Genomic DNA, 144,179 nt, shown 5'->3' with positions numbered 1-144,179 from the left:
ACTAGATGCATACTTTCCTTTTCCACTCTTTTTTTTTGTTTGCACCTCCTCATTTTCTTTTATTGTCATCTTGACTTTGAATGCAAATTCAAAGTTTTATGGCTTGTAGTTGTCAAAGTTGGATAGCTCAAAAGCAGTGAGTCTTCCAATTATTCCTTCAAATGACAATGTGTTGCTTGGTACACACCTTATTGCTTGGATGGTTAATACTCTTATAGCATAGATATGAAGCAAAGTTCTCAAGTATTTGCTACATACTATTTCTTCTACTAATTGTCCTCCTAGCCTTCTTATGGCACTTACCACTTCTTTCATCCTTGCACCGTATTGAGCAGCATTCTCTCCTTCTTCCATTTTCATGTCATCGAACTTTCCTCTTAGGCTATCTCTTTTGGCTCTCTTGACATTATCGTCTCCTCCATAGATTCTTTATAATGTTTCCCACATCTGATGTGCAGTACCACATTCTTTGATGTCATCATACTCGACATAGCTTAGTGTTAAAGCAATATCTAACATCAGTTGATTATGCTCCTTCTTCTTGCTCATGTCATCTGTAGTGAGAGGTCCTGTAGGGTTTACATGATCAACTGTGATTGAGGTTTGTGCATAGCCACCTATTGATCCAAGGTGTAGCTTCATCAGACTTTGCCATGCAAAAAAGTTGTCTTTGTTTAGATTGGGAACTTCTCTCTTGGACATCTTGATCTTCTTGCTACTAGTACCTTGAAACAAATCAACTGTGGACTCTGATACCAATTGTTAGAATTCTTTAGAATAATTGAGAGGGGGGGTGAATCAGTTATTCAAAGTCTTGTAATGTTCAATTCAAACTTTCTAATAAAACAAGGGTAAATCAGAAGTACTATCATTTTTACTTTCTTAACATGCATACAATTAAACATGAAAAGTAAATATGCATCACACCATAACACAAAGGATTTTGATGACCCAGAAACCATCTAGGAATAAGAAGGTAAAATTGGGGTGAGGATGATACCCACAAAATAACTGCGCAATTGATTTCAACCACTTCTGATGGTTTGCCCTGTTAAAGGCCTACTCTGTTAAAGGCTTTACACACTGTTAAATGTGACCCTGTTAAAGGATTTCTACACCTTGTTAGGAGTGTGCCTTGTTAGAAGACTTAATAACATTCAACTTAGAATGCCACCCTGTTAAGAGATTTACATAGAGTTGTTAGGCCCACCCAAGTCCATGAGATTTACAGTCACCTTCTCAAAAGAATCTTTTATCCCTCTCTAAGGATCTCCTATCCTTCTCCTAAGGATCTCTTATCCTTCTCCTGAGCATCTCTTATGCTTCTCCTGGGGATCTTCTAGCCTTTTCCTTAGGCTTATCCACCTAGCTGTTAAGCTAACCTAGCAATGTAGGATTTCAATATCTAATACAATGGTAAGAGAGTATTAGAAAGGTTTTGACCTGATAAAGATTGCAACTTTAACCTTGTAGATTTCAGATCACTCTTCAATTCTTTTATTTGCTTGGATTTTCTCCCTTACAGTGCTGAAAGCTTGTTCAGCCTTCAAGATCTGTCTCCTTGAGTTCTTCCACTCGTTATGCCAATGCACTCTATGGTCACTTGATCAACTCAAAGTCTTGATGCTTTGTTCTTACTCCTCACTATGTCCTCTTCTTGACACTTCACACTAGCCTTCTCTTGGCTTCTCTTACACTACCACACTTATGACCAACTCCCTCTCTCACTCCTATGATCTCTGACCTGTAACTCCTTATAAAGAAGTTCTATTCTTCATTTCCCGCTCAAATCTTAATTTGATTTGAGAAAATGATATTATTTTCCCTCCAAATTGCTTCTTCTAGAAACTTCATGATAAGTCCACCAGCATTCACCTTGAATTGGTTTGCATGGTTCACAATAAATTCTATGAAATCTACTCATCATCCTTATCATCCAACTAATTCACAAAATTCAATGTAACAAAATTATCATTACTGATCTGGCAAATCTTTGACTTAACAAATAATGCAGCAACTCAGCATCATTGGTTTACTGATGCTCGACACCTTCTATGTTACTCGGCTCCTACTGTATTTACTGATGCTTGGCACCTGAAGAAAATTTCTCAGCATCCATTACCTTTTTCTGATACTTGGCACTTGAATAATCACTAGGCTCACACTGAAGTTGAACTTGCTCGGCTTGAACTAAGAATCTGCTTGGCTCTAACTAGCTTGCTCGGCTCTCTCCAATGAACTTAGTTAGGCTTTACAAATGACTTAGTTAAACCTTACATCTTTGATGTGTCTCAATGTGTCCATCCTCTTAGAGTATGTCATCAATACACTATTTCATCAATGGCTTAGCTGATCCTTTTACTTCATTACAACATCATAACTTCAACCTTTCTCTAGGTGCTCTAGTTACATCCTATTGATGCCTCCTCCTTTTCAATCAACCAATTGATAGTATTTGGATCACTTAAGCAATTGTCATTCTTCCAAGTAGCAAGTTTGACATCAATGACAAAACAATGATTGAAAACATTCTTTACCAGTTCCATTATTCTTCATTCATGATCTTTTTCAATCATTTTCAACATTGTGCACTTCTTTATGAGGTATCTTGGTATTCCTTTCATGTAAATTGATCTTAGTATCATAATGTACCTTAACTTCTAATTACAACTTGGCTCTTGACTACAACTTGACATCCATTGTATGTGACTCAACAATCACTGATTCTTGTTGATTAGCAACTTGATTTGCAGAATTATCAGCATCAATAGACATGTCTTCATAGTAGTACATAAAGGTTCTATAATTTGCAGGTTCCTTCTTTGGTTCATCTTCATGCACTTCTATATATTCATCAAACTTTACATTTGCATTTTCCACAACTTTGTTAATGTTAGTATTTAAACACTTATATGCTTTACTTCTTGTGAAATAGCCTAGGAATATACCTTGTTCACTTTTTGCATCAAGTTTATGATTTCTGTTGTCTTTAAGAATGTAATACTTGGTTCAAAAAACCTTAAAATATTTGACATTGGGTGAGTATCCATACCATAATTCAAAAGGTGTGAAATTTGTACCTTTCTTGACTTGTACTTGGTTCAAGGTATAGACAGTTATACTGATAGCTTCTCTCCATTATTTCAAAGCAACGTTCTTCCCCATCATCAGTGTTCTAGCACAATCCATTATATATCTATTGCTCCTTTCAACAATCCCATTTTGTGGAGGGATCCTAGGTGCATAATTATGTCTCTTGATTCCTTTGTCATTACAAAAGTTTTCAAACTCATTTGGAGTCAACTCTCCACCTCTATCAGATCTCAAACATTTCAAGCCTTTACTAGTTTCCTTTTCAAATCTTTGTAGATATCACTTAAACATTTGAAAAGCATCAGATTTTTCTTTTAAGAACATTAATGTCATCATTCTTGAGTAATCATCAACAAATAGGATGATGTACTTGTCACCTTTGTAGCTTTGCACATCAATTGGTCCACATAAATAAGTATGAACTAATTCTAGAATTTCTTTTGAAGTATGAGCCTTACTTTTAAAACTAGACTTTGTCATCTTGCCTAACTAACATTGTTTCAAATCACATTATCAGGTTTCTTCAGTTTTGGAAAACCTCTAACTCCTTTCATCTTACGAATACTAACCAAATTGTTAAAATTTACATGACATAACCTCTTGTACCTTAGCCACACATAATATAATTGTACAATAAGACAAGTAGCATCATTCATATCAAAATAAAATAGATTACCTCTAGTCTAATCTCCACTTCCAATTAGTTTTCCATCAGTGTCATAGATCTTAGCCTTTTTGTTATCAAATTCAACTTTGTAACCTGAACTATTCAATTGTGACACATTCAACAGATTATAGTTAAGTCCTTTCACATAGTAAGCATCGTCACACATGATCTTATCTGCCAATCTTATTGATCCTTTTCCTTTAATTAGGTAGGATGCATCATTACCAAATCTAACACTATTTTCATTGTAATACTCAGGGGTAATGAACTTACTTTTATCTCCAGTCATGTGATGTGAACATCCGCTATCAATGATCCATCTATCAGTTTTGTCCACATAAGATATCAATGCAGTTGCCTCATCTTCATCAGAATCATCCTTCATAGAAACACAAACAACTTCATCATCATGATCTTCATATTCATCATTGGATTCTTCTTCGGCAATGTAATAAGCCTTCTTTCCTTTGTCCTTGTAGATTTGTTACTATCATCTTTTCTACCTCTAAATTTGTCTTCATTCTTGTTGTTTGACTTGTTAGGACATCTTGTTGCAATATGACCACCCTCATGACAATTAAAGCATATGATGGGTAACTTACCTTTGTATTTTCCTTTTCCTCTATAAAATTTCCTAGTCAACAATGCTTCTAGTTCTTCCATCTCTTCATCATATCTATCACTGCCACTAGCAAAACATTTGACCATTTTCTTTTTTCTTATCTTTAGGCTCTTTTAGTGTTAGATTAGCTTTGAAAGCAAATTCAATATTCTCAAATTTGAAATTATCAAAATTTGAAAGTTCAAAAGCAGTGAGTCTACCAACTAGTCCTTCAAGGGTCAGATTACAACCAAGGGTACACCTCAGTTCTTGTATAGCAAAGACTCTAATATCATATATAGGCAATAGGGTTATCCATACTTTGTTGATTACTATCTCCTCTTCAATCTATTCATCAGATACTCTAATTGCATTAACAATATCTTTGATCCTTGTACAATACTAGACTATAGTCTCACCATCTTTCATTCTCATTTCATCAAATTTTCCTCTTAGGTTTTTAGCTTTGACTCTGAACACATTCTTGTCTCCTCCATAGATCTTCTGTAGGGCATCACATATCTTCATTGCAGAATCACATCCTTTGATGTCACCAAACTTTGAGTAGCTTAGGGAAGATGCAATCTCCAACATTATCTGATTGTGTTCCTTCTTCTATTTCAATTGTTCAGCAATTGGGGCTCTAGTTGGATCAACATGCTCAGTGGTGATAGTTGACTATGCATAATCTCCAATACCTCCTAGATGTAGCTTCATCAACTTTTCCATGAAAGAAAGTTTACCTTGTTTAACTTGGGCACCTCCTTTTTGTACATCATGATCTTGAGCTTTAAGTACCTTCAAACTTTTTTCTCAAGCACTTGGTAATATGATACCAATTGTTGGAATACTTGAGAATAATTGAGAGGGGGAGGGGAATCAGTTATCCAAGGTCCAAATGTACAAATAAAACTTTCCAATACTGTAACTTATTATTATGCATGCATTGACCATTTAATATCTTAAACATATGCATATTGTTGTCCTATGTCAAAATAACTTTGCAGAAATGTAAACATGAAATACCACAAAATCAATCACACATTTTACACAAGGATTTTATGTGGAAACCCAATTTGGGAAAAACCACCAATAACATGCTACCAATTTTCACTCTTCTAAAGTGAGCCCTATGAGGAGCCAACCCTGTTAAAGGTTACAATGCACACTATTAAATGTGACCTGGTTAAAAGATTTCAATCACCCTATTAGGAGTGAGTCTTATTAGAGGACTTTAGAACATTCTATTAGAATGTCACCTTGTTAAAGGATTTACTAATGACCATTAGGTCAACCTTAGTCCAAAGGTTTTATCCAGACTAATACAATTGTTAGAGAGTAACAATAGGAATTGATCTGATAATAATAACAACTCACTTGAAGATTATAAATCTCACATTCAGCCCTCCATTCACTTGGCATTCATCCTCATCATCTCTAATAGCTTGTTCACCCTTCTAACCTTCATCACCTTAAGCCATCTTACTTTGTATGCCAATTGCAGACTCTTCTATTTGACCACCATATGAATTAACTCATGTCTTCCTTATGTTCTCACACATGACAATAATTGCTTTTGGCCTATTATCTCTATAAATGGAGAACTCAGATTTTTTTTCGCTTAACCACAACTATCCATTCTAGGGTTAGGTAAGATTAAATGAATCTACCCATCTTTCCATTTTATTCCCTTCTAGAAACTTCCTCTACAATCCTTTTTGTTTTTTCCTCAAAATGATTTATCTTGAATTATGTACCACACTACAACATTTGGGGTCAAATTGCGATGGGAATTTGCGATGGCGATGTAATTTGTGGTGATTTTCATTTTTTTTTTGCAAATGTCCCTGACATCGTCACAATACCAATGTAAGTGTCATAATTGTGATGCCCACATAACTATAAACAAAACAAAAAACAAAAAACACAACATAAATCATTCCCCATTTGTTTTGATTATGGAGAGTTGTGCACAAAAAAAGATGGAGAACTCCGAACGAGGGTGGAGAACTCTGAACATCATCATGTCCTTGTGCTTGGTGCATTTCATTCCTGTGATATATCTCTACATTTTTTTGTCATGCTCTTGCTCTGTGATTTCATTGTTATGATCTCTGTGTTTCTTTTTTGTGCCTTTGCTCTATGATTTGGTTGGCATGCCCTTGTAATCTTTGTGTTTCCTTGTCGTATCCTTGCTCTGTGATTTTAGTGTCCTATCCTTGCTCTATGATTTTGTTGCCATGTCGTGCCCTTGCTCTGTGATTTTGTTGGTGTGATGTGCCCTTGCTCTGCGATTTTGTTGCCATGCCCTAGCTGTGTGATTTTCTTCAAGAGTATGTAAATGTTGGTTTCTTTTCCTTCTAAATAGGTATCTCTTTATATATCCTTCTAAACATGTATATTTTGAGATCTTTTTAAAGGTGTTTATTACATCTTAGCTACACAATAGAAAATTTGATCCAATTGCATACATATTCTAGAATCCAAATAACAAATAAATAAAACTCACTCAACCCATGCTAAGTGACTTACCTCAAGATCCTCCACAAAAATAATACAGACTAGGAAAAATGGGTAGAGTTTGCAAGAAATTTTACAAAAACATATCATAGTAGATATTTTTAGAAAGAAACAAACCATAACCATTAAAATGGGTCTAGTTGTTGATTAGCTGAGCTGATATATATGTATATTTAACTGGGTTATGGCTTCTACAAGGGAATGAGCCTCATGATTATGCATATGTGCTTGGTGCATTTCATTCATGTGATATATCTCTACATTTTGTTGTTGTGCCCTTGCTCTGTGATTTTGCTTTATGATTTGGTTGACATGCTCTTGTCATCTTTGTGTTTCATTTTCATGCCCTTACTTTGCAATTTTGGTGTCGTACCCTTGCTCTACAATTTTTTTTCCATGTTGTACCCTTGCTCTACAATGTCATTGCCATGTTGTGCCCTTGCTCTACGATTTTGTTTTCGTGCCCTAGCTCTGCGATTTTCTTCAAGGGTATGTAAATGTTGGTTTATTTTCCTTCTAATAGGTATCTCTTTATATCTCCTTTTGAACATGTATATTTAGAGATCTTTTTTAATGTGCTTATTACATCTTAGCTACACAAAAAAAAAATTGATCTAGCTACATACGTATTCCAGATTCCAAAAAAAAAACTCACTTAGCCCATGCTAAGTGACTTACGTTAAGATCCTCCACAAAAATAATGTAGATCAAGAAAAATGGACAGAGTCCACAAGAAATTTTACAAAAAACATATCATAGTAGATATTTTTAGAAAGAAACTAGCCATAACTAGTTAAATGGATCTGACTATTGATTAGTTGGTTTAATTACAAATTCTTGTAGAAATGTCATTAGATTAGGTACAATAAAATGAACAATCAGTTGTTCCCAGCTAGCAGGATCAAATACAATTTTCCAAGGTAATAAAATTGTATATGTAAGGAATTGAAGGATAAATGCAGTCGAATAGTTGAGTCTAAGGAGTTGAAGAAGCAAGTTCTGCTTCTATGTAAATGTCATAATCACAAGGCTCATTCCCTTGTAGAAGCCTCTGCCACAATGGTATTATGTCTAAACCATGCAAAGGATGTTGAAGTGGTTCCCAAACTTGAAACACTCTTATAAGAATTTGATATTGGGGATCATTGCAAGGAGACTTCACCAATACTTGAAACACTCTTATAAGCATTTGATATTTGGATTGTAAATTCTCAAAGACACTTGTAAGTGATTCTGATGTCATAGTACCTAATGAAACACTTTCCTACATTCTATCCAATGGCTCCCATAATATCCTTTATATTGTCTAGTTGTTGTTTTCGTCATGCGGTCTCTTTCTAAAGCCACTCCTTGTTCTCTTTCTAAAGCCACTCCTTCTCGTTCTCTTTCTAAAGTTGTTCCTTCTCCTTCACTCTTGTGCCTTAAATTTTGATTATCAAACTTTTGAATATCTGCCTCTACCTTATCTAAAATCAACTTCACAGTGTGTTGTAACTCTGGCATAAGTGTTTAATCATTGTTTGCTTTCATTTTAGCATTCAATTTTTCAAGATTGATCAACACCCTCACTTGTGGACCTCTCATGTCAAACACTTTTTGTACTATTTCAGCATTGTGTTCTTGCTTTTGAGCTAACAATTCTTTAGATGCATTTTGTTGTAAAACATTAATTTTGTTGAACAATTGTAAACTCTTAGAAAGTGCATTGTTGTTTTCATGTATGTATGTATATATATAAGTATGTATGTATGTATGCATGCATGCATGCATGTATGTATACAGAGAGATCTTGTGGATTGTGGATTATGGATTATAAACAAAAAAGAAAAGAAAACATGACATTAATCATTCCCAATTTGTTTTGATTGATTATGGAGAGCTGTGTATGAAAGAGGGTGAAAAGCTCTGAATGAGGGTGGAGAGCTCTGAACGTTGGTGTCCAGATCAGTAGAGATCTAGGATTTTTTTGTTGTTCCCTTGTGATCTTTGTGCCCTTGCTCTGTGATTTTCTTCAAGGGGAGAAGAGGTAGCTATGTAAATGTTATTTTCTTTTCCTTATAAACATGTATCTCTTATTCATATATAATAGCTTTGGTCAAATTCAAGGATAACTGATTATGATGATTGTATGCATATGTGCATGTATGTATGTAAATCAGTTCACTATGTGAACTACTTTACATGCATACATACACACTTGCATAGTACTTGTGATAAATTAAATTAATCAATCATGTCTTGAATTCACACAAGAAATTATCCCTCCATCAATCTAATTTATTCATACCAAACTAAGTATGCAGAAATCTGTACTTACAGATTATATTATCTATTAGTGATTGAGTAAAGATCTCATGCATAATATCATCCAAGTAATGATCAGATGCATTCACATTAAGTCATAATAGGATCGAATAGATGATCCATTTATGTTACTTCATACATGTTTTATTGAACATTTTGTTCAACATAATTAGTAGTACTAGAATTATACATCTACATCTAGTACTCTTTGTATATTATATTTAATCATACATATTTAAGATTATTATTTTTCTTAAAATTAGACTATATATTTGTTATCACTAAAACACAAATATAGATCTCTGATAGTTATCTTTTTTCAATTTCAAGATCTTCATATTTAGTGTGGAGAGTTTCCACTATTGGACAGTGGAATAGCCACAATGTGGAGCTACATATATCATGGATTTTTCCACCAAATTATATTTTTATTATATATTTGTCCTTCAAAAATATTATAGGTGAATGTTCTCCTAATTTTCTATATATTTAATAATTTGTCACTTGTCATTTGAGGTAATTTTCTATTATGAGATAGAGACATCTTTCATAAGGATGGACATGCCAATTTTGATCATTCCACTTTCAAAGCTGATTCCCTTATCAAATTAATGAAACTACTTGCAATCGACACCCTGATTTTCTACAACTTCCCCAATCATCCATTCACAAAAACAAATCATCTCATATCCATAAACAACATCTAATCTTTTGTAAGTCTCTCTCCTCTAAAGACCCAATACATTGAACCATTATCATCATGAGTAGACTCACTCTCCTCAAACGAATTCAATCAAAACTATTCATACCAAACTAAGTATGCAAAAATGTGTACTTACAAATGATATTATCTCTTGGTGATTGAGTAAAGATCAAACACATTTTTCCAAGGTGATAAAATTGCATATGCAGATGTATGTATGTATATATGTATGTATTTATTTATGTATGTATGTATGTATGTATATATGTATCTCTACATCTTGTTGTCGTGCCTTTGTGATCTCTGTATATGTATATGCATATATGTACATGTGTATGTATATATACACATTCATATACATAAAGAGAAGCTTCTCTAATCACCTGCTAGGGGAAATATAAAGAGATACATGTCTATAAGGAAAAGAAAAGAACACTTACATAGGTACCTCATCTCCCCTTGAAGAAAATCACAAAGCAAGCACTACTACATTTGGGCCCAAACACCACAAGTTACACTGTCATCACAAATTTTCATCGCAATTTGACCCCAAATATTGTAGTCCTACAAAGGAAATAGAGATCACAAGGGCATGACACAAAAACAAAATCGCAAATCAAAGGCATGGAGATCACAAGGGCATGACAATGAAATGTAGAGATCACAAGGGCATGACAATGAAATCCTAGATCTCCACTAATCTCCACCAAGGGCACGACAATGAAATGCAGAGATCATAAGGGCACAACAACAAAATAAAATTATCCCAAGGACACGAAAATGAAATCTCCACCAACGTTCAAAGCTCTCCACCCTCGTTTGAAGCTCTCCACCCTCTTTCACACACAAATATCCACAATCAAAACAATTGGGGACTGATTTATGTCATGTTTTTTTATATATCTAAAACCAACTTCACATTGTGTTGTAACTCTGTGATAGGTGTTTGATCCTCAATAGCTTTCACTTAAGCATTTCAACATTCAAGTTTTCAAGTTTCCTCTTCATTATATAGTCATTTCCACTCTAAAACCCACTTTATTACTTCTTTAAAATCAAGATTTGAACAAAACCAATGATAAAACAAAGCCCATATTCCATAATCTAAATAATAAAACAATAAAACTTACTCAACCTGTACTAACTGACTTAGCTCAAGATCCTACACAAACATAATGTAGACCAAGAAAAATGGGCAATTTTTTATAGAAAAACATATCATAGCAGATATTTTTAGAAAGAAACAAGCTATAACTTAGTTAAATTAGTCTAGTTACTGATTAATTGGGTTTGTTACAAATTGTTGTAGAGTTGTCATCAAATTAAGTACAATGAAACAAACAATCATTTGTTCCTAGCTAGCAAGATCAAATACAATTTTCCAAGGTCATAAAATTGCATATGTAGATGTATGTATGGATGTGTTTATGTATGTATGTATGTGTATATATTTGTATGTATGTATGTGTATGTATGTATATATGTATATATGTATATATATATACACACACACACACATATATATGTGTATATATATATATGTATATATATGTGTGTATATATATATATATAGAGAGAGAGAGAGATCTTGTGAATTGTGGAGATCAGTGGAGATCTAGGATTTCATTGTCGTGCCCTTGTGATCGTTGCATTTCATTTTCATGCCCTTGTGATCTCTGCATCTAGTTTTCGTGTCCTTGTGATCTTTGTATATGTATGTATGTATGTATGTATATAAATAGAGAGATCTTGGCACAACAAAAAAACAATAAAACTCACTCAACAAGTAGCATGGCCACGAGTATTGTCACAAGCTTTTAAACATAATTATATAAGGAGTGAGTTAGGATATATATAGGTTAACCTTACATTAACTGTAAACTACAACACAAAGGTTGCACCATGATATTACAGTATTGTAATTATAGAAAATTGTCTAATTTGCCCGATTGGATGTACGATAACAAAGAGTTGTATTAGGTGAGTAAACCTCATTAGTGGTTATAGGAATATAGCTACATCAAAAAAATTAGAAACCAGAACTACATATTCATTAGAGTGAGTAGTTCAAGGGTCTTGATCCCATGGATACAAGTATGTAGGCAACTTGATAGGCAAAGTATGCCTCCACTGTACAAACACCTTGGACATAGTTAGGTAGTACTTAACTATTTTAAGACATTATATGTTTCCTCATGAGGCTCATATTTTAAGACATTATATGTACCAAATGTACCTGGATTTTGAAAATTGAAGGCTAAACTCTATGTTTCAGCATTAACTTGATTGATCTATTTAGACCCATTGATTATTGTCACAAGCTTTTAAACATAACTATATAAGAAGTGAGTTAGGACTTATATAGTTTAACCTTACATTAACTATAAACTACAACACAAAGGTTGCACCAAGGTATTATAGTATTGTAATTATAGAAAATCGCCTAATTCACCTTAGTGGATGTATGATGGCGAAGAGTTGTATTAGGTAAGTAATTCTCACTAGTGGTTATAGGAATATAGCTACATCAAAAAAATTAGAAATAAAAACTACATATTTGTTAGAGTGAGTAGTTCAAGGGTCTTGATCGTGTGGATACAAGTATGTAGGCAGCCTAGTAGGCAGAGTATGCCTCCAATGTGCAGACACCTTGGACATAGTTAGGTAGCCTTAGACATAGTTAGGTAGCACTTAACCATGTATGTATGTATGGATGTATGGATGTAACTACTCTCTACTTAATAGTGCCATCCACATGTGGGGGGGGTGGTTAGTTCAGCTTGCACCTTCTGCAATACTTCATTTCCATTATTTGCGCTCTCTGAGTCAAAGATATATGACTTTATCACTTGTAACTATAATTTTAAAATAGTATAATGACAATAGTTTCTTATAATTCTATGGTTCTCTTTGTAAGTTTATAAAATTGAAGTTTAAAAATTAATTGCATTTATGTACATCTTTTTCAAGTCTGATATTTCTCTTTTTCTTAACACACAGTCCAAATGAGCTTCTACCTTTATGTGGTTGGCCCTGATTAGTCAAGAATATTAAACTATTCTTGAAACTAGGTGAAGCTCAATATTAACCTATGATTGCATGACAATATTAACCTATGAATGCATCATAGCTATTCAACGTTTGCTGCCAAATTTTTATTTATTAATACAACATGTCGTCGCAATTGTGATAGTTGGCCATCAATCCCATAGCATTCCTGCCACATGTCCATACCTATTGCAAAAAATGTTTTTGATGGCTTTTCATGGGGCCAATATCATTTATGTCACATAAACATCACAATTATGATGGTGTCTTTGACAGATTTTCGTCACAATTGTTATAATGAAAATGAATGTTTGCTAGAACAGTAGCTCAATTTACGACACATGTGGCCATCGCAATAGCAATGGTAACCCTTTTCATCACAACTTGTGATAGAAAATTTTTGATGCCCATCTAACAAGAGCCAATCCTAACTGATGTCAATTGGGTGACAGATTATCGTCGTAACGGCGATGGCTTGCTATCGCAATTTAGGCCCAAATGTAGTAGTGCCACCAGTTCATCATAGTAATCTTCCACATGCTTCACACAATTCAAGAAATCCACTTTGTCATCTCAGATTCATTAAATCTTTGATTTAACTTATTTTACTAGCACTTAGCAATAACACTTTGTTTTCTCGATAAATATTGTCTTATGATGCTCAGCCAACACTGTGTTGCTCAGCATCCACTAAGTCTATACTAGTGCTCGACACATACTAACTTTCTTCACTTGGCACCAACTATATTTCACTTGCTCGACTCATACTAAACTTACTACTTAAATTCAACTAATTTTTTGTTCAGATTGTACTAACTTTTCTCAACTTGCACTATTTGCTCAGTCAAGCTTGGCAGACACATTCCTTTACTTAGCCTTCTTGTAGTCTTTTCTCAAGTATCCTTTCATTATAGCCTTAAGTAGATAAACAATACACTATATCATCAATGTCTTGCTTGGTCTTAGTGCTCCTTTTATACAACATATAACTCAACCTTTCTCTAGGTTCTCTTGTTATCCTTTCTTTTCAAATCATTCTCATCAATCAATCAATTGATAGCATTCAGACCAAAGTAAGCAATTTTCTTACCAACAAGTAGTAGGATTGACATCAGTGACAAAATAATGATTGTTCCATGATAGATTTCATCAATCTTCTTCACTTTCCTTTCAACACCGACAGCTCTAAATTTTATGAAAATTTCTGAGAGCCTACTACTATGTTTAAGATTCTCAAATCTAGGTCAAAAAAAACCTAAATTTTGCTGCATATAGAAAAAGGGAAAATTATTGTGGAAAGGATTTATCCTTGGTCAAACCCCTACTTTTAAATTAACCTTCAAATATAATTGAAATTGCACAAGGGAAAGATGTGTAAACAAGATAGATGCAAGACTCACCTTGCATGAATTCCTTAATGGATGGATATAATAATTAGTGAAACTAATGAAGATAATTATATATGTATACCTTAGAATGAGATGTAGTATTAATGATGCCTTCACAAATGCATAGATCTATGATCACCAATCCTAGATCTAGAATATAAATACGATTGACAACCTAAACGAAGAAGAAGAGATAAGAATTAATGTGTAGATCTTCTTTCTTGATCGCAAACTCTTCTATTTTTCCATAGGGAGAGAGAGAGAGTTGCATGGATTAGATAGTATTGTCATTTCTTATATAGATCTTGAAGAAATGAAAATTTAAAGATCTAAAATTGGATGCTTGCCTTCAAATATTAAATCTAAATCTTCAATTGTATAACAAATTGAATGCTTGGATGATAGCTTGGACTTGGATGTCTTATGCTAAATAAGGGGAGACTATATCTTTTTCCACTTATTTTTAGATTCTAATTAATTCAAGTTTGATCAGTTTAAAGATCTTGGAAGAAAACCTTATGACTGGGCCTCGAAATAAGTTTGAGCTTAAAACTCAAGCCAAGGCTAACATGTCGACTTGGTCCAAGGACAAGGTCAACATTTTAACCTAGTTTAGGTAAAATTTCCTCAAAAATTGATGATATTTGGGAGAGTTTAATAAAATGTAGAGGGGGAAATTACATGTTGTTGGGGTCAATTATAATGGATATTTGAACCTTGAGATAACCAAAATGAGCTCTAGTTATCCTAGAGTCTCCAATTATGAGTTATAACTTTCTAGGATGATGCAATGATGAAAAATAGATAAAAATTATTGGTTATTAATGATGTAGGAGCATCATTGGCTCATTGGCAGTCTTGCATCACCCAAAAATACTTCCTTTCAGTTTATCTATTTATTATTCATTTGGGCAGTTATCCTATTGTTTTAGATTGTGATCGATCCAATTGGCTCATTTTCTTATGCAGTCTTTATGGAATGGCCAAGACATCATTGAGATCCCATGTCTAGCTTCACATCTTATTTCAATGTTTACAAAGGAAGCTACCTTAATATTAGTCTAGTCCTATACTAGCTTTCTTGTCCTAATAGTTAGAGTGGTGAGTTGCAGCTTGTGATGGAGATTCACCACATGTGATGCAAATCAACACATTTTCCTATTTTGTAACATGTCTCATTAAAGCTCTTGCATGTACGACACAATGTATTCATTAGGGGCTTCTCTTATGATTTGGATCCAGACCTATATATTTCTAATACATTTACCCTATCTTTGAAACTAATGATCGAATAATATGACTTGTGGTTGGTCATCTTGTATATAAGTAGGGTAGTGGTTCTAGTGTAAGGTAGTGCAAGAAATGGAAAGTATTCTACATGATTAGCAGGAGAAATAGATTAGGCAAATAACGGAGTCGACTTGTAATTCTATATTTCTAAGGGATGATCAACTGCAAACTTGTAGCACACTTATATTGATAATGGTGATGTAAGATTTACATTGGCAAGCCACTTTGAGAATAATCTATTTATGTTTCTTCCAATTGTGTTTTTTTTTGTTAGTTTTTTTAATATATTTTCTATTGTTGCTTATTCTTGCTATAAGGTTGGCATCTCCTTTGGGGGTCCTTTATCTTTAGTTGTGTGAAGTGGTATATGAGTTGGATGTTGGTTTGGTAGTTGATGCAAGTACTTGGAATATTTTGTCCTGACTTAAATCTCTTGTTGTTGTGGAGTGGTGAAAGATAAAGTTATGATCTAGATCAATTGGAGGCTAGTGCAAGGTGAAAAGAGAAGGATTGGTTGTTTGAAGACTGGAGATCACATTTGTGAACTTGGTTTTGGGGTGACAGAGGATCAGATCTAACCTATAATTTTGGCAGTTATACAAGGAGGTTGGTTATTTGGAAACCATGATAAGTTTTCTAGCATGAGGTATATTATTGGTTTTAGTAGATTGTCAAATTTAATCAGGGAAATAAAAACGTGTAATCGGATCATTGAACCTAAGGAACTAAAGATTGATATCTTGGTAAACATGCTCCCTTGAAGAATGAATCGTAGAAGACTAGAGAAAATGATAGAGCAGTTCAAGAATGAGATAAGGATTGAGATTCAAAATTCTTTAGTTAGGGGTAGGAGAGACCCTAAGTGAAGATGAATTTGATGAAATCTTGAAGTTCTTAAAACAAACAAAGTTGAGATTCCTGCCAAGGAGGAAAGTTGTTGAAGGCTATTGATCAAATGAGTAAGACTTATAGAATTAATGTTACATTGTTTATGGTTAATCACATCTAGAAGAAAGTATAGATTATATTAATGGACTAGAATATTAGTTTAAGCATGAAGATGTTAAGGATCCAAAGTTAGGTTGGCATGGGCTAAGTTGAAGGATCATGTTGCCTTATGGTGGAAAGGATTGTAGAAATACATGGAAGATAGCAGTGAACCTAAGATAACAAAAAGGATGGTTATGATTTCTAGACTTGAGGTGAAGTTGATACTTAAGGACTATGAACTTGAAATTTTAAGGGGATACAAAACCTAAAGTAGAAAGTTTTGATAGTTAAAGTGTACACATGAGAGTGCTACAAGATGCCAATTAGGTTTAGTTATTGAGATGCATCCAAGGAGAAGGTGGCTAGATATGTGAATGGTATAAGACTTAACATTAAAGATGAGTAAATATGACAAGGATTGGTACAATTGAGGGTGCTTAAAAGTATGTCTTGAAGGAAAAATATATGTTGAAAAGAAAACAAGTTACCCCTAGGTTAGGATAAACTGACTGTTGGAAAACGAAAAGATAAACTTGTGATTGAAGAAAAACCTAATCAAAATATTTAGGAAAGCAATAAAAGCAGTGGAGAATTCAAAGGTAATTGTTTCAAATGTGGGAGTGTTGGACATAGAGATTTCAAATGTTTGACTAGTTCTAGTAGGGGTAATCAAACCTAGTGGCACATCGGGAACACATATAGAAGGATAAAGTTCTTGAAAGAGTTGATACACCTAAGATTAGAGAATCTTTGATGCTTAAAAAGGTCATGTTAAGTAAGAAGGAACTAGAGCCTATGCATAGAAGGTGGTTATTTTTCATTTTTTTTAAAATCTAATGGATAATTTTGCAAAGTGATAATGAATGATGGAAGTATAAATAACCTTGTATCAGTGGAAATGATAAATATGTTATGATTGAGAAGACTCAAACATTCTTGTACTTATGGGATAAGTTGGTTTGAGGTTTATGACATGGTGAAAGTGAAAGAATCCTATTGTGTTAATTTAAACAGAGGACCCTACCAAGATGGAATATCATGTGATGTGGTTAACATTGAGTGATTCCCATGTTTTTTTGGGTAGGCCATGACAATATAATATTGGTGATATTCATGATTTCCAAAGGAATATTTTTTATCATCAAAGATAACAAAATATTTACTCTACTTCCTTTCAAGGATGAAGGAATGAAATATGAGAACCTAAGTATGAGGACTTACACCATTGGAGATTAGACTATTTTCGATACGAAGGAGAGGGATCTACAATAAGTGTCTAAAAAGGTTTTTGAGGTGGTGCAATTATTCAAGGATTTCATGAATAAGCATGCATCAATGAACTTAAAGATTAGTAATAACCAATGTTGATGTTACAATAGGTTACCTGAGGAATAATGGCACCATATGAGCAATAAATTCCTACGAATGGATTGGAGGCTGATGTGATACATGTTAGTGGTGAAGTCAGACAAAAGAAGAGGAAACATATATTAATTAACAATTACAATGATGATAGAGATGGACACTTAGATCTATAAACTTTATTAGAGAAAGGTTTGTAGAAGTAGCAAAGGAATAATTGATGAGGATGTTAGTCTATTGGAGATTTTTTGAACACCTATATTAACAATAGTAAGAGTGGTCATGAGTAGAGTTAGAGTGATATTTCTTCTTTTGATGGAGAAGACAAGTGGGTAAAGAATGAGAAATAGAATCTACATTCTAAATCCTTTCAGATGTTCCTAGATTTTTTTAATGGAAAATATTCTTTCATATGGGGTGTCTGATGTAGGAGAATCCTTAGGTCTTGGCAATATTGCATCATCCAAAAATAATTCCTTTTAGTTTATCTATTTATTGTTCATTTGGACATGTTTCCTTTTGTTTTGGCTTGTGATTGATCTAGATGGATCATTTATAATACAATCCTTATGATGTCATGGAGGAATCATGGAAATCCTATGTCTAGCTTTATATCTTGTTCTAATGCTTCCAGGTGGAGTTATCTTATGATTATTCTAGTCCCATACTAGCTTTCTTGTTCTAACAGTCAGGGTAGCGAGTTGTAGCTTACAATGGAGATTTACATATGTGATGCAAATTGGTGTATTGTTATATGTTGTAATATGTCTCATCAATCCTCTTATATGTTTGAATGACACAATGTATTCATTGGGGGTTGTTCTTATGATTTGGGTCCAAACATATTTGTTTGTAATACATTCCCTTGGTCTTGAAAACTAGCTAATGATTGTAGGATAGTCCTTCTAGTGTAAGAAATGTAACATATGCTACAATTTTAGGAGGTATAATAGATTTGAAAAGCATTTGGGATAACGGTGGTCTATTTGCAATCTCATGGTTTTGAGGGATGATCAAGTGTGAACCTATAACAGTTGTGTATTAATAATTGTGATGTAAGATATGCATTTGTAGGCCAACTTGATGATAATCTAATGATGTTTCTTCTATTTTTATTCATTAATTATTAGTTTTTCTGGGCATTTATGTTGTTTCTAATTCTTTCGGCAAGGTTGGACATCTCCTTTGGGTATCCTCTATCCTTTTCTATGTTGATTAACCCATTCATAAAGGAAATATGATCAAAATAAACAAAGTGTTGTTATTTTCCTTCCTAATTAAAACTAGGTGAAAATTGTATGCTTGAATTTATTCCATTGTTTATATCCAAATGAAAATTGTTGGGTTCATTGATTTGTTGGCCAATAAGACTATGCATAATTTGTAGTTCATTTATCCCCCTATTTAGGCATATTGAAGGTTTTTTTCATTTTTTAATCCTTTAATCTATTGATTGAAAGGAAAAATTATAAATTGTGATTTATCACACATTTAAAATGAGAAGCCTTGCATAGACCATAAGTTAGATCCCAAATTCTTGCATGCCAAAAATCATCAAAGAAAACCAACATACAAAAATAAGACACATATTTATTAGATTTAATGTGTTTACGTCACTTGTTCACCAAAAATGTTGACTAGGAAGTTGGATAGTAAAAACACATCATGAATCAACTAACCAATTTTAAAATGCTCCTTTAATGAAGTTTCATTGCTTTTCCTTTATTCTCTCATGTTTTTCTTAATTGAATAGGTACACAAAACATTGAAAGAAAATTGACGAAGTGATTACGAGAATACTAAGAATGTGATAGGAGAAATTGTTGGAAACTACAACTGGAACAATCATTTTGTTGTCATTGATGTCAAACCCAATGGTAAGACTCAGTGTCAAACTGTTGGAGAGACATTTACTAATAGTGTAGAGTGCCATATCATTTTATTGATGAAGATGATTTGAAAAGAAGAGATAACAAGGTGAGCTAGTGATGTTGATGAGTGATGAGAAGTTAAGTATCACGGAATTAGAATGGGCACTTGATAACTTAGTCATTGAAAATATAATGTGTTGTCTAATCATTACATGAAGTGAAGAAGACAAGTGAATTGATGAATGAAATAAATGATAAGAGTTGAGTTAAACTCTAAGATTGAACGAGTATCAATATTGGTCGATCAATGAAGCAAGTGAAGCATAAGATTAAGGAACTTAAGTAGAAGTTGAATAAATAGTTTGAGCCAAGTGATAGTTATTGTCGAGAAAGTTAATGAAGAAGTGTTAGTAGCGACTGAGCGTTGTAATGACCAAGCGAGCTAGTTGATGTTGAGCAAGACATAATATTGTATGCTAAGCTATGCAATGATGACTCAGAAGAAGAACGTAGTGATTGCCAAGTGACAAAAAAAGTTACAGTTTGTGAAAGAATTGAATTTGAGGTCGACATAGTTGGAATTTTGGATTAGTCAAAGCATGTGGAAGATAAGAATTGATGGGTTGGCATATTTAATTCATGAGGAGATTTTGTTATACGATCAAAGGCAAGGATTTTATCAAAATTTTCTAGAAGGAGAAGGAAAACAAAATGATGGGAGGATTCGATGAATCTGACCTAAGCCTAAGATCAATGGTGATGTTTAAGTAGAAAAAGATTGAAATTATCTATTTAAGGAGGCATACAAGATGATTTATAAGGTTAGTTCATTGTTGATTGGAAATCTTAAGGAGAAGCTATAAAGAACATAATAGTAGAGGAGAGGTGTGAAGAGTTTGGTGAAGTGTGATTTCTTGAAGGAATGCCAAGCAGATTAGTGGCAGTGATGTGAATGAAGGCCAATCAATGAACCATCAGATAAGTGAATGAAGACACCTAAATTTGCAAAGTGAGTTATATTTTATAGATCAAACCTACTATTACATTCTAACCATTGTGGTAGTCAAGATCTTTTAATTAGAGTTGACTTATCAATCATTTTGCAAATCCTTTAATCAAGATGACATTCTAATGGAACGATCCAAAGTCCTCTAAAATGAACACTCTTATTTGGGTGATTAAATCCTTTAACATGGTCACATTTAATAGTGTGTTGTATAACCTTTAATAGGGTTGGCTCCTCACAGTGCTCACTTCAAACGAGTGAAAATTTTGTAGCATGTTACTTGGTGGTTTTCCCAAAATTGGGTTTCCACATTAAATCTTGGTGTCAAAGTGTCATTTAGTTGTGTGAATGTTACTTTATGCATGCTATTTATATAGTTTTTTATTTTACTATTAATCGAAACACATCGACATAACTGAGAGTTAAAGAATGTTAAATTTCTGGCAAGTTGCTATATAGACCAAGCTATTTTATGAGATTGATTAAGTTGCTTGAAGCTGTTATAACATAAATGAGAGAGATGAAGTCCAATTTACCATATTTAGATTTGGGAATTGTCATGATAAATGATAAATTGATGTAAAAATTGGAAATTTTCATGATTATAACATTTTATAACATGATTGATTGCACAATTTAGCAATGCATAAATGAAAAGGAAGTGTGAAGCTAAATTAGTGGGAAATGAGGAAGGGATAGTGTAAGAATGATGGAAACTAAATTATAGGACATGAAATTAAGGGGAATGAATCCAAAAGGTGGGAGGGAATAAATTAAATTTAAATTATCAATTCTCACACATTAAGACATTAAAAAAATGAAGGAATAATTAACTCCCAAATATAGGAGGTCATTAGATAATTAAATAATATAAATAATTTTATTAATTAATTGTGAGACTATGAGAAAGGGTGACAACTAAATGACATTTATTATTATGGCTTAGGACTTAGGATAAGGAGATCAATTATTGGTTAGTTACCCCTAAAGAAAGATTAAATTAATCGATCGATAAGGCTAAATGGAAAATGGGAAAATGAGAGGATCAATAAGGTTAAAAAGATTAAAGTGTTCGGATATGATAAAGGTTAGATACAAACATTAGTGATTGACTGAATAATTTTAATTATTTAATTAATGAGAAATAGTATGATATCACCAAGTGATAGAGACCACTTGTACACAGTAAAAGAACAATTAGGATAATGGTTAAATGATGTTTCAATCATAATGCCAAGATGTTAAAAAGTGGTAATTTTTAACATATTCAACACATAACAACCGAAGTGTGCCACACACCTGCTTCCATAAGTCAACCAAAATAAAAATGAATCCTAGTACCAATTTGATATTACATATTTCATCCATTCCTAGCCTTTTTATCCCCAAAATGTAGAATACTTTTCTTTTTCGTGCTTAGCAATGCAAACATGATAAACACATGTTTTGTTCTAGAGGATTAGAGCAACTAGTAATTTGTGTTGCTAGACAAAATAGTAATTTGGTCAAAGTGTCAAAACTCATGAACTTTTAAATATTGAAGCAATAGGTCCATATTTGCTCATGCAAAGACATGCATACCAACACCATGTTAACTATACCATTGAATATTTGAGAGCCATAACAAAATAAGCAAATATAAGTGTTTTGACATCAATGACAATTAGTATGGTATAACAACAAGCTTCTTCCCATGACATCTTGGAACACTAGTGTCCCAAAACCTATTCAATAAATCAATTGTTGTTCTATTTATAAGTATATTAGTTTTTAGGATATTTCACTTTTAACATTATCTTATTTTGTCTTAAGTAATTATAGTCTCAATGTATCATTATATATGAACTTACATATTCTCACTCTACTCCAAGGCTTCATGTACTTATGTGTCTCTAAGTAATTAAATATCACATGGTTATTAATGCACTTGAACCCAATATATATGTATTTTGTTTTATCGCTAAAAGGAAAATGCTTGTTTATATTAATATCAAAATATTGAGAATGTTTTTCCTTGTTCAAAGTGTGGGCACTAGAGGAAAAGAACAAGAAAGAAAACCCCTAGTGTAGCCCAAGACTGAAGTCATGTTAGAGAAGTACAAATGCTCATTGTTGGGTCTTTAAGAAGGCATTCCTTCTTTTACACTTATTTTTTATAAATATAAATTTTATTATAATAATTACATTATAGCTTGAGTTTATCCACCTTGGATATTCTTTCCTATACAATTGTTGTTTGAATTAGAGACCTTCATTGGCATCTTTAGAAATTGTGGTTGTGTCTGCAAAATTTGATACATCTCGACCAAGATCACTATTAGTTATTTGATAAAGACAAATAATTATGATATTTGTATTAAAAACAAAAGAGGATTGGTAAGTTGGCTAATTTTTTTCTTAATTATAGTCTTCAATAAATGCAAGTTCAAACATATTATGTCATATTAAAGTAGATTTATAAGTTTATTGGAAGTCATCTTTGTTATAAAAATTGAATAAGGTAATATTTAATTTCTTGAAAGAATCATAATTTCACAAAGAGGATATGAAGTTTATTATTCAATGGATTTATGATTATATAGTTGAATTTTGAGCCTCATATTTTTCCTACAACTACCATTGAAAACTACTAAGAAAAAATTCTATGTGATTATAATTCACACTATGATTAAAATATAGTACAATAACAATATAGTATTACGATTTTATTATCAGAAGTTCTGATGTCATATAGATTAATTAATTTTCTTATTTGCAAATCTCTAAGATAGTATTACTCTTCTTCTAATTCTAAATCAAAATCATTAGAGAAATCGTTATCATCTATACGTACGTTATTCAAATTATATTTTGTGGTTGAATCAAAATTGAAATAAGATTTTAGTCTAAAGTCCATATTAGTGTGGTTTATTTTTAAAGCATTTATCTAAGATTTTAGAGTTACTATTGATAGTGGTCTTGATATCAGCTTGAATAGTATTTGAGAAACTAGCTTGTTCCTTTAATGAATTAGACATAACTATGTTATTGATAATCATATTAGGATTTGGTCTAAGGGGTATGTTTGGATGATAATCTCTAGTCTCTTTAACATTCTTATTTGCAATTTTATTTATTTATTATGATTTATTTATTTATCATGACATACATTGATTTTATGTACTGAGATGATGGTGGAGATTGTCCATATGATGCCTCATTTATTCTACAATTTGTTCCTTCCTCCTTAGATGAGAATTATTCATGAGGAATCTAAGGGGCCTTATTTCCTTCTTCTTCTCTTTTCTCTCCTTCCTTAATATCAATGTTCTTTATTTCAAATTCTATTTTTTTCCTTTGTTTGATCATTCTTAGTATTTTTTAATATCTATATTAGATTGATGCAATTGAGAAGCAACATGATGCGAGTAATTGACTAAATCAATGTGAACTTTGATTGAATCATAATAGGGCATAAGGTGGAGGAAAGAGTCTGTAAATGGAATTTCCCCTTCCTCTAGTTCGAAGTTTGTAATGCCCACCCCTACTTAACTTTTCTGTTGTATTGTTGAATTCTTTTAGGTCAATTTTCTAATTTTTTTTAATGTTTAGTGATGTTGGGTTACCATAATTGATTAAATGTTACTTCATATTCAGTTAATATATGTGTTGAGTTACTCTAGTACTAGTTATTCCAGTTATTTTATGCTTGTTTCGATGATGATATATGTATGTTTATTTAATGACTTTCAGTTATTTAATGATGTTTGTTAGAGGAATGATTTTTATGTGGTTTCTATGGATACTTACCCCATACTTGCATGTGTATGGTGTGCATGTATGTTTTCTTTATGTTTGATATTTTTGATGTGGTTGAGGAATGGAGTCATAGTCACTTGCTAGTCGGTAGCTACACGATGCACCACTTCCTCCCATTGCCTGTTTAGCTCAAAATATTGTGTTTGTATATGTGTGGATTTTATGTAGATTGCAGGTACTGGGTATCGACTTCCCTGAATTGCTAGGATGAGCGTACCCTATCGCAGTATTTCAATGGTATAAGTGGGGAGATAACTTGAGTCCAAATCCTAACCTAAGCCAATTGTCCTAGAAAGTAGGACAAGTATCTGAGTTATTTTCACCTTTCTGAATTCGTCAAGTGACATGAATTCGTGATTTTTACCCTAGAGTTTGTTTTGGTATTTTGTGCTTTATGATGAGTTTTTGTATTTGGTCTTGTGGGCATGTGGTGATTTTTTGTTATAATCAAATCGAATTAAAAGATAATTTAATGATTAAATTTAATGAAAATTTTATAAATAAATTTGATATTTATTATATTTAATTAATTAAGAAATTAATTAAATAAAATATTTATATTTAAAAGATTTTATTAAAGTTCTATTTTTTGACATATTTATATTTATTTAATTTAGTGATAATTATTTAGAAGTTCTATTTTAATAATAAACTCTAACTAATATTATTAGTTGAATTAATAAATATATTATTAAAATATCTCGTGAATTTATTTAAATAAAAGAATGAAACTTAAAAATAAAGTTATGGTTCTAATTTAGGCGTAATTATATTTATTTAATTTAATAATTATTATTTAAGAGGTTTATTTTAAATAAAAAACTCTCAATAATATTATTAGTTGAATTAATAAATATGTTATTAAAACGTCTCGTGAATTTATTAAATAAAATAATTCATTTAAAGATAAAGTTATAGTCTAATTTTGGGCATGATAATATTTATTTAATTTAATAATAATATATTTAGGAGTTCATTTTAAAATAAATATTAAATATTATTATTAATTAAGTTAATAAATATTATATTAAAAATGTCTTGAATATTAATTAAAGAGAGAGTAAGCAATTATTTAATAAAGTTTATTTAATTAAATTACATAAAGCGTATGCATGAAATTAAAATATAATAAATTAAATTAAAGAGAGAAAGCTAATTAATTTAATAAAGATATTTTAACTAAATATCTAAAAGTTTGTGCATGAAGATGTAAAAGACAATAAAATATTAAAAGAAATTGATCAACGAGTTCCCTCTCGTGATTGCACAATCAGAGCCCCAAATTAAGGGAGAACTCTTTATTAGAGATCGTGTGATTGCATAATCATAGCCCCAAATTAAGAGATAACTCTTTATCAAAGATTTAGAGTTCATATTTCATTAACCATGTTTTAGAGGAGCAATCTTCAAATAGGAAGATTTTAAGAAAAAAGGAATTGTTGCATGTTTTGTGCATCCATCATTTTAGCATTAGAACCAGGTAGGATCTCGTGGTTTATTTGAACAATGGTTTTTCATTCTTTGAACGTCTTCTCTGTGTCTGTTACATGTTCTAGTTTTAGAATGTTATTATGTTCAAACCCTTGTATGCAAGTTTATTGTTCTTTGCTTGAGAAATATTTATTTATGCTTTGAGAATGTGAAATCCCTCGTATGGAAATTATCGCTCTTCATTCTTAAAAATATTTGTGAATGAATTTAAGTTTTGAAACCCTCATGGTAAAATTTATTGTTATCTACTCTTGAATACATTTGAGAAAGAGTTAAATTGAAAACCCTTGTTTTATTATTTCGGTTTTTTGTAATTGGATGTTGAAATCGAGATTTGGGTTTTGAAAAGAAAATGAATTTTATTTTATAGATTTTAACTATTTGATCAAGGTTTCTCTACCAAATTCCTATTGGAAAGTGTCCATTTTTAGTAGGTTTCTATTTTTGAAAAGTTTTTGTTTTTAGTATATTTCTATTTTTGGAAAGTTTCTTTTTTAGTAGGTTTCTATTTTTGGAAAGTTCCATTTTTAGTAGGTCTCCATTTTTAGAAAGTTTCTATTTTTATCAAGTTTTTATTTTTAGAAAGTTTCTATTTTTTAGTAGGTTTCTTTTTTGGAAAGTTTCTATTTTTAGCAAGTTTCGATTTTTAGAATTTTTTTTTTTAAACAATTTTCTATTTTGGAAAGTTTCTATTTTTAGTAGGTTTCCATTTTTGAAAAGTTTTTATTTTTAGTAGGTTTCTATTTTTGGGAAGTTTCTATTTTAGCACATTTCTATTTTTAGCAAGTTTCTATTTTTGCAAAGTATCTATTTTTAGTAGGTTTCCATTTTTCGAAAGTTTCTATTTTTAGCAGGTTTCTATTTTGGAAGTTTCTATATTTAGCAAGTTTAATAAATTTAAAATTATTGTGGTAATAATTGATAATTATTATTATTAATTTTAATAAGTACTGTTAAAATTTGAAATTTAATTATTTGAAAATTTGATTTATTACTTTATTACTTAAATATAGTTCTAGTAAATTAAAAATCAAAGAAATTAATTGAGAGAATTAATGTTATCTTTTATAAACTTGGATGTGTTTATATAGTTTAGATATATGAAAATGATTTGCATTACTAGGGAAATTTTATTATTTCATTATTTGAAAACCTTAGTAATTATTATACTTTGAGAAAGTGAAAATCGAAACCTTAGTTTTGAACATTTAATCTTAGGTTTGTTTGATAACAAATTGAACTATGAAACTATGTTTAAATAACTTTATATGATTTGTTGAATCATCTAGAATTCTAGCGAACTCGGAAAACCTTAGTGAATCTGGCAATTAGAGAAATGAAAATTGAAACCTAGATTGAGATTGAAAAACATTATGAACTGATATACTTGATAACGAAATTGAAAATTTGAAAACCTATAAGTGAAAATGGCACTGGTGTGTTTTCTAAACCTAATTTGTGAAAAGTTGCTTTTGTATGTACTCTTTTTATGTCGTGTAATTTTACTGATGTTGGGTTTCAGGGTTGACTTAGTTTTGACCAATTAGGATGTTTACTAGAGGCTTGGGAGTTTTGTTTGTGATGTCATGATGATGTTTTGGTCATGATCTTTTATACTTAACCATGGTAATGTGTCTTGTATGCTCTATGAGGTGTTTTGATCTATTGATTGTTATTGCTTTTTAGTGTTCTTGTGTGAAACTAAGGTGAATGGTGTGACCTATCTGATATAACCTTTTAGTCTTCAATCAGTTGTATTTGGATTGCTTTTCAGTCGCTTATATAGGACTAAGGTGTTTGTATGAATTGTTCTTGGTGATGTCATGCTATGATGTGGATTGGTTTTTGTGTACTTTCTTGGATCAGTCCTATTAGGATGATCGTTTTAGTGATGCTTGGATTTTGATTAGTGATGTTTCAATACTTGTCAGTTGCTTGTTTAAGAACTGATATGTGGTTTATGGTCACATGAGACCCTTTTGATTTTACTGAGCTTAGGGTAGGTTATCTGTATGTCATGTTGGGAAGTGACTTGTAGTGGAGGCCAAGGCCCTAAAGAAGTCGGCGGATAACCTATTGTAGGTTATTTAATAAGCGATAATATTTCATTAAATCGGTTTAAAATGAATTAATAAGAGTCATTGTTTTCCTCGCCCATGCCTTGAGTGCTAGTATAAGCTAGGATGGGAGTAGAGAGGACATTTGGTTGCGACCATGCTTCATTAGTATGCCTTGTCAGTACGAAAGGATACTAGTGTTGCATAGAGTCACTAGGGGGCTAGAGGATTAAAAGACTAGCCAGGTAACCTTCGAGTTGGTTCGTGCGATAACACTTTCCCACATGCATAATAGATTTCCTATGCATCTGCGTTGCCTCTGGGATTAGTTGATAATTGTGTCTTCATACCCTTTGAGTTAGTTTGCTTTTAGTTGATTCCTTGAACTTAGATGTTGGTTTTGACTTTTGTGTTTGTTATCCTATTTGGGACTTGAGACTATCTCCTTAGCATGGTGAGAGTGGACCTTTTTGGGTTCCATGAGGTCGGGTGGTAATGTTTTTTCTTATACCATTGAGATCTGACTGTTGGATGTCGTTGCTGGATGTGTTTGTACAAATCTTCCTTTCTATCTATTCCTATATTTCTATGATGGATGGTTATACTTAGTGTATTGTATTTGATTTCATAGATCTTACAAGATGATGTAATCTATTTCATGATGTATATTAGTTCAACCTTTCATACCCTGTGACCTGTACAGTGGATGATTGTGCATTTTGTTTATTGCCAAGTGGCATCATATATAATTGTATATTATTTAAATGGAATTTGTACTTGTAGATATTCTTTAATATGGATATATTGGTTTTAGTATTAATTAAAATTAAATGTAATTCATCGTCATGGGACCCTTAAGAGTTGTAACCTGTTTATGTGTTGTTGATGTATGAGTGTATGTTAATTACTCTGCTATTTTATAACTGTTGTTGTTAAGTTATTATCTTTCAATTTTTTATTTTTTTTGACAAACTTAGTGAAACTTTAGGTTAATTTCTTTTGGGTCACATGGCAGGGCATTACAAAGTCTAAACCTTGGATTGAGAAATTATTGAGTACAATAAGGGCTTTGAAGATTCCATTCTAGAGGAAGGAATATCTTTAGCATCAACATGGATTTCGCCTTTTGTAATAGTTGTGATGCCATTATTTTTTGAAATATAAAAGCCCCCATTAGCTAAAAATTTGAGAGAAGGGCTATTTTGGCTAACATTTTGATTATAAACAATTGGCTTATAATCATCAAATAAAGCTTTCATAATGGTAGAATCGGCGAAGACAATCTTGGTCTTGAAGGGGCCATCATGGAAAATTAGATAAAGGTTATAAATTGAATGGTTGGTGATTAGTTTGATGGGCTCAATATTTTGCCCTTTGGAATTTCCACCAGAATTGGTGCATCGTTTGATTGTACATATTCTACAATTAATCCTCTAAAACCACCAAGAGCATCACTTTTTGTGATAGAATCTGATTATGTAGTAGCTCAACTAGAAGGTTAGGGATATTGATCCATCTTTATAAAGAAGGAATAGAGGATTTTGATGTTTTGAAGTTGGATTCCCAAGCAAAAACTTAGATGACAAATCCTTTAGAGTAGGACTAGATAATAATGAATCTCCAAGCTTATGTGTTTTGCATTCAACATAGATGAAATTGCTTGGAATTTTAGTAATACTTACTTGGTTACCAAACGTCACATTAAATCATAGTGATATGTCAAATTTTGAAATGTGGCTGGCTCCCCAATGTGAAAAGTCTAAATTCCTTCCATGGACTCCATAACACATTTGAAACACTGATGCTAGAAATGATAAAATCACAATTACACACCGTGATAGCTGGGACAAACTGTGTCCTAGAATCTGGATTAGGGTTCTTGTTTGCAAAATGATGCACTTTATTCATATGACCCAGTAACATAGAGTTTTCTTGCAATGCACCATTAGGGTTTTCACCTGAGATGTTTGATGCCTTGAATTTCTCTATAGGTTGCTTCCCAGTTTCTTTGTCATATACAAAGTGAGGACTTCCTATAATTAAATTTTTTTGGTTTTCTTTACATGTGCTTGACATCAATATTTTGATGGCATTGTGAGAATTGATGGAGTATTTTGTGCTTTGGTAGTGCAACTTGTAAGAGTAGCAGTTTATTTGTTCTGCCCTAGTTTATGATAGATAGTTTCACAGCCTTCTATCGATAGCGATCCTCAATCTGATTCCTATCTTTTACATTATCGTGATTATTTTTGGTAGAGCTTGAGTATACTTCCTTCTGTGATGAGGAATCCAATCCATTTTTTGCAAAAATAAGGGCTTCAAATGGATTCGTAATTTGCCTACATATACTTTTGTTGAAATAAGTTTGACTGCCTACATATACTTTTTTTGAGATAAGTTTTACTGCTATTATTATTTGATTGCGAAGAAATTTTTTTGTATTTCTACTTTTCTCTGGCTTTGCGAGCCATTAAAATCAACTATTAGACCCAATATTAATTATGAATTCTATGATTATAATATTAATTCTCACCCCCACTTATGCAATAATTATGTTTGCTTCACATGTATTGCACAATATATAAATGAGCAGAACATTAAATTCCATCAAGAAAGGCTAAGATTGATTCTCTTGTGTCATTGGCTACTTTATGCTGTTAAGATAGAAAAGTCAACTCACTATAGTAATTGCTTACACTTAGGTGCTTCTATGTAAATGTAGTGAGTGAGTATACATAAACTAAAGACATAAAAAGGTTAATTTTCTTTTAAATTTGTTTAAGAGAACCATACTCAACCCTTCAAAATGATATTTAGATCAATATAAACAACATTAAAAATCAAACTCACTTAATTTATATTATCTTTAATTATATCACTAGATTTACTAAAATAAAAAATTAAATTTTAAATAAATATTTCAAATCATCATTAGTGCATTACTCATCCCCTTGAACTATCTATTATTTTAACACACATGGTAACTATAAACTTACATTTTCAATGGAAAAAGATTTATGATATTCCTATCAAGAAATATGTGTAGTTTTTGAGTCAAATTCACTAATCTATGTTTCATCACTAGTGATTCACAAGAACCCATCTCTCATAAGAATCAATGGTTAACTAAGCACTCATTGCATAGATGATTCTCATAGAGGTGAAACATCGAGTTGTCCCAAGAGGTCACTTCATAAGAACCCATCTCAAAAGAATGAATGGTACACGAAGGGCCTATTTGGTTGCTGGAATATAATTTGGGAATTGGAATTTAAAATTCACGATTTGGAGTTCTAGAATTTGAAATCAAGATTACGATTTCCAAAATTTGGTTTGGACCGTTGGTTCACCCAGAATTCATAATCAAAATATACATTTCCTCCATTTGGTTGCACATTTCTAAAACTGGAATACCAACTAGAATAAGCATAGATGAAATATGTTTTTAATATATTGTTACAATCACAGAGCAATAAATGCCACAAATGAAAGGAAATGAAAAAACACGATGAAGTAGAGGAATCTCCATTCATTATGTTACAATGAAATTGAGCAGAGGCAGTCAAGGAATTTAAAATCCTTTGCCACTTGATAGAGTATATTAATCTGTCAGAGGGCTTCCCATTTTAGTATTTGGCAAAAATCCCTCCATCGACAAGCTTATTTGTTGCATATCCTACTATCAACACAACTAGAGGCCTTTTTTGTATGAGACAATTTTGAAAACAATTCATGTGCCTTGTTCTAGACTTTTACATTTGGTATTTTGTCCAATACGTCTTGAAATTCTAAGAAAATTACCTCATTTGTGTCTTTTTAACGAATATCTTACTTTCAAAGTTTGGACATCTATATTCTCGTAGCTTAAACAATTATAGTCTTCCACTCCTTGTTTTAATGGACACTATATAACCTGTTCAAAATTTTCATTTTAAAAAAATCGAAGAGGACACTGAGTCAACTCCCTCCACAAAATATTCTTTCTTCAGATCTACATTATCAAACAATCAACATTTATTATCTATGCTCCATTCTAATTGATTTTTAGTCTACAACTTTCAAAGCTTTTCTAGCATGTGCACTTTGTGCCTATTGTGTGCGACCTTGATCCAAACACTTTAGAGAAGTCGAGTAGAGGTGATCAAGCAGAGTGCTTGCCTAGTAGAGCAATGTGAGAAATAGGTCAGGAAAACCTCAAAAGTTTTTCATTTCAATTGATATGTAATGCTTGTATTTGGCAAATTGGAATTAGAATGAGAATTGGAGCAATTCCACCTATTTAGATGGAAGACCAAATTCTAGTTTTAGAGGGTAAATGGGGATACCAAATTCTAATTTTTCTAATTATAATTATGATTTTGTGCACCCAAACAATAGATTAGATTTTTTTTAGAATTACAAATGCCAATTCCTGTCCAATTCTAGCAACCAAGTGAACCCTAAGTACTCATTGCATCTAGAGAATTCTCACCAAGACAATTCGTTGAACCTTACTGAGAGCTCTCCCAACTTAGAATACATTCATTCATTCTCATAAGACTTGTGAACCACTACTCATGTAAGAGATCAATGAATTTGACTTAAAAACCGCAAATTTGAATCCCTTATCTACTACTTAAATATTTAGAAATGCGATCACAACTTCGAAAATTTTAATGCCATTTCTCATCCTCGTACTACTCAACCAATGTGGAGACCAAACCTCTCCTTCAATAAGAATAGTAAGGTTATTAGAGAGTCTTTTCGAAATGATTTCTTCGGTAGTAGTAAGTATTAGGTAAATGAGGTAGGCACCACATGACCAAACGACCATCCTAATATTCAAGCACCACAAGATGCCACCTCCAACCACTATGAGTGAAAATGACCCGCCCACCTAACTATCACCCCAACCACGGGTCTCTTTAAATCCATGGTGGTTAGGTCCACCACAAGTGCTAACGGATATTCCTTTGTATTCGTTTAAACTGCTAAAATACAAAAAAGCTAAAAAAATCTCAACGTATATATTTTCAAGGCCAGATGAACGTTTTATTTTGTTTTTTAATTAAGAGCGGAAAAAACAAAGGGAAAAGATAAGGGATTATTGAGTGTCCCGTCACGTGAGCAGCGGGTCCCAAGTCATATTGATGTCGCCACCAAGATAACAATTAATAACAATTGGTTCAACTGTCCCTAATCTTCTCGTATATCCGACCGGAGAAATAGGAAGGACCTCTGTTTGAACATCTCACACATTTTTCTTGCAGAAAAAGCAGAGCAGCACCAAGAAAATAGGAGAAAAATAATGGGGTTTGGAGAAACCAGAGAGCTCACTGGTTTACCGAAGCTTAGAAGCAAGTACCAGCCTCAGTTACCACCCGCACTTCAGGTTTTATTATAGCGTAACTTTTTTCCTTTATAAGATGTTAAACTGTAGTGTTGTTGTGAAGTTGTTTGGAGCTGAAAATTTGAGTAAATGATGGCCGGGAGTTTCGATCTGTGAAGTTTAGCACATTTAGCTGACGTGTATTTGCTTTCTTTGTTTGGTCTTTGGTCTGATTGGAAAATGTTGTCTGATTGATAAATATTCTGTGGTTTTGATATGAGGCTGGCTTTGTGTTAGTAGAATTAGATGAGGAGAGATGGATTATATGTGCATTTTTTGGAAGATTGGCTTCGTGTTGGTTATTTCGAAGCAATGGTCCAGTTAGAGAAGAGAGTTTGGAATTTTTTGATGTGGTGTTAAAATTGGTGAATTGCATTTTAAAGAAAGTTGCTGTTTGTACTTGACATGAACGTGTGGAAGTATGTTTTTGAAATGCAAGAATTGAGTAGAAGAGTTTTAACGTTCAGATGCCAAAGGTAGCTCGGGGAACATCAATAATAAGAATTACAGCTGCGATCAGCGGTTGTGAGGGGATTTTACTTTTTTAATTTTATTTCAGTATTGCTGAATATTGTAATTCGTCATCCCTATTTCGTTACCAAGATAAATATTTTGAATGACTCAGTATGCGACGGCAATAAGTGTTTTAGGCTTCTACGCTTCGTGATTTTGAATGTTATTGATGGAAAAAGCCTCTGATACATTTATTGGTAGTGGACATTTATCTGATCCATTGTCAAGAAAGGTCAACTTGGAGAAATTGCAGTAGACTGATTAATAGGTTTTCTCTTGGCCCCTTAGACTACTGGTACGAACGTCATTAAATATTCCTTCATTCATTCAAGATGAAATCTGTGTAGGATTAGAGAAAAATATTTATTATATTTTCTAGAAATGTGAATGTGTGTGTAATTGGGTTCTTTGCACGTTTCCTTTGAAGTTGCCCTCAATATTAGATACATTTTGCCATCATATATAGAGAAGAATAAGATAAAGCTTGGGTATTTATTCTTAAACTAAACTCTTATAAACAATCTTATATTAAATTTTTTAACAAACGAACTAGACAAAGCTTGGTGCATTTATTATCAACCTAAACTATTGTGAAACAATAGTCTAAACTGATAAGCATGCTCTGACAGTTCCTAGTTACCATATTGGCATAAAAAGTCATCATCATCATTTGCAAATGTAAAATCAGTGCAATTTCATAGGCGTTTGGAGGATTCATTTATTTATAGCTCGTGATTCACGGCTGGCGAATTATAACTGTACAGTCAAACATTGATTACTCATTGATAAGAATGTCATCTTCAATTTGTTCTAATTTATAATTTTATACCAATGATAGGATTTCCTCATTTAAAACTGTATCATGAAATTATTGGAAATCATAATTGGTGATTCTTCTATATTGTATTCCTTGTCCATCACATTAGTGAAGAAGACAGAAGTGGTTATATATTTGTGCTAGCTTTAGAGGCCAAAAATAGTGTTCTAAAAGTACTTAGCAGTTAATCTATTTAATATTGTATTTCTATAATAATAATATTCTTCAGCTTTCTCAGTGTTAAGGCAAAAGCTATAAGATTACATAATCAGTGTAAATGGACAAGTGCAAATTATCAGTTCATGATTTGTCAAATATATCGTCTGCACCCGTGAAATGGTAGAAATGCATTTTTGTAGTGCTCGAATAGTGCAATTATGCTTAGTAGTATTTTCAACTTTTATAATGTGATTAACTGATTATCAGTACTACATGAGTGAGATAATTAAATAGAAAGGATAGTATGCTTTGGAAGGTTCATGGATGAATAGCTTTCTTATCTAATCCCCTTGGGTTCAATAAAAAATACACCTATTCTGGTTAGAGTGGTCACATGTGTGTTATACTGGTATGCAATAATACAACTACAGCCTTGGTCACACAGGCCTTTAACATTTACACACTGTTTACTAATATATTAAATTTGTTCTTCTATCCAATCATAAATTCAGCAATTTCAACTATAATTGTCAAATGCGTGCCATGCATAATAAGTACTGGTGTGAGATTTTCACACTGTCACCCCATTGCAAATGGGGCCCCCTCTTTTCGCTTCAGCTGTAGGAGTAGGTAGTCTTTAGGGTCTTAAATGACAGCAATTTTGAGTCTCTAGGCTTTAGTAGGAGATAAAATGGAGTCATGGAGGAAGAGGGCTTGAATTCAGTCCAGTTTTAGAGTCTTTAAGTGAGGAAGTTTCCAGGTCATCAGGAAGGAGCTAGTTGATCAAATTAAGAGAAGTTTAGCCAAAGGGCCAGGTCAGACTTCATTTTGAGCATGAAAAGAGGTTTCACTCGGGCCCAATCCTTGGTCTTTTTTCCAGCCAAAGCATTAGGCAAAACATGAAAGCAAAAGTGGCCAAGTCTAAGTGAAGGGGAGTATTAAGTGTGAAGGCAGAATTCTGGTAGGAAATTTGTCTAACTGAGGAATCTCCGCCAAGGAAATTCCTCTAATTCTGGAATCTCTGCCCTCACAATTGGACTGGTATTTGGTATAGTTTAAGACTTAAGTCCTTGGGTTTGGGAAAGGATCAAATTGATAGACATGAGTAAAGTTTGGATGACTTGAAAGGTTTGGAAAAGTTTTTAGCGCCAGGAATTGTGGTAGGAACTTCCTCTAATTCAGGAATTTTCGCCAAGGAAATTCCTCTAGCTTGGGAATTTCTGCCAAGCAAAAAAGCCTTAATTTTGATGGCAATTAGAGTACCGAAGTGTGAATCAAGAATCAAGGTAATGAAGGGGGCAAGTTCAAAAAGTTTTGAAGTTGGAAGGAAAGGTTTTGACGTGCTCTAGAATTCATGATCTTACTTTGCAAGCTTAGCATGAGAAGTGACCTTATTCCAGAAAGGATTGAGTAACTAGTGTTTTAACTTGAAATAATAACTATTCGATTCTGCATGTTGTAGTGGAATAAAACTCACATCAAGTATAACCTTGGTCAGACAGATGCATAACATCCTTACTGTTCTCTAATATTCAGTGTTTCTCCATTTATCAATTGGAGCCAATAATAGTTATTTAATGCAGGAGGGTGAGCATTGTTAATTGTAGGGCTTAACACTCGATAGGTGCAATAATGCTTCTTTTTTAATGAGAGTTAAAAGAGTAACAAAGCTTGAACAAAAATCAAAGCTGTCAAAGTTTCAATTGATTTGGAGAGTTGTTACATGACTTGATGTGAATTTGGATCTGTTTGATGAATTGATAAGTATGAGATAAGAGTACCGAAGTGGCATCTGGGATTGGCAGGCTTGCTCAGTTTCATTTGCCCATATTCTGCTCTGCTCTAATAGCATTGCTACACAGAAGGGACAGTTTTACAGTGTACTCCTTGAGCTGTAACTACATCTTGAGTAGTTGGATGACTTGATATGAATTTGGATCTGTTTGGTGCAACCTTTTCAGATTCTGAAATTCTAGCCCTTTTGTCCAGAAACCCTGATGATGTGTGCCATTGGGTCATTTGACCTATTTTCTGACTTTTCTCCAGTACTAGGGCTTTTTGTCCCTTTTTTTCTAAGTTTTGTAAATGTGAAAATGGACGCGTAAAACAGTTTTTATGGTGAAAGAGTTACCAGAAAATTTAAGTCATGAAAACTCAATGTCCAAAATTGGCTGCTTGTGATTACTTGCAATTAACAGTGACTGTATTACAGGTTTGCTTCTTTGGGTACAATTATGCTTCTATATGAGCAGCACAGTGATATAATATGCAAAACGTTTTCTCCCTGTAATATTCAAAAGATGTTGCGGCAACTTCCAATCTAGGAAGAGTTTACTTCTTGTTTTGTCTTATCTGAACATTTATTCAACTGTGCTCTAGATGAATCTGAATCTGCATGCTTTGCTCTTTTTGGCTGTTTGCACAATGTACACAATCAGCCTCAGCTGGATGTGCCTATTCTAGGGGTGTGAAGGGTAATACACTCAGTTGGGACCAAATGTGTCACTTATTCCCACCCCACCAAGTGCTGGATGTTTTCTGAGGTTTTGGACCTCTGTGGAGGCCTACTGTTTTCCTTGACTTACATTTGCTCTAAATAGTACCCTGGCATGTTGATCATCTTTAGAGTGAAGGTGGAAATGTATGTAGAGTTCATCATTGGATATACACACTCCAAGTAAGTATAATCAAGTAAAACAACATTAAAATGCAGTTGCATGAATGAATTGATATTGCTCCCATCCCCCAAAATGGAGGCTTCTGGTTCCCAAAAACTTGAGGGCTCATGAGAGGATGGAACAATTCTGTTACTCTATCTTTCAAATACTACTTGGATTTGCATATTATTTGTCTTGTCTATCCAATTTTCCAATCATCTGGCTCTCCTCTCCTTATTTTCCTTACCTTCTTGATGACAGAGCATCCTTTTTCCAACTCTTGTGGAGAATCAGGTGCCAAAACTCCATTGAAATAAACAACGGGCCTTCTGCATCATTGATCATGGAAAGAACAATCCGAAACAATTGGGAAACAAAAATATTCTTTCATGAGGAGGACTGAAGGGAAACAAAAATACTCCTTCCTATCTATTCATGAACTGATTAGTTGCTCTAGAGCTAAACTATTTTTAGGAAATTGATTTTTGTCTATCCGTGATGTTTCATTCTCATTATGAAAAATATCAAGCTATTCTAGAACTGGATTTTCTTATCAAAATTGGTCTCAAAATTCACCAAACTTGAAGCAGCAATATTTGGGTCTTGCAACAACATAGTTAGATGTTATAGAGAGACATCAATTTCTAGTGTGATATTCTTTGTTTCTTCATCAAATATTTCCTTAACAATTTGAGTAATTTAAAACTTCAGCAATATTTGGTATAGGTTATATCAATAACCCTTCAATTGTTGGGTTCCTTGAGCCTTGGATTTGTTCTTTTTGCCCCTCACAAGAGCTGGATGTCTCATAATTTCTGGAAAAAGTTAGTCATAAAACCATCAGGGCTTGGAGCCTTATCCCCATCCATACCAAAAAGATCTTTTTAACTTTTGTCATTGACATAGGACTTAGAAGCATCTTGTTTTGTGCTTTACTAACACAGGAGGGAATGTTATCCAGAATAGCATCAAAGTCATTAGCCTGGGTCAACTCTTGCCAAAAACCTTTAGTAAAAATCTCTCCTTCATGTTGAATAACCTCTTTCTCTATGAAAATGGAGCCTGTGGAGTCATTGATAAAATAAATACAATTCACAATCCTTTTGGCTCTAACTGAGTTATGGAAGAATTTGGTGTTTCTATCTTCCTCTTGCAACCTAATTTCTCTGGATTTTTGTTTCCAAAAGATTTCCTCCTTTTGTAAAGTCTCTGAGTACTTTGCATTCAATCTCTTTTCTTATTCAAAATCCAAATTATTCATCCCTTCTAGAATCACCTTTTTATTCAAGATTTTCAGCTCATGTTCAATTCTCATTTTTTCTACAAAGATGTTTTTGAAAACTACTCTATTCCACCTTTTTAATTGCTCTTTCAATTTTTTAAATTTTTTTAAAGAAGATACAAGCTTTGTTACCTTCCCATTGTGGTTTTGTTGTCCATCAACTTTGATCAGATCACCAAAGCCTTCAGTGCATAACCACATCTTCTCAAATTTGAAAGGACATCGCTTTGGAGTATGACCTTCCATGATATCCAAGCAAATTGGGAAATGTCAACACTTAAATTCTAATGCAATGTGGCCTAGCTGCTGTTAGGAATCTATCTAGTTTTTTTGCAATGTTGGAGAAGCCCTGTCTTCTATTTGTCCAAGTGAATTCCCTCGAATGGAAAGCCAACTCAAACAAGTTATTACTTATCACATAGTTATTGAAGTTTCTCTATTTGGCACTTTCCCAACCCAATCCACCTTTTTTTACTAATCGGTCTTAAGATAGAATTAAAGCCTCCACCTAAAACACAAAATTTGTCTTTCTCTAGAAAATGTTAGACAAATTGAGCCAAAGATCTAGGACTACCATAGATGTTGGACCATAAACATTAATCAGGTTAAAACCACCATTAAGTTGCTTAGAAGAAACCTAAACTTGTTGCCATGATTTATTTGAGGCCATTACATTTATGTCTATAACTTTAAAGTTCCATAGCTTACCAATTCCCCCAAGAAACACCCTAAGCTTCAACAAAAGAATACGGCCAATTTCAAAAGTGCCTAGAGAAGCCCAAAAACTTTTGACTATTCAACTCTTAACTCTTGTAACAAAACAATCTCTAGATGTGTTTGATCAATACACTTCTTGATCAAACAAACTTTGTTAGGGGCATTGCAGCCCCTGACATTTCACAAAAGGTCCTTCATTGCCCTCAGGAAAAGTCGGGATACCCTTTTCTTGATCTCAATTTGGTTTGACCCGATGCACAACTAGCTAGTTCACAACTTGGATGTAACTAACATTCTTCCATGCTTCTTCTTCTCCCCCCCTTTGCATTTCCCTTTCGTTGAAGAGGATTGAGCAATGATTCCTTTACTAGAGAATCTCGTCGATGCATTTAGGCCCAAAAGGTTCTCACCACTCCATTCTTCATTTGTGGTGTACTCAAATTTACAACTGTTGGCTTCATCCTTTTCCACATCCTTTGTAAATTCCTTCTCCAAGTTGTGTTTTGGAGACATGGGAATGTCTTTGAAAAATAACGGTCTTAGACACCTCATTTTGTGATCCATTGAGAGCTTGAGGCAATAGGTTAGTAGAGATGATCACAGAGGATATAGCAACTGATGTAGGAGCATCCTGGGGTGGTTGGCTATCTTGCATGATTAAGGGATTTTGGTGGGGTTGAGTGGACCTATTTGGGTCTTGGGTAGTTAATTTTGATGTATTAAATAATTACTATAAGCCTTTAAAGGCATTTGGTATTTAATTCCTATTGGAGGCCGATTTGTGGCTCTTCAAGTAGTTAATGTAAGGGATATTTAATTTGTAGCTTACTGGGCCGACTTGTGTCTTAGATTGGTATAAGTAGGGGTTGTGGTGAAGTCTTTAGTCATTATTCATCCATCTTGGAGAAGAGGAGGTGGTAGAGGAGAGAATTTTGAAGAGAGCTAGTAGCTGAGGTTTGGGAAACGAGGAGATTGCTTGGTGGGCTTGCGAGTACCAGTTGGATCTTCCTTGGAGGTTTCTACTAGAGTGTGGATCTGGACTAGCTAGTGTTTGGGTTGGATCTTGAGGGATCTTGCAGAATTCTTATTGTAATTGCTATTGTATTTGGCCATAATTGGGAAGGCCTTACAGCTCGGCACATTGCATGTAACTGTTATTTTATGAATAAAGAGTTGTGACTTGGCTTCAAATCTTACATTGTTGTGTTTCCGCTGTGTGATTATTTGCTGGGGGCTAGGACATCTCCTTTGGGGATTCTCCTACCTTGTACTGCATGAAGTGGTATTAGAGCGAAGGTTGTTCTTGAGTGTGTAGACTGAGCACCGAAGTTGAGGCAGTTTGCACTAGGGTTTTGTGAAGTGGATTTATTAGGGTTTGTGAAAATCTTGGAAGATGACTTCGAGAAGATTGCACCCTAGGGCGATTGATGATCTTAGTGATGCTGTGGAAGAAAGGATCTTCGAGAGGGTTAAAGCAAATTTTAGATCTGAAATAGAGGAGGTTAAAGCCACTTTCAGATCTGAGATGGCATTGATGAAGAGTGATATGATCGCTGAGATCATAAGTGCTAGAGGTGGTGTACCTTGGCATACGGGTACTGAAGATGGTTATGAGGAAGCTACTAAAGACTTTGAATTTGCTGGATCAAGTGGCGAGGCCAAAACTGATCGTGTGGAGAGACCTATGGGAAATAGGGTTGGTTAGTTTGCTAGACCTAGATCTCAGTTGAAGTTGAAGCATAAGATGGAGGTTTCTAATTTCTCGGGTACTTTGAATCCTGAAGACTTGATTGATTGGATTGGTGAATTGGAAGACTACTTTGAGCTTGAGGATATTAAGGATCCACTTAGAGTAAGGTTGGCACAAACTAAGCTGAAGGGACATGCTGCTCTTTGGTGGAAAGAATTGCAAAGAGACAGAGAAGAAGAAGGTGAAATGAAGATCACTAGATAGAGATTGATGGTGGCTAAATTGAAGGCTAAGTTCATTCCTGTTGATTATGAACTTGAGTTGTTTAAGAGGTTGCAGAATCTGAAGCAGAAGGATATGACTGTGAAAGATTATATCGAGGAGTTCTACAAGTTGACTATTCGGTCTGGGCATAGAGAATTGTCAAAGGAGAAGGTAGCACAGTACATTAATGGTTTGAGATTCAATATTCAGGATGAGGTTGGTATGCTGAATATTTCTGCGGTTGAGGATGCTTATCAGTATGCTTTGAGAGCAGAGGAGAAGCTAAAGAGGAAGAATCAAGGTAGTTCCTGAGGGAAGGAGAAGCAAGATAGTTCAACACAAGCTAAACTAAATGCAAAAGGTGAACCAAAACCTGTTGAACATAAAAGGATAGGTGGAGGTGGGTTTAGGGGTAATTATTTCAAGTGTGGTCAAGAAGGGCATAGATCTTTTGAAGGACAACTGCTGTTGTGAACGAGGTTGCAGTCCAGGACAGTCAGCCTGAGGAAGGAGAGAGTTTGCTAGCTCGACAGGTATTGGTCAGAGGCCAAAGGGTCATGGATAAGAGGCCTAGAGGGAGAGGAGAAAACCATTCCCGGAGAGGGACAAAGGATCCTTCAGAGGAGAATCAAGAGATTTTTGAACATCTTAGAAAGGAGTCAAAGGCTAAAGGGTTATGATTAAAAGGTCTAGAGGGAGAGGAGAAAACCAAAGCAGAATTGGTTGGTGGGTTCAACCATGAGGAGGGAGAGGTCCATGGAATAGAGAAGGTTCCTAGGGGAGTGTGTGAGGGAGAGCATTCCTTGAGAAGGACAAAGGATCCTTCAGAGGAGAATCAAGAGATTTTGAACATCTCAAAAAGGAGTCATAGGCCAAAGGGTCATGGATAAGAGGCCTAGAGGGAGAGGAGAAAACCAAAGCAAACTTGGCTCGTGAGTCCAATTGCGAGGAGGGAGAGGTCCATGGGATAGAGGAGGTTCCCATGGATTTTGAAAAAAAACCTTAATTGAATCAGTCACAATTTGAGGAGATTACCAGTTTCCAGCTAGTTACAAATTGTCTAGACATTTAATGCGGGCCTCCACCAAGTTCTCCTGTAAGAAGTGAATCGGTCCAGCCATAATCTGTAGGAACTTAGGATCCTCATGCCAGCTCTGTCCTTTTTTAGCAATGAATTGTTGAAGAAGCTTTATTTTGTCCTTGTTGGGCATTCTCCTAAATGGTGTATACCCCCATTGCAATATTGACATGAATGCAAAGATTCTTCCACCTCTACTGGTTGTCTCCAAATTCCATCCCTGTCACAAGTTCTATTACTCTTGTAAGAGGTATGGGGCTTGCCACAAGATACAAATTGTAGCATACGTGCTGAAGTCTTTTGTCTCTACTGCGTGATCCATCTTCACAAAAGTTCATAGTTTATTGCCAATGACCTATGATGTGTTTTCATTCTAGTATTCATGGGTTAGGTTATGCTGTAACATCCTGTTTTCCCGGGTCTTAATTAACAAATAACATACTCAAAGAAATACAATTATTACTTCATCTTCATAGGAAGTCAGTGAAATCAGTTTCGTTCATACGAAAGGGATTGGCGGTTAAAATCAGTTAAACAAAATTTCTTAATGAAGAGCTAAAAACACCATCAATGAAAATTACTATAGAAGTTAAAAACCACATGCCATGAAATTTGAGATCGAAATCAAAACTAGGGATGCTTCATTGTATCAATTAGGGTATCGATTACCATTGGATCATTTAGGGCTTTCAGTTATCACAGTATCACTTAGGGCTTCCGATACGACTGATTCAAATAGGGCTTCTGATACCACAAATTCATTTAGGGTTCCAGTTAGGGCTGAATCAATTAGGGCTTCAGATTTCTTTCCTTCCGATTACTTAACTGTGGCAGTAGCTCAAGATTAGAAAATATGCTCATATTCGATATTCATATAAATGAAAAACAATCCATAAATCTATCTCTTGCATCTAGGTGTAAAGTATCTGTAACGATGTAATAACTCAGTTAATCTTACCTTCTCGCATATACATCATAAAAGTGATAATACCTGTTTCCGATAAACAATTAAATGTATTGCTTATCTGTGTCTGTTGCACGTCCGACAACTTAAAGAGAGGTGGAACATTGTCAGGGGCTTAACCACCCAACCTCGGACCAAATCTTATCCCCACACGATCTCTAACAAGAAAGGCCCTCCCTACCTGGAACTGATAGGGGTCATTTTGTCATTAGCTGAGTGTCCTGGCATCTAGACACACCTCTCGACTTGACAGCAGGAGAAACATTAAACATGATCTTGCATGAGTTATTAAATGTTTCTTTTTAAAAAAAAAGAGGGTTAAATCTTGTTATGCCATAATTAATACTAATTCATATTATTGCAGATTCCTTTCTCTCACCTCATCACCCATTCCTTTGGCTACATAGCCGGGTGAATCCTGGTGTTCGGAATTCTCAAAGCTGACGACTCTGTCAATTATTCAAGAAGATTACATGCATCTAGCATTTCACACCTTGTGATTATATAATTATGTTCTTTAAAGGTTCCATAATTGATTGTTTAAATCTAACATTCATTGGCATAATGATTATGGATCCATACTAAGTTTTTCTTGGATTTCACTTGCCATGACAAATAAAATTAAAAGAGGATTAACTCTGTAATATCAGAGAAGATATCAAACGTAAGCGTTATACATATGAACATGTCGTGAACATTGGGAAGGCTGGGTCAACTTATACCATGTCATGTATGAGCTCAATAATATTCAAACGTTACCCAACAAGTGTCTTTGGCATGTACTACGTTTGGAAACTCTTTTCAATAGATACTATTCAACTTCTTACATGATAAATCTGAGTAGTATGAAATAAGAAAGAACATTCATTATAGTTCACTAGAATTATTTAGTAAGTTAAATAATGTGAACACATTCATAGAGTAAGAGATTCCTATGCCTAGCTGGCTGCTATAGAAATTGAATTTAAATTCATTAGACAGGTAAGTCATGACCTAATAGGAAGTCAATATTGATGAAGAACTTGTAGAGGGATCAATCTTTCCTCCAATTAATTAGGACGTCACCCCAGTGAATAGGAACTTTTATCACTAGCCAAAATGCTTGTATGGCAGGTTGCTTGAACAAAGCTTTACAAACAATATTGCAGGGGTTTGGCACAAATAAAATTATGAATTCGGTGTGCTAAAAGCGGAAGTAATTAGTGGTAAAGATGTAGATCACTGCAGACAGGAAGTTGGGTGTATGGATGTTATTTTTGAATGTATCCTTCACAACAAGGCAGTTGAGTGCTTAAGAATGGAAAATTGGTGCCACGAAAATATAAGTTGGGGTCATGAAAACATAAGCCGGGTATCTACAAAAATCAAAATACTAATAACCAATTGTTTTTCATGACAATAAACAAGCTCACAAATCTCCTGACACAGTTCTTTGAAGAAAGTCGTAGCTTGATACACTGTTTCGTAAATCTCATGCTTGAAGATATACACTCTCTTTGAGACTGATTCTTGCAAATACATTGAGTAACAATAAAAACAAGTTGTAACAAATCGTATGCCCATGTGATAAAATTGACTCATCAATATGAACCAACCCATACAAGAGAGTAGATGAAGGAATATGAAACGTCAGAGTGAAACCGATGACACAAAGTTGACGCCAACATAAATAGACTTACACACTAAATAATCGAAGCCAACATTGATGATGCCAAAAACACAAAAGGCGTGTAATTCAATGCATGATTGACGATAAGGAATTCGGAAAAGGAAGAATAATGAATGCCAAATGAACCATCAACTTCTTATGAAACCAATCTACTCACACGCATGGAGTGACTCAGCTTCTGTAACATAGAAAAAATTATATTGGCAAATAAGAATGCCAAGTGTTGAATCAGTTTTCAAACGAGAAACAAATAAAAGATGGAAAAAGAGTTGGAAGGTTATATTTTGATTATTATTAAAATTCGAATGTTATTATCTCTGAATATTATTATAGTTTTATATTTATATATACATGTAAACATCACTTTATTAAATTATTAAACTATAATGGTGCCAAATCATTTTTTTATATTATATGCATGTATATAAATATTTATTAAAATAATATGCTGTTGAGATACTTTATATTTTAACCCAATTATTTTCTCAATTTATTTATTTAAATAGCTCATGTGGGTCCCACAAATGTATCTTGTTTCAAGTCGGCAGGTCTTCAACCCATTTGCTCAGTGATGGTGATGCTCTTGCCTAATTCTTTTCTGACAATGCTTCCACCCCTTTGACGTGTTTCCTACAAGGAAATTCTCCGTAATTAAATTATAAATTATTTAATCATAAATAATCATAACACTTAACCTTCATCTCAATTCCATGAATTCATGATTAACGATCAACTAGCATGTTATCCTCACTTGAATCATAACAATTAACTATCTTACCATTTCGCCGGATTATAACAAATTAAATTGCCAACTGACTTCATGTGAACCTTAACATATTTCAATTTAGATCAAAAATTGGGATGTAACATATATAGTCTTACCCGGATGGGAACCTCATCAATAGTTTCCATTTTTGGGTTGAAGTTTGGTGTCCAATCCTTGATGTAGTATCCTTTGCCATCCTTCATGTAGGGATCATTACCTAGAATACATTCCTTATCTTTGTTATCATTACACCAAATAAAAACTATTGGGTAGAGTTTTGATCACCCTTCCCCATCCCCATTGAATGTCACACCATTATTTCATAAATAAACCTTTCTCTTGTAGATCGCTCACAAAGACATTCCATTCATTGTTTTGCATCAAAACATTGACAACCGTTGAGCGAATGATTGGGGGGTTGTTCAAGGTTGTCCAGCCAGACAAGGGGTTTTTGGATGCCAAAAGTTTTGCTCCTGCTGCTTGAAGGGTTTTTGTAGACAAGTGTTTGCATACCCCGAACGGTTATATTGCTGGTCATCTTGGAGATTACCCTTGTTCCAAGTAGTTTCCTTAGTGGGTGAAGAGTGTTTGTCTCTTCCTCGATAAGGCCGACCATTTTTGAGGGCCAACATTTTGTGAGTGTGTTAAGGATCCCCACCCCTTCTCCTGGCATAATGTTTGTTGAAATGCCAATGAATTTCCGAAGAACCCCTATAATTCCAACATCAATGTTGAATGAAACCCCTACTAGGGCGCCTCTCGCATTCCACCATTTTTTGTCTTCTTTATTTGGTTTCTTTTTTAGCTAAATGAACAAATAACTTATTTCTAGCTGCTGCAGTTTTCCCTTTGAAAATGGCATCTATTTAAGGTCTTCACATTATGAACTTTGCAGTCATCCTAGCCTTGGAGTTAATGATACGTAAATTACTCAGGTCATAGCTTTTGAATCTTGTTATTCATATTATGTATAGAATATAATTTTCTATAAAATTTAATAAGCTCCATTTAGAACGTACTTCGTTGAGGTCTTTACATGATGAATTCTGCAGTCATCCTAAGCCTCGGAGTTTTCCTCTTAAAGACTTTGACTAAGCATTTTGTAAGTTATAAGATTAATTATGAAAATACTTTATCATCCCCATAATTGTAGAATGCTTCCCATATGATCAGTGACAATAGATTTCTATTTGTGATATCTTTTGTTTTTCCCCTCCATGTTAATGATGCATAAATTACTTGGGTGATAGCCTTTCAAGTTTGTTATGCATATTACATGTAGAACTTATTTTTTAAAAATGTTTTTTTAAGCTCCATTTACAACATACTTCATTGAGGTCTTGTTACAAATTTCAAATCTTTAATTAAGGAAATAATAGCCCATTTCCATTTTGCATTCAATCTTTTGCTGGATATTAATTTCATCACTCTCTTCCTTCACCTCCTGCAAGTATGGTAATAGGTGTTAATTGGGCATATTACGTGTAGAACAATTTTTTATAATAAGCTCCATTTACAACAGACCTCATTGAGGTCTTTTTACAGATTTCAAATCTTTGATTAAGTAATTACAAGCCCATTTCCATTTTGCATTCAATCTTTTGCTGGATATTTAATTTCATCACTCTCTTCCCCCAACTCCTGCAAGTATGGTCATTGGTGTTAATTGGTTGGACAGCATCTTAGGGATCTATTCCTGCTTGTGAGATCTAAGCTAGAGGCAGGTAGTAGTGATTCATTGTTGTTCAATTTCACATCAGAAAATGAATGCTATCCTGCTTTTGGGATATCTTTAGATGAATGCAGCTTGCAAATATGATTGAAAAAGTGGCATTTATTCATTTGTTGCAGTTCTTTCCCCTTATTATTTTATAGTACATTTCCAGGGTTGTTTTGTTTACAACTATATATATATATATATATATATATATATATGTATGTATAGAATATTAATGTATACACATTGTAGTTGATACTTTGACATATTTGGCTTTAACAGGGGGGACGTGTGAAGGTAGAAATCGGTGATCCGACTGTTGCTGCAGACCCATCTGATTGTCATGCAATAGCCCATTCGTTTCCTTTAACATATGGAAAACCATTGATACATCTTTCACCCATCAATGGCAAGAAGGATATTGAGGAATATCCTGCCATCAGGTACATAATTATCTCTGCTTTTTATAGTCTTTCTGGATTCAAAGGGTTACTCTATGACACTCCTGTTTGAGCTGTAATATGGTTAGAGTTTGCTGTACTTTTTTTGCTGCAAGTAGAAATTTTGAAATGGAAATGTGTCTTGTAAAGATAGGTGTTCTCTGAAATGTCTACTTTATAGTATACATGCTCTGAGGATGTATACTGTAGGAGCTAGTGAGCATTGTCTGTAAGGCTTTTTTGATGGAAAGAATTTTGATAGTTAATCCTCGGCCTGTCTTTGCAGACATAATTGTGACTGTTGGTAAACTAGACAAACCTAAGAATTTAATTATTTGAAATGCCATTATAATAGAGGATCGGAAAACATATTCAAGAGAAAATTCTAAATTGTGATTTCTCAACTGATAGACATATTACCAGCATTCATGTTCTGAAGTCAAATAATAATCCAGTTTCCATATCAATGACGATTCTGATCTGATTTCATAAAGTCACACACTTGACTGATTATTCCCTTCCTGCAAACAGTTATCCTTTGTACTGTTTTTCTCCTGTCCATGGATATTGTTTTAGCTGTGAAGAATGTTTGGTTTTGAGGATTAAAATTTTAATTTTTGATCTTTTAAGTATCAACAATTTACCTGGGAAATAAGTTATGCATGGATATGTTGCAGGGTGGGACTGGTATTTTCTGGACGACAATCTCCAGGTGGTCATAATGTGATCTGGGGTTTGCATGATGCAATTAAGTCACACAACTCTAAGAGCATTCTACTTGGCTTTGTTGGTAAGTTCTTTCTTACAAAGAACTGTTGATAAAGATGGAATTGATTTACAAAAAAATCATATACCTTGGGAATTGCTTGAAGAATAATATATTAAGATATACAAACCAAGAAATCTACCGCTTGTATGTTGTGCAATTGAGGTGGTTATGCTTATACCCTTCCTTTTTCTTTTTCTTTCACAATAAACATTATGTTCAATTCAGTGGAAACACAATATATGTTATAAGATGCATTCTCAACAAATTAAAAAATTCCTTAAATTACATTAGCAACACATTATTTTGCAAAATTCAATGACAAGATGCATGTAGTGAGTATATAAACGAGTGCAAAAATGTTTTCTACTAATTTTGTTGATTGAATGCAATTGAGTAGAAAATCAGACCCTCATGTGAAATTGTAATATAATAGTTAGCTGACAACTATTATGAATTTATGATCATTGCCTTTGGACATCATCATGATTCAGTACAATTAATAAATTGCATATTACAACATTTTACATCTTCGTCTTGCTTGGTTTAAGGAAAACTGGGAGAGGTTCTAAACTTCTAATAATCACTTTTGAATCTATGACACTCACACTATGATATTTCATCAATTGATCAATGATACTTGAATAGTGGTACAGTTAAATTTTCTTGACTTGGTGAGTTTTCATTGGGTCTTCCATTTATGAGCATAGCTGGAAAGCTTGGAAATGGCAAAAACTTGCTATATGTAAAGAACTTGACATTACAAAACTTCAATAACTTAACACATTGCTTAAATTTCATAAGAAATACATTTTTTTGTTGCAAAATTCAATGAGAAGATGCATCCAATGATTTCGTAAATGAGTACGAAACTGTTCTCTATTAAATTTGACTGACCAGAATGCAAATTGAGTACTTAGTGTTAGCCTCATGCAAAATATTGATGACCGATAGACTGCAACAATATAAAAAATAGTAAACTCTATTTATAAAACTAAAAGTGAATACAACATTTTACATCTGCCTATTCCCTGATCTAGTAAAAACCAAGGGAGAGGTAAAAATAGAGGGTCTAGTCCGTGAAGTTTGATGTAGCTCCTTTGCCTCACTTAGCATGATTGATCGTCGTCCCTTGACCTATATCTTGGATGTAGATGCTAATGACAATGTCTATACCTCAGCCTCGTCAATGTCATCTAGTTCCAAATCTCTTGTTGCACACACCTTCTTGAGTGCCCTACCTCTCCAAATCAAGGATCTTATCCTTAATAAACAATGGAGGTTTCTCATCTCCCCCTATCCAATCATTATAAGAATCCCTCATCTATATCAATTGGATCATTGTATTTGCCCTCTACCTTTCTTGTGTGCAATGAAATATTGTGTTGCACAAAAACAAGGTCATTGATGCGGTTTTGGTTTTTGGGATAGTTTCTTCCCCTTTTTTGTGTGGATGGCTTCAAATAGGCTCTAATTGCGCTCACTACTTGATGCATTACAAGGTTGGCGTAAGATGTGGAGGGAAAATCTTTGGAGATTTGGGGTCTTTATGCTTCATTTTGTCCACCAGGATTCTACAAAAATAAAATATGGAAGAGTTATAAAGTTGTAAACTTTAAAATTTGAAACTTGTGATTTGTAAGATGCATGTGAAAGACTTCAAATTTTATACTTGGTGTTTGAGTGGCTCTTCGTCTCTTAGCTAGCTCCAAAGAAAAGCCTACCCCTTGCTTCCCTAGAACTTTGCAATTCATTGACGACAAGGTCTCTCAATACAACCTGGGTCACCATCCTTTAAGTACATGTAGTGAGGACCTCCAAACCAATTTATTAGGATTTGAGTAGAAAAATGGGAATTGATGAAGTATCTTGCTGCATGGATGGGTTGGTGGAGTTGATTGATCTACATCCTACATATAATCTGCCATATAGGATCAAATTTGAAGTGGTCCCCTTTAGAACAACTTTTGCTAGACTTTTTGGCACTATCCATGGCCTCAAAAGCATACCTCATTGGGTTTTGATCCCCATCTACCAATTGGAATAACTCTAACCAAAGGGCCCCAACATCTCCAATTTAAAAATACAAAATGATTCAAGCTACAAATTTTTAATAGAAGACTTAAGAAGTGTAAAAAACTAAATATTTAATTTGAATTTAAATCAAAATTTGAAGTTACCTTCACAATCTTTGTAGCTCTTTGTGCATGAAGGTTGTCAAAGACTATGCTTGCAACCCTCTCTCCTTTAGGCTTCTTTGAATAAGATGAATCTAGCCATGCTTCACTCACAAACATTTGTTCCAAAGCCTCTAATGAACCAATAATGCTTTGCAATGTTAAGAAAACCAATGCAAACCCTACCCAATCTTACCAACTCTTTCCCTTGGATGTGATCTCTTATTAAATAATGAACTTGAGGGTGATTCTAGATAAATGTTTTGATACTTCTTGCATAATCTACAAGTAAATAATGTGACGCTCCATGCATAATCTACAATCAACGTCACCCTATCAAGTTTGCCCATGGTCTCCAAAAGCAGGTCAAGACAATGTGCTACTAAGGAACTTGTGTTTGTCTTGGAGGATTCTCCCAACCCCCACATATGTTGTTGCATTATTAGTTATGATTGTCACCACATTTTCTATGCCCACCTCTGGCTTCCTCCACATTTGAGAGAATAGTTTTGCATTTTTGACTTTCTTCGAGGCATCTATCAGTTTCAAAAAACATTTCACCTTTTTAAGCTGCCATAAAATCAATAATGGTGTGGTCGTTCTTAAATGTCCACCCATTGAAAAGAATGGTGTAGACAGTTTTTTACCAATCCTTTTTGGTACAAGTACGACATGAGTTGGTATTACAACCCAAGTGCGTATGACCCAAGTTGGTACCGAAGCTTTCTGAAAACTTATTATGACACTTTGTTGGAAGATTGGTACGGATATTTTGCAACACATTGGTACAATAGCTTCCTGATCAACTAGTACAACATCCCTCCTTGGTGTTGGTACAACTCCAATTGGTATGACCTTAAGGTTTTACTTTGGTACAACTTGTACGTCCTTGTCACTTCAGCGGAAGCTGATGAAATTGGCATAGCGTTTTGTACAGCATTTTGAATAAACTGATACAACCACAAGGTAGTTATTCTAATGGTTCAAGCAGGTATATTGCAGAAGGATTGCATATCTTTGCAAGTTATAGCCATGGCCATGAGTAGCAAGAGGAAACGATACATGCCCCCACATTAATTTAGGAGGGAAGCCATCTGGTGATCACATGGTTACCACTAATACTGTCACTTGGGAGAGCTTGAGTGCCACGGAGTGCTGGACATGGTGGAAAGACATAGATGAGTGCGATCCTATGGAGGTGGCACTTACACTCTGTTGCACAAAGTTGTGCAGCTATCAGTTTTCAATGTTCAGGAGTTCAAGCCATTCTTTGGGGCGATGTCAATCCATTACAACTGACATACCTACAAGTTGGTCATACCTTGATTGCAGGTTTGAAATAGTGCTTTTGATATAGTTGGATTAGAGGTGATTTCAAGCTAAAAAAGCCATTTTATCCATATAATGTTGTCTCTTTTTTAGGAGTCCAAATTTAGATCTAGGTGGCTAGCAATATGTTATGAATAATCTTTTATGAGTATGAGGAATGGTGAAGTTGGCCATGACTTCTACTCATGAAGTTCATTCCCGTTGGCATTTTCTTTTTTAATTGTTTTACAACCTTTACTGAATTGAAACTGAGTAGAATTATCCTTAACACAAGACAAATGCTTAATTTTATGCAACAGATTTATCAAATGGATGACAATACCAACATTTGACATTTAGTTAATGGAAGAGAAATTGTCTAACCACAAGATGTTTAACAGATTTCTTGGCTCTTTAATGAAACAAGATATGCTTGATCTAGGAGATTGTGTGTCTGAAATATCCTAGTTATCTTTTGGGTGAACTTCTTAAATACTTAGTGCCTTATATCCTTGAAGAAGGGCTTCAGGGCAAAATGAATCTTAGATATCTTATGATCTTATTGGGGCCTAGCCATTCCTATTCTATCTCAGCTACTCTCTCAGGAGGATCCTCTTTTCAACAAAACATGAAAGACATCTAAAAATATCAGACCTAGGAGTATGACAATAAATTGTGATTCTTTTGATTTCTTGAAATACAACAATTCTCCAATTAAGGAAAAGTATCATCTGCAAACTGAGCTTCAATCAAACTATGATAATTGAGGAGTACAGTGCCATTAACAGTATGATCAAAGACAGATCTTTTCAATAAAAAAAGGATTACTTTAACAAAATTGACAAATACAGGAGCAAATGGGCAGCCTTGCATGATAGATCTTTGTTTTGGGGAGGTCTTAGTAAGTCTTGCATTAATTTCTAAATAAAGTGGAGACCATCATAATTACATTGTGCCACAAGCCAATAACCCTTGGGACTACCTTAATGAAACCTTTTTTCCCTTCTATCACAAGCTTTTTCAAAGTCAATCAAAGGTACGCAAAGTTATTATGCTGTTCACTTAAGTCTTACCCTAATGCATACCCTTCTAGCCAGCAATCAGTTGTCAAGGATGCATCTTCACAAACCTTATATGAGTAGATGAGACAGTCTTAGGAAGGCTTATTCAGTCTGCAAGATTGTTAGTTTTTAGCAAAGGTACTATAGGGCTCATTCAGCATAGTAGTCACCTGACTTCTATCTCTTTTAATGGGGATCAACTCAATAATCTCTTTATTAATATTTGGGACCAACCTACTGGCAAGGGAGGCCTCAAAACACATCCCAAGATCTCTATGTATATCCTATCTTTATTTCCCGTGTAATATTTGGGGGATAACCCATGATAACCCCCCACCCCCAAGGAGACTTTCATCCCTGAGACTGTCAATTAAATAGTTATTCTTATCCAAGTTTACATTCCTGTTTGATGAGGAGTCTTCTTGCACCGATATCTGTTTCTTGAAAACAATGAGAACATAAACTCTCTTTCTCCTCTCTATGTTCTCACTAGAGCCATCAGATGGAACCGTGTCACTTGTAAAAGGAAAATTAGCATCCTTATTTATTTATAACCAGAAAAGACAATACTTCAAATGTCAATTGCTTGGATTTCTCCCTTGTATATTTTTCCTTTGAAATTTTAAAGAATTATCTTCTTGTCTCATCCTCCTTCCTAGTGCAAGTAAGCCTAGATCCATTGCTAGCTTCTTTGGCAACATAATTATGCTAGATTTTAACAATATGTTTAAATCTAACAACTTGTACTTGCAACATACATCCTTTTGGGAACTTTAGAAGACATTCTTCATTCCTAATGAATTTCATCTCGACTTGTTTAGCCATTTTGTTTCTACCTCTTGCTTTGGTCCTTCCATAAGTTCTCATGAATTGAGAAGCTTTGATACAACATTGGCGAGACCATTATACTAGATTTCAACTCAATAGTGTCTTTTGTAAGCTTCCAAACAGCTTTCTCCTTAATCATAGAAACCCAACCTTGAGAAATTAACTAAAGGCCGAGGAAGACAAGAGACTTACCTTGAAAGATTCAAAGATTGAGGAGGATAAGAGGCCAACGTAGAAGTTACCCTAGGAGGTTGGTGATTATGCATGATTATGCAATGTCCCAAATTATCAGTATTGAAATTTGCCTTAGATTACAATTTTCCTTTCAAAGCACGCAAGGTTTAGAGATACCCTTCAATCTAATTGAAGACCTGCATCACAGTTAGGGGTTATTAATAATTATAATACATAGTTAGACTTCTTAATTAGAAATGAACATATATGAAGAATGTAAATCAATTCACTAGATTACTATGTCACCCAACCCCATAGAAGTGTCGGGGTAGGGCAATTTGATGTGGTAACCAAAAAGCCTTCTACCCTAGGCTCAAGAGCGGATATACCATCCCCTTTGGCCTCATGTGATTTGTGTCATAGATATGAGGTGGGATACCCATTATGTGGTCCTATACCGCTCTCCTTCATCTTGCCACTCCTAGCTTGGTGTCAAATGGTTGAACACCAATTCTCCATGGTAAGGACTATGGGTGTAATTCACAATAGGGTGCCCTAAAAGTCTATCCTTCCTAAGCCCAAAGGCAGTCCACTTTGGCCCCCTTTGGTCCCATGGAAACTCCTTCGTCACGCCCATGAGATGAGGTGTTTAGAAGGTGACCTCATCGCAATTCTCTAAATGGTGACTCCCTCACTTCCCCTACCATGGTCTATTGTACCAATCAGAAGGCATACATGATATTTCACACATAACTCTATATGACAACATTCAAAGTCAGTAGAGGAAATGCACACTAGGTCACAAAAATGCCAATGTATATTATTCTATATTATCTATCAGTAAGTTGTCCCATACCGTGTGTTGGTGTTTTAAAACATGACGCTTCAAATTATCCCGATGAGAACATATACATCTAGGGGCAGCTACTTCCCATCTGCAACATATCCTTTCAGACATTGGGCCAACTATAAGGCTAGACCCTTCTTCTACTTCAGGCTCTGCAAAACCTAGGCGGGTGTACCTCAGATTCATTTATATGGTACCGGTTGTTCAAAAGCATACACTTGAATCTAACAAAGTAGATAAAACCCTTATTTCTCCTATACACATGCAATAACAAAGATGTGTAGTAGCAAATTGCAAATCCTATGAAATCCACAAGTTGATTGAGGGCATCCTAATTGTGTAGTAGCTTTTAAACGGAAAGGGAAATGGATGACTATAATTTTGATTTCAGCAAATCCACAAATATGCAATAGTAAGAACAAGTTGATCCTATAGCTGATCAATGCCTTATCTATTGGGCAGTTCCACAAATCACACACATACATCTATGATACCGGTAACATATTCCATACATCAAGATATCAGATCTATCCTATCACTTTGTGAATCAGACATTGGTGTTTATAAAAACCTCATTCTCATGAAAAATCCTTTTCAAATAACCAGCAACCCTGTCAAATACATTAAGCATTTACTTGGCTCTTTGTTCCAACAACAAAACATACTAGACATACAACCTTAAGGGGATGCAAACGGGTCTAAGTTCTTTGTCCCTAAACCACACAACATTGCAAATTACAGAGATAGGGGACAAGAATCAGAATGAAACTAAGAAGATTCTTGCTCATTGTATTCATTTATTTGAAACTATACATTCAAGATGCATGTAAATAACTCTTGAAACCACTAAATAGATTAGAACTATCTATACTAGCTTTATTTACTGCTGTTCATACAAGAGAGAAATATGCTGAAAAAGATGGTGGAAATACAGTCCTAGATCCAACTTTGTGGCATCACAGATTAACTGCAGCCAACATGGTATCATAGCAATGAAAAATATCAAAAACTGGAACCCGTACAATGAGAGAGAATGAGAAAAATATAGGAAAGGAAGAAGAAGCCGGATCTGATCTAGAAGTGACAGGTGTCCGCTTGAATCTTCATTCCCTGTTGTTGCAAAGCATCTCTCATCTTTCTACAAGTGAAATCTGACATGAATCTCATCAATATTTGTAACAAATTTGAAATATCTCTTCCTTAATGATGAAAAACCCTATTCTACAAAAACATCAGATATGCATAAAAAATGCTGATTATTCATTCATTAAACTGACTTGAAGGTGAAAACATCCGTCCCAAAATGCATCCCTGATGTCGTTGGCACACATCCAGTTCATCGTCTTGCTAAAAATCAAATCTGAACTGTTATGCCTGAATGAGGCTGAAAAATGGGCATCTGGTACAAAACCTTGAATAGCTCGAACACACTGCTTCCTGTGCGGAAATAAAACTCAAATATGAAAAGTTCACTTTCTTCCGGTTCCGACGGTATATGATAGTGCTATGTCGATGTATCAGAAATGCTCAAATGATCAACTTGAAAAACAGGCTCCTGGTATGGCTTTTTGGTTTGCATTTCATTTTCCAAAAATTTAAAATCTCCTAAGGTCAAAACTATATGTTATAACCTTTGTTTATTAAAAATTTCCCATACATGCCCTTTTTTGAGAAAAATAATAAAATATTTGATTTTGCACTTTTCAATTTTCCTTCTCATTTTCTATTTGGGTCAACTTAGGTTTGACTAGGCTGACACGTGGCGCCACCAGATTGGTCCTCATTTCGACACGTTTGACTGGGCCCGCTACCACGTGACAGCCTCTGATTGGGTCGCCATGTCGCCATACTTATCTGGCGTGCATCTTTCCTTGGTGACATAGCGATAGTCGTCTGATTTGCCAGGGGGCACGATCTAGTGCACTTGATCTGCTCACTGCCACATCACCATCTAGATGCCACGTGTTGCACTGTGATTTGGTCGCCACATTGTTGTTGCAACATAGCGACGTCGTGACATGTGGCACCTCTGTCAACATCATTGCTTTGTCATTTGCCTAGTAATCCGCACCACATCAGCCACATGGCGGCTTGTAACTTTGTCGCCATGAAATCTTGGGTTTGCCATGTTGCTAGTGACATAGCAATGTCGTGACATTGTTGCTCCTCGCCACGTGGCAACCTCAAAATCCATTCCATGTTCGGAGTGCCCTGCCATGTGTCATTCAGGGGTTGGCTGCCATGCCACATCATCATCCGGTCATTGGGCCACATCAACATATTCGTTGCTCAAAATTAACTTTAGGTTCCCCTCAATCGGCCTGGGCCCCACCTGCGAGCATTGGCTTACCAAAAACCTTGATGTCTTTAAGACATTATAACATATTGTGTAAAGGTATATAAACAGCTGTGAGGCCCTCTACACGACAGATGTGGGATAAACATATTGCAAATAAAACTTCCCGAACCTTCTGCAATCCGTGGTTTCTCTCAAAGATTTCCATCCAAAACGCTTGGTGATGCCTCCCTTACCATGCCCTCTATTGTGTTCTCGGTGTGATCTTTCCATCTCGCCTCTCCTTTTGTCGTCCCTCTTCTTCATCATACATTTTCGTGAGACATAGCAAGTGTTTTGGATCACCCCAAGACATGAGCCTCCCTTTTTTAAAACACAGTGAAGATGACCAAACCTACTAAGACCTCCGCTATCACTTGCTCGACGTTTTAGAAAACTAGGTACAATGCCCACGTCCAAAGCATAGAATAGTTTCTATCTTACATAACTTTAAGTCGTGATGTTGTCAACGGCTAAGACAAAATTGTAATGTGACTCCTTTGTTCTGCCGTGGCTTCTTCATACGTCGGTTTTAAGCTGCAATTACCAACAAGCATCAGCATTGGAGATTGGAGGAAGCACTGAAAGACTGTCACCATTTGACATCCACCTCAAAATCTCACACTAAATGCAAATTTGTCCTATATGTACTATGTTCGTGACACGAGATCCCTATAACTTACAACAAATGCATTTAAAAAACTTTTCGTGCTGTGCCTTCAGTATCATTTCCTTTACCTCCTCCCTTTTTCTTTAAAGGTTTTGCTCCCTCCACTCGTGAATCTTCAAAAAAAAAAAAAACGTAGTCTCCTGCATCAAGTAGTTATGGGACTAATGGTTGCAGAGCATGGAGATAGCAGGAAGCGGTGTTTCTATAAAAAAGGGTAGGATTGTTAGAGGAGTCCTTGGACCCTTCACTTGTTTGTGCAGCTACGTTTTGTAGCAAGTGTTTCTTATAACTGATCACCCTTATATAAGACATTTACTGTGCATACCTTCTCTTCCATGGCAAATCACAGACCTAAATGAGAGTAAGAGCTCCATCCATATTGCCAATTGGTAACGACATGGCCTTAGCTTCAAATAGATAGAGGAGGAGCCTCCTGGTCTTCACCAAAATGAGCCATGGCTTGCGAGGTCGGTATCAATGCCAAGGGGACAATCTGCCATTTAAGCTGACCCCTTCAATGATATAGAGGGATTGATGTACATAGTTATAGCTTTGACTCCTATCTATCCAAACTATGGGGTGGGGCATTGGAATGGCAAAAAGTTGCATTAGATAAGTCAAAAAATGAAAAAGACATTCAAGCTTGGATCGATTATGATGATGCCTACAAGCAATTGAATGTTACAGTAGTGGTAGGTGTGAAATGGGGAGGAATGTATTCAAAAGGTAATCTCACCTTTTATATGATATAGATTTGATTTTAAAATCACCTTCTTTAGGCACATGACAAATCTCTATTGCTGGCGAGGTGTCGTATCCATCCACATTTGGACAATGCTTCACCGCCTTCACCATATTTCTTCATCTTTGTTTGCTTGTCATTGTTTAAATGAACGACATTCTAAGCTAATTAGTGCCAAACCTTGATTAAAACCAAGACATAATTGAGACACAAAAAAACTCCCTTAGGCTTCAACACATTTACTTAGAGTTCCTCTCATATTATTCGTGACACATATTTTAATCTTTGATTTGATCAAAAAGTTGAAGACACGGAACATTCTCGACATGTGTGAGATTTGTACATCCATGGTCTTGAAGTGACATGTACAATGTCAAGTGATCACAATGATTATAGTTATTACAACATCACTGAACACCCCAATCTCCACAATTTCTCATCAGTCTGAAACACTTGACCCCTTGAACTGATCCAACGAACTCTTGATACTGACTGCAATCAATTTGCATCATTGATTCAACCTTTAAAACTCGTTTTTAACCTCTCCTGCAAATTGCCAATTTCGTGCCTTGGGGTCCTTTGACTAGCCTTATAAACTGACTAAAACAAATAATTGGGCCCTCAAAGATGACATACTGCTTCTTTGTTCCATAGTCTTGCACGTTACCAAATCTTGTGTCATGACGATTACTTAGTCAAAAGATATTGACTATCACAGTTGCCTTCTCAGAATTGCCTACAAGCAAACATGTTAGAAAACAATAAATTGCATTCGGTTTTGGCTTTGAAAACAGGTCAAATTGACACTTGGAGGCAAGCAAATTGGGGCATTAGTTCACTATCATGAGGAGAGTATAAATATGGGATTTGGGCCCATGACAAATAACTAGGCGCATTTGGTGAACGGTCAAAGAGGTTTGCTTGGATTTGTAGGACTGGGAACACTGGCAGAAAAGTGATTTTTACAAATGGAAAGAACCTAGGAAAGTGTGCAGATGGATTTGTCAAGACGTACAAATTGGCGAATATTCAGAGTAGAACACAGTGGTACAATCCATTTGATCTCACCTATCATAGATTCAGAGTTATGACATCTTGAACAGGGGCATCGATCAATCTGCACTTTAAAAACTTTACAAATTGCATTTTGAATCACGTTCAAAAACTAATCAAACGGATTCATCATAAGCTCACATTTGAGACGTAACAATTCTCTCACCTCTAAAATGTAATGCAAAAGGAACTTTTTCATTTCGGTCAACTGGGTCAAAGTTATAACTGGTCAAGTAGGGCCTCCCAGAATTCTGAACAATTTATATCAGCATGACAATAATGAACAACTGACTTTGAGGGATTCAAAACCTAGTCAAACACGTCGAAACGATTTGAAATCTGAAACATAGGTTCTTTGATATGCATATTAAACATTCCCAAAGTGGCGAGTCATGAAACTTTACTGGGCGCACGATATTCAATTGCAAAATAGGCTACTTGTTGCTGTTTGACACTTGGGCGAAAATGCAGATTCGGACATTGCTCAAAACAAAACTTCACAGAATGACAATTTATATTCACGGGACGAGTAGAGATATTGAATGCAAGGTGTTAGAAACATTAAACACCTCTTAGGCCTCAAACGGACAGCCGGGTAATCACGCATTAAAATGTGCTTGTAGGGACTCAACAGCTTGGAATGGTACTCAAAATAGGAATGCATTTTTTAGTCCCATCACTATGGTTATGCTTTTGAAACTGTTAAAAAAGATATGCACATATATAATCAGTGATGCAAAGACTATCTAAATACATTTCTCTGTAAGCATTTTACTATAAACAATCATGCAACATCATAATTCTGGCCACATATTTAGTTCATTATAAAAACAGTCATTAGCAGCATTCATATGTAAGATATTGCCACACGATGCTTGTCATCCATATTGCAGGCCTAAACTGAAATCTGTTCTTAATCCTTTTTATTTTTCCTTTGCTTCTGATGATGTCTAGATCCATTGATGCTTGAATAAGTTTGAACTTTCTTTTGTATCTTCCAATTTAAAGAGGCAGCAGCCTTTGAAGTCAATAAATGACCTCTTTCCTTCAAACATTTCCTTTCATAACAATTGGTTTAATGTTTCAAAGGATACTGTTTAGTCTATTGTTAATTGCTTATAAAAATATCGATTCCTTGCACCTCTTAGCCGTGTAATTAATAAATGGACTATAATCACTTATGGTAATCGCACCTCTGTATTACCAATACCAATACCAATTAGTGTCTAATTGTTTGTTTATCTTTAACCAATGTTGCCAATTGACTTAATGACATTGATTGATTTGCTAGCTCCATTGCTAAACCTTGGTTCTTTTTACTGACCCCATAGCCACTTATTGCATGAGCATCTTTTGTATCTGCAGTCAATTTCTAATAGCTTTGTTGATGTACACTTTCATTATTGTGGATGGTCACTGTCATCATTTCAGACTTGGTGTCAATTATATCAATTTCATATCTGTTGACCGTTATGGTTTGTGGGATAATCATATTGGTTTGTATGATGGATATTTATTATTATTAATTATTCACTGCTTGGCTATTGATCTCCATATGAACTATTGTTGCACACTTAGGAATATACTGTAATCATTATCTCTTACTCATTCATCGATTGTTTCTCAGTATTGTTCCATATCCATTGATCATGTCTTCAGTTCAGCCTCTTACATTAATCTTCTACATTTGATTTAGTAGAGTATTTGAAGTTATACTGATGGCTCAATGGTATCCTTCTCATAATATTATTGATGTGTACGTTTACCATATCTTTGTTCACTGGATTGTTATTTCTTGAAGACCATGGAAACGGCGTTTGTGTAGTATATTGGGATCCAGCAACTACAATATGCTCAATAAAGTTTGCAGATAGATGTCCTATGTCCTCAGTTTGATCAGTGGTGATTATCTGTCCTGAACATACAGATGGTGGAAAATAAATACTTCTTTAACCATATGCGAATGTTCATATAACTTTCTTTACTTGTGATCAATTTTAGTTATGTTTGGTCTTTGTATATGTTTGATGATTTTTGGCGGCTCATAAGAATATGTTTCAATCTTTAATTAAAAACTTATTAAATCTTTTATCGACTCTTTGTGCCTTTAGGTCCTGAATATGACTAATTCATTTATTTCCTCTATTCATAAACATAATATTAAATCATTGATTGATTAAATTATTCTTAGACAATAGCTGGCTTGGAACAAGTTGTTACCTATGCTCCCTTTGTTAATCAAGAGGTGTCATTCCATTTAACTATTTAGCGGCCTGATTTTTGGTAGGGACATGACATACATATAGAATAAGCTACATACTCATTACATTTCTTTGATCCACTAGAGGAAGTGAGCATATGGTTCTCAATCACAAAGGACCTATCTAGTTTGGAATAAAGCTTGCCGTTACCCTTCCTATCATTACATATTGCTTTGTTACCCTGCCTTTCTAAAGAATATTAGTGGTTTTTAGTATCCTTTTCATCTTGCAACAATGGAACTCTGCATTCTCCTTAATGTCAAAAGAACTCCCCATTGTGTTCTCTTGATTGTCAACCATGACAGATCTCACTTCATTCAGCCAAGACACCTATCTTATTAGAGGCTATTTAATTCCATAAACTTGTTAGATTTTGCAAGAAGCAAGTACCGACCCAAGATCTGATCTTGGTTGTAGAGCACACACTATTCAATGCGACAGATGATCAACGATAAAAAATGGAATGAAGAGAAAATTTTGAAATAAGAGAAAATAGAGATGATGCAAGAGAAATATTTTCATTGAGCTATAATGAAACTAGTGAAGGTGAGATGAGAGTGTTGTATGCATTGAAAAATAAGGGCATATGCATACAAGAGGCAGATAAAGTTAAATCTATCAATGTCCAATAAAGGACCATAAAGGACTGCCAAGTACATACAAAAGGGGACACCAAATGGTGCTCAAAGAATAAAGCAACAACTGAAATTAAAATGGTCCGATCTTGGTTGTAGACCATGCACTATTCAATGTGAGAGATGATCAACAATAAAAAAAATGGAATGAAGAGTAAATTTCGAAATGAGAGAAAATAGAGAGGATGCAAGAGAAATATGAAAATATTTCAATATTTTCATCGAGCTCTAATGAAACTAGTGAAGGTGAGATGAGAGTGTTGTATGCATTGAAAAATAAGGGCATATGCATACAAGAGACAAATAAAGTTAAATCTATTAATGTCCAACAAAGGACCATAAAGGATCAAAGGGATTGCCAAGTACATAAAAATGGGGACACCAAACAGTGCCCAAAGAAGAAAGCAACAACTGAAATTAAAATGATAAGAAGTCTCCAATGGAAAAGAAAATTCTCTCTAACCCATTTAAGGATTCCAAACCACTATGAAAAACTTACGAATTGAAGGATAGGACTAATCAGAATTATGGGCCGCCTCAGAGTGACCCTGGATGAGGATAGTTCCTGCCGACAAGGGTTTGTCTTGGGCTTCATAGATCTGGAATAAGTGGTGGGCCCAAGCTGATCCTTGGTACCGCACACTGAATGGATCCCTATGAAGAAAAAGGTAATGAGCTGACAAGGTGGAGGCCTCACAAGATGTTGGTGCTGAAGTGTGTGGCCTCAAAGCCTAAGGGCTTCTTGAAGTAAAGGCCAAGGCGTCTCTGGTTCGTATATTTGAAGGTGGAGAACAACCACATCTCCCTAAAGAGACGATATAACATCCCCTTGATTTCATAGTATAGAGGACAACACAAGATAAGTGATTCGTAGACTCCACCTCTCCACTACTACAAAGCTGAAAAATCTTGTGTACTTTGGCAATATGATGTTTAGTCTCACAATGGAGCTGATGTGAACCCACTTTGAAGGAGCCAAGGAGGATCTTGAGGGATTGTGGCTAGTGGTGGGATAAGTAGGAAGGGTGAATAATGAGTTTGTCCTCTAGATCTAGAAAGTCCTTTGCATAAAAGACCATCTTACGACAATGGCCCCTGTGGGGGTTAACCTAAATAGTATGAATGAATTGTTTGTAAATGTCATCTCTAATGCGTCTACTGAGCTCCTGAAGGGGGGGGGGGGGGCATCAAGAGGGTACTATAAGGGAGGGTTGCAATCCATAGAAATCTCGATATACCCAAGAAGGCTCAAAGTCTCAACAAACCATCTACGAGCCCGACCAGAGGAGATAATAAAAGCATTGATAGACTCTAAGGAATAGTAGGTAAGGAAGAGGTATTTGTGATGCTCCTCCCTTGAATCAACAAAGCCTCGAGCCTCGAGTGCGATGAAGGTACCAAACTAGATCAAATATGGCCTCAAGCCTGAAGGGATGCACCTCCACAAGAATAATGTTGTATGAATTAGATTGCTTGCAAAGGATAATGTGCTAGAGGAGGAGAATTTGAACCTGCTTGATAGAAGCCCAATCAAAATCCCACAAAAGACCCCACACCAATAAACCATAGAGAACAAAAGGTTTGATAAGTGTATCCATAAGAGTCACCTTTGACAAAGTGTCTTGGAACTGGTGTCGAAAACACTGTTGCTTGAAGAGGGTCAACGAACCATACCCCTTATTTATTTGTGGCTAAGGGCAGGTTTCATGGTCAAACATGGCTTGAAGAACTTGACCCTCATATATATGTATGAGGACGAGATCTCCACCTCCAAACCCATGAAGAAGAAATGGAGGTGAGAGGTCTTGCAAGCATGGAAGACCATCCCCCATGGTGTTCCTCAAATTAACTGTCAAATGCCACAACTTGCAAAAGGACGCAAGACTGTCCAACTCTCTATAAACCCTTTGTAGAGGAGGCTAAAAGAACAATATCATTTGCAAATAGCAGAATAGAGATTAGAGCATGGTGAAGAAGCCAACCATCCCCAAGAAGCTTGAAGATACCTCTCTAGCTTGTCAATCTAGATACCAAAAAGAGTAGGCGATAAGTTGAAACCTTGCTTAACCCTAACGGTGCTCCTGATGGAGTCTAAAAATCCATAAGAGGTCTTGAGATGGCCCAAAACCATTTCGTAATGTCTCATGATAGCCACCAAAAGAGTCTCTAAAATACTAATATTTCGAAGCCTTTAAAAAAGGGTCATCTTGGGGACAAAATTAAAGGCTCTGCAAAAGTCCACAAAGCAATAGTACACCTTCGAGGAGCGATGATGCACCTTCTCAATAATGCCCCAAACAATTAGGATGTGATCCATTGTCTGATAATCGGATCCAAAACTTGCTTGCACCATGGCACGGATGTGATGGTGATCCAACTCTTTCAATAGAATAATATATGAGAAGTGCATTAACTCCTACTGTAATAACTCCAACCAGTTATAACTTTATCATACACCAAATTCTTTTATAATTCAGTTGTTTGACATTTCGTCAAACACATTGCAAGCAAGCTTTGATACCACTATAATGAGCCATGTTGGCACTCAAACAATCTATGGAAAAGAAATGATTTTTTGTTTTTTGTTTTTGAGGTTTTGCAATTTATGATATAACAATATAGCAGAAAAATAGAAGATATTACAATAATTATTTCAGCTCAAATATTTGGATATTACATAGGGAATATATAGCTGAAAATTCCAGATTTTAATATCAACTTAGATACTGAGTATTTTCACAAAATACCAACAACCCAATTGATAAAATATCCTTTATTATCTAAATAAATAGTACCCAAAAAAAATTAGAAGTTACAATCAATGAACTTACAGGTAAGACATGCCTTTAAACCCTTTGAAATGAAGTGTAGCAGCAGCAAAAGAATTCTCCAACAAACAAATGCAATTGCAGATATGTAAAACGCTGCTCCCAAAGTGCAGATAGAAAATAACACCTAACAACAAATATTAGTGGGTAATCATCTCCAAATTAACCAGCACCCAACCACTTCTCAACAATAGTAATAATATATAAGAAGACACCAAATTCCAAATTCCCAACACCACAGTATCTCCCAACCACAGTGTATACAACAATGGAGATAAAAACCAATTCTTAGAAAACTAATTCACAATACCTCAGTTGTGAATTACAATGAACTTCTCAAGAACGAATCCTTATACCTTAGCAAGGGCACAGAAAAATCAGACTTCAGGAACGTCACAAAGACGGCAAAGCAAAATAAGATAATCAAATAATCATCAGATGCTTCACTCATCAAATGGGCTCATATTTATAATCTCCAAATGGCGCAAAGTTTCCCGAATGAACTTCACTTAAGAAGCTTCCCACACACAATATTAAAATATAATAAAGTGCCATTAATATAATTAATTAATTGCTTTTGGCTCCAAAAATGACCTTTTCCACCATAACTTAATATTTTGATATGCAAGGCCATTGTTTCTTGTTCTCATGATTTAAAACTTTTCGTCCTAGTTCCAATGAGCTATGATACTGAGGTGACCAACCAACAACACCAACAAAAATAGCAACCTCAGTGTATTTAGATGAATAATAATAATAATTCACCCATCTTGCGAAAACAACTGAAAGAAGCATCAAAATCGAAATTTGACAACACCAAAGTGATCCTGATGATGAAAGACGTTGAATGAACTTGATAGGGTGACTTACAATAAATAGATGCTTTCTCCAAGATTCTTGGAGCCCAAACTGGAAGCCCAAAATAATAACTGAGAGCATCACACAACTCCTCTAACTCAATTGAGCTCAATGGAACCAATAGTTTGACTTACTATAAATAGTAAGTCCCTCAAATGGAGCCAAATTACACCATAGGCATTGAAAAGCCTATAACCCCACATCTGAGACCCTCAAATCTCATTGTCAGCTCACGAGGGTCGCTATGGTGAACTAACCAAGCCAACTGTAGGAACCTGCTAAAAATGGGGACATTACACCTACTTCCCATAAAAGGTGGAAAGTTTTACCTGCTTGCTAAATGGAAAAACATGTGGGATAACCTCCTTAGATGAAGATAAAAAAAGTTATGAAAATTGTTACATAAACTCAAAACAGGGAGATGTTTATGAGAGGTGGCACAACAAGCCAAAAGAGGGTGTGTAACTCATCTACCCATGTGTGGAAGAGAGTGACACATGTATCTGATGTATTTCACCCCTGTTGTCGATAGAAACTGTAGTCGATAGGATGTTGTTGTCGGTAAAGATTTTGTAGCCGACGGGTCCCTCCGGGAAAGTTCTTGTTATGTAGCCAATGAGTCCCTTCGGTAACTGTTATGTAGTCGACGGACCCCTTTGGGAAGGTTCTTCGAAAAGTATTTATACACCCTCTTGGGTCATTGTAAATCATCTTATCATAAGCATTATGTAATCTTTTGGCATGTGTGAATAAAAGGAGTTTTGCTGTAGCTGTTCTTGTTCATTGTCTGTGTGCATTAATCAATTAATCTATGTGGTAAACATTTGGCGCCGTTGCCCCATGAACTTAGAAGGTGGGAGGAATGAAGATTAATGCCAAATCAGCTTAACAAGGATCAAAATAAGGTAAAAGGAAAGATGGAATACATACTGCACAAGAAAATTTAATTTTGGCACAGCAAGCCGAACGTAAGAGGTTCCAGAAGATTGTCGACAGACACAAAAGCGTGGAAGAATTGTTGGAGGAGACTCGACAGCGGGTGGAGTTGGTGGAAAAAGCCAGGGAGGAGTTTCTGAATTTGTATTCGTAGAGGGAAGAGAATCCAGACGGAAGGGAATCGACTCGCACGGCTTGGAGTGCCGAGGGAGCACGACCGTGGAGTGAACTCTTTGTTCGAGATACACTTCCGGAAGGACAACTTCAGAAGATCCTTCTTCACAAAAGTTCACAGCTGTTGAGACCGCCGGAGTGGGCACAGCTGTTGAGACCGCCGGAGTGGGAGAATAGACTGCTGGTGTGGGAGAGCAGACCGCCACTATGGGAGTGTAGATCGTCGGTGTGGGAGTGAACAGAACTAGTGTTGCAGGACCGAACAATGCCCGTGCACAAAATCTAGTAGTGATTGCGGGACCAAAAGAAAAGTTGCTGAAGTTTGATGGCGATGGTACGGCCGACCCCATCCGACATTGTAAAACATGTGAAACGATCTAGAGGGCAAATGCCATAACTGATACAAACGAATGGGTTCAGCAGTTTTCGGCAACCTTACAGGGTGTCGCAATTGATTGGTTCGCTGATGCAGATCCTCAGAAATTAACCACTTGGGACGACCTCAAGGAGGAGTTTACGGCAGAATTTCAACTACTCCGCGACGACAACGAAATTGTAGTAGAAATATACAATACAAGACAAGGGAAAAATGAAACAGTTTGAGTCTATGCTAGGAAGTTGAAGGACTTGATCAACAAAATGGAGAATAAGCCAGCTGATGGATTACAGAAAAGGTGGTTCATTAAAGGCCTACACTCGAAATTGGGAAAGAAAATGAAGATCGTGCCCTCGTCGTCATACACTGAAGCATACAACCGGGCACTGAACCTGGAAAGTGAGCAAAAGATGAAAAAGAAGAAGAAGAGTAGCTCCTCTGAGTTAGACGATGATGCATCCTCAAAAGAAGAAAGTAGCGATGAAGAAAACAATAGCAAAAAGGTCCGAGCCCTCTAGAAGTATATGATCCAAATGATGAAGGAATTCAAGAACATGCAGAAAGAAACAAAGGGAAGCGAATTATGGTGCACGAAATGTAAGGCAGAAGGTCACACAAAGGGTTCCTGTCCAAAAAACCAGTTTTGTGACATTTGTCAGATCATGGGACATTCCACAAAAGAATGCCCCTTCAACATGAAAACCAGAGGACTTCAACAGGTGTTCCTGGCATAGGAGGCTTCCGTGTCTGGAGGGAGCGGGAACACAAGCACGGATTGTGCCAACAACAATAATAACAATAGCACCTGAAGTCGAATCCAGTATGATGTAAATGGACGATTGATCGTTCAATGCCAAGCATATAATTTGTGGGGTCATTTTGGCGGGATTGTACAACGACAAACACACTGAAATTATTATGCAGATGGTGCGGACCGACAACCATGAAGATGCCAAGTGCCCAAAATCCAGAGTAAATTTGATCACTGTCGGAATAGACGAAGAGGAGGTTCTGGCAATTATACGGAGGCAAGCAAAGGTGTACTCGGACCCGACGGAAGAAAAGAGGAAATTGGGGGAAGCGTGGGCGGAAATTGAAAAGGCATCATAGGCGGAGACATCTCAGTTGAAGGACACCACCGGCACCTCAACAAGGAATTGCGCCGAGCAAAACATAATAAAGTAGGTGATGCAAATGGAAGTCCCGATCAAGTTAAGTGACCTTCTCACAATGCTCTAGTTATGGACGACCATTCTGAATTCTACACTGCTTTTGAAAGCAACGGAGGAAACTGGAAGGGACAGTAGTGGAACGATGGCAACAGACCCAATGCTTCTGGCACTCACAACAGGAAGGCATCCGGCGGTTGTCGAGATGGGGATTTTGGGAAATGTTTTGACAGACACAATTGTCGACGAAGGGTCCGGTGTAATTGTGTTACCGAAGGATACTTGGAAGAAGTTGGAAAAGCCGACATTGTGGTCACCTACATTCCAGTTGCTCACGGCAAACCAGCATGGGATCAAACCGTTGGGAACCTTGAGGGTGCAATTGCTAACTATTGGAACACAACCATTTTTATTGGACTTCATTGTCATTCCATTGAAAAGAAAAGGATATGATGCTATTTTGGGATGGAATTGGTTGGTGCAAGCAAAAGTAAAACATGATTGGAAACGAAATACCCTATCAATGGAGCGCGGAGGCAAAAGATTCATAATTGACCTGCACACACAAATGGTAGGTGAGGAGGTAGCATCGTTAGATTCCAAAGGTGAAGACGAAAGTGATGACGAAGGAAAGAGGAGAATGGAACCGGACGAAGGAGTATTGAGACTAGGAGGATCGAATGATGACGACCTAGACTCGGTGAATGGCCTTTTCCACTGGCAGATAGAAGACTACCAACTGTTTTTGAGTTGTAATATGTTAAGGGTCGACGAAGGTGAGAAAACAGAAAAAAATGAATGTTCGAAGGAATACAGAGAAGCAAAAGAAGGAAAGGCGGTTACGGCTGAAGCTGAGGGGAATAACATACAGTCTGAACCTAGAAAAAAGAAAGATCCCATCGTTCGGTACACGATGAACGGACCGCACAGAAAGAAAAGAATGCACTGCACCATAAAATTAGTTGAAGGGTGTCGACAGCAAGGAAATAATCTAGATGAGCGATGACTGTAGGCACAATGGGCCACGGAGGTGACACAGAACAAACGCAAAGCGTGGCGTGATAAGCACCTAGAACTGAACAGGTTTCAGCTGGGGCAGTTAGTGTTGAAGTACGACGGATGACATGAAATCAAACCAGAAAAGTTTAAGGTTAGATGGGTAGGACCATACCAGATCCAGGAGGTTGGCGACAATGGAGCAATACAATTGTGGACCTTGGACGGGCAAGAAGTGCCTCAGGCAGTCAACGGGTCGAAGTTGAAGATGTACATGCCAGGAAGACTCCGTCGTTGTCCCAGAATGGCCAAGTCCAAACGACTCCCTCGTCGTTGTAGAATGGTGAGGTCTGAAAAAAAAGAAGGAAAAAAAAAGAAAAAAGAAAATAGGAAAAAAAAGAAGAAAAAAGTTGAAATGAAAAAAAAGAAGAAGAGAAGAAGCAGGAAGGAGCGGAAGTGTGCCCGTGGGTACACTTGCAGATTGTTGCTTCGTGGACAAATTGTCCCGTGGGCACACCCGTGGACTACTGCTCTACGGACAAGTTGTCCCGGCAACTTCCTGCAGGCCGTCCTGCGGACCCCTCTTTCCGCGGGTGTCTCTAGCCTCGTAGGTATCTTATAACCCGCGGCATGTGATGTTTTCTGCGGCCAATTTCCATTTTTCTGCGTGTATGTTCACTCCCCCGCGGTCATCTTTTCCTCCACGGATATCACTTGTCTTGACGGATATTTGCATCTTCCCATGCGGATGATTTCCAATTGCTGACAGTATGTTCTTCCGTGGATAGCCTTGGTTTCGTGGTCATCTTTTATGTCGGGCTCACTTGGGGTTACATTTGGTTCTCCTTAGCCTCGGCTCCATCCTCTTCTCCGTGGATTGTCTTTGTGCCACGACTTGAGCTTTGTTTTCGCCCATGACTTAGTCCTTTCTTCGTTAACAAATTCATGGTAAAAACTCGTGGGCTACCGGTCATAGTTCCACATGTAACCTTGTTTATGTGACAACATTAGCAGCGAAGAAAGATAAGGACCTGCAGTGTGAAGGAGATGGCACTCGCCCTCAGTGAAGTTTATCAAAGTTATGGTGGAAACCCTTACATCTTCAACTTTGAGAATGATAGCCCTGCTGGTTGCTGTGATATTGCAGGTGGTCTGGGAAATCCATTAGTTCTTCCGTGGAGGTGGTCGTGAGTTTGTAGGCAGAGTATTTTTTTCAACAATTGGAGTTCTCATCGTGCACCAAATTCAACATCAGGCGAACACGGAGGAGTGAATATCATTTTCAGTGTTGTAGAGAACCGTCGGGAAAGGGAAGAGGCAACAGAAAGGAGAAAATTATAGGCATATTCTCCGCAGATAGGAACCCTACATTAGAGAGAGGTAGAATAGATGTAAGAGGCACAACAGCGCATGAGCACCAAAAAAAAGAAAAAGAAAAACGACGACAAATCGAAAATGTTCAGAATGAGTAATGCATAATGCCAAAGGGAAGAGAAATAGATAATCAGGTAGAAAACATAAGCGGTTGTCAAAAAAAGTGTTGGACCAGAAGAAACAATTACAGTTATCAGTCGTGGGAATTGTGACCAGTTGATGAGACCTGGAGTTGTTGCGGGCATGGAGTGTTTGTGTACTAGAGGCACTTTGAGTAGGTGTTGGACGTGAGACTGTCTTGGTGGATGTATAGAGAACTCGAGAGGAGTTGATAATTTAGTTGAAGGCAGTATAGCGACACTTGGCTCAGTGTACCCAGAGATAGCAGCATAGGAGGCTATCAAGGTCAGCTCGACTAAAAGAGATAGTATTGTGTTAGCAGAGGCTACAGATGCATCATGGGTTGGAGACCAGTTTGTTGCAGGCACGGGATGAATGTGGAAGTGATCTATCTTGTGTTGTTAGTCAGTTAATGTATTTTGTGTGTTAATTTGTCTCGAGTATTTTGTAATTGTCATCCAAAGATGACTTTTTCTTTTTGGGGGGGATGATGTCGTCAGTAGAAACTGTAGCCGATAGGGTGTTGTTGTCGGTAAAGATTTTGTAGCCGACAGGTCCCTTCGGGAAGGTTCTTGTTATGTAGCCAACGGGTCCCTTTGGTAATTGTTATGTAGCCGACGGACCCCTTCGGGAAGGTTCTTCGGAAAGTATTTATACACCCTCTTGGGTCATTGTAAATCATCTTATCATAAGCATTATGTAATCTTTTGGCATGTGCAAATAAAAGGAGTTCTGTTGTAGCTGTTCTTGTTCATTGTCTGTGTGCATTAATCAATTAATCTATGCGGTAAACAACCCCATGTTGTCATATAAACCATGTAATCTAAGCAAACTTAAATAATGTGTAAGGAAAAAGAAAAACCCATAGAAAACCTAGACTAGCAAAACTGGTGCTATCATTTAATCATTATGGGCATAAATAGAAAAAAAGACAGTTGAGTTGCATATTGAACGATGTTCAGATAACAGTGCCCAAGAAAATTTATAATGTTTATAGTCCTGTGGAGATTAGTAGATGAGATTTGAAATATAATATGTTTCTAAAGTAATTTGTAAGAGGCTTGGTATGTGATGTGAATATGGCGTTGTGTTAGTTGTGAAGCCAGGTGAGATAAAATTACACATGAAATGATACCTATTAATGATGTTTTTCCTGCTCTTTGTTCCTGTGAATGATTAGATTTGATAAGCATTAGGTTTCCAGTAGAAATTATTCATACAGCCTAATTTGTAGATATAGTGTTATCAATAACTGATGTGCAAGTTAAATATGAAATTGTATCCTATCTGGTTCACGGTAATGGGTTTAGTACATTTATGTATTGGTCTGATTTCCAGTGAATCATGCGTTATAATTGACTGAATGAATAATGTTATTATACTGTTCTGCATATCAAAATATTTGCAATGATATATTTGTTCCTTGGTCTTAACAAATGGTTTTGATGGCAGGTGGCACGGAAGGTTTATTTGCTCAGAAGACACTAGAAATCACAGATGATATTCTTATGACATACCGTAATCAAGGTGTGCCCCTTATTCCTCTCTATTTTGTATTATCAGGTTTTCGGGAACCACTTACGAACCAGGACTAGCCCAGGTTGATATCTGATTCTGGTCCAGGTCTGTCTTTGGTCAAGACAGGGTTCAGCCATGGGCCCCACTAGTCATTATGGGTATTTTAATGATGTACTTGGGTTGCTCCTTGAGTGAATCTGGGGAGGATCCAGTCAAGAAGTGGGAATTTTAAAACATAGCAAATTTAAAAAGAAACAAAAAAATTAAACGAAAACCTCACAAACCTTAAAAGTACATTTTCTGAGGATTTTGGAGCTTGGTCAAAAGTTTTAATTGACACTACATTATTGAATATCAGCTGTTTTCTTATGTTGTATTCAAATTTGTACATTTTGTGCATACATAGTTGTTTATTGCACATCTGTATGAGTCATCTGTGAAAATTAAGATTTAACTAAAAAGTTGGAAAACCAATAAAGTTTAATACTTAGCAAATGTCTAGTCACTGCATATGAGTTGGCAAAGACTTTAAAAAAATTGAGTAAAATAATGAAGCTCGATAAAGTTGACGCCTCTGCATCTAAACAGGCACTAGTTAACTCCAAAAATGTGCCCCTGAAGCCGTGCTGCCCATTAGTCTATGACAGGAAAAATGTATGAAAAATCTAAGGGATGTAGGAACCAGCAGAGTCATAGTCAGGAGTCAACCATGTCTGGTTCATAGACTACAACCATTTTTTGTGTTGTAATAGTTCTAGGATTGCACCTTAAGGGTTCCTTTTTATATTTTTTTGTTTGTATAACTAAACACTAAACATGATATATTCAGAATGCAAGATATAACTGATCTCCGTCCTTATTCATATGGCAGTGTTGACTTTTGACAACAATGGAAATTGATTTCTGTATGAGCTGAAATACAGATTCTATGCAAATTTTCTTCTTCTAAAGCTCTTATTGGATTCCTTTTTTCTTGATACATAACAGCTGCTAGAAAAGGAGTTTTTAACTTACCAGATAAATTTTTAATAACACTGTCGCATCCCTGAAAAAAATCATTTTTAGACCTCATTTGCATGCATTTCTTTTAACTTTTTTGTTAGATTTTTCTGTGGATGAGCTGGGAATATGATTAGATTCTTGTATCCTCTGTTCTCTGACCTATCCACAAGCAAAATTAATTGTTGTCGTAGCTGGTTTTGTCCATTGGTAACAATGTATGCAGAAACAGGAAGCAAAAATGAATGTTTTATCTATTTTTGAGTGACAGGGAAGACGTTAGAAAGAAGATTCATCTTGAAGGTATCATATGTATTGACCAAAGTGTCCAAATGCAACAACATCAATTTGGAATATGTCCAACATATCCCCTCATGATCTATTGCATGGAATAACAGCTTTCTATGAGATCCTTAACTAGGATGGTAGTGGTTTCATGAATAATTGCATGTTTTGCGAATGACGGATATCTCAACTCCCTACTAGTGGTATCAAAGCAGGGTCACAAGTTTGAATCCCCATGGATAACACTCAGTGGGAGATTGTTGGAATGTGTTAAGCATGTCCAGTTGCATATTTTGGGAAAGACGGATATCTTAAATCCCTACAAGTGGTACCCAAGAAGGGTCACAAGTTTGAATCCCATGGATAACTGAGTGGGAGATTGTTGGAATGTGTTCAGTATGTCCCCTTGGGACTGGTGACATGGTTTATCAGCCTCCTGTGAGATCCTTAACTGGGATGGTAGCAGTTTCCTGATAGGTGCATATTTTGGGAAAGACGGACATTTCACTAAATATCATGCAATTGAGGATTGATCAGCAGTGGAGAGTTATTAATTGCACAGTTAGCAGTTTCACAGTGGCAAAGCATTTGAAATCATGTGATAGAGACTTGAGTGCCCAAAAAATTTAACCTTGTAGTTGTGTTAAATAGTTCTAACGTTTGGCAAAATTATTAAAATTGTTTGAGAGCAGGATTTCATAATTGCAAAGTGTTTCCAATCACGTGATTGGCAGATTGATGTTGACAAACATTGTCAAAATCACAGGATATAGACTAAAATGATAGTGAAACCTTGCAAATTGCGCTTTGGTTATTCATCACAGAAGCAGAAACAAAATCATGTGACGCAGGGTTTTGTGCCAGCAAATTGCTTGGTTGGCAATTGTAGGACACCCAAGATAGTGAATGATGTGATTTAGATTCAAATGTTGGCCAAAGACATGAAATTACACTCTAGAGATATTGATTCTACTAGGACATATTGTTCCAAACTTGCAATTCTTTTTCTGATTTTTAGCTTATTGGCATTTCATTAAACATTTTGTGAACAACCAAATATGAAGAATCTGTGAATACTGGCAGTCATAGTTGCAATTAAAATTCTGAATCATATGTTTATCATTAAATCATGCCCATGTTCTAAGGGTTTACAGAGACATTTTGTCAAACAGTTTGCAAGCTTTCTATATAGCTGGAAATGACTACAAGAGTAATAGTACATACAACTTTTGTCCCAAAAAAATCAGAATTACAAAGATGTAGAATGCTTATTCTTCTAACTCCCAAAAATGCCAAGTACACTTGAAGTAGGTGCCAAGATGTAGTAATGTGAACAGCACCACTAATAGCAAATAAGAGCCTGCTAATTGCTGAAATTTTTCTGTGTCTAAAGAATCGTAAGAATCTTCAGATCTAGAATCTGCATTCTAACATGTGCAGATCCAAAACCATTCTCAAACATCTCAAAACTATGTACATGCGGTATAACTTCAACTTTAAAGCATAAGGAAGAAAGTGTTTATATATAAATGTTACACATGCTTAGATGTTTATTTCATGTATAGCCTTGAATGATGTGACCAACAAATAAGCACAGCTCCAATGGGTACATGTACAACCCATGTCCTTCTAAATCAGTTTGTTTCATACAAGAGGTTGTGCCTGTCCCTGCAGGCCCCGCAAGGCCTCATGTCCCGTTTAAGACTATTGTGAGCCCCTTAATATGTTCACACCCTCTTCTTCTAACGATGGTGCCTAGCATGGGGGCACAGTGTGCCCACTGTTAGCATGAACGCTGATGATATTCCTATGGGGGAGTATCCTAGCATTGTTGGAGAAATGATACAGCGATCATATGTTGCATTCATGACAGAGTTTGTCATTGATGTCAACATGCTGGTTATTCTGTGAGATTGGCAAAGCAGCAGACAGAGATTGAGGTCGCGCTGTTTGAGGATTGAAGATGAGCTTATGCACAGTTGAGGACATGTTCTATAGAGTGTCCTGATGCTGTGGTTAAGAGCGCGTGTGGAAATATGAAGATAATGCAGAGTTATTCGAGATTTATTGAAGACTGTGTTTAGACAGAGTTACTGGTTGAGCAGCTGCTGATGTTTTGATTATATCTCCTAAAAAAGATAGAATCCGGTTAAGAGATGTTGTACACAGCTAGAAGACATGGTGAAGATGATGTGGTTAAGTGAGCAAAGTCAGATATTACACGTATGAAGAGTTATGAAGACTATGAGCCGACACTTTGGTTGTAATTGTGAAAATATGTAATATTGTAATGTAATGTGTAAATGTAATATCATAAGATGGCTCTATTTATTATTGTAAATTGAGAAATCCCCAAGGCCGACTGAATAACTTATTCTAGGACTTGGCATAAAGGAAAGACTTTCCTTTTGGTAGAGTGGCTTTTGTGTAATGTGAGTATGCGAACTTGTATGTGAGATCCGGTGAACCTAATATTAAATATCTTTTGATCAGAGATGTATTTGGTGCAGCTAAGGCATGATGAGCTTACAAAGAGACTCACTGGCAAAGAAGTTGCTGTGGACAGTTGTTTACTTGTATTATTTTGAGAAGGATAGTACTAAGGCTAGTTGGATAGTGAGTTCGGTGGTCTTGCCCTGAAGCTGTTTGGATAGTGGGTCCTTCTACCTTCCACAATTCCTAACAAGAATGGCACAACTCCTAAAAGGGTTGGAATCTCTTTACGGGGATTCAAAGTCTCCTTATAGGGACTCATATGTACTGAATGTATTTCATTGACTCCTAACAGTGTCATCCTCTTGCAAAGAACTTATATATTAGTACATCATCCCCCCTCTCAGTTATCTTGGTGGACTTTACTTTTTAACATCCACATCCTTTTCTCAATAAGCAATGTTTGGCCTCCAAGATGTAATCACACGATACTGGTTAGGGAGGAATTTAATACCACCAAAACCAATCTTAAGTTGAATCCTTCATCTAAGGAAAAGGAGATGAGCAACATTCAACCTCATAGAGAAATTAGAGTTTAATAAAATGTTTAGAATCCCCATCTCCAATGTCCCTATCATAAGAATTTTTGGAACTTTCTAGAAATTATAATTTTAAATTGCTTTCTAATAATTATTCCTTAGCTCTATAAAACTGACTTTATTTTATTATTTCTTTTGAGCCGTAAAATCACTTTAAAAAATTACTTTAATAAATTTTAAAAATAATTTGTCCTTAAATTCACCTTTTGACAACTTAAGTATTAATTATTTTCTTGAACATCCATGCAAAGTTGTGGATAATAATAAAATAGACCAAAAGTGAAATTTAATTACATCATATTCTATACCTCATTGGAGATATAACTTAATTAAAATTGATGCTTTCCAATTGATATGATATTCTTTCAAAAAGTTTGGAATGCACCCAAAATGTTGAAACTACCCCCAGAATGAATAAATGGACTCATCTTGATCCAAACGCAATGCCACTATCGAAACTCCTTTTCAAAAAATTTCACATTCTCCAAGAAATTTGGAGCTTTCAAAGATGTTGGAATGACCAAAAAATGGGGAAAGCACACTAGATTAGATTGAAGTCGAAGAGTTGAAAAGAGATTGCATTATCATAGGGGAAATGGTGGCATCAACATGAATTGTGTGATTAGGGTTTTTCAAATTAGTTGTTAATATGGAATAAAACTTACAATGGAATGTGAACCATGACAAATTCAAGTCATCAGGTTGACTTGTAGAGTTTATCAAAAGATGAACTAGGTTGTAGGGTTTATTAGATGGATTCATTTGGAAGATACAAAATGCATAAGAATCATGAATTTTTAATTCATGTAACATTTATTTTTAGCGGTGCACATTCTTAGCATTATTTCTAGGCAAAGAGTTGAGGGCCTATTTTTAGGCAGCTTTATTTTATTAGTTGTTCAAAATAGTTTTGCTTTAATGTTTCTCTCTCCCCTTCATTGTTGAAACTTATCGCATTTTTCCTTTAGAACATAATATTTGGGATAAATAGTTATTATTCTAAATCCTTAAAATAGGTCCTCTAGTAATCTATAAATAATTGCATTGAGCACATAATCTTAGAATGTTAATGGACAATATACTTATGTTGATGAAGCTTTTTATCTTAGTAACACGGGGATGCATTCAATGTGTTCTTGACATTTTTGCTCACCACACTTGAGACCAGGACTCACCTAGGACAAGGGGACATTGTTCCCACATCCACAAGAACGCCACCAATTCACTGTGTCCCTTAACCCAATTGGGGACGATTGACCATCCCCCGTTTTGGGACATCAAAAAGTGCATTTAATTTTAATTTTAAAAGGTTTTATATATTGTTTGTTAACCCTAGGATACATGGGGCCGATTTAGAGGTTGACATCCTAATAAATCTCTACGTTTTCTCATTTCTATTCATTTCATGGTTTTCCAATTTTTGCAATAGCAGCAAGAAGAAGAGTAAAGAGCTCATAGAAGGGTCATTATTTGATTGAAGAGAGTGTGTGAAAGGCAAAGAGTTAGAAGGAGCAAGAAGAGAAGGGAGATTTTTCAGCTTGTTCAAGAGATTTGTGAAGCAAAAGGTAAGGTTTTTCATGGGTTTTTAATTTCATTTTCTGATTTTTCATGTCAAGATCATTGTCTTTTGTTCCTAGTTTGTAGTTTTAAGTTTTTAGTTGAATTTCATTTCTAGATTTTAGATGTTTCTTGATTCATTTCCAAATTTTTGTTGCTTAAATTTTAATTAAAAAAAATTGTGATTTTGAAGAAGGGCATAGGCAGAAAGCATGCATTTATTTAATATTTTTTTCATTTTGTGAAATGTAGTGTGAAAATGAGCTCCCAAGGTCATGAATTAAGTGGGTCAAATCACAGTGATGATGAGATGGATCTAGAGGCCCATTCTCATAGCAGCCAAGAAGATTATAACCCTAAGGCTGAGCATGATGAAGAGAATGAGGAAACAAATTCACAATCGACAGATAATTAGCCACCCGGTCCACCAGCTACAGATTGCCCCTTCCTCCACTCTTTTGGCAAAGTGGGCTAGGGGTAATTATGACCCTAAATCTCCTCTTGCATAGTTTGCAACAAGGATAACAACACAAACAACTACAGGTGGTGGTACAAGGAAGTGGAAATGCAACATTTCTAGGACATAGTGGTTTGGGAGCATCACTAGAGTGAATGCACATTTCCTCTTTTGGACAAGAAAAGGTGGGTGCATGCAAGTTCTTGATGAAAGCGAAAAATTTGCATTACAAAATTGAGTACACCAAGCTTTGGGGTGTTCTAGATGACTTGGGAGTTGAGGTGCCTACCACCTTGACTAGTAGGCAATAGGTTCAGAGTCTTCAACAGGCTTATGAGTGGGGCAATCACGTTTTTCTACTCCTAGACCACATCAAAGAGCTACACATTTGAAGGGGCAACCTCAGATCCTTCTTCTACATCTAGTTTTATGTCTGAAGTACAATTCAACAATCCAACAAAGGGAAAAGAAAGGTTTCATCTGAAAGTAACCTCATTGCTGATTTATTTAATGCCTACCTGAGAGAGGAGATAGAGGATGCCATTGGTGGATTTATTTTTTCCAATGACATACCTCTTCATGTGACATGGTCTCATTATTATAAGGAGATGATACAATTGGTGGCAAGGGGAGGAGGGCTGTCATTTGTCCGATTAGGTGATCACAAATTGCGGACTACAGTCTTTGGTAAAGAGTATGCCAAGATTGTTATAAAGAAGGAGAACTTGACGCCAGTTTGGGAGGAGTATGGTTGCAACGTCACTATGGATGTGTGGATGGACATTAGGAACCGTCCACTAATCAATATCATCATTACATGCACAAAGGGGCTATTTTTTCAGGGCTATTAATTGTTTAGGGCATCTAGAGGATGCTGATTTTCAGTCTAATATATTTCAGGATGCTATTGAGAAGGTCGGTGAAATATCCCTAGCAGACTGATTCACTGATTTGTTTTAATTTTATTTAAATAAAATTGAATTCTCCTACAATTGTTAAGTGTTCTTACAGAGTAGACAGAAGTGTAGAAGTTTGGTATTTGATTTTTGATATTTTCTCGTCAAAATAGATGTGTTACAATATCTACTAGTAACAACAGTATTTAAACAGCATATTAATAATTGAAAACTACAACACTTGAAGGCTGGGAATACCCAAACGAACCCAATAATGTCTATTACAAAAATAAAAGCAACCCAGTACCTTAGCTACAGTCAATGCCAGATATGGATAGGCAGCCAGCTACAGGTCTGCAACAGATTTGTTCTTTTTCCAACGCCTAGGTGTGCAAAAAGGCAGCCCAATGCTGAAAGTCAGATTTGAGATGGCGGCTGTTGCTAAAGATTAGATAAGAAAGGCTGCCATTGCTGAAGCTGCTTGCTTTCTGCCTGAATATAGTACTGAAGACTTGTTGAATCACAACCGCTTGAGGGTTACGTCCCAAACAGTTTATTCTCTCAACCTAGGGTTGGCGTCCTAGTTGGAGGAATGCTCTACCAGAGCCAAGCGTGCAAAATGATGGATGAATAATGTAAAAGATAATCTTTCCTTCCTTTGCTTCTCCTTATAACTCTGTATTAGGCATTCGAACCCTAAGAATGACCTAATATGACTTAAGTGGAAACTTTGGGTTATAATGTTTATTTCCATTATTGGTGTCCAGCATAGAGGAAAAAACATTATTTCAATCATGCTAAAAGTATCAAGCGTCACCGAGGCTCCTGTAGCTGAAAATCAAATAGTAGAGGTCTGACACTTTCCAACGGACTATCACACCCCAACACAATTAACCAACTGGAGCCAAAAATCTCCTTATTTCATCCTAGTGGCTAATAAATTAGCCTTATTTAAATAGTTAATTACTAACTTAGGGAAATATTTAAATATATTTAAATATTTCCCCAAGGGCCAACTGATAGCCAGATCACCTTCAGAAGGTGAAACTGAACTTGCCACCACTTGTGACTGATGCCGAATATCATGAAATAATCAACAGTCTCATCCCTCAAATCTAGGGATAACCCTAAAAAGTAGGAAGACCTCCGAATCTTCCAAAATTGAAACCAGGGGACAGTCTCCTATTACCTCAATGCTGGATGATACCTCCACCTCCTAGAAAGTAGGGGTCTTCTATAATTAAGGAACTCCTCTGAATCATGCCCTCACTGTTAGAAACTCCAAATCCGAACACTGTAACCCGTAATGAGCCTCTAAACACTCTTGCCAGCCTACGAGACTCCTTGATAGGCTAATTCACATATCAGTGCCAGAAGGAGCTAAAGAGGGGACATGACAGTCCTCCCCTCTCGGAGATGCTTGCCCACAAGCAACTGCAAACCTGGATGCTGTAAAATGGACTCACTTTCCCATGTGGCATCCTTAATAGGGAAGCCTTTCCAATGGATCGAATACTCCCAGATCACCCTTCTCTTCAGCTGGCGTTCCCTTTCCTGGAAGATCTGCTCAGGAATCAGAATCAGTTTTCCCTCCTCATCCAAAGGGGGTAGATCAAGGGATGCTACAACCTGCTGCCCTAGTGCCTTTTTCAGGCGAGATACATGGAATACATTATGAACTCTGCTGTTTGAAGGTAATTCAAGCTCATATGCGACCTCCCCGACACACCTGAGGATCTTGTAGGGTCCATAGAAACGTGGCTTGAGCTTTTCAGCTCCACCCCTTTTAAGGGTACTCTGTCGGTAGGGTTGCAGTCGTAGAAAGACCAAATCATCCACCTTGAACACCCTCTCCACTCGGTGCCGATCAACATAGATCTTCTGCTGATTTTGTGACTCTTGCAAGTTTTCCTTGAGGGATTTCATAATGTTTTGGTTCTCTTGAACCCAATCTTGTGCTAGAGGAACTCTACTGTCCTCAATGGCCAAGTCTACGAATGATAAGGCATCATAACCATAGAGGGCTCTGAATGGTGTCATAGAAATAGACATATGATGGGTAGTATTGTAACAATACTTGCCCAGGTGTAACCAACGCAACCATGCTCTCTGTTGTCTAGAGACATAGTTGCGTAAATATCCCTCCACCCATTTGTTTACAATCTTAGTCTGTCCGTCTGTTTGTGGATGGTAGCTGGTATTAGGTGTCAACTCTGTACTAGTGAGCCTGAAAATTTCTTGCCAGAATGAACTCATGAAACTGTTGTCTCTGTCGCTCACTATGGTCTTGGGAAGGCCATGGAGTCTAAACACCTCTCTGAAGAACAACTCTGCTATCTGAGATGTGGTGAAGTCAATTGTGATAGGAAAGAAATGGGCGTATTTGGTCAATCTGTCAACTACCACATATATACAATCTTTCCCCTATACTCAAGGAAGACCTGTAATGAAGTCCATGGAGATCCCTGTCCACTTTTGTTCTAGTATGGGTAATGGCTGCAATAATCCAGTAGGGAAGCTATGTTCGGACTTATTCTGCTGACATGTCAAACATTCTCGAACATGACGTAAAACATCATCCTCGAGTCCTTTCTAAGAGAATCTCTCTCATAATGCCCTGTAAGTCTTATTGTACCCTGGGTGCCTTGCCATAGGGGTGTCATGGTAAGCTTGCAGAATTCGCTCCTTCAACTGAGAACTCGGAATAAGGAACACGCTACCCTTGTAATAGATGATCTCATCTACTACACTATACCTATCATTTGAAATCAGCCCATCCATGATTTCACAAGCCTGCTGATCTTTGGAGTACTCAACTAAAAGTTGAGCCTTCCAATCTACTAAAATCTCGCTCAATGAACATATGGCAGCGATAGATGGTTTTTTGGAAAGTGCATCAGCAACCGCATTATTCTTCCCCCTAATGAACTCTATGTCAAAGTCATAGGCGTGGACGTTGCTTACCCATTTCTGCTTTCTGTCATCGAGTTTTGTCTGATCAAGGAAGTATTTCAGACTGTTGTGATCCATCCTCACCACAAATTTGCTGCCAACAATGTACTGTCTGAACTTGGCTAATGCATGCATGATAGCCAACATTTCCTTGTCATGTGTAGAGTATAGTCTCTCATTATCCCTTAGTTTCCTACTCTCATAGGCAATGGGATGTTTATTCTGCATCAATACTGCTCCTATGCCCACACCTGAGGCATCACACTCCAGCACAGAAGGTTGTGAGAAATTGGGAAGTGCTAATACTAGACAAGTACTCATAACCTCCTTGAGTCTATCAAAGACTCCTTGTGCCTGCTCTATCCATTTGAAAGCCCCTTTCTTTGTGAGATCAGTCAATGGTGCTGCTAACTGAGAAAAACCCCTCACAAATCGCTTGTAATAAGCACACAGACCAAGAAACCCACGTCACTCAGTAATGCTCTGGGGGCAGGGTCAATCACGAATAGCCTGAATCTTTTCCTCATGTACTCTAACTCCGTCAACACTGATCACGTGGTCCAAGTACAAAACCTCTCTAAGTCCAAATTCACATTTGGACAACTTAGCAAATAGAGATTGGTTCTCCATGATGCTAAGTACCTCCTCAACATGCCTAATGTGGTCATCCCAAGTCTCGCTGTAAATCAAGATATCGTCAAAGAACATTAGAACCGATTTCCTCAACTGCTTGTTGAAGATGTGGTTCATGCATGACTGGAAAGTAGTTGGTGCATTGGTAAGCCAAAAGGCATCACCAAGAACTCATAATGTCCATAATGGTAGCGAAAAGCCGTCTTGTGTACATCCTCTGATCGTACACGGATTTGATGATAACCTGAACGAAGATCAATCTTAGAGAAGTAGATAGCTCCATGAAGTTCATGTAGCAACTCATCAATGCGTGGAATAGGGTATTTGTTTTTTATTGTCTTTTTGTTTAATGCCCTGTAATCTATACACATCCGCAAGGTCCCATCCTTTTTCTTGACAAGTACCACAGAAGAAGCAAAGGGGCTAGAGTTGGGGCATATGAAGCCCATGTCCAACAACTCATGAATGGTCTTCTCAATCTCATCCTTGTATGCCCTAGGATGACGATATGGAGTGGTGATCACTGGTTTACCTCCATCCTCCATTTCTATCCCATGCTCAAACCCTCTATCTGGAGGTACACTAGGAGGTATGTCACCAAAAACTCTGCCATGTCAGTCCATTACTAACTGAATATCAACATGAAATGTTTTGCCATCCCGAGGAGTAGGTATTTTGGACTTCACAAAATGTGTAGCCAAAATCATATCATCATGTCTAATAATAGATTCCATCTTGCAAGAAGTCATCTTCTTAGGTCCACCATCTGAAGCTCCTCTCAGGATCACCTTCTTGCCCCCAAACATAAACTCTAACTACATGCAGTGGTGATCAATAATATACCTTCCGATACCATGTAGCCATTGCATACCCAAAATAATATCATAATCCTCCAAGGGTAGAATATAGAAGTCATCTGTCAAAGTAAAATCCCCCATCTGAATACTAAGCTGTGAGATCCTCCTAGTTCAGCCCAAATTGCACTATCTGCAACCTTTATTCCAAAACCCTCACATTTCTTAGATTGTAGCCCACGTTTCTCAACCAATTTCTGATCAATAAAGTTATGTGTAGCTCCTGTATTGACCAAGCTCATGAGTCACTAGCCCTGTAATGTACCTTTCAGCCGAAAGGTGTGGAATCTGGGATAACCAGATAAGGTAGCCATAGTCACTTTGGCCGCCGCTAATGACTCTAGCATGTCCAATTCCAACTGAGATTGCTTCTGATGAGTCTCCTCGAGACTGTCCTCAATGTCAGTGTTAGGTATCTCCTCATCACCAAACTCAGATGTCACCTCAATCAAATGAACCTTGCCCTTACCCATACAATGTTGCTCGGGCTCCCAAAGTTCTTCGCATGAAAAGCAAAGCTTTTTCCTCCTCAAATCATTCTGTGTCTTTGGGTCCATCCTAGGGGGTCTAGTTGATTGTTCGTCCCTATTCTGTGAGGTGTTGGCCTTCTGTGGAGGTCTTGCATCCCTGAATGGTCTCTTATCAGACTGATAAGTAGGAATAATGTCCAGTCTTAGTGTTACATCAATGGCATCCTTAAGGGTGGCTGGCTGGAATGCTCAGACCAATCCCTTAAGTCTGTCCTGCAACCCCTCAATGAATAACATCACACTTTGCTTCTGGGGCATATCAGGTACCATCACAACAATGCGCTGGAATTCATTAATGTAAGTTTTAGCCTGTCCTGTCTGTCTAAGATCACACTTTGCTTCTGGGGCATATCAGGTACCATCACAACAATGCGCTGGAATTCATTAATGTAAGTTTTAGCATCCTTAAGGGTGGCTGGCTGGAATGCTCAGACCAATCCCTTAAGTCTGTCCTGCAACCCCTCAATGAATAACATCACACTTTGCTTCTGGGGCATATCAGGTACCATCACAACAATGCGCTGGAATTCATTAATGTAAGTTTTAGCATCCTTAAGGGTGGCTGGCTGGAATGCTCAGACCAATCCCTTAAGTCTGTCCTGCAACCCCTCAATGAATAACATCACACTTTGCTTCTGGGGCATATCAGGTACCATCACAACAATGCGCTGGAATTCATTAATGTAAGTTTTAGCTTGTCCTGTCTGTCTAAGATGAGCCAATCCTCTGTAGTAGAGCTCTATGTCTTTCCGGTCAAACCGGGTAATAAGCCGCACAGTGAAATCTGTACGAGTGAATGAATCCATGATCTTGGGTGATTAACCCATGAGGTCACCAGTCATATGCAATCCTATTCAAGTGTAATACAACGAATTGTATAGCCTCCCTCTCAAGCATGGGGCATAAAGATAAGTAAATATCCAATTTGTGCACCCAAGCTCGTGCACTAGTACTACCCGTACCATCATAAGTGACCAGTGAGACTTTCCCAATAGCTCTGTTGAGATCATTATTTTGCTGTGGTCTAAAACCCCTGTCACCTTTGAACCTAGTAGTATCCCTACACTGAGAACAGTACTGGGGAAGAGGAAAAACATCATGGAACTCAAGACGTAAGGCCCTCCATTCAATTGCAGCTTCCATGACAGATTCCTGAAATTCCACCTTTGGTGGATCTGCCTGTGCTCTATGCTCTCTTGGTAAGAATTGTGGAAGTAAGTGTTTGTCTCCAGTAGGTGTATGGGGGCGTTCACACCTATGGGAATGAAGGGAGCTCCTTATAGAAGCATGAGATCTGTGGTTGTGCTGACTCCTTGTTACTGACATAGATCTACTGCGTCCCTGTCTACCTCTGTGCCTATCCAACTCCATTCTTTCCAAGTTATCCTGTAGTCTCTTAAGGGCTTGGATTATTAAGGGTTGTGTTGTGATGAGTGTTTGCATCATTGGTCTTTCCTGTTCTTCTACTTGATTCTGCTTGGAATTTCTCTATTCATTTGCCATAGTGTTTCAATCCTGAATTGTATAGATTGCAATCAACTCACAGGCTGGCAAGATTAGGCTCTGATACCACTGAAATATCCCTAGCAGACTGATTCACTGATCTGCTGTAATTTTATTTAAATAAAATTGAATTCTCTTGCAATTATTAAGTGTTCTTACAGAGTAGATAGAAGTGTAGAAGTTTGGTATTTGATTTTTGATAATTTCTCTTCATAATAGATGTGTTACAATATCTACTAGTAATGACAGTATTTAAACAACATAGTAATAATCCAAAACCACAGCACTTGAAAGTTGGGAATACCCAAACGAACCTAATAATGTCTGTTACAAAAATAAAAGCAACTCTGTACCTTAGCTATAGTCAATGCTAGATATGGATAGGCAGCCAGCTACAGGTCTGCAACAGATCTATTCTTATTCCAATGCCTAGGTGTGCAAAAAGGCAGCCCAATGCTGAAAGTCAGATTTGAGATGGCGGTTGCTGTTGAAGATTAGATAAGAAAGGCTGCCATTGTTGAAGCTGCTTGCTTTCTGCCTGAATATAGTATTGAAGACCTGCTGAATCACAATTGCTTGAGGGTTACGTCCCAAACAATTTACTCTCTCAACCTAGGGTTGGCGTCCTAGTTGGAGGAATGCTCTACTAGAGCCAAGCGCCCAAAATGATGGATGAATAATGTAAAAGATAATCTTTCCTTCCTTTGCTTCTCCTTATAACTCCCTACTAGGCATTTGAACCCTAAGAATGACCTAATATGACTTAAGTGGAAACTTTGGGTTATAATGTTTATTTCCATTATTGGCATCCAACATAGAGGAAAAAACATTATTTCAATCATGCTAAAAGTATCAAGCGTCACCGAGGCTCTTGTAGCTGAAAATCAAATAATAGAGGTCTAGCACTTTCCAAAGGACTATCACACCCGAGCACAATTGACCAACTGGAGACAAAAATTTCCTTATTTCATCCTAGTGGCTAATAAATTAGCCTTATTTGAATATTTAATTACTAACTTAGGGAAATATTTAAATATATTTAAATATTTCCCCAAGGGCTAACTAATAGCCAGATCATAGCCAGATCACCTTCAGAAGGTGAAACTGAACTTGCCACCACCTGTGACTAATGCTGGATATCATGAAATAATCAATAGTCTCATCCCTCAAATCTAGGAATAACCCTAAAAAGTAGGAAGACCTCCGAATCTCCCGAAATTGAAACCAGGGGACAATCTCCTATAACCTCAATGCTAGATGATACCTCCACCTCCTAGAAAGTACGAGTCTCCTCCTATAATTAAGGAACTCTAAATCGTGCCCTCAATGTCAGAAACTTCAAATACGAACACTATAACCCTTATTGAGCCTCTAAACACTCTTGCCAGCCTACAAGACTCCCTGATAAGCTAACTCACATATCACTGCCAGAAGGAGCTAAAGAGGGGACATGATAGTCGGGCCACAAAATGTGGTCCAAGTAGTGATAGATGCAACACCTGTGTGTAGAGTTATAGGGAGACTTGTTGAGACAACTTACAAACATATTTGGTGGACTCCATGTTGTGTGCATGCCATGAACAATGCGCTAAAAGACATGGGGAAGATTGCCTAGATTAAGGGAGTAGTGAGTGATGCTAGAGTTGTGTAGATGATTATCTGCAATCACCATAGATCGCATGCTATTTTCAGGAGCTTCGCAAGGAAGGAGTTCTAGAAACTAGTTGAGCCCTGATATGCATCCTACTTCATTCTTTTGGAGAGAATGATTGAGTTGGAGAAGCCATTGTAACTCATGGTTATGATGAATGAGTGGAATAGGTGGGATGGGTCTAGGATAGAGCAAGGGATGAGGGCGAAGGAGATAGTGAAGAGTGATGTATTTTGGAGTGATGCAAAATACGTTGTCTTTATCATCACTCTTGTTTTCTGAGTCATCAAATATGGGAATGGGGGTGCAACTACCTTTTGAGAGGTGTACGAATGCATTGATGCTATGCTTGGCCAGATGATGGTAGTTGTGCGAGATAGAGACCCCAGTTTAGCATTTTACACTTAGCACATTCAGCCTATTATTTAGCGTAGATGGGACAGCCTCAATGCTCCCTTACACATGGCTGCTTATGCATTGAATTCGAAGTGGTACATGCCTCAGCCTAGGAGAGTTACACCATTGAGTGATGATGAGGTAATCTATTATCAATTTAGTACACTTGCACTTATGAATATTTAATTTTCTAATTTACCAATTTTAAAATTTAAATTTTAGGTGAAAGAAGTATTCTTCAATTGTATTGATAAGATGTATGACATTGAGACAGTAGGGAAGGTTCACACTGAGTGGATCAAATTTGCTACTCTTAGGGGCTATCCAGCTAGAGAAAAGGTTGACATTAAAACAATGGCACAAGAGGATCCTATTTTGTGGTGACATTGAGACAATAGGGAAGGTTCAAATTGAGTGGACCAAATTTGCTACTCTTAGCGGCTATCCAGCTAGAGCAAAGGCCAACATAAAAAATGGCCAAGAGGATCCTATTTTGTGGTGGAATTGTCATGGACCCAAATCAACAACTACCACACTAGCTATTTGTCTCCTGTCTTAGGTTTCTTGTTCGTCAACTTTAGAACCTGTACTTTTCTCTTTCAATTTCACTTTTACTTTTAGTTATGAATTTCAATTTTTTGATTCTCATACTAGTCATTTGATTGCTATCTTAAGTATCTAGTTCTTCAGCTTCTAAGAGGAATTGGTCTACTTATAGCTTCATCCACTCCCTTAAAAGGAGCAAACTTACCTTTGAGAGAGTAGAGAAGCTAGTGGTTGTACATTGTGCTTTGCGTATCAAAGATCACAAGACATGTGGGCACAAGGAGAGCCTTGCAACATGATGAGATGTAGAGCCAGAGGAGCCATCATAGGTTGATGAGGATGCATATACTTGTGATGCAGGGTTGGTTGGTGTTCCTCTTGCGGCTCTTACCCTTAAAGAGGCCAAGAGTTTGGATGATGATCTTATTGAGCTTGAGCCTCAGCTTAGCATGGATGATTAGAGGCCTCTAGGCAGCCTCTGCTACATTTTGGCAGCCCTTGGGCCTTAGGTAGTTGACATTTTGTCTTTTGATTTTGTAGTTTGCACTTGATTTTTATATTGAGACTAGCATATGTGAAGTTTGAAACCTTTAACGTTGAACATTGTTACCATATCATGGTTGATGCTAATTGATTCAATTAAGTTTATGGTGACATTGAATGATTGATGAGATCATTATTCTCATACTTTTGCTAAATTGATAATAGATATCTATGACTTTTGAATTTGAATCTTCAATCTTCAATTATTTAATTTATTTGATAGAAGTTAGAAGTTAGATCTCTTTTATTGTTCATTGGTCAATGTTCAATGTTCAATGCAATGTAAAACTAGATTAGAAATAGTGGTCTCGATGAACTTATACTTAATATTTATGTCTTTTATTGTCATACATATTTCCATAACTTGCATTTTTTAATATTAAAGATCGAGCAAAAACTACAATATAACTTATAATTAGCATTTTAAGTATCATATGTATAGTATATACTATCTACACCCTACCCCCCGTCACCGTCCCCCTGCCGTCCCCAAACTGAGGCCACTTTGTCCCCTCGTCCCGAAAACTTGTTCTCTCGTCCCCTAGGCTGGTGTAACTGTGCTTTTTATAGATATAATTTCGGGTTTCTATTTAAGGCTTTTCCTATCTAAACAATGATACACAACTTCATAGAGACATTGCATGGACACACGTATCTGCTAGAGGAATACTAACAAAAAAGACAACAGCCAAAGAAGCTTTATAACAATAGCACACAAAAACAACTACCAAAACTTGAAGCCATAATGAGCACAAAAGGATTAGAAAGTTTTCAGCACCAACCAACATACTAAGCTGGAACATGCAGAGGAATTTTTCGAGTTGTAAATTGTATGGATCTACACCCTATTGCAAGATATGGTAATAGATTCCACAAGTAGCACCCTCAGACTAGGAAATTTGTCCAAATCATGGATATTATCCTATTGAAATGTTCTAATCACTGGACAACTCTAATAGTTGTTAGTATGGATCAATCTCAAAAACCCCATTACATTTGAATATTATTGAATTCTTTATAACAAGATTTAAATGCTTTCTGCACACATCTAAAGAGTGGACATGCTCCATGAGAATTTATACTTCGAACGTTGAGAAGCTGCACTTCAGTTCCTTCTTTTGACTTGCAAAGATGAAACCAACTTCATCTCCTCAAACATTTCTTCTCTTTGCTTCAATTGAGATGCAACTTTTTGAGGCTGGCCCTAATTTCTACATTCTTTACTAGCTCTTTGAGCTTTTCTGCCATTTTCTGAGAAACCTTAAAAATAGATCTGCACAACCACTCATTGCCATTGGCACATAGCCCATCTGGGACCAAAATTGCGTTGACAACTTAAGGGTGCCCAAAGACGAGCAATTAAAGATCTATAGTTGAAGGCCAAAGACCACCTATATTGGAATTGATCTTTGGCCCACCCTTTTGAACCATCTTCTGAATCTCACCCAGCAGACCTATAAAAAATACAACATAAGAGGAATGCACATCCATAATGATTTGGCATCATAGCATATTGCCATTTCTAGACTTATAACAAACATTACACCTCCGATGGGCAATATTCATTCCACAGGTGTTAATAGAACATAATGAATGAATTCCTATGATGAGTAGGATATCACACCCCCCTTCCCCTAGATACATAACTATTGCTTCCAGTATAATTCACTGTTACCTTGCTTATGTTAACGAGCAAGCCCTCAACAGGTTTGATCAAGAAAGGAGAATATTATCAGGATTCTCCCACTGATTCACATCATTACGTTCAATAGTAGAAAATTCAACTTGAATAATGCGTTTATTCACTAAGAATTTTTCCATTATTTTGTTCTCAATAACAATGGGATATAGGTCTACACAAGAAAGTTTAGTTATGCAGTGTGACACTTTTCCCAAATAGTTCTTAACTTCCAATTAGCACTACTATTTTAGACTTACCTTCAATCTCAATCTTTGTATAGCCAGCTACATATGATGCTTGCAGCCCTGCTAGGAGAGCATTTCATTCTGCCTCATTGTTCATTTTTTGGCCAAGGTTTGGATTCTCCTAGCATCATATGACCTTCAACATTCCTAACCACAAAGCTTACTTCTACAATAATTTCATTGCCTTTCAATGCCCTGTCAAGGTTCAATGTGATACCATTCAAAGGTATTACTAGTTTCCAATTTTCATATCGACCATCTTATGCTGTTGAAGTTATTGTTGAACTTGTGTCGGTGAATCCATTAGTTGAATTGAAAGTAGATTTTACCATCTAGTTTTATACTAATATTATCTCCCTACCTAAGTTGTGGCTTTGCATACAATTTAACTGTTTAATTCTTTGACCTAAGTGTCTTCTATTTTTTGTTCTTTCCTTTCAATCTTATTGTATGCTCTGAAATGCTAGTCCCTGTTTTCAACCTAAGTTACCGATGCTGATTCTGATGCTGATGTGGGTGCGGGGTGCTCGGAATTTTGTTTGGGGGATTTTGGATGCGTTTGGGTGCGTCCATATATATATATATATAAAATTATATATATGTACTAAAATTTATGTATGCAAAGAAATGCAAGAAATATACAAAAATAAACCATTCCATAGCATGATGCTTCACCATTGATAGTTCAACTTCGAATTCACTAATCAAATTCAGTCATTCAGAATCATAAGGATTCTCAAAAAAATCCACATTCTCATCATCATTAATTAAATACATGCTAAAATTGACATCTAAAAGGCATTTTGGCTGCAGGTGCTTTCTAGATGGGCTTGGATGCTTCCCGGATTCTCCTAGGAAGCACATCCTGGACCTGTGGATTCTTGCTGGATGTGCTGCAGTGCATCCACCAAGAACCCACAGTCCCAGGATGCACTTTTAGGGAGAATCTGTGCAGCATCCTAATGCACCCAAGCATCTGGATGCATCAGAACCAGCATCCGGCCATTTCAGCAGAGAATCGGTAACTAAGTTTTCAACCAGTAAGAAGGTGTTGATGTGCGTAGATTAAGTCGCTTTCATTTGCAATACCTGAAAATCTTCTTAGCAAGACATGGCTGTTACTAGTCTGGTGTTTGTAATCCAAGGTAAAAAAGAAAAGGTGAATATATTTTTTCTATGGTTTGGTGTCTAGAGTCAGTTGAGTTTAGTGTTTAAATCTTAGTGAGCGTTGCTTCATTATTTGGAGACAGATTTATCCTCACACTGTTCCCTTTATGTTCTATTGCAAAAGACAAATTAAAATGCAAAAAAACTGTAGTGAGAATAGCTGTGCAAACAAATTATCCAACCTGGGAGCTGTACATTTATGCATCAAATTATTCTAAGAGGAATTATTTGCTAGGTATATAATTCATGTATATGCCATCTGCAGTGTTGTCAATGATATTCTTTTGGTAAAATGTCTTCTGTACTATCATCTGTTGTGGTTTTCGGATTTTCTGACACGGGTGAGTGTTAGAAATAGGAATGTCTTACACTACATCTACTAACGATAATTAGGTTCTATTTGGTATTCAGGTTTTGCAAATTGATGCATTGCAACTATTGAGAACCTCAATGGGGGTTAATTGTAGCAGCTATATAACAACCTTCCACCAAATCAAAACTCTTGCAGGCAACTTTCAGCATATAAAGAAACTTAAATAAAACAGAGGCAACCATATTGCAGGCAAAAATTGTTTCTTATTATGGAAACAAGGACAGTCTTTCAAACCTACAACAAACTACAGGAAACATGAAAATTTACACTACTCTCACAAACTAACTTTAACAGCAAAAAATTCACAACTACAGATAATCCATTGCAAATCTGAAACAAACATGCTTAAACAATTTCTTGCAATAAACTTCAAGCCTCTCTTTCTCTGGAATTTCTCCATTTGGGTGCTAGAATTCTCTTCTTTGCATCCTTGTTTTTGGAGATCTTCAATCTCACCACTTTTAGCTTTCTCTTGTTCCTGTTTCCTGAGTGTTCGATATGCCTTCAAAATTTTCATTTTCCAGGCAGCCATTCTTTGCAATTTGGCACTTTTGACATGTAACTCCTGTGCTGACAATCCCTTTTGTAACCTCCCTTTTTCTCCTGCAATCTCCAGGCGTTAGAGATGATGCAAAACAAAAATAAGGCATTGGGAATTTGCATTTGAAGCAGAATGCAGCAATAAAAAGCCTGCTAACATGCTTGGGTGTTGTTTTAAATCCTCGCCAGTTAATATTTAAACCTCAAGTTGGAGAGGCATCAAATTCATCTCATTTGAAGCTTGGGAGTCATTGATTTTCCAAAGTCTACCAATTAAATAGTAATGGTTCTGGATGTGTGCAAAGAGTACCCAGAAGCCTTGCCTGCAAAGCCAAATGCAAAGCCACAACAAACAAAAAGTAAGAACAATAAATTCTTTTTGAGTGGTGCAGGTTTACTTAAGCACGGTTAAAAAAATCATTTGATGTCAATATAACCAACATCTAGTTGGAGTTTCTGTTGTAAGCCTTGTCCATGTTCAGTCTATAGTTACTAGTACCATCATGATTGGTGGCAGAAGTGAAGTGGTTATAGGATTAGGATACTGAAGTTTCTGAATTATAATTCAAATTCAAATTGAAAAAATTTAGATTCACAGCTACATTTCGCTTCTTAAGTTACTACTTTAATTTGTTTTCTGACTGGAGAATCCTTTAAATATCACTCAAAAGTTATTGGATGTATGACCAGGTGGATATGACCTACTGGGAAGAACAAAAGATCAGATAAGGACAACTCCACAAGTTAATGCTGCATTAGCTGCATGTCAAGATTTAAAGTTGGATGGACTTGTTATTATTGGAGGTAATAGGGGTTCTATTTGCAAGTGAAGTCAAGGTTTTCAAGGTTTGTTGGATATTTTGAGTATTCTTAGTTACATGTATTTTGTTCAGGTATTACATCAAACACTGATGCTGCTCAGTTAGCTGAAACATTCGTAGAATCTGGATGTCAAACAAAGGTAATAGTTTTTTAGTTGTAGTTGGTTATTGTAATAGAAATGCTGCTTGAAATACCCCCGATGTGGTTAAAATCTGACATGAGATTCTGCTAAACTCCTCCAGAGACTTGCACATGATTGCATCCTTTATGTTACAGGAACTGAATTTAAGTGGGTGTCTTGAAACTCACTAACGCCATTACTATGTCATGTCTGGTTCACTAAGAGTTGTCTGAAATATTTTCTCTCTTAATCTTTGATTACGAGTTTTGAAAAATAGATGATAAATGTAGATATTAATCATGATGTATTTAAGTTAATCTAGATTTATGTGGTACTACATATAGAAGGTTTCATCAAATCTGCAAAGTGATTTTATATGTTTTAAATAAAAGTATAGTGTGTACGATAATCACTTCGTACTTCCCTAGGTCAAGCTGGAGTCTATTAAAAACCTATGTTGATACTGTTAAGAGTAGTAATGAGATATTGTAAGTTTATAGTTCATGTGTATGTTGAATGATGTAAATCGACTCAACCAAATTTCCTTGCAAGACACATAAAATGGCCTTTTGCATGCTTTGGATCTTTAGCTGCGGCACTTATCATCAGATTTTATCCTCTCATAGTTAACTTTTTTTGAATTGGGGCAGGTAATTGGAATTCCTGTAACATTAAATGGGGACCTGAAGAACCAGTTTGTAGAAACTGATGTTGGTTTTGACACAATATGTAAGGTATTGCAATATATTCCTCTGGCTTCTTTTTTTGATGTTATATACATCTTGCATTTCTTGAATTCTTAAGGATGAGGCTATAGTGGTCTATTGTTCTCTGAATGGTGTTCTTTGATGAGGTCTCATCTTGATATGGTTGTAATTAAAATAGAGTTTATATATAGCAAGATTTTTTTGGGATGCATGACAGTGTCAAATAATCAAATGGGGCCAAGATACTGTAATCAAATAACCAAAAGGGGCACGTCATCTGTATCTATGTACGAGCAGCATCCACTGTGAGCTGTAGCCATATGTGAGGCTGTACCTAGGCAGTATTGAATACATATAAGGATACAACCACCCAGCTGCCTTCATCTGTATCTATGTACAAGCAGCATCCACTGTGAGCTGTAGCCATATGTGAGGCTGTACCTAGGCAGTATTGAATACATATAAGGATACAACCACCCAGCTGCCCAGAACCATATCTGGACTTAATATAATAGAAATTTAGAATTAAAAGAAAATGAAACTACAATTTACAGGTTGCATACACTCAAGGCTATGATATATCCTTAGGCTATGTTATGCAGATGAAGATAACTTTGGGGGAGGATTTTGCTATTATAAACTTGTTTCAGTGGATTCTGCTATTTATATTTTTTATCAATGTGTTAATTTTCAATATTATCTGCTTTTTATATTTTTAATTTACATTTTAATCTTGAGAATCTAGAAGTAATAACATTTTAATAGTTTAATTGTTGCTATAATATCATTTTTTTCATTAATACCATTTTAATATTTTTAAAAATAATTTAATTACATGTGGTATAAGCTATAGCTGTATTAGGCAGCGAATTTATGATTCCCTATCCATTTCCATACAACATAGCCGAAAAGTTAAAACCAATTCATTTTACCAATCCTCTAAAATATCACTCTGTTTGAAAGTATATCTTCTCCTCTGTATACTGAAAATCCCATCATCAAATTTCTTTTGATTCTTTTAAGCCAATAAATTTTGTAAAGCACAAATGTTTTGTAACTTTGTAAAGTTGCTTCCTACATAAATAGTAGCAAGACAGATTAGCAAAAATGATGCTTATTTCCTTTTCCCTTTGTACCAAAATGTTTAAACTTCTGAATCCAAAAGTAGAAATTCACCGATCTTATGAGATTTGGCTGCTGAATGATGATGTGAAAAGTGATATATGGATATTGAGAATCAAAATCAAAATTTCTGAACTCTTTCATCTAGCATTCTTGAGGCACATATTCCTTGGTTAGATGTGAGATTTTAAGTGATGGGACATTTTGAGGACAAAACCTCTTGCTTCCAGCTATGCAGGTACAGCTCCAAAAGGGGCTGTCCCTGGGATGGCCCTATTAGAATATCATAATGTTTCTTTAATGGTCATCTTAGTTAGTCTTTAGTTTAATAGGTAGTTTCTCTTTCTCTCTTTAGTTCATGATTGTTTCTTGTAGAAACATCGTCTTTGTAAATTTATAAAAGGATCTTTCATCTCCTTTGTTTAATAGAACTACAACAACATACTTTGTTTGGGATGATGGTGCATCACATACCCAAGTACTAAAAGATAAAAAATAGAAACCCTTAACCTATGTAAAAGAAGGACCCACCAAGGCTCTCCAAGTCTACAAAAAGCAGAAAAATGCTTTCCCACTCATTCGAAATCACTAATAATAAGTTGCAAGAGGAAGGGGAATAGGAAGAATAAAATAACTAGCACCAGGTTGCAGACCAAATTGCCTTCTTTCATAGAAGGTTGAGTTTAAACTACACGAGAGCCCATGGTTGCATCTATGCTCTGGATTGTTCCAGGGGTTTCGTCCTGAGAACATGAGGGATTTTTCACAGAGAAGAAAGTATAAAATACCAAGTTGCATAATAATCATCCCCTGATTCCCATTGGCCCACTTAAATAAAACTCTCCATCAAAAAGCTGTGAACTTCTCAAATATCCTAGATTTAAGGTGACTTGCCTTGAGCATTAAGTTTTCCATTAATAATTAAAAATTCCCTTCATGAATAGTTATCAAGTAATAATCATTTGCAACTCAAATTGGCCACTTGAATGACTGAAAAATAGGACTTAAGTGATTCAGAACTGATTGTTCCCTTTTATTAATTTGTTACTTTAGCCTTGGGGGAACTTAATTAACACAAATACATAGCAATTTCATTATTTATTATCAACTGCACTAGGAGAGGCGATATTACAAAAACAAAACAAAGAAAGACAAAATCAAACAAAAAAATCAAGGACATGTTATATAACTTGTTCCTCGTCCTCTTCTTTCTTCTTCCTACTTCATTTTCCTTCACCTTTGTCTAGCTTTCATTTTGCTGAGCCGTTTTTGCTTGCAAAATAAAAAATCTGAAAATATAAACGAAAACACTATAATAATAGTGGATAACAGGGCAATTAGAACATATGTTGCAACTTGCAGAACCTTGTGTATCCTTTACAAGACTTTATTAGGGTTATTAATTTTTCATAGATTCAGAATGATTTTTTATTAAATATTGGGATGTGCTTGTGTGGTGGATGCGAAGATGTCTCTGCGATGTTGTGATGCCCTGGCAACCATCCTGAGCAGATGTCCGATAAACTACACAAAAGCATTTGGGGTCCCTAGAGTGCCCCTGGACCCCTGAAAAGAACAAAATCTTTGGGGATACATCTTGATCTCAGGAAATACTGACAAAAACACATCTCATGAATTTGAATGACCACCTTGAATTGATTGAATTGAGGTGATGTCAATAGGCGTGAAGCATTGGGACCTACCTAGAGGTCATCCGTCCAATCCTATTGTGAACATCAAATTTTTTTCTCAAGAATAAATTGACGGACCAAAAGATAGAGGCTTTTCAGTTAACCAGGAAAGAATTGGGTTAGGGTTAGCAAAAAATAAATATTTGAAAATAGATAAAATTCCCAACACTGAACCAGAAACTTAATTTTTGACTTAAAAATTGCAATCTAGTCTTGAAAAAATTACGGGGGTTTCATGATTAAATTGGGATTTTTTAGTTAAAAAAATTGCACTGACCTGTTTGGTAAATATCTCAATTTTTTAAAAGTAACTCAGTAGGGTGAGCAGCAATTTCTTGCAATTCAAAAATGATTTTTTTCTTCTATGGTATTGTGGCCTAAATGCACCACTTTACATGGAGTTTCACTCAGTCATTCCTACATATCTTGCTAACTGATTTTCAAACCTTCCTCAATTAGTGTGCCTAATGAATCATTCCTTGTGGAGGTATCATATTTGTAAATTGCTTATATTTTCTCCATGTTTCATGCGAGATGTGATAACTGCAAGTTTTTGACCTATACCGAGTGAATGTGAGGAATAAAAGTATTGAAGAGATTTTTTTCCTTTTCTCTGAATTATACAATACATTAAGATCATTATTTGATGTCAGCCCAGAGTCTGATTAGTGATTGATTCTGTTGATTGAAATGGGCAGGTGAATGCACAGCTAATCAGCAATGTCTGTACTGATGCATTGTCTGCGGAGAAGGTGAGATTTATTATTTATTCTTTGTTGACTGCTTGTTTTTTCTAAGAAAATTCAATTGAAAAACTTTCTAATTTGAAAGTGTGAGGGTATCCTCTTGTGTCCTTGATATAGCTTACAGTTTCACAAAGTGTTTGTTTCTCAGTGTGAATGTTTTGTCTCCATTTTGTCATGAATTATGACCTTATGCTGTATTTGAATGGCATAGAACCCTTCAAGATTATCTCAATGGCAATGTTATTTAGGTGCATTTTCTTATGAGTTATGGCCTTGCTCCAGTATGCATGATACAAATGCCTTAAAGCTGATTAGATCCAATAAAGGCCAATGGTTTTGATTGAAATGCTTAAGATGTGTTGGAAAAGCAAGTTATTACTTTTAGGAATACAAAATTTTCAAAACAAGAGAAGACAAAAGACTTTCTGACAATCTCAGAAGCTTCATTGCTTTCAGTACCTTTTCCTACATATGTTCATTTTGTAATTATTTACTCTACTCATTTGCATTTTCTAATCTACAAGATGAATAATTTCACTTTTAAAGAGCAGTTAGATTCTTTCAATTTCTATGTTCTTTCTATTAAACTGTGGATACCATATTGCACTCAAGATGTTAAATGCCTGTTCTTGATGAAGTCAAATGGGTTTATGTGACATGATTCTATTGTTTCAGTCTTTCACTAAGTGTGCAGCATGAATGATTAGTTGTCACATATTATATGCCAGCATTCACCAAAAGAATGTAATCTGTTTTCCCATTGGATTGGAATAGCAGATTGTGAGAAATGGGTCAGGTTGCATGCCAAAACTTAGATTTTCAAGATCACAAATCTGGAGTTTTGCTTTGTCTTGTATGGTATAGCCAACAATAGGAATCATGGTTAATGTTGGTTAATTAATAGTTCTATCTGGGAACCTTCAGAACTACCTGATATCTTATTGCATTTCAACTTGCTTCTTTTATTGGGCTTTTGAAATGATGAGTATGGCATGTTCTCCATATGCAAGAAAACTGGAAATGGGCACTCATAGATGTGAAAGCTAAGTAGGTTATCAGAATACTATAGGAAATCCTACAAAATTGTTCCTGGGCTTCAATTTTCAATTGAAAGTGTATATGATTTCTATTTTTCTCTTTAATGTGAACTACTTGGTTGGTTTCTGTAATTGTTTTATTTACACTAGTACTTTTTGTATGTCACTGATCATGCTTTCTGAGTTTGATCGACTTATTTTGTCTAGCCATGGTTGTTATTGAAACTTAAAAAATCTGGAATTGATTGTATTAACAATACACATTCTTAAATAGAGTTTACAACATTAATTAAAAAACAAAATTGTCTAAATAAAGACATCTAAAAATAGACAAAAGTAAGAAAGCCAAAATGACCATTGACTAAGGTTCTAGAATAACGAGTTAAATAGAAAGAACCTAGGATACTAAAAATATTCTAACACCCTCCCCTAATGGTCATTTTGTCAACTACTTTGCTGAAGATTCTACATGTCTTGTGGTCATAAACCCTTCAGAACATTTTGCTGTTGCTGAGACCCTCCCTGAATCTGTAGAACGTCAATGACCAAGAGTAGTAAAAAAACAGATAAGGTTGTTCCTTTCTTTAGAATGATTTGCAACAAAAGACAAGAGCGTGCCACAGACTCTGTTGCTAAGATGAGTCTACCACTAACCCTCCTAGAATTTCCAAATTCTTGTACAAAAGAACATCACAAAACATCCAACCTGATGTTGGATAATGAAGTTGTCCTTCCCTGTAGACAGAGACACATAGTGAGAAGTTGAGAACACTGCCATGATTTTGTGGAAAATTTGACAAACCCTCCAAACTATTGTGGATGAGCAGGATGTCCCAATATAGACTGCAAGATACCATGATTTGTAAATTACAAAGCATCGTTTTTATTGAAAAATGGTAAAAATCCTAAATCAGAAATCCTTGACAGAAATTCCCACGTGAAGTTCGCGTATCACAGAAACCAAAAATGATTTTTGAGGAAATAATAGACCAAAACCAGACACAATATTTGAGGTGCAAATTGATCGAAACCAAACACAGAATTTGATATATGTATTGGAGAATGCAAACAGATAATTTTTGAGGAAAAATTATTAAAATTGTCCTATAAGGGAGTCATACCCCGACAAGCTTCCACTCTGATACCACGAAAATTTTAATAAAGGAATTGATTGTATTAACAATACACTCTTAAGTAGAGTTTACAGTGTTAATTAAAAATAAAGTTGTCTAAATAAAGTCTAAAAATAGACTAAGCTAAGAAAACTCAAAATAAAGCCTAAATGACCATTAACTAAGGTTCTAAAGTAACGAGCGAAATATAACAAGAACCTTGGATACTAAAAATATTCTAATAAATATGATTTCCCTTTTGTTCTTTTTCTTTCTCAACACAGCAGGATCAATATCACTGTTAGTAACAGAATGGCATGCTGTTTGGCCAAACAACTTGAATTAGAATTTCACAAGTCATCTGTAGACTGTTGCAACTTCTGCAATCTCATGGGTGGTTGCAGTCTCCCCACTGGCTATCTTATAGCATTACCATGTCTTGAGGTAATGTCATCCTATCTAGAGACGACGAATTTCAATCTCTCCTGGCATAGTTGATTTCCTACTAGCATTCTTTCGAAGTTAGATACCTTAATCTAAAAATGGTTGTGAATCCACATTTGGAGGAAGTGCCTAAAGCATTAATTTCATGTGGAGGATGTTCAGAGTGCCTGTGAAAATTCCAGAAATTGGTATTTGTATCAAGTCTTATGTGATATTATTAACTTGCTAAAACTCTATAAAATGGAGTAGTGAACTTTCTAGAGAACAGAAATCATGCTTAGACCTTGAGCTTGTTTAACCATTTTCTCTGATACCAAGATAACAGAAGTTAACTGTTATATTATCTTGAGAACTTTTGTTCAGCCCAGAAACATAAGATTGTTGCATTTTCAACATGAGAATGCTTGACTGTCTGACAGTCTTAATTCCTTAGAACTAGAAGAACGACAGATCCCAGCCACCTTCTTGATTACTGTAATATGGAAATCTTATCATTACTGTGTATCATTGTTCTGAGATGGACATAGCTTAAAGTTCTGTTAGGACTACTTAAGGCATAATAATAAGTTGCAAATTGAATTGGCTTGAGAGAGAAAAAAAAAACCCATGGTGAAGGAAACTCATTTTGATAGGGATAATACATAATGAATTCTTTTATTGAGGATCCTTTCTGCCATTAATTCTACTTAAGTGAGTGCTTCTCCATGGAATTATGATAAGAGCTCAGGGAGCCTAAAATTAGCAGCCTTAGGCATGATCCACCCTTTGCAATTTTGATGAAGTTGGCTCAAAACAATTTCCTCTTTTATTAGAGAAGAGGCTGTCAATCCATTTCATAAATTACATTGGTTGCACTATGGAAATCCAAATATGATTTTGTCTTTCTTTGGAGGTGTTCCGACCAGCCCAGGCCTAGAAGGACCAACTCCTCTAGTAGGAGGAGAAATCACTGATGTTATGTAGCTTTCAAGTTTACACATATTTTACAAGTACTCTATCTATCTATCTAGTAAGTAGGGCGAGCACCTTCAGTTGTGAGAGAAATCAATAATGTTTTGTAGTGTAAATTTGCAAATATTTCACTAGTGACCATCCAAGATGCAATGTGCTGAATTTCCAGTGAGAATTCTCCCTGTTTAAGTTTTGGAGTTTTCTAGTATTCTTGTCCTCCAAATGTTGCCTTCTAAATTTTTTTGGGTCTCTTTCTTACTCTGTATATCTGTTGGGAATGGGAAAAAATTTCTGAAACTTGGGGACAAGAGGGGGATTCAAATAAATTAAACAAACTAAAGGTTACCGAAGTTCCAAAAAGTAAATACGATGTGCTGAATTGATGAATTTGCAGTGACAGTCTCCATCCCCCTCCCTCCCACCTGCAACCCACCTTCAAGCTTTGAGGTTTTTTATAACATATCGATTTCTTTGAAAGTTAAGTTGCTGGAAAGGGTATGGGCATGGGTCAGGCAAAATGCTTTTTTGGGTTTGGCTTTGTGTGTTTGTGTATGTAAATGTATATATCTATAAATTTATAGATATGAATATATACATATACATATATGTATATATATGATATACACACCAAAAGAATAATTTGTTTTAAAAAGAAATATACATCTCCATGTTATTATTTATTCATATCCTTGTTAAAGCTGCTTTCTTGGAATATGACCTTAATTAGAAAGGTGATCTAGTTAAGGTCCTATTCCAAAAATGAGCATATTTTAAAGAAATATACTGGGTGTGTGGCTTTTTGAGAAATGGCATATGGTTGTTTATTTAAAATTCTACTTCTCAAGTCTTCACACATGGATAGCTAGCTTCACTGTTATTGCTATTGTAGAATACTGATTTTAGGACAACAAATCTTTTCTTTTTGTATAATGTAAGTGTATGCATGGAAGCTGTTGTCTGGAACCAGGTTTCTTTCTTTATTTTATACTGTTTTTATTCTTGTAATTTACTCTTATTGGGACCCTCAAACTGTTAGAGACATGGCGCTGCAATAGTTTTTTTTCAAATATGCAATGAATTGGACAGGATTCCTGGAATATTCAGTTTTTTAATTAACAACTGGTCCTTAAAATAGTTATTTTCTTCCTCATTGATAGAGTTCATGCCTGATGGATGCACCTCGGGATGCTGTGGGTGCACTCTGGGTATGTGGGCCTGTACCCACAGCACACCTGGCCCGCCTGGGATGCACCCTATGTGCACCCACAGCATATCGGGGAGTGTATCCGTACCCATGCGAACCCAATTGGATGTGGGGGTACTTCCTGCGTTCACTGCAACTGAGCTTGAAAGATTACCTTTTTGAAATGAAGCAGGCTGTGGAGAGGAATGCCATGTGGATCTACATCTATATATAGTATTTATGTGCACAAATTTTGAGAGAATATTCCTTTTTGTGCAATATATGGTCCTTTTTCTGTTGCAATTGTGAAAAATTGATCAACACAAGTGTTTTATTGCCAACATTTATATCCAAACACATCTCTCTCTGTGCGCGTCTGTGTGTGTGTAGATGATAGACGTATGCATTTTCCTATGTATGATCATCATTTGTCTGTTACTATCTTAGGTTTGTTCATTCTAATATGCAGAACATGTCATTAGATGCTTTGAGCATAGAGCTAAATTTTTTATCATTTTATTTTTGTGCAGTATTACTATTTCATTCGGCTAATGGGCAGGAAAGCTTCTCATGTTGCTTTGGAGTGTGCTCTGCAGTCACATCCTAACATGGTACTTTAAGTAGTGTGGGCATTTCTCCAAAACATGTGATATAGTTTTCACGAATATGATCTGATATTTTTCTTTTACAAAATGTAACATCGTAAAATTTTGATTTTGTGTAGGTCATCCTTGGGGAGGAAGTGGCCACATCAAAGACGACACTTTTTGATTTGACTGCACAAGTTTGTGATGCTGTCCAGGCCAGGGCAGAGAAAGGTGGTTCCTATTTTTCTATACTGTTGTAGGGTCTTTATGTTGATTTCTGAATATGGCATTATTTCTGCCACGCATTGTTTTGCCATATAATTACAGGAACATTTTTTATTGTCAGATAAGTATCATGGAGTGATCCTTTTACCTGAGGGTCTTATAGAGAATATTCCTGAAATCTATGCCCTATTACAGGTAATTGTATCGCATCTTATTTTCGATGTAAAAGCATTGGTTATGCAAAACGTACAAATAATGTAATCCCAATTCCATTTTAGCTCATATTGAGAGTGACTCATATAAGAGCATTCCTGTTTTAAGCCTTCTTATGTGAATCACCCCTTTGAATACATCATTTTTAGCAGGAATATTTTAGAAATGAAGCATGTGCAGATGTAGGTTTCTTGTATGGAATTAAATGAATCATAAGAACAATTATTGGCAATACCCTTATTTTTACCTGGTTTTATGTAAATTATTAGGAAATCCATAGTTTGCATGGCCATGGCGTTCCTATTGAGAAAATTCCATTGCGTCTTTCTCCATGGGCATCTGCGTTGTTTGAGTTTCTACCAGTTTTCATCACAAAACAGGTTTTAGTCTTTTCTACATTTCAATGCCATTAGTCTATATATCGAGGAACACCAATTTTTAACAGGTCAATTTTTTAAACTAATGCTTGCCTCAATGTTCTAAAATTACAACAGCTTCTCCTCCATCCTGAATCTGATGACACAGCACAGTTATCACAGGTAATAATTTGTAGTCAAGTTATATTCTGGCACCAAAAATTTAGCAAATATAGAACTTATATTTTTTTGCATTTTTGTTATTGGATATGCAGATTGAGACTGAGAAGCTTATGGCTCAGTTGGTGGAGACAGAAATGAACAGACGACTGGTACACAAACATTTGGTGTGGTTCACTGATTTTTGGAAATGGTGTTGTGGTATCTTGGCTTTAACATTCTTTTCATTGAATTTTGCAGAAATCTGGTGAATACACTGGAAAGAAATTCAATGCTATTTGTCACTTCTTTGGCTATCAAGCTCGAGGAGCTTTACCATCGAATTTTGACTGTGACTATGCATATGTATGGGAGTTATTGTTTGCATCTTTTATTTGGTTTATATTTCTCCTTACACATATAGACATGTAAGTTTGTAACCTTTCATCATTGTTATAATATGTTGCAGGCTCTTGGTCATATTTCTTATCATCTCATAGGGGCTGGTTTGAATGGTTACATGGCAACTGTAACAAACCTCAAGCGGTCTGTATCCGAGTGGCAATGTGGTGGTGCTCCGATGACTGTATGATTTAGACTCACTCCCCACCCCCCCCTATTAGTATTTGGCTAGAAATTGAGCACTGCAGTTTATAAACATTGTATAGGAAGCTCTGAATAAATTTGCCCGCACACTTCAGACTAGCTCTAAATGTAATGATGCACATGTGAATCTGTATGACCACTTTTCTATTTATATATTTAGTTAGTGGCTTTGATTTATTCTGTGATGCTTTATGGGAGATAAGTATCCTATTTTTTCTGGTTCTAATCTGTTCATAAAACTTAGCTCAACTAATTTATTACTATGGACAAATATATGTTGGAATTGGAAATGTGGTAATATGTTTTGACTTTTTTATTCTTGTCTTTATGTGATAATATGATGTGGTTGTCATATATTCAGGCAATGATGACTGTGAAGAGATGGCTACGGGGCCCAGGTGTGTCTCCAATAGGGAAACCTGCTATTCATCCTACTAAGGTGGATTTGAAGGGCAGGCCATACGAGTAAGACATAAAATCCTGCATATGGATTGGTTTTGTTCAGTCATGTCATTTAAGATGCCTTTTATTAGTTTGCAAACTGCAAATTGTTATGTAAACGAGACTACTGCATTTTTTGATTTGCATAGATTTGTTCTAATGTTCTATTTGTTATGATTTGATAATGATGAACTAATTCAAAATTTGTATGTAAACTATAAGAATTTTTTACATTTTAATGAAATCTTTATGTTGTGGGATGGCGGGCCATGTATTTTGCAATTTGGAGTATTTTTGTATACAAATGGGTTTCTGGTATCGACATCTGAATAACAAATGCTATACTCACATGCTAATTATTCAGTGAGGGTCGTTAGGTGTCAAACTTGTTCATGGATATACTTGTCTTTTTGCACTTTCATAGAAACCGCAAATTGATATACTTGTCTTTTTGCTGTCTTTGACAGGTTGCTAATGCGCAATTCAACAAGATTTTTGATGGATGATATCTATAGGAATCCTGGTCCTCTTCAATTTGAAGGTCCTGGTGCAAACATAAAGACTATAACACTATCTGTTGAAGACCAAGATTATATTGGTAGAATTCAACTGCTGCAAAGTTACCTAGACAAGGTCAGCTTAAAGTTTGATCAGTAATTCAAACTTTCTCCAAATACATTTCACTTGTATTTTTTTCCCTTTCTATGAATGCTTTCTAATGGACTAATACCCACTCAGGTGAAGGAGATGGTGAAACCTGGATGTCCAGAGGAGGTTCTAAAAGCTGCATTGAGTGCTATGGCCTCCGTGAGTGATGTTCTAACGGTTATGAGTGCACCAGCATATAGAAGTCTCACACCATTTTAATTAACTGAGATTGCTTTGTATGATGCATTATTTGCCGTGCAAACTTATTCTTGTTACCTCAAACATTCACACAATAAAGAATGCTCACGGCAGTTGTTTTTCTCCTAGCTTTCTAATCAACAAGCTGAAATATGCATCAGAGGAGCTTGAGTGGGCGCACTTTGAACGGGTCCCAAATTATTGCATTCTGCAGTATAGGAATATTTTACGGTATTGTCATTTATTAAGATGTAGCAATAAAGAAGGTATAATCAAATTTCAGATGTAATGCCGTACGCTTCAGTGAAGCATGTATGATTTTATTTGCATATAGGATTTTTTTAATTTCAGGGAAGATAGCAAGAATACTAGGATTTGAGATAAAAAGGATTTAAGATGAATGTTTTCCTCAGAGATCAAGATTTATGGGTTTTAGCATTCATATTCAAATTACTTGTATTAGGATGGTTGGGATGTAACAAACAAAGACGAGGAGCCTCATTAGGCTCTACTTGTATATTTAGTGTTATTAGAAGGTAATGGTATAGCCATTGCTCAAGGGCTCTAATCGGAGATGGGTGATTTGGACCATGCTAAGCACTCGGACACGGAACTTTTCCTATGAAGTTGTGTACCCTGAGGATGAGCGATGGTGATGATTTGGTTGGGTATTTGAATAATTTAATATTGTTATGATCTAATTGCAGTATTTAGGAGGGAAGATGGAAGAAGATTGATGCATAAGCCATGTGTCTGTCATATTTTTGAGACAATTTGATAATGACCATTGAAGCATTGTAAAGAAATTAATTGTTCGATAAGGTTATTTTGTTATACCCTCATAAGAGATGAGGTAGGAAGACGTTAAATCGATCAAGAATGGCTTGGCTGTTTGTGCAAGATTGAAGAAGACAAGGAGGACAATAAGAAAGATAAAAACATGTCTAAATATCATGGGAGATCTTGTTAGGTGAAGGACTATGTTAAGATAGATTATTTCAATAGAGACTTCAAGGACAAAAATAAGAAAAAGTTTCGAGAAGTGAGAACTATGATGGTAAGATAGACTATTTTAAAGTCTTTAAGGACAAAAATAAGAAAAAAGGTGACGCTAACGATGATTCTTATATATTTTCCCAAGAAAATGTTGTAATGTCTCCTTTTTAAAATAGAGTTGGTAATAAACAATAATAAAATTAAAATATAAGAGAATTAAAAAATTAAATTATAAATATGAAAGAATAAAATTAAATATAGTTTGATTAAATTTAAGTTTAATAAATGAGAATGGGAAATATTCCCATGTGCAATTAGAATTTATTGAAGTAGAGAAGAAACACATTTGATCAAAGAGGAGATTTACAATCTCACATTTAATAGAACAAAGCCAAAAGATTTATACATTGCTCAAAGCATCACACATGCACATGCACACACACAACATACCCAACCACACATTGACACAACCCACACCCACACCCACAACCACACCCACACCCACACACACACCCATACCCAAATACAACAAACACAACACGCACCACGCACACGCACACGCACACGCACACGCACATGCACACGCACACGCACACGCACACGCACACGTGGTACCCACATGTTGAAAGGAATGCAAGGATGGAATGACCTTTTAGCGAACAATGTCAAGGATACATTTTGCAATTGGAAAAAAATGGATAAAGATTCCCAATGGGTTGGTTTCAAGAAGGCTACTCTTGCAATGACAAGTTGGCAAATATGGGAAGATAATCAAAAGAATTCAAAGTGGGTAGAACCACTATCGAATGACTACATGGTAAGATACAAATAAGAGTACGAATATGTAAGCTCCGAAGCACAAAAGTACTCAACAAGAAATGTAGGATGTTCTCATTATGGGATGATTAAATGTTCAATTGTTGGTGCCCCCTTATTAAAGGTAATTTCAAGTAAATTGATATTGAGGGTGACTTGCATGTTTTTTTAAAAATCAACCACCTAACAAGAGGGATGACCTTACACAATCACAACTTGAAGGTGCCAAAGAAAACAACACATTAGGAGGGGTGCTGGCTTTACAAGTAGACGCCACTTGTGATACACAAAGAACACACTAATAATAAAGGTGCTGAAAAATGTGAATTTGAGGAAGTTTAGTTTTATAATGTTAAACTTCTATCTAGGCAACACATCATAAGATCCCCATTGCAAGGAGTAGCAGCTCAAGAGACTCTATTTGGTCAACTATCAACATAAGGGCTAGAGTGTTGAGAAAGCTATGTATTGTCAATTAAAGATTGGAGAAAAGGAGGAGCAACAATCAAATGAGGATTGTAATGACTAGAGGGGGGTGCATTACTAAGAGCATGAGTAATATTCTAATGTGCAATTTGATTTACAACAAAAGCATAATCCAAATTTCTAGTAGGAGCTTCATCCCCAATGTTCTTATGTGATCCTCCATTAGAGGAAGAATAAAAAAATTGGGATAGTCAAATGATGATTCATCACTTCCATTGTTCCACCAAGTGACAGTAACTATTATGCCACTGGAGAGAACATTTGGCTGCCAAGTGACTACTAGTGAAGCAACGACAATATCAAAAGGAGATGCTCTCATAATCAACTACTTGAGTCCATGGGGAGAGGAGTGGAGATGACAATGTTCGCCGAAATACATGCGAAGATAATAGTCATACTATCATCCACCCTTATGAAATGACCAATAGAGTTTCTAATGGCCTCAAAGCAAGAGTTTTTCCGCAAGGAAAGATATGGCAACCAAACCCACAGTAGACACACACTAAGTAGTTTAGTGAGGGCATTAAAGAAAACTATCTAGGGTTTGGTCGAGAGAGAGTCCCCCAAACCCACAACTTTCTTAACACTGAATCTTGCTCTGAGTAATAAAAAACCCCTTTGCACAAGGGACAATTTCAATATTACTAGGGACCAAGAGTCTCAATGATTCCATCACCTTGTAATGAAGATCTGGAAGAGCCAAAATCTAATGAATCTACAAACCAACCCACAACATTGGTACTAATACACATTTTCCACCACCTTTGGACCACACATCACCATATGCAATGTTTTGGCATAGGCAAGTGCCATGACCCTGTTTTGACATATAATCCTCAAAACATATATAATTTTAAATATAAATATATGCCTTGTAAGTATTATTCAATAGAAATATTAAATATATTTTCAACAATTTTATCTCAATAATAATATCCTTAATAAATATCTTAATATAAATAGAATACATTTATATTTTAGCGAATTATAATATAAATAGAATGAATATCTATTTTCTATAGAATGAATCATAATAACCTAAACACCAATAATATTTAATTAATAGTGTGAAAGATATTGACTAATAACAAACATTATAACCCTTAATAAAAGGTGGAAAGGTTGCACCTCTTAATTAATTACCACAACCCACGTATAAAGTGGGGGACATTTTGAAAGAAGGGGACACAGGTCGGTTTTCATCTCTTATCATTAGTGGAAGAATCAACTTAGATAGGATAAGCTCGCAGAATGATATAGGTGACCATTTGTTCACGTCAAAATCTTAATACAAATGATCAAAGGCAGGTGGGGTCTCTCATAGGATGTGGGTACTTGATTCCATCAAGCGCTAGAGCATACACTCTCCGACGTGATCAAGACATTGAGTGTCACATTGACAAGAAGGTATGCACACATCATGGATCCCAAGGTCAACAAATAAACCCATGGTCAAAGGATCCCATTAGCGTATGTCACCCAACAAAAAGAAGATTGCACAAGGTTTAATTAAATATTTAAGACACCAAAATAGAGGGTAATTGAAAATTTAGTATTATTCTCACATCATTATGCAATGTGTTATTTGTGTCTTTTATACTGTGATCAATAGATACATAACATACATATAGGGATAGAAATATAGAACAATGATAATTTCTAATAATGACATTTTATGATCTAAATCATAAGAGATAATATATGGATATTAAGATAGCAATATAAATTTTTGTACATTTAATAAATTATCACTTAATAGTGCTAATGTAGAGATTGTGACCATTTCTATATGAATGGCTATGTGCTTGTGTGGAATTCGAGATCATTTCTACATGAGTGGCTAGATGGAGTCCAAGAGGTTAATACAATCTTCGTATGAATGGCTATTGTGCCAGTACAGGAAGTGAGATCCTTGTATGAATGGCTAGCATGCCAGTGTGAGAGATGAGTAACCTTGTATGAATGGCTAGATGAGAAATGGCTCAAATATTTCAATGATATCAACATATGCATATGTGAACCTTAAGGGGTGCACTCTAGAGAAGATGGTTGAATAACTAAGGGATTAGGAAAACCGATTTAGAGATGTCTTTAAGGTTGGGGCTTTAAGTTAGAGGGTAGAGTAATATATCTAGAATTGTTATTATTTTAATTCTAACATTTATTTTGCACATAATCATTGTCCCAAAATAGTAGGGACATTCCACAAGAGGTTGAAATTTCTTCTTTGATGGAGCACATTTGGTAGCATGAGGAAAACTTCATCCACCACCAACAGTAAACCCAATGCTTGGTCTCTGAAAGGGATGTCTTGTAGACATCATTTCAACAAAAACCCTACCCTTAACCATTGTTATCCTTAGTGATTTTCATGTTGTTACCAATGTTATCACGGCTAAACAAACTCCAAGTCAGAATGCAAGAATGTGGATCAATAGAATAATTGATTTACAACACGAGAGGGAAATCACTCTATCAAACACATATTTTTTGAAGCCAACAGGGCAAAATATTATTTGTCAAATCATGCCATTAATCAAATTGAAGAAGTGATTGCATCTACCTCACCTGAAGTATGGCTCTCTGTATGTGATTATGGAAAATGATGTTTTTGTTATGAATGCATGATCATAATCTTCTAGTTAATAAGTGTGATTTCCTCTAATGTGAAATGAAAGTTAACAAATGCCATAGCTACCTTTGATCGAACAATAGAAAGATTCAATTGTAGATATGATCTACATAACAAATCATTCAAGACTTTTAGGAGCTTTTGAAGTGTTTGGTACTTTTTGCAGAATTACATATAAGCTTAGTCAATTATTACACATTTGTTTCCATCATATTTAAATTTTTCTCAAGAGGAAATAGTTGAGCTTCTTGACTAATGATTGTGCAATTCTTTTTTAATTGTTAATCTTTCTAGTTCTCTCTATGTATTTATACATGTGTAGACATATGATGCTTATCAAATTATTATGATGATTAGAATTCTATTTAAAATAATATTAGTTTTATGTTTATTCATCTTTCACAATGATAACTTTCTTGCAAGCCCCCTTGAGAGATGCCACTTGTAGTCTATTTCACACAACCTTTGCACAATAATTCTACCATTTTAGGAATAACCTTAGTAATGGGGAAAGCGATAGAATTTCATGAAATCTATATAACAAAGGTCTCTTGAAGCATTACAAACAACGGACCATAAGTACAATTCAAACCCATGAAGGAAAATTCTAGAACAAATCAAGGTCAGTCCTAGAAGGGATCATTATAGATTCAAACCTATGACAAATCTTTGATACAATCACTAGACTTATAGAAAACACATGAGGCTATTGAACCATGTTGTGGATCCTCATAAGGTATGTTGGCACACCACCAACAACCTCTCTCCTCAACCATTTCAAAGATCATGAAGTTATTTCGTTTCCTTTCTTCTTATATAATTACCTTGAAAGTTTTTTTTTTTTTTTTAATAATGAAAACAAGAGTGCATGTACCTAGGGTAAAAAACCACCTATTTTGTTACAATATGGCTTCATTTAAAGAATTTTCCATTTCAATTTGGCACTTTTCCTCCCTAAACCTATTGTTGTTTATGAGATCCTTATCTCTCATTCTTGCCCGACTTTTCACATCATTGATATGGAATAGTAAAAAGAAAGGAATTGACAACCCAAGAGCCCTCAATATTGCTTCTTGACTTGTTGCTCAATATGTGCCAAACTTTGATATCCCTACTCCTAATACTAAAGTTTGAAAAGTAAAGGAACCAAGATGGCCACCACTAAATTGAAGGGGAAAATCCTCTCCTCCCACTAGGAAAACCAAACTTTGTGCACAAGAGGTGAATAGTGAAAAGAAGGATGACATGGAAGAGGAACACAATACTTCCCATAGATCTAATAGATTGGTCACTTGGTTCACAAATAAAGGGAAAAACTATTGGTTGATTATGATTCAACGGAGACTACTAAAGAGGGGAGTGAGAACACTATGAAAGATGATGAGAAGAATAAAACTATTTCTAGTGTGATGAAAATAATGTTGATGTCATTGATAGTAATGATAAGTCTACAACTAACATCTCTATCCATATCTTGGATAGCACGAAAGAGAAGCCCATTAACTATATTGTTGACATGATGCTTGAAGAAGACAATGTTATCCCTATCATCTCTTATTCAATTCTCGCACTGGAGTTGGCTAATTTGAAGAGTGAGTTGGTGAACTTTAAAAATAAACCTATATGGAACAAAAGTTGTGGAGTGTTTCTAGGTTTAATCTTTGGGTCATTCACAACTCTGCAACAGTCTCATTGAGGATGGAGAGAACGAATGAAATCACTAGGATTTCCCTTATGGATAATTGAAGCCATTTGCTTTACTAGTCAAGATGTTACATCAAATCTCCTCACAATGCTTGATACATGTATGGTTGTGGTTACTACCCCTTACCCATATGGATCTTTAAAAAAAGTTGTTTTGGCTTTATATCCCGCCTTTAGTTCTAGGAAGAACATTTTCTTTGCTATCAATTATTTTGTGCTTTCTATATTAGGAGTGGGATCTTGTTGAATTTTGTATTATTCATACTTAGCTTTACTATGATGGTACTCTCAATGTGTCTAGGTTCTCTAACCACTATGTGAAGTTACTTTTTAGTCATTCTTCTCAAGGTTGCTTTTGATGTTATTGTGTTGTTAGTTTTATGCCCTTAGGCTATGGTTTTGTAATGGTCAACACCCTTGTTTTTTTGCTAACTAATATAAAATAAAAATCAATTTGCTAATTTTCAATGTTATATATGAATAAATCTTGATACTATTAATCATTTACTCTTTATATATATTTTTTCCTAAAGAAATTTATCTTATATATTTGTTGACTTTGGAGGGTGGGATAGATAGGAAAATTTCATAGTTGTAAAATCATATGGATATGTTAGAGGGGATAAAGTAAATTTTAATTTATTTTTTGGGTTTATTAACCACTTCTATATATATATATATATATATATATATATATATATATGACAAGTAAGAAATGAGGACTCTTTTCAAGGAAGGAGTAAACAACTTATTGATTCCTCTCAAATACTAGTCTCTTACTCAAACACTAGAGACTACTAAGGATATTTTTTGGGAACTGATAGACATTAGTAAAATCAATTTAATGAGATTTAAGACAAATGTATCTAACAATTTTCCCTATATTCAAAGGAGTGAGAAGTTAAAATTTTGATTTGCATAAAACATGTTAATATAAGATATCATTATGGTTCACTAGTACATAATCAAGGTCTAAGGCCAAGAGGTAGACAAATTACCATTGATTTTGATTGCTTTCTCTCTTGCCTCCTTAAGTATCATGGAGTGGTATGGAAGAGTACATTATTCTTGAAGTGAATGTTGAAACTAGTGTCAGAGAATGAACTAGGGTATTTGTGGAAATACTTAAGAGAAAAAAAATGGTGTAGTTTGGTGGTGAAGTGGTGCTAGAGGTGGTGCAAAGCTACATTGAATAGGAAGAGGACAAGGAGCAAATAAGAGAAGACCACAACCAATGTAAACTAGAATGCCATAGAAAGAAAAAAAAGGTCTATTTTTGTAGGAGTCTTGGGCAAGGAGGTATAGCGGTTTAGGATGTTAATATATAAAAAGTTTAATGTAACCCTATTTTTTTAATCTATAAGGGAGATCAAGTTGATAGTTAAGAAAAAGCCATGTATGTAGCTCTCCATTTTTCTCATTGGAAGTTTGCTAATAGGTCTAGTAAAGAAATTGATAATATATTTTGATTTAGTTAAAAAAGTAGTATTGAACAAAACACAAGCAAAGTAATTTTTTATTTTATTTTTTTAACATAATCCTATGTGTAGTCCTCTAGGCTTAGATTTATTGACCAATAAATATATTGTTATGGTTAGCATAGACATATTATAATCATAAGGTACGAACTTAGTGATAAAAAAATTCATAATTGCCTTAAGAGAAGGTCATGTTAGTAATGTATATGAGTGTGAAAGAAATACAAATATGTAAAATAAGGTGAACTTTTATGCTATAAGGGAAGATAATGTCTCTAATAATATCCTTGTGAAATATCTATAAAAAATGATTTGACAAAGTATTTCGTAAATATTATTTATAAAGATATTTGTAATAGTATACTATTAGATGAAAGTGATACAAATATGTAAACAAAGGAAACACAAGTACTAAAAAGAAAGAGGATGTCTTTAATACTATCCTCTCAAAATATTTATAAGTAATACTTTGATAAAAATAAATTATAATATTAATAATATCAAATTTCCACATCCATTATTAATATAATTTTGTTTTTGAATTGATTGCGTGTTTTTTAGCATCCTTCTCTCATTCTAATAATGAATTATACAGTGTGATCCAAAATATTGATACCAAAAAAATCACACAATCAAATTCAAAAACAAAACAAAATTATAATATTTTATAAAAATATTTTAAAAATATTATATGTTAAAACAATTCTTATTTACTCTTTAAAAATGTAATTTGAAACTAAATTCGTAATTATAAATAATTTTTCCAATCATATCACTTCTGTGGTATTAGATAAACAACTAATTTTGATAGCAGTTAGCCAAATTTTTTATTATCTCCCTTTGGTTAGTTAGGTTTATCTGTCAAGAAGCAACGAAATTCATCTATTTGGATTCCCAAAACATATAGGTACATATGCCTAGAAAGTTGAAATACTTTTTTAAACAGGAGAAAAGATTCCATGTCTACTCTTATTAGTCGTGCTTCGAAATAATTTAAGTATGAGAATTTCACACACAAAAAGTTGTGATGGTTTGACAATGCAATTCTTCTTAAATTTGTCTTACAAAGGTTTTTTTTTTTTTTTTTTTTTGGTTTTTTTCTTCTAATTATTAGGTTTTATATATGTAAAATTTTCATATTATTTCAATTTATGTTTTTATATTAGTTTGCGATGATTTTTTTTTTTTGAGATGGTAGAATAGTTATAGTCTAAATCTTATTATTCAATCTCTCATTAACTAAGCATTTATGATATATATATATAGTTTTTTAATATTTATAATAATTAAATAAAAATAAAATGACTTTAAAATAGTTAAAATTTTAATAACATCTTGTTATACGACTTTTTAAAATTATTTAATTTAATTTAGTATAAAAATATTTTATTTTAATTAAAGATTTTTAAAGTTTTTTAAAGTTTTTAATTGAAATAATGTAAAAGAATATAAAAAATGGACATCAATAAAGACAAAATAATAAATTACAAATTTATTTGTTATTTTGATTTTTTCTTTAATGCATGTCAATTTTTATGTTTTCTAAACATAACGTATTTGAAATTATTATTATTTATTTGATTTGAAATTATTTTTATTTTTAATTTATGTAATGGGTAATTATTTTTAACTTAAAGTCTAAACTAGTGAGGTCATATTTTTAATGGCACATCAACCCTTTCTTAACACTTCCTAGATTAGTCTCAACCTATTGATCCCCTTTAACTTCTCGTACGTATCTGTCCATTTTTCTCTCCTCATCACTAACACATTATCTCTCCATATACACCTTATGACTCCCCTCACTATCACTTTGAATCCCCTTATACCTTCCTTCTCCTTCCTTGCCATACGAGACCACTGTTATATATCCACTCACCATGCACCTCCTTAACTCTTCGAGTAGTTCATCCTTTTAACTCCTAGTCAAACCCCTTATCTCCCCTACTGCCATATTCATCACTTCTTATCACTATACATGCACAGTCAAATATCCCCTCCAAGGCCACCACAAACTTGTGCAAGATGGAAACCGTGTGCAAGCTAGAACAATCAATTGTTAATGGTCAACACTAAAGAGAACATTGTGAATAGTTGTCTTGTTGATAATCATGTGTGAACCTTTCCTCTAGCACTTTCATAGTGTATCAACCAGACTTGGACTCACGAACTATATCAATAGGGGCACACAATTTAATAGTTGTAGTGTTGAGCGGACCTTGAATATTTAAGGATTAAATTTAATGAAGAGTTGTTTAAGATTATTTTCTTTATATTGCTTACTTGTTTTTATTTAAAGATATTTTAACTTGACTTTTTTTACAATTGATGGAGGATCATATGTTATTTTGAGTTGGGTGATAGTCTTTGGCTAAATACCAAAGACTAGAAGATATTTTCAAGCCAAGGACTAAGAGGAATCCATTCTACAAAAGTCATCCAAGGCCTTGTGCCAACTTGTGCTTTACATTTGCCCAACTAATGAACTAGAAAACCTTTTTTTGATGGAGGTCATCCACAAACAAGTTTTAGGTACTCGATACGAGCCCATATGTGCCTAAAACCTCTTCGGCTAAGAGCCAAAGACTAAGGAGCATCCACACTACCAAATTTGCTCGGGGCATCCTGACCTCATCCCTTGTGATGTCTTCGGGCCTTGCACTCAGCAAGACTTGAACTACAAAACCTTTTGGCATTATGTTACTTTATAATTTACTAAATAGGACTTATTTAATTCACTTAAAAATATTGTAGAATTCATTTTTAAAAAAGTGTTAGTGAAATTTTTATGCGACCAATGATGCTAGCACAACATGCCTAATGGCTTTGTGAGAAGCCCTTTTTGCCTAGATTTATGAACTAGTAAGACCATAATGGGGGACCTCATCCCTTTTATTACAAAGTTGAATCTCAAACTTGCGAGTAGATCAATGGAAGTACAAAGTCATGATCATAATGACTTAACAAGGATTTAAATTTGGATGGGGACATCACCAACACTACTTACTCAACATGCGAAGTAGTGAACACATTTCTATAATGCTTTTTACTTAAGAATTATTTTATAATTTTGAAAGTATAAGTTGGTGTTAATAAAATAAACAAAAGTAATAAATTAAAATAATTGTTAAGTAGTTTAAATTATTATATATATAATTTAAATTTTAAAAAAAAAAAAAAAAAAAATATATATATATATATATATTATAAAGTTAACTAGTTGAATTCGAATTAAAAAAAGATGATGATAATAACTTGAATTTGATATTTATATGATTAATCATTTTGATGTTAAATGAAATATAATATTTAACATGATAGAAGAGATCTCATATGAAATGTACAAAAATCCAAGATTATATAACATAAAATATTATATATATATATAAAATGTCAAAAATAATAATTTATATAACATTTTAAAATAAAATATCAATATTTTTAGCTACTTAATCAAATAAAAATATACTTAAAAGAATATACGGTGTTCTTTAAAAAAACAAGATTTTATTGAGTAGTGCTTAACATTTATATCAATTTTTTGATCTCCCAATATATTTTCTTTAAAAATATGGTACTCTTGTATTAGAGAGGGCACCTAAATGACTTATAAAGTACTGATTTTAATATATTTAAACATAAAATGAAAAAGCCAAATTCCATACCGACTGCTACGCAAAAGGCGTATACCTACAAAATTGGAATGGATTCATTCACATCCATTCTAAGAAACCGTTGTTTTCAAAGTCGTTTTCTTGGGACAAAAGCCCATAAATAAACTACAAACATTGAGACAAGAAATCCCTGTTAAAAAAGCCAAAATAAAATGAAACGACAAAAGCAGGGCAGAGGATGCATGTGCCCTTGCATGGTGCTGAAAATGACTATGCATCGTCTCTACCATATCCCAACACGTGTTAAACGTGCAACTCTAAAGTTTGTTCACCTCAATCAACCTTTCAAATTTTAAAAATTAAATTTATCACAATGTATTGGAGGGATCTATCTCATAGTCTTAGGATGAAACTTATTTCAACTAGTTAAGAGTAGGGTACCATCTCGCTTTAGCTTTGAAGGTATAGGAATCTTGTACTCAACAAGATTTGATTACTTACGAGTTTTAGACTGAAACTTTTTCGATGATAGTCGAGAACAAGGTACAATTGCATCCTTATCTTTGAAGGCATTGAAATCTTGCACTTAATAATATTTGATCACCACTCACTAGTCTTAGATTTTTTTAAAATTTTTAAAAAAAAGGATAGTCAAGAATAAGGTACAATTGCGCCCATATCTTTGAAGGTATTTGAATCTTGCATTCAACAACATTTGATCATCACTCACGAGTCTTAGATTGATTTTTTCCGATGATAATTATGAATAGGATATAATTGCATCCTTACCTTTGAAGGTATTGGAATCTATCAGAGGTATTTGAAATTTGCACTCAACAAGATTTTATTTCTCATGGGTGGGTTCATGGAGAACCTTTCAAATTGGCCAACATGTGTGCTACAATTATTGTTATAGTGCTTGTTGGTTTAACGTCCAATATTTTTTTACAACATCACATGCATACTTGTGAATTCCAAGTTATTAATGGTTATTATAACTACCCATGATTGAATGAAATGTTTCCTTAGATATACAAAGCAACCAATAATGTGATGCCACATCAACACACCAACAAAACATGATACTATACAAGTACGGGTCTCACTTTTTCTGGGGCCCTTTTGGACACTTTGGGCAAAAAACATGTTGATGTGGCCTTAAAATCCTAGTTATAAAGGGGAACTTTCCAAGTAAGACAACGTAAACAAATTGGGAGTGATTTGAATTTTCCACATAGATTTTTGAGAAGCACAAAACTAGCTATTGGGTCCACCAACATACCATGAACCTATTGATAACATTGTATATATAATCTTAGAGAAAAGGTCCTCTAGTGGATCATGTTCTAATAGTTGTGATAGCATTTATGTATTTAATACCTAACATTTTTTTATATAATATGGTTCTAATAGTAATGTCTTTCAACTTTTTACTGTTGATATATATGCTCGTGGGGACCCATTCAACTCAATGAACACACCAATAACCTATCCATAACATCATATATATAATCTTTAGAGAAATGATCCACTAGTGGGACATGTCCCAACAATTGTGTCAACATTTGTTAATTTAATGTCCAATGTTTTAAATAATACAACAAAACTAGTTGCGATATTTTTTTGTCTGTGTTGATCATGAGCACTCATAATTGAATGAAATATATTCCTTAGAAGTAGAAAACAACAAATCGTATGACATTACATTAATACACGATTAAGACATGCATAATGCATTGACCTAAATTATTTTAGGGGACATTATTGGACACCTTAACAAGTATGCTCATCAATGCCAATAGATTTCACATTCCATCAAATAAAGAGAAAGTTATTTATGAATTCGATCATGTACAAGATTTTTGCATCAACATTTAAAAACACACTCTATGACCCATCATTAGTATGTTGATTGACATTAGTTTTGATGATGTGACTCTAAAACCTTGGATATAAGCAAGGAACTTGTCAAGTTGTGTTACTAGAAATGCGACCAATGACCTTTACATTTTTTTAATGGCTAAATTGATTTCTTGTTCTAAACAATCATTTCTAAGTTATTCTAGGTTATTCCTATATCATTGTGAATGAAAATAAATCTTTGATCATTTGATTCACTTGGACAATGATGTTGAGGAGTTAAAGGTATTTTATTTTAAAAATTTATTGGAGATGCTTGTTAGCTTGTTAGCTATATTGCATTGCCATACATGTGCTGCCAATGTATATGGGAATGATGATCAACCATTATTATTATAACATCATTTCCCTTAAAATGACAAAGTTATTTAATTAAATTTAGATATAATTAGACATATAACAATAGAACAATATACTTTAGATAATTTCTAATATATCTATTTATAAATAAACTCTTGAATTTTTATATTTTTAAAGTATTTTGAAATTCTAAATTATTTTATTTTTAAAATTAAAATTATATTTATTATTAATATTATATGAATAAAACTTTAGACATGTGCATGCATATACATATCCACACACACATATATGCACACATACACATACATATACATGCATGAATATGCATACATACATACATACATGTGTGCACAAATACACATACCTGTGTGTGTATATATGGATTTCTTATATTAAAGCTTTATTAATCATGTTTCTCGTTCCATACAGACCCAAAATTAAAATATTCAACTATTAGATTTTCTCCTTATTTTTTTGATGATTTGAATAAAACTCCTTTCTATGAATCCAAAAATACTATAAATATGTTTTAAAATAGTTGTTACTAATACAACCGTGTATTGTTAGTTGCATTATCATACATGCACTACCAATAAATGTCAAAATGATATTCAACCTTTATTATTCTAACTTTATTTCCCTTAAAAAGGAAAAGATTATTTGATTATATTTACATAAAATTAAACATATAACACTAGAATAATATATTATAGATTATTTATATCATTTTATAAATAAAGACTTAGAATTCAAATACTTTTAAAAGTATTTTATTTTTTAAAACTTTGAGTGATATATTTATTATAATATTAATAAAAGTTGGTATAGATGTGTGTGTATATACATATCTATATACACATACACACACACATATACATGGATAGATAGATAGATAGATAGATAGATAGATACATATATACATACATACATATATAGATATATACACACACATATATACATGCATACATATACATATATGTGTGTATACATACATACATACATGCATACATACATATGTATGTATGCATGTATGTATGTATGTAGATGTATGTATGTATGTAGATGTAGATGCAGATTTATACATACATACATACATATTTATACAATTGTATGCATGCATATAAATGTGTGTGTGTGTGTGTGTGTGTGAGAGAGAGAGAGAGAGAGAGAGAGAGAGAGAGCATTAAACTATCAATTGGTATTACAAAATCATGGATTAAAAACCACTTACAAAGTGGTGTCTATCTTTTCTCCACTCAAAGATGTCTTATGATGATCAAAATACACACCATTTCATGTAACTCACTTTTACAACTCATTTATGTGATCAATACATTTTTTGCATTCGCTATAACAAGAAACCCAAGTTATAGAGGCCATAACTTTTGAACCATGCATATGATTGATGAATTGTTTGAAGCTCCAAAAAGATTTTGACATGCTCTACCAAGTTATAAACTACTGAACTAATTATGTATACTTTGGGATCATTCAAGAGCCTCTAAGAAATTCAAATCACTTGATTAAATCTCTTTGGAAACTTAAAAAATGAGAACTCTAATATCTTTAAATCTAGACATGATGCTACAATGAAATTTATTGACATACTTATCTAGCCCATAAGAATTTTTGACAATAGTATTGAGAAATTCATGTTTAAATGTAAACTTATTATAAATAGTGACATGAATGCAAGGTTGGAGATCATTTTTAAATATTGGACCATTTGATCTTGTACATAACTATGAAAAGTGATAAAAATGTAGTCAAGAGACTATGTTCTAGTATCTCTAATTTTTGAATTTTCCATCCTAAAGTAGTTCAACTTTTATAGGCCATATCTTGTGAACCATAACATGACTATTTAAAAAATTCTACAACCTAGGATTAAAAAGTATTACCAAATAAAAATTTGACCCCCTTTTGGAGCCTCTAATGCTTTAAAAATTGAGTTAAAAACTTTTTCTATCACCTTGCAAAAACATAAAATTCAATATCTTCAAAATTAGACTTGATCTTGCCACAAAACATAATTGGCAGACTTATAAATCAATAATCAACCTCTAGGGAATAAATTGGAAAATATGTTCTTAAATGAAAAAATCACTAAAATTATTAAAATTTTCAAAAATACTGCAATACTACCCAAAGATAGCCCTTATTGGAAAATCAAACAATATTTGTGAGTGATGCAAGATTGCTCTTGTACACCAAATTCTTCTATGTAAGTCAACTGAGGTAATTCAAGTAGCGACCTTATCAAATATTAGGTGTGCAAAGGAAAATCAAGGTGGTCAACCTCTTCCTATGTATCCATGATGAATCTTTAGTAGGTCTTCCTTTCCATTTGACCAAGTACTCTTCATATTTCTTATTTCTAGCGATTCCACCAACATGCCTATATAAGATCTCTTCTATCTCTTCTATAACTAAAGTAGGTTCTTGAGTATTCCATTGCGATTTGTCTATCTAATCTTTAATACTTTCTTCATGACACTACCAAATCTGAAATTTTTAACACGGTTAAAATATTGAGTTCACTAGGCAACTATGCTTCAAATCCTAAACCATGCTTCTTTAGGATTTTTCATGGTCCCAACTTCTTCATCTTCTAATTATCGAAATTCCCATTGTAAATATCCCCTTTCTTAAATAAAATGCAACTTCATCTCCAATATAAATTCATTGTATCTTTTTTTAAATCTACCTTAGCCTTGTACTTGTATAGGGGGTTGAAATGGTTATCAATGATAAACTCCCACTTTGCCACCATACGTTGGAAGGAGGATCCTAAAATGTGACCCCAAAGAGAATTAAATCATATTATCATGACCCAAGGAGACAAAGGGGTGCTAATGCATATCCAACCCCTTAGAGATGTTGATTCTACAATATGCTTGTTGTTTTTTTAATGTAAAGATGTATAAAAAGAAAATGTATGATGATTATGCACAGGAAGAAAAGCTAAACACTTATGTAATGATACAAAAACAATATTGTAGGTATAGTGTATCAAAATAAGTGATATTCAAAAGGAAATGGATGAAGATTTACTCACCTTGAGGGTTACTAGAGGAAGCCACTTCATATCTATAAAAACCTATTAAAATTGTACGGAAACTAGAAATAAATTGAGATCTAGAAAATTGAGAGTTGAGCCTTTCTACCATGAAAATATGGGATCTATAGGAAAAGGTTGGGGGAATCTATACTTGTATATGTACTTGGAGGGATAAATCTAGGGGTTTTGGAATAAAAAACTAATACTACACCTTCATATCTATTTTTCTAAATTTGAATCTTTTGAATCTACACTCACAAATTAGAAAATTGATGAGTTGTTGGGGGAAGGGGCTTGCCTTGGTTATACCCCCATTGATGAATTAACCTTCAAATGAGATATGTAAAGTATGTAAAATAAAATAAAATAAAAGTGTTACCTTTCTTGTCAAATCCTCGTGGATAGAATTGTATCACTTACAACCATAAAGACATATACTTGCTTGTATGTTGAATGCAGGGCCATAGAGTGTAGGATGTATTCACTTATGCAATAGATCAAAATTTTCCCAAATCATGGATGAATACTTTATAAAGAGGAAGTATAATGAATATGGATGTTGATGTCGTCCCGTGATGGGCAACTCCTTTGTCTCCTATGAAGAAATAAACTAGATATATGGAAGGAATTACTTTCTTGATGGATGTTGTATGAATGCCTTCTAAGAATCCTTGAACATATAATAATTTATTACTTGAGATGTTGGAATTATTTCTTGACATGACATGTGTGTGTGGTTAATTGTGGGTATGGAAAAGTTAGGAGAAGACCTCCTTTTATAGTGATTTTAGGGTCAATTTATGCAAGGGGCAATTTGACTAGGCCAGACAAGTAAAATGCTTTGCATCAGGCCCCAAAAGTCATCGAAATTAACTCCTCGAGGTATAGTCTCCTCATGTGTGACCTATACTAGTATAGGATTTCCCATGTATAACCTATTCTTGGAAGAGTTAATTTTGGGGTAAATGATGAGGGATCCAAGAAGCATTTGAAATTTTAAATAAAAATGAAAGGAGAAGTGGTAAAATAAAGTGTAAAGGATAAAATGGGGCAAAAGGGAAAAGTGAATGAGATAAATAGATGACTAAATGGAAAAATGTGCATAGAGATTAGAGCCAACTTAGAGTTTTGAGAAAGATTGAATGAATAAAAAATGATCTTGATTTAAATAAATGTATACAATTAAGTTCAATGTGAGATCCAAATATAAAAAACAAACTAAGGAGGGATAAAAGGGTCTCAAAAAGATCAAAAACTAATTGGCCCCCACTTTAGCAAGAGAATGAAGAGAATTCATGCTCATAGTAAAGTAGGTCAAATGCATAAGATGATCTTATCAAAGTAAACGAGATGTAAAAATATCAAGCCTTGACGCGACTTAAGTCATTTCCAATTCTGGGACTAAGGCAAAAGGGACATCACTAATAAGAGAGAGATGGGGGGAGGGGGGTTGTGTAGGTGTGATTTCTTACTTCTGTAAGATTTTTATTTTACTATGAATCACACACAGAGAAAAAGTTCCACAAAATATGACATTGAAAGTCTTGTAGGGTTTTTGTTATTCTAGTCAATTCATCTAGGATCTATCCTTGAATACTATTTATCAATAAGGAATCTGAAAAGCATGATATTTCCTTAAGGATTGTATGCTCATAAGGAATTGAAATAAAAGAGGGATATATCCTTAAGTATTTTATGTCTAAAAGGGATCCAAATGCAAAACATCATAAAAAGTAACATGTGTAAAGTAGGAGTGGAGTCTACGTTAAACCTATTGCAAGTACCTTAATGGGATAAATATCTTTAACATAAAGTACATAAAACTAATATAGACATCTCCATATTGAAATTCCCCTAAGAAAAAATAAATCAAGGGAAATGAGAATATGAAAAAAAGATAAAACAAGAGAATTCTACCAATTTAGGGGTTAGTATGATCATATGATGATATATGAAATATTATGTGCAAATGAAATGCCATCATTACCTAAAGGAATTATAACTGCAATACAATGGAAGAAAGACACATAAGAGTTATGAAGAAGAGTATTTTTGAGGCAACATCATAAGGACTAACTTGTACTACCATTTTGTAACATCCCAAGAAGACAACACAAAAGCACATTTTAATACAACATAACATGTAATACCATATAGAAGAAGTGAGATACATATAAAAGAATGAGTACAATATTTGTTATTCCTTTATCACCTCACTCCAATGGAGTAACATGGGTCATTTAAAGAAATCTAAACAAAACATATAAAAAGAAGCACAATTTGGGGGAAGCACATTACAATAGGAAAACACATAAAATCCCCTACATATGAGGAGCTTATCAAGCATATCACTTACCTCCCCACCCCCAATCCCCCCATCCCACCCATCTTGGTCCATAGTATTTAGGGAAGGTGGGAAACTCACAAGAGAAGTAACATCAAGCAAGGTGGGAGGAAAAATAGCTAGTTCCAAAAAAAGACCACGTTGTAAAGATAAATCATTGTGTTTGTTACTAGGAGTGATAGATAACTATTGTAAAAAAAAAATTGGTAAATCATGACCAATATTAATAGTCTAATACATATCATCAAAATCATTGGCATGTATAGAATTGTTAGTACCATGAACAACATCATCTAGATTATCTTCTTCATTAATATTAATCGCAACATAATCCAAGATATAAACATAGTTATCATGTTTATTAATTTTAACTTTGTTGATATTAACTTTTGGTATAGGTCAAGCATGGGTTGGTCAAAGGGAAGAGAAAGATGAGGAGGTTTATGACATGGAAAAAGGTTTTGAGAAGTTAATTTACGAGGATCTAGCATGACACTTGCAGTGATAGTCACGAGCATATTGATTGCATTTGATCTTACTAGATATTTGAAGTGGGATAGGATCAATCAACATCGAGTCCTTTTTTCCTTTGAAAGAAGAATTGAAGGAAACACACTAGGTTGGGAGATAAATGAAAGATGGTTCATGTAAGCAATAGAAGGTGAAATAGAAGAATATAAGGGAGGAATATGAGGAGTAGGAAGAAGACCATGATTGGAATTATCATTAAGTTTGATAATCTCAAAAATATTGAAGGCTTGGTAAGATCAAAAGACACAATCAAGACGAATTTGACATCACTAAGGTATAGAAGGCCATAATAAATCAAGGTCAAAAAAGTCTTGAGGCATTGAAGAATGATAAAGACTATGATTAACAATCTTGATCTCGTTATCATGAGGAAATTTTAGATATTTATAAATATGAGAAGTCACACTTTGCATGGAGGTAAGCCAAGGAAGACCAAGTTTTGTTTGAAATTAATTGAAAGTGGGAATAGAAAAGAAAGATGTATCCAAAGTTTCACCACAAACTTCTAAAGGTAAAGAGAGAGAACTAAGGAAAGGATACAAGAAACTATTGCAAGTTTGAATCAAGACATTAGATTTATCATATAATATTTTTGTAGGTCCTAAAATAAGGTTCTCTTTAGTTATCACATTCACTATGCTAGTGGGATCAATAAGGGTACCATGGGAAGGAATACTATAAGCTCTAGTGATAATGCAAAGAGGACCATAAGGTGCTTTAATTATTTTAGAAGTAGGTTAAAGTGGACATTAAGGTCTAGGTTTAGATTTAGGTTGAACATGCTCAAATTGATTAATAATATGATCTTCAAAATTTTCATCATAATTAATGTTTGTAGAAAAAGTTGATCTCTCAAATGTGTTGGTGGAATGAGATGGAAATCGATTAATGTAAATTCGTAAGTTATAATTAGGAGGTGCAACCAATTATTTTCCTTGATTAATAATGACATCAACATTTATAACATTATAATTAATAAGGTCTTTTATTATATATTTCAAAGAAAATAATTTTTCAATATCATGATCAGTTTGATGATGCATTAACAGAAAGCTTGGGGATTAGAGAATCAAGAAGGAGTTGTTAACATGAAATATTACACTCATTCTTGGGACTTGAACCCTACAAAAGCTCATCAAACATGGGAACAAACTCCAAGTCTAGGCCTTGCACTTTGAGAATAAATCTCTAGAGAAGGTCGACTTCCTTACAATCATGATGCACTTGAATTAATGCTTTTGGAGAAGGAAGAAGGGAAAATTTCACAAAAGTAAAGGGGGTTAATGCACCAGATTGAAGTTGTGGTTGGTGTTTGCCTAGGATTGTAATATTAATAAAAGATCCCAAAAATATATAGTTCTTGATCCAATTCCTCTCCAAAGAAAAAAATATAGGTTAGGACTCGTCAACTACTACAAGGAAAGGTACATTAGAAAATAGTAACTATAAGGAACTTAACATAACATTCAAGATAAGAACAAAGTAAGAGACATTAGATACAAGGCAAGATACCATACACAAGATATTAGAATGAAAGAAGAGGTAAAAAATAGGAAAATTCATCAATGGAAGGCAAAAGGATATTACAAGTACATCACATAGCCACTATAAGAGAACTAGAGAAGAACCCAAAAATTATACAAGACATCATGTTTTACAGAGCTAACAAAACTCTAAATATAATAGTTAAGTTCAAACTCCAACCATACAAGAGTTAAGATTAAATAATTGTAAACCAATAAAGATTAGGTAAAATATGATTATTTTTATACATACGAGTATGAAGTGTCAAAGAACAATAAAAAATAAAAGAAAGTACATAAAAAAGGGATCGTACAAGTAGAAAAAATTTAAAAAACTGAATTTTGTGAGTATCTAATCCATGAAATGATAGGAAATGAGATAATAAATGGCCTTATAGTAAAGGAAATCAAGCCCTTACCCTCTACAAGTGGAAACAAAGGAAAAACAACTTGTTTGCACCACATTTAGAACCCCAAAAATGCAATTCAACATTAAATAGTTTTTTCTCAAGTTGTGTCTTAGTCACTAGTAAAAAATAACATAGGCAAAAACACACACAACATTTTTACCAAAATATATATATTAGAGAAACAATTTTTTTTTACCCTAATATAAAAATACACAATATTTTTCATTGCATGCACCTACATGCTTAATGTTGTGGTTTCACAAAATATGCCCCATTTCATGCATTTGTAGAAATTATAATTATATGTAGACAAGGTGTAAGGTCCCAAGCTAGACCATAGGTTTTACTCGACATTCTTTTCCCCCTAGTTCCCACACTTTGAATATAGCAATCTCAATTTGTAATATTTCAAAATGATTAATAAAATTGGCAATAGCCTTTTACAGATCAATATATATATATATATTCTTTCCTATGATCTATTTTTGTACATTGGTGACTTTAATGATTATAGTTTATGATTTTTTTTTTTGTGGGATTGCTTTATCCTTCTCTTTGGTTTCTTTTGAATGGATCATTAGGGTAGGTTATATATGTGTAAGGGGGGAAGGGGCTAGCAATGGGGGTCATGGTCCTAAGTGGCTGCCAAGGTAACTAATTTTAAGTAAATCAATTAAGTGATAAAATTACACATTAAATAAGGGGGTTTGAAATGATTTAACAATATACTTGTGTTCCTCACCCATTCCTTGAGTGCTCTTATAACATAGGATGGAAGTGGGAGAAGATTCTTTATTGAGGTCTTGCATAGTTAATAAGTCTTTTCTATATTAGAGGTTACTGATGTTGCATAGAGTCACTAGGGGGCAGGGTCTAGACAGGCTACCAAGGCGACCTTGGAGTTGACTAATGTGATGACACTTTCCTATATGCATCTTAGATTTCCTATTTATGTGTTGGTTTCTTTTGAGATCATCCTTGTTGTATGTATAGCACCACTTGAGATGAAGAGATTTCAGGATCCCTTGCCTAACATTTGTGTTATTAATTTTATGGTTTATTATCCGAGTGAGAGATGACGCTATTATTGGAAATCATAGATATTGTTGGCACTTGGAGTTTTTCATAGAAGTTGTATTAATGATAGGTTTTGTCACTAATGCCAATATATGCTTTATAGTTTAAGACATACCCATATTTTATATATTATTGGTCATTGATTAGTTTAGAGTAGGTAGTGGTTGAAAGCTTTAGATATACAAGCTTACATTTGTGTAGAAGAATGAATGTAGATAACATGTCTCTATTCATTGTACTTAATATGATATTCTGGATGAGTTATAATTTAGTTTGTGAAGACTAGTAGAAGACCAGTGAGAAGGAAAATATACCGTAGGTAGTTTTTGTATTTACTAGTACATTTTGACTCATTTTTCGATGACATTTGGTCATATTTTTGACAAATTATTTTTTCGCTATTTTTTTCATAAAAAAATTGACCAATTTTTTCTTTGGTAAAAAATTTGACCAAATTTTTGATGATTGCTATATGTTATAGTGATAAGCCTCCTTTATCGCTCACCAAAAACACACATTGCCATGACTTACAGTGATATCTCCTCCTTTTCAATAGAAGAGTTCACTATATTCTATAGCAATATCTCCTCCTTTTTGATAGAAGAGTTCACTATATTCTATAGCGATATCTCCTCCTTTTTGATCACCGAAAACACTCATCGCCATGAATTATAGCGATATCTCCTCCTCTTTAATAGAAGAGTTCGCTATATTCTATAGAAATATCTCCTTCTTTCCAATCACCAAAAACACTCATCGCCATGACTTATAGTGATACAACATCTCTATTTCTTGTTGCTGTAATGATTATATTTGTTTTTTGTTTGTCGATGATCCCTATATATTATAGCGATAAGCCTCCTTTATTGCTCATCACTATATTGTTTTTCACTTTCTTTGCATAGCGATAAAAGGGATCGCTATATGTCATAGCGATATACTTTCCTCATTTCTCATTGCTATGCCAAGATTGGGCCTTCTCAGTAAAGCAATAGAAGACTTCACTATATTCTATAGTGATGTCTCCTCCTTTTCAATCACTGAAAACACTCATTGGCATGACTTATAGTGATATAAAATCTCTATTTCTCATCCCTGTAATGATTATATTTGTTTTCCATTTGCCGGTGATTGCTATATGTTATAGCGATAAGCCTCCTTTATCGCTCATCGCTATATTGTTTTACGGTTTCTTCGCATAGTGATAAAAGGGATCACTATATGTCATAGCGATATACTTTCCTCATCTCTCATTGCTATTTCAAGATTAGGCCTTCTCCATTTAGTGATAGAAGAGTTCGCTATATTCTATAGTGATATCTCCTCCTTTTCAATCACCAGAAACACTCACTGCCATGACTTATAGCAATACAACATCTCTCTTGCTCATCGCCATAATGATTATATTTGTTTTCTATTTGCTGATGATCGCTATATGTTATAGCAATAAGCCTCGTTTATTGCTCATCGCTATATTATTTTTGCAGTTTCTTTGCATAGTGATAAAAGGGATTGCTATATGTCATAGTGATATACTTTCCTCATCTCTCATTGCTATGTCAAGATTAGGCTTTCTCCATATAGCGATAGAAGTGTTCTCTATATTCTATAGCGATATCTCCTCTTTGATCACCAAAAATACTCATCACCATGACTTATAATGATACAACATCTCTATCGCTCATCGCTATAATGATTATATTTGTTTTTTGTTTGCCGATGATCGCTATATTGTTGGGCCCATTTACCGTTGCACCAAAAGCCATGACTGTTAGTGAACATGGAACACCACATAATTAACCACCTATGGGTAGGGGAGTGCGTCGCATCACCCAACAATCTCCCCCTCGACGCACATACCAGGTGCTTACGCGGGTCGGGAAGGCACCGGGGAGATTTGAACCCATGACCAGGTCAAAACCAGGCTCTGATACCAATTGTAGGGCCCATTTGCCATTGCACCAAAAGCCATGACTGTTAGTGAACATGGAACACCACATAATTAACCACCTGTGGGCAGGGGAGCGCGTCACATCACCCAACATATATGTTATAGCAATAAGCCTCCTTTATCACTCATCCCTATATTGTTTTTGTAGTTTCTTTACAAGTGATAAAAGGGATTGCTATATGTCATAGCAATATAATTTCCTCATCGCTCATTGCTATGTTAAGATTAGGCCTTCTCTTTAAAGAGATAGAAGAGTTTGCTATATTCTCTAGCGATATCTCCTCCTTTTTGATCACCAAAAATAATCATCACCATGACTTATAGCGATACAACATCTCTATCGCTCATTGCTGTAATGATTATATTTGTTTTTTTTTTGCCAATGATCACTATATGTCATAGCGATAAGCCTCCTTTATCACTCATCACTATATTATTTTTGTAGTTTCTTTGCATAGTGATAAAAGGGATTGCTATATTTCATAGTGATATAATTTCCTCATCACTCATTGCTATGTCAAGATTAGGCCTTCTCTATATAGAGATAGAATATTTTTCTATATTCTATAGCGATATAGTACACAAAATCTCTTTTGACCATGCTGCGATCGCTATAGTGTATCTTGACTCATGAAGCCTAATAGTTGTAACTATAGCAGTATATGAAACATCAAATAAAGAAATAACATTTCTATTGATTGAGGTTTCCAATGTGCCTGCATGAAATAAATCTCAATAATGGTTAAATTCAATATCAAATGACAAATTCCAATGCTTATTTGATGGTTCAAGTGAGGCAGGGTGTCGAAGAAATATACAGAGAAGTCAAGGCAGGGTTTGGATGAAACTATTATGTGTATAAATGTTTCAGATTACATAATGAAAATATGGATGAAACTATTATGTGTTTTCGAGATTATGATTCATCAACAATATCAAAATATGGATGAAACTATAATACGGATTTGACCAACATGTTTTGTTTAAAAAAAATTATTGGAAGATAAATATCCAAAGAAATCACTGACGACAACCTGGTCAGTGATTAGTTTGGATATTTATATTCAAGTCTTTTTTGGGTTTAGCACCACCTTGAGATGAGATTTCAAAAACCTATATTCCATGAGCCCTTTTCCAGGCCACAGATTGACAACATTAATTTTAATTGAAGTTACTTGATATCGAGACTACATAATTAAATCAGAGCATGGTTATAAAATGAATTACTCTTCATATTTGCATCTGACATCGTTCCAACCTAAGCTTCAAACCAAAAAAGTGATGGGATAATTCATCGCATAATAGCTCACCAGTGAGGCAAACAATAACAATAACAAAAAAAACCCTCTACAAATCACAATATCAGCTTACTACATAGGTTGTCAATGGAATAAATAATAGCATGCAAAGAAAGGAGAATGTAGATACCAAGTGAACTCTATGGTCAAATAAAAATGTTACACCAATATGCATCAAAAAATTACATTGTTAAAGGAAAAAAATAATAGATAAGATAGCCAAATCCACTTCCAAAGTCATTATATAAATTTAATTATTGTCATAATTATGCTTCTAGAATATTAGCATGTATCAAGGATAAAATATAATTAAAATTCTCATATCATAAATTTATGTATTATAAGAAAACATATAGTATAATAACATAATATATCAATACTATTTAAATAATATAATATAATAAATATTAATATGGAATAACAGTTAATAAAAATACAATCAAATTACCCAAACAAATTTATAATAAATTATAATCACCATGGACAAGAGGAAAGCTAGGACTGACAATTCTTCGAGGACATGGTCTTTGCTCAGACTAATTGACAACAATAGATACCATTGCCAAATAAATCCAATTGTGCCTATTTTAATATGCAAACATCATATTAGTATTGAGAATAACAATTTGATAAAAGAAATCATACACCCACATGGACAATGTCATACCTCATACTTGTTGAGAAGCACATATTGGAAGGAGATACAAGGGATATATTTAATATCAAAGAAAAAATTTTGAGATGAAAAATTTAATAGAAGTCACTTTAATCATATTGACAACAATTAAAGACACTTCAAAAAATCAATTTCAATTTTGACAATTGAATTATTTATTCAAACATCTTTGATCAATATTATGATGTCTAAACGAATATTGACTAATCATTGAAAAATCAGTGAAGTGCAGAGATTGTAATTCATTATTGTATAATGCTGATCATAGGTAATGATCAACCATATATTAGAATTAGTTTTGTAAATGATAATAAGAGGGGGTATGATCTCTTAAGAATAAAGAGAAATTTCTGTTGGATATATAAGAGTTGCAAAACTTCAATAGAAATGATATATTATATATATGGAGTTAAATGCCAACAATTAGAAAAGGGAACATAATAAAAAAAAAAAACTTCAGTGATAAAATATACAACTGAACATATAAATGAAGAAGAAATTGTGGAATCAACATTAGGAACAATTAGATAGCCCTGTCAACAATAGTAATTATATCCAGTCAACTTTTCTCAAGATTAAAACAAAACCATCTCATAAAAAGAAAGAAATAAGACGCACACCTGCAATCTAAGTTTTCTTCTACACTTTATACCATTGAATAATACTGGCTTTGAGCACCTAGTCAACACTTCCATTCGATCACTCATTCCAAGTAGTAGAAGGTCTTGATGTATAACATCAATTGAAGTAAATATAAGTGATTGAAATCATGATTTATATGATCTCTATTTTATTGGTGAAAATACACACACACACACACACACACACACACACACACGCACACGCGCACGCGCACACGCACGCACACACACACACACACACACACACACACACACACACACACACACACACACACACACACACACACACACACACACACACACACACACACACACACATTTGATTGTTCACAAATTGACTTTATCAATATAGGGCTCATGCCTTGAAAAGACTATTGTTATTGGGAACAAATTACATTTATTATGATAACTAATGAAACATATTACATTTGTTATGGTAACTAATGGGTAGTTATGCCTACGTAGAGGTATGACCCTATGTGACCTTTGGCCATGTAGAGTTATGTCTCTATGAGGACATGACTCTCCACAATTATATATAATACATGACAATCAATGTGGACTAATATCAATTACAAGTCATATACAATCCTAGCGATCGTGATCTCTTTGTAGGAAACAAGACAAAGTTCATCAGTCCTTCATTATTATTCAATATTGAGGATCATATCTCTTAGGCTACTACTTAAGTTCAAAGGTATGCAATATTGGAACATGATAGTCAAACTATTACATCTTTAAGTAAATCTAAATTGTACATTCTGCAATTATAGTTTATATCTCTATTAGAGATCCTACAATTAACATGGTATCAGAGCCATCTTGATAGGAAAATCTATTATTTATAATTAAAATGAAAATCTCAAATTTACCAATATACAAATTTTATCCTCAAATTCAAAATGGTTAATCATGTAAGATTAGAGGAAAAACTTGAGGGAGCAAGATCTACTATATGTCAAGATGAATAATGGAGAAACTATTGCATCCTATTTCCTAAGAATCTCAGAATTAAAAGATCAACTTGCAACCATTGGAAATGAAGTATATGACAAATAAATTAGCATTATAGCCCTAAAAGGACTACCACTATCTTGGGAGAGATTTATTTGTGGACTAAGTTCTTGACCAGATCTTCCTATGTTTGAACTACTAAAAAACATATGCACTCAAGTAGAGTCAAGATTAATTACGAGACAAATAATTTCAAATCAAGAGGGAGAATTTCAAGCTCTTCAAGCCAGTACCAATAATAAGGGAAAAAGAAAGAGAATTCATCAAGACAACAAGGTATTCAACAAATCATATAGGAAAAGAGATTGGTCCAAAGTACAATGCTTCAAATGTGACAAATTTGGTCACACTCATAACTTCTGTCTAGAATAGGAGAAAATTGAAGCAACCCTAGTAGAAGTTAAGTATGAAAAAGATGAAAATCTTGCATTTTACATTGTTGAACAAAGAGATAAAAATGGAACGAGAATCCCATAGTGAGGAATCAGAGGTAGAGTGATACATTTCCAAAGTTTGAATACTTTAAGTGACATATGTAATGTTGTACTAAGATAAATCCATTATCTATAAATTTAGTTTTTGAATCAGAGATATGGTATCAAGGTTGATGAGAAAAAAAAAAATTCTTATTGAACCTCTTGCCAATGTTAAATTTGAATATTTCAGAGGTAAACTTGATATGATCAAATTATAATTTTTAACATTGAACTTAAGTTTCAATTTATATGTGTGTTTACGCTTCTAAGTTGAATAGTTGCATCATATATGTAATGAAAGATGATGATCTTTTAGAGACATATATTTTCAAAAAGTATTCTTTGTAAGGTGACGATCTTGCAAATGATAGGCCTATTATTATGACTAGTTTGTTTCGGATATTCTGGAAGTCATTGATAACAAATGCATTATGATTACTCTAGATATTGTTTTGGACAATTAGAGATCATAATATATGTTATGATATTGTTCATAACATGGTGATTAAAATTATTTGACAAGTCATTATTTTAGAGTGTTCAAGTTAGATAATGTGTTATATTCTATATTCTAGTATCTCTTAAAGAGTTTATTACTTCCCCCTTGCTAAGAGGGAGTGTTGATGTGTAACATCAATTGAAGTAATATTAAGTGCTTGAAATGACGATTTATATGATCTTTGTTTTACTGGTGAAAACACACACACACACACACACACACACACACACACACATTCACAAAATGATTTTATCAACATTTGACTCATGTCTTGAAAAGACTGTTGTTATTGGGGGCTTGTATTTATCTGTTCTACCGCTGATTACATGGAAATATATTACATTTGTTATGATAACTAATGAAATAGATTACATTTGTTATGGTAACTAATTGGTAGTTATGCCCACGTAGCGGTATGACCCTACGTGACCTGTGGCCACATAGAGTCATGTCTCTACAAGGACATGACTCTCCACAATTATATATAATACATGGCAATCAACGTGGACTGATATCAATTACAAGTCATATACAGTCCCAATGATCATGATCTCTTAGTAGGAAAAAAAGACAAAGCTCATTAGTCCTTCTTTATTATTTAAGATTGGGGATCGTATCTCCAAGGCTATTACTCAAGTTCAAAGGTTTGCAATATTGGAACAAGATAGTTAAACTTTTACATTTGTAAGTAAATCTGAATTGCACATTTTGCAATTATAGTTTATATCTCTATGAGAGATCCTATAATTAACAAAATGAAATATTATCAAGCAAGAGTCCATTGAAACATATTGAGGAGCCATTACCACCACCATATTTAGAGGGATGTGCATCCTTGCATAGCTAGGACATTCCTATTATATCCAAAAAAACAAGAGGAAACATTATATTATTCACAACTTGTTTTAGTATTGACACCTGAAATGGTAATGGAGGATTGTGTATAGATGTGCTCTACAAAGGCTCTATATCTTTCTCACACTTGTATTAAAATCATGCCAATTATGTTAACTAGAGTTCAAGTGGACATGTTCAGATTTAAATTAATCATGAAAAACATTTTAGGGCTTGATTGTGTGAATTATTTCTACCAATGTTATGAATCATACTTTATGATGTTCTCTTTGTCTACTATTATACTTTATTCATTCTAATGATAGATCATGGTGTATGATAGATAAAATTCATGGAAATAAGTTTGATGCAATCAAATTATGATAGAAACTTTGTCATGAATAAATAATAACTCTGAACAATGCAATGTGATTTACTACAGTGCATGATAATGAAAATATAAAACTTGTTGAGTAAAATTAGAAATCAATATCATATAAGATGACCAACCTTTAATGGCAAGGTGCCATGGTGCTGAAAAATACCATTGATTTCTTGAAATCTACTTGTGAATTTTCCCAATTTGCCCAAGTATTTAGGGCTTTTCTGTAAGCAACCATTTCATCTATTTTTTTATAAATTGTACTGCTTTTCATGGCTATGTACCATCTATTTATATACAACTAAACCATGTATCATATCTCTATTTTTCATGAAACATTCATTCACACTTTTCCATATAGCTTGAAAAGATTTCAGTTAGATTAATCATTTTTTTCTCTCTTTTGTTCATTTTGATGGTGGATAGTAGAATGTGAATATGAAAATATTGATAGAAAGATTCATATGATCTAATCAAGAAATATTTAAACTAATATTGTGATGATATTCAAAGAAATATTCAAACATCTGAAAGGTCAATAACAATATTCAATATTCTCTTTTGGAGCTTCTGTCATCCCAGCCTGGAAACCTTCTTGTGCCTCTTTCTTGCTAAGGCATAAATCATGTTCTTCCAAATATTCCTTGTTTTTCATCTCTGCCAATTTGCCACAAGAGAAATACAACTTAATAACTAACTAGAACCTTAAGAATAAATGCCTTGGTCATTGTTCTTTGGCAACTCCCACTTGTTTCAAATATTTCATTAAAAAATCATAGCAAGTGTAACTATGAGTCACATAAATATTTTCCTATGAAAAAATTACTTGAATGTAATTAATTCACAAATACAAAATAGTATGCTGACCCTATAAGATAAGAATTTGAATAGAACTTATTTCCTTTGAACCAAAAAAGATAGGAAATATGTCTTGAAAATACTAGTCATTTGATAAAATATCCATTTGTTACAAATTAGTCTAGTGATACAATAACCAGACAAGACAACAAATTTCTATTATTATTGTGGAGAACAATATATATCACAATACAAAAAGGCACAATATAGACATTCTAGTGTATTAGTATGTCAACAATTTAGCATTCAATTGCTATAGTCATCAACTGAATCATCAGATAAATCTAAGAGAAAATGATTCATAAAACAAGGTTTGTTCCTACTAGTAAGATTATGAACCTCACTTATGTCAAACAAGAAACTCAATATCTCTCTTACAAGTGATCTACAATCAAACTAATTTTCTAAGTTGATGTGTACATATGAGTAATACAAACTTACATAGAGGCCTCATATTTTAATTCAGAAGGATGAATCAGTATCAAGCTTGTTGGAAACATTTTTTTGTGAGAATAGAGATTACAAGAGGCAACAATGATCAGACATATAGAATTCAAATGAAGTTCAGAAAGAGTAAAAATTTGCTGAAATTTGAACTTCATAGATGAAAATTGGCGTATCCTATAACAACATTCAAAGATAAAAGAGAGATAAAATACATCAACTAATGTGACAAATCAATAAACTTCTTCCTTGTTGTGTGCCCCAAATGTAGGTACACCTTCAAGTGCAAGAGTATGGAAGTGCTCTGCGTACAACCATCCTTGGCATCAATGGGCTAAAATTGACAAATAAAAGAGTAGTAACATGAAAATAAACATAAATAGCAATTTGCTTGAGTATTAAATGGATGCATTGAGGACCCAATCAACTACCACAATAACGAAACAATCTTCCAAATCAAAATCCAACTCAACGTACAACTTTAGATTTAGTTTTATTAGATTTTTGCCTATAGAGTTCAACCAAATTTTTTATGAAATATGCATACAGAGGATACCACTCCTTTATCAAGATGGCGATGCTAATGATGGATGAATTGGAGGCAATTACTAACCTCAAGGTTCAGTTCTCTATAGTGATTAAAGACAAACTTATCTAAAGGAAGGACATTACTGCCTCCAAATAGCAAGTAAAGATACTTTAGAGTCTCACTCAATTGGAGGTGGAAAAATAGTCACATCATTCAAAGAACTATATCCACCAAAATCAACTTTAGTGTGAGACTCAAAAGCTTGAAAATTTTTCCAACCCCATTCTAGATATTTGTACCAAACAGAAAGAGAGTAAGATAACAAAATCAAACTTGATTCCCATCAAGTAAAATATATCTAGGATACTACAATCACCAAAAGACTAAGATTCAAGAAACAAAAGAAAAAGAATTTTGTGTCATGAGAAAAAGTTGTAAAAATGAGAATATATATAGGCACATTAAAAGTGAGGTAATATTGAAAGATGATGTATTTCGTGCCAAATGGAATCCTTATAATTAAAATGATGAAACTGTAACAAATCTATATGGTTTGTAGTGCGTGGGCTATACTCTAAACATACATTACTGGTCACACCAATCTACTTCATAGAGTAATTTTCCATTTGGATTTGTGATGCGCTCATTGTAATGCCCCGCCAAGGGATCCAAAGAATTTTACTAAGTTTGCCAAACAAATTTTTTTTTAAACATGAAAGATAAAACCATTCATAACATTTGCGGAAGCAATAACAACAATTCAAATGAAAATAAACATAACATATATACATAACAGGCTACATTCTTTAAAGATCCCTTAACGTTGTACCACATCTAAATTAACTATTCATCTAACATCCCATCCTTATGAAATAACAATGATACATCCAATGTACTTAAACAATATACAAGTGTCCTTTTGTAATTATATTTTAGTTTAGCTCAATCATCCACTGTACATATCACAGGGTATGAAAAGCTTAAAAGAATAAACATCCAAGTAAATAAAGTACATCATCATCATCTAATATTAATCCATGATGCAATAACATAAATGAAACCACATATCATACATGATACATCATCATAAAAGATATAAACATCCATCACAAAAGATAACCATATATCACAAACATAAATAACTAAGTGCATAGTTCCTCCCAACCGTAAATAGCATCATTAGACCATCATGGATCCTAGCCATCCCTCCGTGCGTAACATTCTAAAGCACCGAAGAGATCATCGGTATTAACATAGTAGGAATGCCACTCCTAAAACATCCTACTAACATGCAAAGTAAAGCATAATAAATCATCAACTAACATATGCAAAGTAAAGCATAATAAATCATCAACTAACATATGCAAAGTAAAGCAAATCATCAATATAAGAAACATACCATTAAATACATCCATCATAAGGTATATTATCTATCATAATGCTCCAAGAACATAATGAAGAATAAATACCAACCAAGGATACTCCAGCCACGGTGTCTCGGACAGATCTCAAATGATAAGAGTGAAAATACACTACCACCCGATCGCGTGAAACCTAAGTGGTCCACTCCCACCGTGCTGAGGAGATAATCTCAAGTCCAAAATAGGATATCAATACACATAGCATAAAAAATTCAAGAATCTTAAAAGTATACTAACTCAAAGGTTTCATCACACAAAATTGACATCTAATTCCCAAAGGCACACAAAGACATGTAGGAAACCTACTCTGCAAGTAGAAAAGTGTCATCGCATTTATCACGTACAAGTTACCTTGGTAGTTAGCTAAACTCCACGGGTCCATACTGATCTCATGTGGCCACTAGTATCCTCTCATACTGACAAGGCATACTACAAAATGCACGGTCGCAACCATGCGTTCTCACTACTCCCATCCTAGCCTGTACAAGCACTCAAGGCATGGGTGAGAACATCAACAATTATCTTTTTAGGTTCATTCAATCCCCATTTAGTGTGTAAATGTTATCACTTATTAACCAAACTTACAATGAGTTACCCTAGCAGCCACTTAGGGCCCCGACCCTCATTGCAAGCCACTTCTCGACACTACAAGTAGATTACCTACCCTAAGCTCATGAAATCATAAATCTCAAAATCATAAAAGATAATCTATAATAAAATCATCAAATATGCATAAAAGCATCAAATATCCATAATAAGAATCATCAAATCTCCAAGATAAGAATCATCAAATCTCCATGAGCATTTGAAAAAGAATCCATAGAAAATCATTGACCACAATAGTTCTCAATAACCAAAATATATCTCAAGATAAATGGTTTTCAACAAGCAATCAAGAATATCTCAAAATCATACTGATCGAAGACTCCAAAATGGTTGAGTCAAACATGTCACAACATGACATCATCAAGAAATAAATTCACATTTCAGTCCCATCATGGTGACTAGAAAGTAATCCAAGGATAACTGATCAATGACTCAAAAATGATTAGCTCAAGCATCTCAGATATATATACATCTCAGCTTCACACATGAAGGCTGAAGAATAAATACAAACATTTCATAGAGCATACGATTACATAACCATGGTTGGGCTTATAAAGATCGAGACCAAATAAGATCTACATGCCATCATATCTCATAACCCCCGAGCCTCTGGTAACATCCTAGGATTGGTCAACACTAGTCAACCCAAAACTCAAAACAAGAAGCATATAGAATACACGATGCAAACACATATTTTGGTTTACTAAATTCACATAGTTGAATAATGTGTAGGGGTTTTCAGTTTTCTGTTTGCAAGTATACTTCAAGTGTTTTTAAGTTTCATCATTTGACCTACAAGTCAACCCAATTGTTCCCCGATAGCATTACCCTAAGAATAACTTAAGGATAATTATTCACTAAACTGATCATCATTGACCTTAATTAAATTGTCCTTTATATTTAACCATGATCCATATTCTAATTGATCAACTCTTCCTTAATGTTACTTCTATATTTCAACATAATCAAAGGATCATTATTCATTCATAAAAGAACCAATTATCAATCTTCGATTAAGAAGATTATAACTTAATTAAAATGATCAATTTAATTTACCAATTAACATAGGTACATGATTCCATGACTTTTGTCATTTAATAATTTTCAATTCAATATTACTACGTCTCACCATTAAAACATCTAAGGTTATTATTCAAGTCATGAGAATAAGGCCTATCAACTTTGATATCAATATTTTACAACCTCGTTAAAAGAATCATATCAATTAAATCTTTATTACATAACATAATTATTGATTAAATCCAATTAACTTTAGTTAATTGATTTAATTAATAATTTCACAACCAAGCCATCAACCCAATGAATATTTAGTTGACTAATAACTAAAAGTCAACCATACACAAATGTTCATATTCATAGTTCAATAATAATAACTTGCTAATATTTAATGACAACTATATTGAAAATCTTATTAATAAATCTATAATGACCACATTCGTCATGTTCCCAATTTTATTTTAATAATAACAAGTTATAATAAATCTCCAATACCAAGTATTATTATCTCAAATAAGTTTTTCCTATGTACGTTGATTCAATTAATTAATACTCCTCCAAATTATTAACCAATTCAATTTGATTAATATCTTTTACAGTACTTCAATCATTAACTAATCTCCTCTAAATTAACTCTAACCAAATTTGTTGATATCTATTTAAACCATTATTTATTAATAGTTTGCTAGTCCTTACAAACATTAATAAATAATAAACTCCTCAAACTATACATACTCGATCTATAGAATCCTTCCATAAACTCATTAGTTAATATTTGGCTAACTCTTAACTCTATTAAGGTATTCAAACATATTAAACAATAACATAATAATTCAGTCTTAATCCAATATCATTAAAGTCTCTTCATTTAAAAACGTAATATAAAATTACCATCTCTAAATTATTTAATATATATTAAATAGTATTTAATAT

The 144,179-nt window shown here is 34.7% G+C and overlaps 1 protein-coding gene and 1 pseudogene across 1 annotated transcript; one reads left to right on the top strand and one right to left on the bottom strand.

The window, feature by feature from the left end:
- The first annotated feature begins 33,406 nt into the window (after positions 1-33,406).
- LOC149563653 (pyrophosphate--fructose 6-phosphate 1-phosphotransferase subunit alpha-like) lies at positions 33,407-108,055 on the top strand. The gene is made up of 19 exons (XM_089826814.1): positions 33,407-33,560; positions 48,133-48,293; positions 48,968-49,080; positions 73,431-73,505; positions 95,027-95,140; positions 95,230-95,297; positions 95,930-96,013; positions 99,498-99,551; positions 104,803-104,883; positions 104,997-105,090; positions 105,206-105,279; positions 105,567-105,677; positions 105,792-105,836; positions 105,929-105,985; positions 106,074-106,178; positions 106,282-106,398; positions 106,780-106,883; positions 107,327-107,492; positions 107,598-108,055. Exons 1-19 carry the CDS (start codon positions 33,477-33,479, stop codon positions 107,724-107,726), a joined length of 1,836 nt encoding a protein of 611 aa, XP_089682940.1. The 5' UTR covers positions 33,407-33,476; the 3' UTR covers positions 107,727-108,055.
- Positions 108,056-138,906: 30,851 nt separating this feature from the next.
- Positions 138,907-144,179, bottom strand: part of LOC149563652 (reticulon-like protein B8) — a 12,425-nt pseudogene continuing 7,152 nt past the window's right edge.

Source organism: Cupressus sempervirens, chromosome 4, assembly GCF_028749045.1.
Source record: "Cupressus sempervirens isolate cs-2001-9-10 chromosome 4, ASM2874904v1, whole genome shotgun sequence".
Lineage (NCBI taxonomy): Eukaryota > Viridiplantae > Streptophyta > Pinopsida > Cupressales > Cupressaceae > Cupressus > Cupressus sempervirens.
Note: the sequence above shows the minus strand (reverse complement) of the source record. Positions and strands in the feature narration are given on the sequence as shown.

Excerpts from the sequence above, each read along its gene's own strand:
- LOC149563653 (XM_089826814.1), top strand. The coding sequence starts at position 33,477 with ATGGGGTTTGGAGAAACCAGAGAGCTCACTGGTTTACCGAAGCTTAGA. Across the intron at positions 99,552-104,802 it reads ATGCATTGTCTGCGGAGAAG|TATTACTATTTCATTCGGCT; the intron begins GTGAGATTTATT and ends ATTTTTGTGCAG. Across the intron at positions 106,884-107,326 it reads TTGAAGGGCAGGCCATACGA|GTTGCTAATGCGCAATTCAA; the intron begins GTAAGACATAAA and ends TGTCTTTGACAG.